This window comes from Gopherus flavomarginatus, chromosome 5 (assembly GCF_025201925.1).
Source record: "Gopherus flavomarginatus isolate rGopFla2 chromosome 5, rGopFla2.mat.asm, whole genome shotgun sequence".
Classification (NCBI taxonomy): domain Eukaryota; kingdom Metazoa; phylum Chordata; order Testudines; family Testudinidae; genus Gopherus; species Gopherus flavomarginatus.
In genome coordinates this window covers 155,604,337-155,747,731 of record NC_066621.1, presented here as the reverse complement: position 1 = coordinate 155,747,731, position 143,395 = coordinate 155,604,337, and the positions used below count along the sequence as shown (strand labels likewise).

The 143,395-nt window shown below is 44.5% G+C and overlaps 5 protein-coding genes and 1 long non-coding RNA gene across 8 annotated transcripts; 3 read left to right on the top strand and 3 right to left on the bottom strand.

Moving 5' to 3' along the window:
* Positions 1-40,655: 40,655 nt before the first annotated feature.
* RPS29 (ribosomal protein S29) lies at positions 40,656-41,977 on the bottom strand. The gene is made up of 3 exons (XM_050954756.1): positions 41,860-41,977; positions 41,411-41,510; positions 40,656-40,803 (listed from the first exon to the last, which is right to left on the bottom strand). Exons 1-3 carry the CDS (start codon positions 41,919-41,921, stop codon positions 40,795-40,797), a joined length of 171 nt encoding a protein of 56 aa, XP_050810713.1. The 5' UTR covers positions 41,922-41,977; the 3' UTR covers positions 40,656-40,794.
* Positions 41,978-42,701: 724 nt separating this feature from the next.
* Positions 42,702-44,035, top strand: LOC127051849 (uncharacterized). The gene is made up of 2 exons (XR_007774621.1): positions 42,702-43,234; positions 43,685-44,035. It is a non-coding gene; the product is annotated as an uncharacterized LOC127051849 (long non-coding RNA).
* An 11,219-nt stretch (positions 44,036-55,254) lies between these two features.
* LRR1 (leucine rich repeat protein 1) lies at positions 55,255-71,470 on the top strand. 3 transcript variants are annotated; one of them, XM_050954713.1, is made up of 5 exons: positions 55,255-55,460; positions 57,317-57,415; positions 64,758-65,485; positions 68,597-68,763; positions 70,944-71,470. In XM_050954713.1, exons 1-5 carry the CDS (start codon positions 55,281-55,283, stop codon positions 71,066-71,068), a joined length of 1,299 nt encoding a protein of 432 aa, XP_050810670.1. In that variant the 5' UTR covers positions 55,255-55,280; the 3' UTR covers positions 71,069-71,470. The 3 variants fall into 3 exon arrangements, with proteins under 3 accessions (XP_050810670.1, XP_050810672.1, XP_050810671.1); XM_050954715.1 differs by lacking the exon at positions 70,944-71,470 and adding an exon at positions 69,193-69,679 and having other exon boundaries at positions 55,259-55,460; XM_050954714.1 differs by lacking the exon at positions 70,944-71,470 and having other exon boundaries at positions 55,261-55,460; positions 68,597-69,679.
* Positions 71,471-82,801: 11,331 nt separating this feature from the next.
* On the top strand, positions 82,802-84,886 carry MGAT2 (alpha-1,6-mannosyl-glycoprotein 2-beta-N-acetylglucosaminyltransferase). The gene has a single exon (XM_050954712.1). The coding sequence runs from the start codon at positions 83,068-83,070 to the stop codon at positions 84,394-84,396; it is 1,329 nt and encodes a 442-aa protein (XP_050810669.1). The 5' UTR covers positions 82,802-83,067; the 3' UTR covers positions 84,397-84,886.
* A 1,707-nt stretch (positions 84,887-86,593) lies between these two features.
* On the bottom strand, positions 86,594-103,125 carry DNAAF2 (dynein axonemal assembly factor 2). Its single transcript, XM_050954655.1, has 3 exons — positions 101,244-103,125; positions 92,772-92,918; positions 86,594-87,846 (listed from the first exon to the last, which is right to left on the bottom strand). The coding sequence occupies exons 1-3, from the start codon at positions 102,987-102,989 to the stop codon at positions 87,280-87,282; spliced, it is 2,460 nt and encodes an 819-aa protein (XP_050810612.1). The 5' UTR covers positions 102,990-103,125; the 3' UTR covers positions 86,594-87,279.
* Positions 103,126-110,105: 6,980 nt separating this feature from the next.
* Positions 110,106-142,758, bottom strand: POLE2 (DNA polymerase epsilon 2, accessory subunit). The gene is made up of 19 exons (XM_050954700.1): positions 142,682-142,758; positions 139,926-140,026; positions 138,975-139,050; positions 137,370-137,447; positions 136,097-136,190; positions 133,279-133,353; positions 131,795-131,878; positions 130,207-130,255; positions 129,714-129,770; positions 128,788-128,860; positions 127,345-127,517; positions 125,204-125,293; positions 124,928-124,982; positions 123,078-123,137; positions 122,901-122,978; positions 122,251-122,359; positions 119,719-119,895; positions 119,413-119,480; positions 110,106-111,028 (listed from the first exon to the last, which is right to left on the bottom strand). Exons 1-19 carry the CDS (start codon positions 142,747-142,749, stop codon positions 111,010-111,012), a joined length of 1,584 nt encoding a protein of 527 aa, XP_050810657.1. The 5' UTR covers positions 142,750-142,758; the 3' UTR covers positions 110,106-111,009.
* Between the last annotated feature and the right edge of the window lie 637 nt (positions 142,759-143,395).

The following is a 143,395-nucleotide window of genomic DNA, read 5'->3' as shown; positions in this document are numbered from 1 at the left end:
AAAATAAGGATTGGGCCAGATTTTCCAGAGGACTCAGCACCCAGCAGGTCCAGCTAAGAACAACCGCAGATGCAGGGTACTGAGCACTTTGGAAAATCTGACCAGCATAAAGGTAGGTCCAGTGCTAATTGATACAGAGCAGCCTCCAGCAAACTACTTCTCTGTAATGGTCAAGAAAGTCAATATTTTTTTGGTTCAAAAGTTGGGGCCCCAGTTTATTGAAGTTGTGGTGCTGGGTTGGGGCCAAATTTGGGTGTGCTCAGTCCCGACGCCTCTCACTCAGATTTAGCCTGGCCACCCTTCTGCCATGATAAAGGGCCAGCCGGGCCAAACCGGAGCGAGTGGCAGTGCGACCTGGCGCCCGGCGTTGCATAGCCACTCAAATTTGTGGCAACTTGTAATAACCTTAGTCCCAGATTTGGACCTTAGCGTCCAAAATATGGGGGTTAGCATGAAAACCTCCAAGCTTAGTTACCTGCTTGGACCTGGTACCTGCTGCCACCACCCAAAAAATTAGAGTGTTTTGGGGCACTCTGGTCCCTCTGAAAAACCTTCCCTGGGGACCCCAAGACCCAAATCCCTTGAGTCTTACAACAAAGGGAAATAATCCTTTTTCCCTTCCCCCCTCCAGGTGCTCCTGGAGAGATACACAGACACAAGCTCTGTGAATCCAAACAGAGTGAATCTCCCTCTCTGTTCCCAATCCTGGAAACAAAAAGTACTTTCCTCTTCACCCAGAGGGAATGCAAAATCAGGCTAGCCACTTCAACACACACAGATCTCCCCTGATTTCTTCCTCCCACCAATTCCCTGGTGAGTACAGACTCAATTTCCCTGCAGTAAAGAAAAACTCCAACAGGTCTTAAAAGAAAGCTTTATATAAAAAGAAAGAAAAATAAGTACAAATGTTCTCTCTGTATTTAGATGATACAACACAGGGTCAATTGCTTAAAAGAATATTGAATAAACAGCCTTATTCAAAAAGAATACAAATCAAAGCACTCCAGCACTTATATTCATGCAAATACCAAAGAAAAGAAAACCATAGAACTTACTATCTGATCTCTTTGTCCTTACACTTAGAAACAGAAGACTAGAAAGTAGAGCTACTTCTCCAAAGCTCAGAGAAGGCAGGCAGACGGAAAACAAAGACAAAGACACTCAATTCCCTCCACCCAAAGTTGAAAAAATCCGGTTTCCTGATTGGTCCTCTGGTCAGGTGCTTCAGGTGAAAGAGACATTAACCCTTAGCTATCTGTTTATGACACGCCCCCCAAATTGCAGACAGTGGGGAAGCTCACTGGCGGCGATTTCCTTCTAGAACTTGAAAATAATCAGATTAATACAACACATACACCTTTACATATACTCCTAAGTATATAACTAACAGACTTTTACATTTTAAGAACACTTTTTAACTACTGAATTTTGGGAAACTCTCACGGGAGAGTGCATCAGCTACTTTGTTAGAAGCTCCTGTGATGTGTTGAATTTTAAAATCAAAATTTTGGAGAGCTAAACTCCAACGAAGAAGTTTCTTGTTGTTCCCCTTGGCAGTATGAAGCCACTTTAGTGCAGCATGGTCAGTTTGTAGTTGGAACCGCCGTCCCCAAACATATGGGCGTAGCTTTTTCAGGGCGTACACAATGGCATAGCATTTCTTTTCACTGACTGACCAGTGACTTTACCTCTCAGACAGTTTCTTGCTGAGAAACACGACAGGATGGAAGTTGTGATCTGTTGCTTCCTGCATGAGCACTGCTCCTATACCACGCTCAGATGCATCTGTGGTTACTAGGAATGGCTTGTCAAAATCCGGGGCCCTGAGCACAGGGTCAGACATGAGCGTTGCCTTAAGTTGGGTAAAGGCCTTTTGACACTTATCAGTTCACTTAACTGCATTTGGCTGGGTTTTTTTGGTCAGGTCGGTCAGTGGGGCAGCGATTTGGCTGTAGTGTGGTACAAATCGCCTGTAGTATCCGGCCAAGCCTAAGAAGGATTGGACCTGTTTCTTTGACCTTGGGACAGGCCACTTTTGGATAGCATCCACCTTGGCCTGTAGGGGGTTTATGGTTCCTCGACCCACCTGGTGTCTTTGTCTTTGTTTTCCGTCTGCCTGCCTTCTCTGAGCTTTGGAGAAGTAGCTCTACTTTCTAGTCTTCTGTTTCTAAGTGTAAGGACAAAGAGATCAGATAGTAAGTTCTATGGTTTTCTTTTCTTTGGTATTTGCATGAATATAAGTGCTGGAGTGCTTTGATTTGTATTCTTTTTGAATAAGGCTGTTTATTCAATATTCTTTTAAGCAATTGACCCTGTGTTGTATCATCTAAATACAGAGAGAACATTTGTACTTATTTTTCTTTCTTTTTATATAAAGCTTTCTTTTAAGACCTGTTGGAGTTTTTCTTTACTGCAGGGAAATTGAGTCTGTACTCACCAGGGAATTGGTGGGAGGAAGAAATCAGGGGAGATCTGTGTGTGTTGAAGTGGCTAGCCTGATTTTGCATTCCCTCTGGGTGAAGAGGAAAGTACTTTTTGTTTCCAGGATTGGGAACAGAGAGGGAGATTCACTCTGTTTGGATTCACAGAGCTTGTGTCTGTGTATCTCTCCAGGAGCACCTGGAGGGGGGAAGGGAAAAAGGATTATTTCCCTTTGTTGTAAGACTCAAGGGATTTGGGTCTTGGGGTCCCCAGGGAAGGTTTTTCAGAGGGACCAGAGTGCCCCAAAACACTCTAATTTTTTGGGTGGTGGCAGCAGGTACCAGGTCCAAGCAGGTAACTAAGCTTGGAGGTTTTCATGCTAACCCCCATATTTTGGACGCTAAGGTCCAAATCTGGGACTAAGGTTATTACATGGTGGCAGTGGTGGGAGATAGACAGAACCCAGAAGCCAGTAGAAATATTATATTTTTCTTTTCTCTGCTAAGGGCTTTTTAGCAGAGAGAAACAGTTTGGTTTTAAAAGGGAACCAGAGAGAAATTTTTTTTTCTGCTCTCTCTGGCAGTTTGTGGCTTGCATGTTAAGCGAGAAGCCATTAAGAACCTGTTAAGGGTCTTTTGTCATGCAATAGCCCTCCCATTAGGGGGCAAGTACCAGCACTTATAGGCATGCAAATAAAGTGGTTTTTCTGGTTTCCCTTCATTGAACATTAGCTAGAGAGAGAAAAGGAAAAAAGCACTGTTGCTAGGCAGACTCCAGGAGGCAACAGAACCTGCAGTTCAGAAGATAAACACCGGAGGGCACCCCAACACAAGAAAACAGGAACCATGACTTCTAAGGCAAAAATTGACGCCGAAGAACAAATCAAAGAAGCTCAACACAGGCGACAACTGGAAATAAAACAAAAAGTACTTTCCTCTTCACCCAGAGGGAATGCAAAATCAGGCTAGCCACTTCAACACACACAGATCTCCCCTGATTTCTTCCTCCCACCAATTCCCTGGTGAGTACAGACTCAATTTCCCTGCAGTAAAGAAAAACTCCAACAGGTCTTAAAAGAAAGCTTTATATAAAAAGAAAGAAAAATAAGTACAAATGTTCTCTCTGTATTTAGATGATACAACACAGGGTCAATTGCTTAAAAGAATATTGAATAAACAGCCTTATTCAAAAAGAATACAAATCAAAGCACTCCAGCACTTATATTCATGCAAATACCAAAGAAAAGAAAACCATAGAACTTACTATCTGATCTCTTTGTCCTTACACTTAGAAACAGAAGACTAGAAAGTAGAGCTACTTCTCCAAAGCTCAGAGAAGGCAGGCAGACGGAAAACAAAGACAAAGACACTCAATTCCCTCCACCCAAAGTTGAAAAAATCCGGTTTCCTGATTGGTCCTCTGGTCAGGTGCTTCAGGTGAAAGAGACATTAACCCTTAGCTATCTGTTTATGACACAACTATAAAGTTGCCGTGAGTGTTAAAAGTTGCACTTTCCACAACAAAACTGCAGCCTGCAATTTTCTTACAGCCTTTGGAATGGTTCATTCAGCAAGGTGTTCATCCAAAACAAACAAAACAAAGAGAGAAAACAAAATTCATCCATTAGCAGAGAACAAGTTGTCAGTGAAATAGTTAAAAGGACAGCAGGAAATTAGTATTCCCTCTTCAACATCAGGTGATAAGATGCTGCCATGTCTTTTATTCTCATACCACTGCCGGATTCATTGTTCTGAACCAAAGAGAACCTGCCTGATACTGTGGAAAATCCTTAGCTAGGGAGAGAAAGCATGTCCCCATTGTAAGTGCACCTCTCTGTCTCACGGTGCTGCATGTTATGAGATGCAGGGGTTACCTCTATGCAGGGATGCTGGAACAATTTTTGTAGTGGGTTTGCTGATGATGGAAACCATGCATTAGGGCAGAGGTGGCCAACCTGGGGCTTCGGAGCCACATGCAGCTCTTCAGAAGTTAATATGTGGCTCCTTTATAGGCACCGACTCTGGGGCTGGAGCTACAGGTACCAACTTTCCAATGTGCCGGGAGGGTGCTCGCTGCTCAACCCCTGGCTCTGCCACAGGCCCTGCCCCCACTCCACCCCTTCCTGCTCTCTCCCCTGAGCCTGCCATACCCCTGCTCCTCCCCCACAGAGCCTCCTGCACTCCATGAAACAGCTGATTGGGAGGTGTGGGGAGGGAGGCTGGAGCAGATGGGGGGCTGATGACATATTGCAGTGGCTCTTTGGCAATGTACATTGGTAAATCCTGGCTCCTTCTCCAGCTCAGGTTGGCCACCCCTGCATTAGGTGGTTGTTATTACTACTTCAAGCCTGCAGCAACCCCAGCACTCCTAGTTCCAGCACCACTGCCTCTATGTCTACTACAAGCCAACCAGAAAAGGCCTTCTGTCATAGTATAATTCCCAATTCTGAACCTTAGCTTCCAAAATATGGGTACTAGCATGAATTCCCCTAAGCTTAATTACCAGCTTAGATCCTGTAGTGCTGCCACCAATCAGGACTTAGAGTAGAGTGCCTGATAAACTCTGGTCTCCCCCAAAACCTTCCCTGGGGACCCCCAAGACCCAAATTCCTTGAGTCTCACAACAAAGGGGAATAAACCATTTCCCTTCCCCCTCCTCCCCTCCAGGTGTTCCCTCCCTGGGCTCCTGGAGAGATATACAGATTCAAGCTCCGTGAATCTAAACAAAGGGATTCCCCCTTCTCCTTTCTTCCTCCCAGATCTTTCCCGCCCTGGGTACACTAGGAGATGACCGTGATTCAAACTTCTTGAATCACAACACAGAGAAATCAGGTGGGTTCCCCCCCCCTTTCCCTTCCCCTCCCTTCTCCTTCCCTGTTAAGTGCAGACTCAATTCCCTTGAACCTCAACAAGGGGAAAAATCAGACAGGTCTTAAGAGCAAAACTTTTAATAAAAGAAAAAAAGAATAAAGAAAATCACTGTAAATTCAAGATGGAATATTACAGGGTCTGTCAGCTTATAGAAACTAGAGAAAAAAGCCTCCTCCAGCAAAAATACAATTTAAAATACTTTTAGCCAAATGCACATTAGACCCTTACCAGCCAGATACACATTTGCAAATAAAGCAAAAACAATTAAAAAGACTAAACCGCCTTTCTACCTTTTGTACTTACTAAATTGGAATGGATTAGAAAGCCTGTAGGTACGTGTGGTCACTCTCAGAGCCCAGAGAGAACAAAGCCACACCCAAAAAACACAAACAAAGGCTTCCCTCCACCAAGATTTGAAAGTATCTTGTCTCCTGATTGGTCCCCTGGTCAGGTGTTTGGTTCCCTGTTTGTTAACCCTTTACAGGTGTAACCCTTCTGCCCTTCTGATTTGGCAGCAACAAGGGCCGGGTTCAGTATCCAGGGGTTCCGTTTCAGTAACACAATGCATAACCGGCTCGAGCCCCCACCCAGTGACCTGGGACACTCACATACCACACACCCCTGGGCGCCTCTAGGAGGCAATACTTCCCCTCTCGCAAGCACGGAGTCTGAGTGTAGCGAAATCTTTTTAATAAAGGAAGGAATCAATGCGGCATCCCATTGGAGAAACACCACAAACAGGGTTATAACACAGACCATAAACAAAAACCCACCTCCAAGTACGTTTGGCACTGTCCTTTTTCCCCTTAGGGTTTTAAGTCCAATCACCCCAAAGTCCAACAACCCAAAAGTCTCTGGTCAATGCCACCCCAGAGTTCGAGAGTTTATCTGTAGAGGTCCCTCCCCCCAGCCTGGGTAGAAAGGGGCACTCTGCTCCTGGAACTGAGCCCCATACAAGTAGTCTCGAAATTTCTCAGAGATGGCCCATTTCAAGGCCAAGAACTCCAGCTTGTGAGTGGGATAGCGGGTTTCACTATCAGACAGTCCTCGGCTGGCAAAGGCTACAGGTTTACGCTTGCCATCCACCTCCTGGTACAGTACTGCCCCCAGACCCTCCAAACTGGCATCAGTATGCAGGATAAATGGCTTGCTTGGGTCAGCAAATACTAGGACTGGGGCATGAGTTAGGCAAGTAATGATTTCCCGAAAAGCCCTTTCACATCTCTCATCCCACCGTGGCCCAAAGGGTTCGAAGGGGCCATAGTGTCTCTGCACGGAAGGCCCTTTTTTCTTGGTCCTAGATTTGTCCTTGCTGGACTGATATCCCCTGGTAAGATCATTGAGGGGTTTTACAATTGTAGCATAGTTTTTCACAAATCTGCGGTAATAACCACTAAACCCAAGGAAGGTCTTGAGTTCTCTGTAGTTGCTTGGATGTGGCCATGTAGTGAGTGCTTCTATTTTATCAGGATCAGTACTCACACCCTCTTGGGACACGATGTGATGAGAGATGTGAGCAGTTTGCAGAGAGAACTGGAGCAGCTCATGGAGCAGAGCAGCTGGTGGAACGGAGCAGTTTCTGAGGACGGCTGGAGGAGCAGAGTGGAGCGGCTGCTAAAGCGGAGCAGTTCGTGGAGAAGGCGGAAGCAGAACCCACGGAGAGGCAGGGCAGTTGGCCCTGGACCACGTAAGGTGCCCCTTTCTACCCAGGCTGGGGGGAGGGACCTCTACAGATAAACTCTCGAACTCTGGGGTGGCATTGACCAGAGACTTTTGGGTTGTTGGACTTTGGGGTGATTGGACTTAAAACCCTAAGGGGAAAAAGGACAGTGCCAAACGTACTTGGAGGTGGGTTTTTGTTTATGGTCTGTGTTATAACCCTGTTTGTGGTGTTTCTCCAATGGGATGCCGCATTGATTCCTTCCTTTATTAAAAAGATTTCGCTACACTCAGACTCCGTGCTTGCGAGAGGGGAAGTATTGCCTCCTAGAGGCGCCCAGGGGTGTGTGGTATGTGAGTGTCCCAGGTCACTGGGTGGGGGCTCGAGCCGGTTATGCATTGTGTTACTGAAACGGAACCCCTGGATACTGAACCCGGCCCTTGTTGCTGCCAAATCAGAGGGGCAGAAGGGTTACATTTTTGGGGGCTCATCCGGGATAGGGTAGGCGTGCCTATGCAAATACACTCTCTGAAATTCTTTCCACCAGATGTCAGGGTAGAGCTTATCCTGACTCTGCTTACACAGGTAAAAGAGATATTAACCCTTAACTATCTGTTTATGACACCTCCTCATCGTCAGTGATTGGTAATGACATCGTCCTCACAGTCTAGAAGCAAATCAGGATCTTTTTCTAGTTAGGAGTTCTAGCGGCATGCATTTGCTTAAGCCCAAAGACCAGGATGCAAGACAGTGCCTATGAGGGTGACATATTTAAATGACATTCCAGACATGTAATTCAGCAGCTACAAGGTTAATGCTCAGGGTGCCTGTAGGGGCTTGGCAGGGGCTCCCCTGCCCCAGGGCAGCTGGGAACCAGGCCACCTCACTACATAGGTCCAGTGAATCAAGGGAATTAACCTGGCTGGGCGGCAAACAGGCAGCACCTCAGGCCCTCAGGCAGGGGCGAAGCAAACAGTTCAATAACAGGCCCCGGTCCTGGCTCCAAAGGGCCGCTGAGTGGGGGAGACTGACACTCGCAGGGTGGATGGCAGGGGGGACGAACCCACTCCACTGTGTCCCAGCCCGGGCCCTAGCACAGGTAGATGTCGGTGGGGATCCTGGCCGCAACACACTGACATCGGCTCTGGGTGTGTGCAGCCAGACTAGGGTCAGCTGTGGCCGGGCGACTTCCTACCTCCCTCTCCAGAGGTCCCTGCATCTAGACAGAGTCTTCCAAGGAATCAAGAACCAGGGGTTCCTCTGGGTACCCAACAAGCGGTAGGCTTGGCAGCTCCTCTGGGTAACTTGCCAGCAGCAGGTTTACCAGATTTTCTGGGGTCTGGTCAGCATCTGGCCAGTCCTTGGGTCAGCCGCCAGCTGCAGGAGTCTCCCAACCAGGAGCTCGGCCACAGGTGTCTGGCTTCTCTGGCGGCTGGGCCTCTAGTGAGCTTTGGGGTTGGGTTTTGTACTTCCTGTCCTGCACCCTGACCTCTGAGGGGTGGGTGCAAGCTCCACTGGCTCTGCCCACTTTGGCATCCAGAGGGGTTCGTCCCCCTCTGGGGTGGCTGGGAACCAGGCCGCCTCACTACACAGCCATATCATAATCACAATTCTTTGACACACCACACATTAATCCCCAGATCTCCTTGCATCACAAACGGAGCTCCACTCACTTGTACTGCCTCCGCCATTCAATACAGCTACTATACACCTAAATCACTGGAAACAACTGCAGCGCATGCAGACAATTCCCAGCAGCTATTGCCAGGTCCAGGGGGCAGAGTTAAGGTTATGTTGATGTTTACCTTACCTCTGCATTGCCTGGTTTTCAGTAATGTGAGTTTTGCTGAACTTGACGTTCTTTAAGGAGCTAACATCAGGCAACCTTAACTCTGCATTAACAAAGGTTTTTTTGCCATTTTTATTTATGTTAGTTCTGGATATCCAGCTATTCCACCCAAAATACTGAGCCACCCCAATCGCAGCAGTATGCCAAGCATCAATAGCACCGTCAAGTGCTTTCCCTCCCCAAGTTAGCAGCTGAACCATAAAAAGGTGATCTGCCTAAAAGTAGATTTATTGGGCTAAATCCTCAGCTGGCACAAGTCAGTGTTGCTCCGCTTACACCAATGGAGTAACACCAGTTTACGCAGCTGAGGCTCCAGCCTGTGATTTCTATACTTGTCCGCCTAGAAGGCAATATACATAGCAGATGTGGATGCTTTCATCCTCAAACCAATTTCCCAGAAAGAACATAGGGTGAGATGTGTGAAACACTTTCTCTTTATTGGGACAGAGCAGGAGGGAGAAGCAAGCAATTGACTCCACCGCCAGGGTGTTTATCCAGGAGGTGGGAGAGGCAAGTTCAAGCCCCCACTCCAATGAATATTAAGTTATTTATACAAAGTGAACCAACTTCAACAGGAGATATTGACAGAGACCCAAGAGCCCAGACACTCACCTGAGCAGTGTGAGATGTAGGTTCAACTCCCTGCTCTACCTGATTCTGAAAACACCTCTCCCCCACCCCAGATGAGTGCCTCACCAATTGGGCTAGTGGGGTGGGAGCCAGCTTCTCTCTCTCAAGAAAGGGCTGACCTGACTTTGGTGCCTGACTCCAGGAAAGGGGTCGTGGCTGAGAGACCTGAGCAGAGACAGGCACTTCCTTCTGGCCTGTCAGCCTAAGGCCCAGGATCTGGGCAATTAGTGCTTAAGTACCTTTGTGGATCTGGGCCCCAAGCTCTGCTCCTTTCCTCTGCATTTCACTTCTGGCTGGCTTAGGTGGTTCCTCACTCAGTTTGCTGAGAATCTCTTTCTTAGGTACCTATCTCTCCCCCTGCAACACAGAGAGAGCCTGGGCACCTAACCCCGAACTGGAAATTCCACTGGGCAGCAGAGCACCTAGAAGTTAGCAGTACCCAAGTCCCTGCGGTGTGTGCATGCAGAACACCTAATATTTTAGCCCTCCATTCCCTGAGCCACAATAGAGGAAGTGCCCCATTTTTCACTGATCAGTCATGCCCATCCAGGTTTAGTATTACACACATTACAAAACCTCACTTCCAGCTCTCACACAGAAACGCACCAGTGACACATTCCGCTACATTTATCCCCAGTTCTGAACATGTAATTGATCACCACCCATAAACTAAAGGATAGGAATCAATATATCTAGATACCGGATCTTGACACCCAAGGCTTAAAATAAGTAACACAATGATCCTCCAGTTTTGATGGCGGCTTCAGCAAACTGTGCACTGCTCTGAGGGAATAACTTATTATTATCAATGGGAACCAAAGCTTTAGTTATGTGTTTACCCTAACTGTACATCTGGGAATCTGTAAAATGGACCAAAGCCTAAAAGGTACATGACATGTTTCTGGAGGTTTGTAATCCTAAAATACAGTCGCACTCTGCCTGCCATTATAAATAGCTATAAATACTATCAAATTTAATAACTAACTGGAATTTCTTATATTACCTTACATACAGGAAGTTTCAGTATCAATTTATGATGATCCCAGACCTTTTTTAAAAAATCATTTGAGATACATAAATATCCAGAAACCTGGCATATTCTTTTTGTGAAGTGGCCAGCTGTCCTGATTAAGTAAATACTGTGTATGACAATTTTACATTTATATAGCACTTTCCATCTGAAAGCACAAAGTTAGCAGTGCTAAATTGCATTCACCTCTGGGGTGGGGAGCAGCACCAACCCAACAGAACACAGCATGCTGCACAATGGTGAGGGGAAGGGAACTGTTGTACAATGACACCAGGAGTAAACCATACCCTTACAAACTATGTGGTGGGCCCTCTAAGAAGAACCTCAAGTTTTAAGGTTTGGTCTGGAAAAATCCAGAAAACAAACCACATGTTCATTTAAGCATCCACTTTCTTAGCCTTGCGCATGAAGGACTGAGCTAGCCCTGGCTGGATTTGAACCTACGCCTTGGAGGAGACTAAGCATGTCAAATGGGATGTTTAGGCAAGTGGGAAATCCCCCCCAGCAGAATCTAAAAGCTACTCGGTGTGGGTTTGTTTTATTTTTAAACCAGTGTCTCTCCATAAAGAAAATGCTCCTGGCAAAGATTTCATCTGCCCCAATTCCTTCCCAAGTTATATTCAGCACCACCTCCCTCAGGGCTGCTCTGACTTGTACCCACCTGCCTATAGCTCCAAAGGGCCATTCCCACAGCTGAGCATATCTGAATTAGACACTCCAGCCATGGCCCACGCCCCATTCCGTCCGGCCACATTCCCTATGCCAGGGGTACTACAGCAGTTCTGTGCCTGGATAACTCACAACTGGCCAGACCTGCTGGGGGTTAGTTCCTTTATGGCAGCAGAGTTGACAGAGCAGAACAGAGGGCTGGATCCACCATCTCTTCTCTTCCCAATACATTCCCTGGATGAATTGGGAAACCACAGGGCTCACCCTGACTCCTGCCTATGTAGGGCAGAGGGTATTAATCCAAAACGCCAATCTTGCCACAAGATGTCTCAGCCACTGGCCTCACACTATCCAGTAGGTCAACATATACCTTCTCCTCGCCTCTGACCATCAGGGTGTCCAGCTCTGAAAAGCACCTAGAGAAGTTGTTCCATTTTTACAGGATGCTTATTACCGAGGCCTCAGTTACCCCAGAGATCCCACGAGGGTAATAGATGTTCAGCTTCCACAGCACTGAGCTGGAACCCTCTGCCATCACCATTACCACCTGGATACCGCAGAGAAAGTGATAGACTGTGGCTTGGAGACCAAGCTCTTAGAAAGATTAATGCCTTCAGAAATTACTTTAGCAAGATAGAGAGAGAAATTAAAAGCAAAATAAACAGCAGTATTTCATGTGCACAGCTCTGGAAGGCCCAGCTGCCTCTCCACAAAACCCAAATAAATTATCTTCTATGCGATTAAATAAATAAATATCCCATTAGCCAAGTCAGGAGAAAATACTGGCATTTTTAATCAGCTGAGACAAGCAATGCCATCTCCATCACTCGCAAATCACCTCTTCTGTTGTTATAAGGGACTTTTTTTAAATACCTATTTTTCCCCCGCAAACCACTTTCACGCCCCCTCCTCTCTTGGCTTGTATTGAAGTATCTGATTGTGCAGTGTGCTGATATTAAAATGTACAAAAGTCTATGTCTGTCTGTCACTGATTCTAGTTGAATCATTCCTGATGGAAGGAGAAGCTTTCAGGAAAATAAGAGCAAATGTAAGTAAATAATATTACATATAAGAACATAAGAACAGCCTTACTGAGTCAGACCAAAGGTCCATCTAGCCCAGTATCCTGTCTTCTGACAGCGGCCAGTTCCAGATGCCCCAGAGAGAATGAACAGAACAGGGAATCATCAAGTGATTCATTCTCTGTCGCCCATTCCCACCTTCTGGCGAACAGAGGCTCAGGACACCATTCCTGCCCATCCTGGCTAATAACCACTGATGGGCCTATCCTCCATGAACTTATCTAGTTCTTTTTGAACCCTTTATGGTCTTGGCCTTCACAACATCCTCTGGCAAGGAGTTCCACAGGTTGACTGTGCGTTGTGTGAAGAAATGCTTCCTTTTGTTGGTTTTAAACCTGCTGCTTATTAAAATAATCACTTACCATAGGTTAGCCATAAAATCACATGGTGGGCTGAGCAGCCCCTAACCTTGGCCCCAGTTCTGCAACCCCATCATTGGGGCTCCCACAGCGTCTGCCCTTGATAAGCCAGCTGCAGGCTTGGGGCTTAAACGACCTCATGAAGCAAACACAGACCAGCAGGTGGCAGTACAGGACTGCGGGACTGTCTTACATATCACCGTCCTTTATTAAGGTTGCCAGATACATTCCCATTGTAAGATCTGTTTTCATTTGCTTACAACTTTGCCAAACTTTAACTGTTTAGGCTGAAATTTTTCATGCTGGGTGTCTGCCTCAGGCTGAATTATCCTGGAAATTTTCAGCCAAAATGGTTCTGCCATTTCCAAGAATGAGATTATCAGGGAAAATACATTGTTTTGCCCATGTTAAAAAATTCTGGCAACTGTTTCTTTGAGGAAGCTCTAGCACTCCCATGCTTTGGAGCATGGAATTGAAATTTGGCAAGCGGGGGTGGCCTTGGTGTCAGAGATGTGCCTTGTGCTTCCCCTGACAAATCCATCCAAATTCAACAAGTTATAATAAGCCTTTGAAACGTCTATGATTTCAGTTTGCCCATGCTCAGAAGAGACGTGATAGAGGGTCACAGCTAAGTTCCCCCAAAGATTCCATCCATGCGGGCCATGCACCTTCCCAAGGTTCATTGCTACTGCACACCAGAGCCAGATGCCACAAGAGAGAGCAGAGGAAACTGTATCTCCTGTGCAAACAGTGCCTCCCCATGGGCCAGGACAGCCTGGAAGAGAATACCTGATTCAAATGCAGAGGGAACAAACGCCAGACCAGGAGGCAACAGGGAGGAGGGAGGGGAAAGCGAAACTGGGACTAGGTGCTGGAGCGGGGGAGGTATCTGGTTGTCTGGCTGGGGAGACTGGGGCTGGAAGGCAGGGAGGGAAATAGAGGGGAGGAAAGGGAGAATTTGGAAGCCATTTGAGTAAGCAGAGGGTGTGAGGAGTTGGAGTGGGAAAGAGACAGGACTGAGAAAGGGACAGGTTGGAGGGGATGGAAGAAGAAGGGGTCAGGCTTGGGACGGAACAGGCAGAAGGGCTGTGCCCCCTAGAACACACTTCCCTCCAGAGCCTGGAATGGAACCAAGAGTCCTAACTCTCACCTGTCCTTTGCTGTCAGCAAAATACCTGTGAAACCTACTGGCAAACTGTCTCAGCCCCTCTACTGCTGGTCTTCATAGAGGACGACAACCTACTACGCCTATCAGTTACTCTGTTAGCGCTAGTGGCAGAGGTCTGTGCGGTAGATCTACACGTCCCAACCTTGCTGATGATCCATGTAGACCTTCTGGCATTTCCTAACTTCTACATGCTGGACTTTGCAACCTTAATAATGTTCTTTTAACATTGTTTTGGATGTGTCATATTATTTATATTACCTTGAGTGGTCTAAACTGAGATCAGGGCCCCGTAGTCCTGAACATACAAAGAGCAAGAGACAGTCCCTACCCCAGACAGTATAAATAGAAAAGACAGGACGGGAGAAAGGAAGGATTATGCTCACAGTTTTACAGGTGGGGAATTGTGGTGCAGAGACCTGTGATTCACCCCAGATCACACAGGAAGCCTGCGGCTGATGTCTTGAGGCTAAGCCCCGTGCCTTAACCCCAAAGCAACCCTCCCTCTCCCACTTGAGGAGCACACCCAGGAGGATGTATACAGTCCCTCTCAGCGCTGCCAACTCACCATTCCTTCACCAGCAATGGGCTTTGCGCCGGCGCTGGAGCCAACCTCACAACTGAGCGAGAATCTCCAGCCCTCTTGCAAATTTCAGCACTGCCTGGGGGAAGCCACCTCTGATTGGCTGCCTTCCTCACTTGCCCACCTTCTGGGCTAGAGCAGCCAATCAGGGTCACTGGAGCTCTTCCCTCCTCTCATATAAGCAATGGGGACAGCTCCTCTGCTCCCTTCCACACACACAGCACCAGCCCTGGGAAGGGGAGAAGAGACTTTTCTGCAGACTCTCCCGGCCTGGGAGAGAGGGCATGAAGAGCTGAGGCCACGGGGACAGATGTGAGGCCTGGGGGACAGGCAGGTGTGAGCACACAGTCGAGAGAAGCTGGATGCTCTGTACCATCAGCCAGCCAGTGGGACTTCTGGGACCAGGGCCCAAACTCCCCTCACTCACCAAACATGGGAGAGCTGGCAACACTAACTATTGCACACCCCAACTGGTGCGAGCAGGGGGAGTTCAAAACTCAGGAGACAGACCAACAATAAAATACAATTTTTTTAAAGAAAACCATCTTGTGCTTTTTCACTATTTGAGGCTGGCAATACTGCTGTTTGTCTAGGGCAGGGGTCCCCAACTCGGTGCCCGTGGATGCCCTGGTGCCCACGGGGGCATCTAAATGTGCCTGTGTCCTGGCCAGTGGTTGAACATCTGCCGAAATGCTGCCAAAATTCAGCAGCATTTCAGCGGCGACGCCTGTGGATGATGCCGCTTGCCACCGACAAGCAACATCATCCAGAGGCGTCGCCGCCGAAATTCGGCAGCATTTCGATGGATGCTAGACCGCCGCCCAGATGAAAAAGGTTGGGGACCACTGGTCTAGGGCAAGGCTGGGGTTGGGATGGATTATGGCCCAGTGTAGCTTCAATTCACCCAGATCCTCAGAATATTGATTAGTGGCAACACATCCAACCAAAGGAAAAAGCCAGACTCCTCACACTGAAGCAGCCTCATTGTACATTCACTCCCAAATTTTCCCTGCTTTCAGGGTCTCTTGATTAAAATGTCCCTCAGAACAACGGTATGGGTTGAGCCTGGCTGTGACACTATTTTGCTTTGGAACACAGGAACAGCCAGACCCAATGGCCATCTAGTCTAATGGCCTGTCCCTGACAGGTGCCAGAACCAGGTCAGATACACCTTCTTAGGAGCAGGATGGGATCTGGGAACAAAACCAGATTTCCTGTCTGAGGCCTCCCACCTCTGCTCCTCCATTATGGCCATATGCAATTTCCTTGGTGGGTGTGGGGACAGATGAGTGTGGCGGGGCGGTGGTGGAATAGAACAACAGTCTTCCAGGGATACTTGGCTTCAGTATAAGTGAGGGTGTACGGGGGGATTTTGGCAAACCAGTAAAGTGCCTGAAACCACTATGGTTTCTTGCCAAAAGCAGCCTAGTCAGCAATCTCAGCTTGGCCAAGGCAGGAGGGAAGGGAGGGGGTTTTGGGTGCCACAGAAAAGGCAGCTTGACCCCACCTCCTTCCTGATAAGAATTATGTTGACGTTGCTGATACATGCATTTTAGAAGAGCAGGACATGCCCCAGGAATGTCTATTGGGGCCTCAAGGCAGCAAACTCTTGAAAAACCCACACCTGGTTAATCAATAATCAGACGGAACCTCTTGCTTGACCATTAAAACTGCTTACTTAACAAGTTTTCTTTAAGGGACATGTCATTCGATTACTAATGTATAAATAAGAGGGGAAAGTTTAAGGTAGTGAGACTCTTTTGGGACTCGTTTGGACTCTCCCTCTGGATACATCATGCAGTCCCCACTGGCAGACGGAAGATTTGGCCACCAGAAGCCTGCCGCAGTGTCACTCGAGAGGTTGGGGGTGTTTTACTAATCTGTTGCAGACATGTACAAGTGCTTGAGACTAGTAAAGTGTAGCTTTAAGTGAAAGCACTTGTGTTGTCCTGTTTGTGCCAGCCATCTACTGGTCGGACAGCTGTGTCTCCCCTGATTTATTTCCGGACACCTCTTCGCACAGAGTAAAAGTTACCAAGAGCTTTGGGTTGAAAGAACCCTGGATAACAAGATATCGAAGTCAGGGTTGGGCAAACTATGGCCTGTGGGCCACTTCCAGCTGTTTTTATCCGGCCCCCGAGCTTCCACTGGGAAGCGGGGTCAGGGGGTTGCCTGGCTCTGCCTGCCCAGCGCTCCTGAGTCCCTGACTTACAGTTCCCTTGATGAGCACTATCTCACGGCATGTAGAGCCACACTGCACAGGCGCGACTTCACCACGCTGTTCCAGGATCGGAACCCGGAACCTACGAAGCAGTGCGCCCAATCACCTCCCAGTCTTCTACGGCTCCACCCTTGAGAGCCTCAAAACCGCCCAGGGGTCGCACCTGTCCCAGCTAGGGTGCCTCTGCCCATGGCAGTGCCTGGTACAGCCGCCTTGGTGTCACTGCCAGCAGGGTCCCTAGGAGTCCCCAGTACTGTCCCTGTATAGCCCTCCTCCCCCGCGCCACAACCCATGAGTCTCGCCTCCCCCCACCTCGGTAGCATCCCGTATAGAGCCCCCCCACTATACCCCATAGAGTCCTCCTCCCCCACCGGGCATTCATGGCCCGCCATACAATTTCCATACCCAGATGCAGCCCTCAGACCAAAACTTAGCCCACCTCTGATCTAAGTGGTTACAGATTGCTTCCTTACTCTTCAGCTGCCAGTGCTAAGTTACTGGTTCTTCTCCCATCTTGGGAAGTGGTTGTGGCTCCTTTTGATTAAGTTGTGTGGCTGTAAAATGGAGATGGCTTCTAACTGGAGAAGCAGCTCTGAGAACTAGAGTGCCAGCACAAACAATTAGAAGCCTGTTAGCTATCCAGCAGAGGTGCTTTAGGGAGGAGTTTACTGTGGTCCTCAGGACAGAAAATAACCAAAAAATCATTCCAGTGTAAAAATGGTGCTAGAGGTGTCTCCAGGCAAGCAGCTGAGAGACTTGGACAGCACTGAGGCTCCAAATCCAGCAAGAACATGGGTGAGAAATTCAGCAGCAACTAGCCATATTTTAACTCCCTTGGGTGCTTTTGAAAATTTTATCCCAGGAAATCCGACACCTGCTCAGAGAGGAATGTGATACTGTGAACCTTGGAGTTGGAGTTGAAACTTAAGTGACCTTGTAGTTAAGAACATAATTTTGAGAAGAAGTTTTGAAACTATGGGACACCAATCTGAGGGCCAGATCTCACTTGCCTTAAATTGTGTAGGACAGAGGCCCAGGATCAGAACTCTAAGTATAATAGAAGTTTTAACGAGAATGGACGGTGGATAAGATTTTGGATCACCCTTAGAGGTGGCTCTTTACATCGAACCACTAAGACAAAATAGTGAGGAACATGACTATGAGCTTTTCTGATCATATCAGTGCTACCAGATTATTTACATAGCACTTCTTAAGCACATGTACTATCATGCACTGTCCCAGTGTAAGACTTCGGAAGGATTCTTTGGGGGCAGCTTCTTCCTTGGCATTCTAGCTCTTCTGCTAAAGTCCTGTCATGTTCACTGTAGACCATAAAGGCAATAATCCTAGTACAACACAACTCAGAGAGGATTTACCACCTTGGCTTTAATCAGGGATACGAGGGATCTTTTCTTGAGGAATATGGTCTTGTGTACTTGGCATTACAAATGGAACAAGTGATCTGTTTAGAACATTCTATTGCTACTAAATATGACCTGCCTTTGATGGGTGTAATTCCAAACCCTTTGAAGTCAATGGGAATATTTCCATCAACTAAAATGGGCTTGGGATCAGGCTCTTGGTGAATATAGTCTTGTGTATCTGGCAAGATCCCTAGCATCCCTGATTATAGACAGGTTGGTACATCCTCTCAAGACCTGTGTTGTGGTAGCATTATTCCTTCTGTGATCTACAATGAACATGACAGGGCATTAGCAGAAGAGCTAGATGCAGACTCTTGAATCCTGGACAAAAGCCAGGGGACAATGTCATCTAGAATCCCAAGTTCTTGCTGATATGACAATGACTTACAGCATGATAATGACCTGATGGCCCAATAAAACCAAATGCATCTGCCCCTGACAAGCCAGCAAGGTCAGCTTAAGACACAGGCTTGTGAACATCATGGAACACACAAGTAGTCTCTCAGAGTCTTATTGCACATGGAGACAAAATCTTTCTGGTAGAACTCCATTGACTTCGGGGGAGTTCTACTAGGGATGAATTCATCCTGGTGGGGGTTTTCAGACTAATAAGATTCAGTCCTACTCTGCCATACAGTATAACCCCCAGTACATCAATGTCAGAGCAAACGTACCTACACCATGTCGGTAGAAAAGATTAGAACAAGGAATAGAGGGGGAGTAAAATTCTCTATTGGCAAACAGAGCAGAAATCCAAAAACACACTCTCTCTATCAAGGAAATTCCCTGTGTGTGCAGTGTCTGCTGGTAACAACAGGGCTGAGCTCAGTGATGGATGAATAAGGATTTGAATGTTACAGCCTCATCCTGCAAAGCAAATGTTTTTGGGATCTGCAGTCCCTCATGCAGGCAGACCTCTGGAAGGTTGAGCTAGCCATGCTGGGCTTCCCTCCCCAGGCTCCAGGGGCTCTCCCTGGAGGACAGATCGCTGCAGAGGTAGCCAGCTGCAAAGAGATGAAATAAAAGGCAAAGAAAAGACACCAGACAAGAGACAGTCAATGGGATAGCCCAAAAAAAACCAAATAAAAGCAGAAAGTTGGAAGGAAAGAAGGGAATAAAGAAATGGACAAAGCAAGACAAGACCCTTGGCTCTCAGGCTACTGAACCATATCTTGTTTATTCACGATTGTAGATTTCACTGTATTTCTGTGAGGAAAAGCGAAGCAGATTCACCCACAAAAGCTCATGCTCCAATACTTCTGTTAGTTTATAAGATGCCACAGAACTCTTTGTCGCTTTTTAGAAAAGAGAATGTTATTTATGCACCTGATTGGCATATACGCATTAATACAGCTTCTGGAAAGCTGATTGCAGATTTTAGTGCCACAGGACTGGAGCTCCCTGTAGTCCTGAAAGTCAAAAGCTATCAGCCCATTAACGTTATCAGCCTTTGAGTGAAGACAGGAAAGAGAGCAAGATCTAAACCACTAACCTGATAGCCAAGACCTCTGCGAGGTAAGAAGTGAGGACAGAGACAAATCTCAGAGTCAAGATTGTCAAAATGTAGGACAGCTGCCAAGTATGGAAGGCATTTCTTAAATGGCAGCTTCTTCGGGACACAGAAGGCCTGGAGTAAGATTTTCAAGCCACAGGCAGTCATCCCTCAGCCTCACAGCATAGTTATCAGGCTTAGTTTTACTTCTGCTCCCTCCATCTCACACTACTACCACTTCTTAAAGAATAATACACTGTATTTACATAGACGCATCCCACCAGATCCAAGCAAAATGCTCTACAGACTTAAAAAGCTCAGCTAAAAACTACAGCCCCGGTTCACGACTGCAATACTCCAGTTTTATGCCCGTGTAATTCCACTAAAATCTGTGAAGTTAAAACAGTGTAAAACCTGCGTAATGAACTAGTGATTAAGGTTTATAGATGGATCACTTCAGAAACCCCCAAAATGCAGCCACCTCCGGGGTGTTCTTGATCCATATTTTTTTTTAAGTAACAAAAATATATTTCCTCTAAGCAGAGCCTATTTTTGGATTCTCTGCAAAGTTTAGGACTTTTATGTCCAGTTGGCCTAACTACCCTGGAATAGCTTTCTTGACAAATTCTAAGAATTCTAAAAAACAGACTGAGAATCTTCATTGCAAAGGCTAAAGCAAACGTAGCTGTCCTGTGTTTCAAAGAAAGTGGGTATTACAGCATGTTAGCAAAGCTGGCACACCTGCCCTGCTGGTGGCTTTTATGGAAAAAATTACCAGCTTCTTTTCCAAGGACTATAAAACCAGCAGATTCACAAGCAATAAATACAAACACACAAGGGGTAGATGGTGCTCCCTGGAGACAGAAATATAGTGTCCAAACACTCGCACACTCGTGGACTTGAGGTAATTAAAAGGGACTTTCTTGGATTCCACTACTGTCAATGAAGCCGAGATTTTGAATCTACTTAGTACAATATTATTTAAGAGCTAATGCTGACTGCATGGTGCAATAAAGGGCTACTGATTAAATGCTTTGAGTCAAGTTGAGGCATCTAATAACTGCAGAAGCTGCTCTGCAAATCTATCCCAGCGCTATGAACATCAGTGCTATTATATGACATGATAAATATACAGGGGCTGTTAGATTTGAAATGAAATAATAATAAAATATTTAACTATTTCCCAGGAAGTCAAATCTAGAATAAAGTGAAACCCACTAATAGGTGAGAAATCAATTTGATTTTAAGTTGGTGTAAAGCAGATTTAACAGTCAAGAAGTAAACATTTATAAGTGAATAAATAGTTTTCAGTTCAGTCAATGAGCATTCAATAGATGTTGGCATAAATATTCAGTTATGGAAATTATTTGATTTAAATAGATTTTACAGTCCATAAATAAACATTGTTGAAGATGAATATACACTCTGAACAAGCAGCAAGACTCAAAAACCACTAATTTGGGGGAAGGGATAGCTCAGTGATTGGCCTGCTAAACCCACAGTTGTGAGTTCAAACCTTGAGGGGGCCATTTAGGGATCTGGGGCAAAAATCTGTCTGGCAATTGGTCCTGCTTTGAGCAGGGGGTTGGACTAGATACCTCCTGAGGTCCCTTCCAACCCTGATATTCTATGATTCTAATGCCTAAAGAAAACCTTGGAAAATGTTTCATTACAGAAGCATTTCTGCATACCACCCATTGAGTCAAATCCTGCCCCTCTGGAAGTTTCTAACATTCCTATCACCATGTTGTCTGGGTACCAGAAGTGCAGTGGGATTGCATAAGTGTAGCCATCAGCATAATGTGGGCCATCCTTTGCATTTCTGTTTGGGCCCAGTCCAAAATTCCTCTCCTTGGGTCCATGTCAGAGGCAGGAGAGAATCCAGGAAAACTGCTAAGGTTTAATTGGTGGAGATTCTGTCACAGGCTCCTCTCACAGGGGAGAAGCTTTAAGGCTGCAGAAGAGACCTCGAAAAGTGGGGAAACTGGGAATTCTGCTCTTGAAATTCAGATGCCACAGCCTCCAACGTCACTCTGCTGACCTCCCACGCTCTTCATGCCACTGGCTGTGTACAGGACATGGTGGGAGTAGTGGGTGGACATGAACTCCTAATTGAATACCTGGCTTTGGAAGGCAACATTCTCCCCAGCTCCACCTGCTCCCATCACTACACATAGAGTCCAGGCAGGACATTCACAGGGCTCCAGGCAAGGGGAAACACTCTGTGAAGCTGCAATTCCCGCCTCCCATAACACCAATCACAGATAAATCAGAGAAGGCTCCCCCACCTACACCAAAGCAGATGGATTGATGATCAGGCCATTGGCTGTTACTGAGATGTAACTTTCATGAGCTTAATAACTAAGGAATTCAGGATTGGACCCCTTATTAAGGTATTTGCATGTAAACAGGCTCTTTATTTTTCAGAGTTTGCTGGTTCCTGCTGCTCTTTTCTCACATGAAATGATGATTCTCTGCTGGTATCACATTTGGTGGCTGTGGAGATGATTATGATGGCTCAAAGACAGGATTATGTGATTTCAGCTGCAGAATAAACAGCAGGAGCAGGTGAAGTTTTAAGAAACAAATACCCTGTTTCCACACAAATATCTTTAGTAACACAGAATAAGGGAAGAAAATAGAACTGATTCTGCTATGCAGCGGCAGTGCTTCTATATGAGTTTTCAATGAGTTCTCTAGCAAAATAATTACATTAATTCTTAAGAAGTTAAGAGACTGATTGTGGCAGATTTTCCATTGGTGAGCAATTGGGAAACAGAGCATGGAGCCTTCCTCACGCCCCTACCTAGGGGCCAGGCACTTTCATAGGGGCTGGTCTGCTATGTGTGTTATGCAGTTTGCAGAAAGACTCTGCAAAAGGTTTCAGGTATTTCATTTTTATTTATTGTTTATATTGCAGTAGCCCTAACCAGGCTGGGGCTCCACTGAATTAGGTGCTATAGTACATAACAGACTCTGCCCCAGAGAGAGCTTGAAGAAGTCTAATAGCCCCATTCATTTGTCCTTTTCTTGGATTGTCACTGTGGTTACTTTTTTGGTGATGTTCCCAATCCGTAAAGCTTTTGACCGGATCTGAACTTCCCCAGAGTTTGGGGTTATTGGCATTTGGGGCTCCAATCCATACGTCTCAAATAGAAAGTTTGGATCTGGATTTGATCTTCACCAGCTCTTAATTGGGCAGTTTCAGCTATGAACCTCAACTTCACTGACATCTACACAGGGGCAGATCCAGGCACCAGCACGCCAAGCGCGTGCTTGGGGCGGCAAGCCACGGGGGGCGCTCTGCTGGTCGCCGCGAGGGCGGCAGGTAGGTTGCCTTCAGCAGCATGCCTGCAGAGGGTCTGCTGGTCCTGCAGCTTTGGTGGACCTCCAGCAGGTATGCCGCCGAATCCGCAGGACTGGGGACCTCCCACAGGCAAGCCACCAAAGGCAGCCTGCCTGCCGTGCTTGGAGTGGCAAAATACCTAGAGCCGCCCCTGCATCTACGTCTTTTGTGGGGAAATGAAACCACCATGACTCCTAGGATTCTGTAGAGATACTAACATTGGCCCAGGGATTTAAGTGAACTGAAGGTGGTAGGAGCTAAGGATGCTCTAGATGGTTATATGGGACCTCTCTAAGATCCACATAATTAGTGGTGGAGTGAAGTTAAATAGCAGTCTGGTGCTGGAGTTACAGTGGCTGGTGTGAGGAGGATGTCAGCAAGTATATAGTGAAAAAGGAACCAAATGTCCCAGGGGCTCCTCAATGGAGCAGAGTGACTTCCTTCCCCAGACGGCTGGTTTAGGATCAGCCCAGGTTGGTAGTGAAAGAGTCAGTGCTGCATGGTGCTGTAGTCCATGACGAGTGAGTTGGGGCTCAGCGCAGTTCCCAGTGTGGACACAAATTCACATTACTAAAAGTGTCATCCCAACCTCCTCCCAGGCTACCATGCAAGCAGAGCCTGAGAACTCAGTGGGGACAAGGGCTGAGCTAGTCCCTTATTCCAGCCACTATGGCCCTCCCCTCTATTCACGTAGCCTAGTGTGGCACCCTCTCTGCTCAGCCGGTGATTTCAGCAGCCAGTGATTGTTTGAGCATTTCTCCCACAAGAGCCTTGTGCTTTCTCCCAGGCTGCCTCTTCCTTACATGAAGGTCGCTAGGAGAGGTTACAAAGGTCAACAGCGTTGTTTATGCCCATCTTGCAATGAGGACACAACTAATCTTCATAACTGTGTGTTCCTTGAACTGCCCCTCTTATCCCCACCTCACTTCTGTTTGTGACACCCACTGGGTGAGTCTTGTGCAGCGACAACGTTAGAGCCAACACTCTGACGAAGTGGGTATTCACCCACAAAAGCTTATGCTCCAATACGTCTGTTAGTCTATAAGGAACCACAGGACTCTCTGTCGCTTTTTATAGAGCCAACACTGGGATTCTACAAAACGGGAAAGGACCAAAGGACAGCGTCACACTACGGCATGAGAACCAGGACATGAGCCTGACAACAGATAAAAGTGAAACCGCCAGTGAATCGGTCTCTTTGCCCAAGTGCAGGGAAATCCAAACTAACAGCAGCCAAAGAAGAGCAGGCCTGAATTTTAGAACTGTGTGAGTTACCCTCTTTTAAAATGGCTGCATGAGCTGGAAAATGAGCACAGTGCCCATGTTGGGAGACGTGGTCACTTGGGCACGTAAAAGGGGAGACTCAGAAAAATCCAAGGAGAGGACGGGAAACGTAGCTGTTTCTTTCTCCTCCTGTTCAACCGCATGTGTAACTGCCATTAGTGTCAAACAGGAGTTGCGCATGAATGAGGAGAGCAGAACAGACCCCATGGGGGGAGTGAATTTGTCATAGTCTAGTTCTCTAGAGCGCCTGCATTCCTAAGCAAGCCAAATGAAAAATATATTTCCTGAAACAGGCTCCTGCAATTACACAGGGGATGACTGTGACATGCATTACACGAATACTACACTGTAGTGCCTTTCAGAAAAGTACATCTTTATTATGGAAAGGGGATCATTTTTAGACATCTTTTATTTCCTGTTTACAACTAGGAAAGCAATCCATCCATGCAACCGTTACTACAGGCCATTTTAGCTTCCTGCTGCAATGGTGTGATGACTCTGCCATCTAGCTTCTAAACTCAGACATAGGAATTGATGAAACTGACTTTCAGTCATAGCTTCTTGTTGTAGGGATTTAAAATATGCCCATTATTAAATCAGTATCTTCCTACACTGGTTTCAAAACCATGTTAGGAATTTTGTTCATCTTTTTCTTCAGGAAACTGACTTTACACTGCTCTGGAAGGATGAACTGTTATATGGTCAATGCACATACGATTTACTATCTCTCAGCTGAGAGTATCACTGGTTTACAGGTAAGCTAGCTATACAGTGATATCTGAACCAGAGCACCAATGTCACTGGAACAACTCCCGATGGAGTCAGTGGGCTTTGGATCAAGCTGTAGAAGCACCTCGCGTTGGTAGTCCTCTGAAGCCACCATGTTAAAGTAACCCCAAGGTTTATGGTACAATTTTGTTTGCTCTGTAACGGTCCCATCTGTCTGAAACAAACAGTTTTCTCTGGTCCCCTTTACAATCACCAGAATGAAGCTTTTGGTAATAAAAGTAAATGTGGTTAATGCTGAATGAGAGACAAAATGGGAAATGAAACTCATCCATTTCTTTCATCCGGCCTAATGAACAGTAAATACAGCTGAAAGCAGTGGAATTTCTAATCTTCCTCCCTCATGCTTTGTCAGTTGCTCTTCTGACCAATTAGAGCAGGAGGAGGTCATCTGTAAAATAGAATTCTCAGTTGTTCACCATTAGGTCACTCAACAGATTATCACTCTGGAGTTGTATTGTGAAGTCGGGAGAGGGGATACCTGGCATTTCCTTTTTAATTCATTAACACCAACCAGTTCACAGTCGAGGAAGGACGGCAAACGGCTCTGAAGCACTTGTGAACATGGTCTGCATCCCAAACGTGGGAGTTGATCATCCATGTGGGAGGAGGCCCCTTTCACTGACATTTTAAGCTTTCAGACTTTCCCATGCCACTCTCTGGGGACTTACACATTTGGGATGGGGACATTGAACCTGAAGGAACAGTGGATTAACTCCTAATGTGCTACCACGGAGCAACATCACTGCTCTACACCCCCCATTTGGAACCAAAACCTGACATACATCACGTCGGTCCGGACCTTGCTCGGAGCAGACCTCGTGATGAAAGCAGGGACTTAAAGTAAAGGGCCCACTTCTCAGCTAACGTCTCCATTCCTCATCTGAGACAAGAGCAAGGGGGAAGAGCAGCTTTAACATATGCAGGGGTTATGAAGGACGCTGCTCAGGTCCTCAGGGCTGCTCCAGTTTACACAGTGTCCCATAGTCCCCTATAGGCTCTGGAAAGCAGAGAATAGCCATAGTGCAGCCCACATCTCCATGTTAGTGGCTGGTGCTGAACACTTACATCTGTGCACACCAGCCAGGAAGGCCGCTTGCATAAGGAGTGTTCTCCGAAGGCCCTTGCTCCACACTTCTGGGCTCCTTTGTCCTCCCAAATCTGCCTGAAAGGACCTTAGCGTACCTGGAAATCTGGCTCCAGTTCTCTAGCCTTTAACAGAGGATTATTGCTCCCAACAATGCCCATTATACTGTGGTCCTGTGTGCTCTGTGACGAGCTGGACCTGTCTTCCAGCAAGGCCCCCTGGTTTCATAGTAGGGCAAAATTCTGCAGCATAGTGAACGTTTTGCAGCAACTTCAAGTCAAACAAAAAAAAGAGGTTTTTTACTGAATTCAGCAGGAAGATGGGTGATAGTCCGTGCAGTATCTGCTGAGCTAGTTATACTGATATTAAATCCCCCAGGGTGGACATGGATGGAGGCAAATTGAAATTTTTGGGCAGGCTTACCCAACTTATTAAGTTCGGACAACAGACAGGTGCCCCACTATACTCACTCCAATATCTGCCACAATGCAATGGTCATAGAGTACCAACATTAACCAGATGTGTCTGCTAAAATGGCCAGTCAGGAAACAGTTAACGTTGACATTTTTAAAATACATCATTAGGGTTCAGAGTCAATGGCAGAGTACTATTGTTCCCGACTCTCTCATTGCCAACTTAGGCAAACAACACTGCTGCATCTGGTTCACATTCGGAAGGTTTTTTTCACAACCACTAAAGCTGGAAGTTTGTTTTTAAAGCAAGTTGAAATTCTGGAGCATAATCTTGCAGCAGGGGCTGGATTCTGCCATAAATTTAATGGTTGCAGAAAACCCAGGGGCCTGCCTAGGGCTCTACGGTCAGTTCAGTCTGCCTTGGTGTAGCTGCCAGCTCTGCAGATAAGAGTCAAACCCCTCATCCTAGTAGAAGTTCCGTCTGCTTAACTGCATGGCAAATTGTACAGACTCTGACATTTTCAGCTTGGCGCCGACAAACTGCTCATCAAGCATTAGTCCAAGTGGTCTGGTGCCAAAGCATTGTACTGCCAGGTGGGGTCTAGCTCCACAGGTATTTCCAACCCCAATCACAGGAGTATCTGAGCATCTTCCACTCATTAATGGATTTCCTCCCACCACTCCTGTAAAGCAGGGAGGCATTATCTGTAACACACAGATGGAGAACCACAGCACAGGGTAGATTAACTAACTTGTCTAAGGTCACACAGGAAATTTTCAGAAGAGTCAGGACTCGAACCCAGGTCTGTTGATGGCCAGTCCAGTACTCTATTCACTAGATCAGTGAGTCTTGACCTTTCCAGAATACTGTCCCCCTTTCAGGAGTCTGATCTGTCTTGTGTACCCCAAGTTTTACCTCACTTCAAAATTACTTGCTTACAAAATCAGATCTAAAAATACAAGAGTGTCACAGCATCATATTACTGGAAAATGGCTGACTCTCTCATATTTACCATATAACATTAATCAATTGCAATATAAATATTGTACTTACATTTCACTTCTGAGCCTTGTCTGAAGCCTGAGCCCCACCGCCCGGGCTGAAGCATATAACTTAGCTTTGCTGGGCCCGCTGTGGTGTGGGACCCGGGCAATTGCCCTGCTTGCCACCCCCAACGCCAGCCCTTCACTTGCGACCCCTCTAAACCCATGCCACAATTCCCAGGTTGAAAAACACTGATCTAGATGAGTTGAGTACCCCCAAAAGACCCTCTGTATATCCCCAGGGGTACACGTACCCCAGTTGGGAACCATTGCACTAGATCACCCTTGAGACCCCTGAGCTTAGTTCCTAAGCTCAGCTGGTTGGCAGGGACTGGAACACTGTGGCTGCAGTGAAGTTGAGGGTATACGGCAGAAGGATGCCCTAATGTCACTCACTGGAAGGTCCTTTCTGCTGACAAAAAGAGCAACCAAGACCGATTCTGGAATGAGATATTGGCAAATGGCTGCCACATGCTAAAGTGGACCAGTTAGTGGAGCCTTCTCCCCAGTGGCTGAACTTTGCGGTGTGTATCTTGCATGATATTACAGACAAAATTGGATCTCATTAATCTCGTGCTCTATAGGCAACAGTTCTAGTAGGGGAGGCTTCTGGTAGGACGCAGAATTTTGCATTCTCACAGGAATCACGCTGCAAAACCAGGCCTGCAGTAGCCATATTTTTTCATTTGAATATGTCAAACAGCTTCACTATTTAGCCTGGGGACAAGTTCAAAAGCCTGCCTTTTACCCAAAGCTTTGCAAACTCCTTCTGGAGTCTCTAACAATCAGAGATTTAATCCGGTATATAATTTGATGTGATTTCAGGGTTTTTCAAAAATTCCCAATCCCACATAAAATGTGTTTTAACAATTACTGGTTCATCTGTTTTAAACTAAAATGCATCAGTACCTTTTATTTCGCTTCAGATGTACAACTTTATTTCCCTAAAGGAAAATAGATGATTATCAGTCACTGTTTGGAATTAATGTAAAAGTCCTTGGAAAATATTCTGGTTTTACCTGTGTTTCAGGGAAAACCATGTCTCTTTAGAAATCATTTTGCTTCTAAATAAGGTGCAATGCCTCCCATCTATGCACATTAATAGTTTGTTTCCATCAGCTCTAGGAGGAAACAAAATGCAATTTGCACTATGAGCTCAGGAAATTCAAGGTTTCGGCTCCTACCATTTGTTGTATATTGGGCAATAAATACACAGTTAAGCCGGCAATAAGGGTAAAATGGAATTATAGTTTGTACTAAAGCAGTTCTCTGCTAGACTTAAAAGATGGAGTAATAGAATAGGAAAGAAGCAAGAACATTTATGGCATTTACGAAATTACACGGTGACAATTTAGGTATTTTAATGAGCACAGAGTAATTCAAAAAAACATTTGAGTCTTGTTTTCAAGTGGGAAGTTGTTTTTCAATTGGGAACCTTTGCTATTTTGTGCAAAAGACTTTATTTTTCATTCTGTAGGAAATGCAGATTATCTGATACTTAACTCCAAGGGCCAGATCCTCAGCTGCTGTAAACTGCATAGCTCACTAAACAGAGGACACAGCTCTGTGTTCATGCCAAAAGACTCAAAGATACCCTGGGTATGCAGATCTTACAATCCTGTTCTCATATCCGTGAACGAAGCATCCATTGCAATGGCCGATGATTCTTAATTCAGCATCATACAGGCTGTTTAACTCAACTTCCTTTGATGGCATAGTCAGCCCCTTAAAGGCAGTAGCACCTAGTGGTCAGCCCACCCTGCCATTTAACACGGCCCTTTAAGGGTTTGAAAGGTCCAGCACAAGGATCTAAGTGGGTTATGGATAAAGGAGCAGTAGTCCCAGGAATGAGTGGTGCATGGGAGGAAATCCTGTCACTGCATGATGCATCTGTAAGGGCTCCAGGTCAAGAATGCTGCAGAGAGGGCGTGGCAAGGCTTCCCTCTCACCCAGCCAGTCGGGATTCAGGCAGGAGATGGGGATAAGCGTATAGGCTCCCTGCTCCCTCATAACAGGACAGAACTAGGAGAAGAAGGCTGCCAACCCTGCTGAGTTTCAGGACTAAGTGGGGCCAGCTGAGGGAGAAGCTGGCTAAAGCTCCACAGTAAGCTAAAAGACACTGTGCCCCAGGAGAAGAACTAGAGGCTCCCAGCTTAGGGAGAAAAGCAATTTACTGCCTGAGGATATGTCTACACTGCAGCAGCCCAGATAGGGTGGTGCAGCTGGAGGATAGACTCTTCCAATCACGATGGAAGGGGGTTTCCGTTGATGTAGTTAAGCCACCTCTCCAGAAGGCAGTTGCTAGGTTGACAAAATTCTTCTGTTGACCTAGCTGCATCTACACTGGGGGCAAGGCTGACCTAACAGCAGCACTTGGGTTATGAACATTTTCCACAGCCCAGAGTGCCATAGTGGGGTTGATCTAACTTTTAATGCAGACCAAGCCTGAGTTCCCCAGGCTACAGGGAAGCCATCCTGGGGGTCCCCCCAGGAAAAAGGGGTAAAGAGTGAAGTGGTAAAATTTGCAGATGATACAAAACTACTCAAGATAGCTAAGTCCCAGGCAGACTGCAAAGAGCTACAAAAGGATCTCAAACTGGGTGATTGGGAAACAAAATGGTAGATGAAATTCAATGTTGATAAATGCAAAGTAATGCACATTGGAAGACATAATCCCAACTATATATATAAAATGATGGGGTCAAAATTAGCTGTTGCCACTCAAGAAAGAGAAGTTGGAGTCTCTCAAAACATCCACTCAATATGCAGCGGCAGTCAAAAAAACGAACAGAATGTTGGGAATCATTAAGAAAGGGATAGATAATACGACAGAAAATATCATATTGCCACTATGTAAATCCATGGTACATCCATATCTTGAATACTGCATCCAGTTGTGGTCACCTCATCTCAAAAAAGATATACTGGAATAGAAAAAAGTTCAGAAAAGGGCAACAAAAATGATTAAGGGAATGGAATATCTTCCATATGAGGCGAGATTAATAAAACTAGGAGTTTTCAGCTTGGAAAAGAGACTACTAAGGGGGGATATGACAGAGGTCTATAAAATCATGACTGGTGTGGAGAAAATAAATAAGGAAGTGTTAATGTTTAAAATCAAATTTACACAAGTTAAGTTACACAAGTACTGTACATCTGGGGTCGGGCTTGGATTATAGGGGATTGCAAGTATCGATTACAAGGTTCACGAAGTACATACATATCACATAACCAGATCCAGACTGGGAGGTGGGAGTTTTTAAAGCTTCAGTGGATAAATGGGCTCAGGTATACCACCCATGGAATGTATTAAGAGTCCAAGTCAGTACTGGTGTAGAGAACAAGTACATGGGTGGGGTGCGTCCCTCGGTTCGTCAGGGAAGGAAGTAGGTTATTTCCCTGGTCAGCGGTCTCGATTACTCAACCTGGTACTGGCGGTGTCCTGTGATGTGTTCCATGCAGATGTCTCTGGACCACCTGATGGTGTCGGACACTATGAGCTGTTTCATGAGCCAGGCTTCACCCAAGTATCCTGAAGGAACTGAAATATGAAATTGCAGAACTACTAACCATGATATGTAACCTAACATTTAAATCAGCCTCTGCACCAGATGAGTGGCAGATAGCCAACGAAACACCAAACTTTAAAAAAAAAGCAAAAAGGCTCCAGAGGCAATCCTGGCAAATACAGGTCAATAAGCTTAACTTTAGCACCAAGCAAATATGTTGAAATGATAGTAAAGAACAGAATAATCAGACACAGAGATGAACACGATTGTTAGAGAAGATGGGTTTTGTAAAGGGAAATCATGCCTCACCAATTCATTAGAACTCTTTGAGGAAGTCAAACAACATGTAGGAAAGGGTGATCCAGTGAATATAGTGTACTTGGACTTTCAGAAAGCCTTTGACAAGGTCCCTCACCAAAGGATCTTGGCAAGGAAAGCCGTCATGGGATGAGAGGAAAGATCCTCTCATGGACCAGTAACTGGGTAAAAGATAGAAAACAAAAATGTAGGAATAAATGGCCAGTTTACACAGTGGAGAATGGTAAACAGCTGGGTCCTCCAGGTATCTGTACTGGGACCAGTGCTGTTCAACACATTCATAAAATATCTGGAAAAAGGAGTAAACAATGAGTGGCAAAGTTTGTAGACGATACAAAATTACTCAAGATAGTTAAGTCCAAAGCTGACTGTGAAGAATTACAAACGGATCTCACTAAGCTGGGTGACAAAATGGCAGATGAAATTCAATGCAGGTTGCAGTGTCCTTGCCCTCTTCCGACCAGCGGGGGGTGAAATTGAAATGTGGCTTACGCCCCTCTTGCAGCAGGAGCAGTTGGTTGTGGAGCCCCGGTCTTCCCACTCCACTGGGCTCTGACTCAGGGGCATCTGAGTGTCAATAGTGTCAGTCTCTTTGAGTTATCCTGCCTGGGTCACTTCCTACCATCTTCCTCTCCCCACAGTTCCAGGTCAAAAGAAAAGTAACAAACAAAAGAGAGAGAGAACTAAACCTTCAGCCCCAGCCCGGCTCCATGTGCAGCCTGAGCCCTCAGAGTAAGTCTGTCCTCCCCACCAGCCTCTCATTCTGCGCTGGGTTACGCATGGTCTGCAGGTCTGGAGGGTTGGGGCTATCTGGGTTACCTCTTCAGGCCCAGTGCAGGGTTTGTGTACACATCACATGGAGTTGTCGTGGATAGTTCTCTGCAAACATCTGCTCCATGCACTGCGGCAGTCAAAAAAGCGAACAGTGTTAGGAACCATTAGGAAAGGGATAGATAAGAAGACAGAAAATATCATAATGCCACTATATAAATCCATGGTACACCCCCACCCTGAATACTGTGTGCAGTTCTGGTCATCCCATCTCAAAAAAAGAGATACTAGAGTTGGAAAAAGTATAGAGAAAGGCAAGAAAAATGAGTAGCGGTATGGAACAGCTTCCATACCAGGAGAGATTAAAAAGACTGGGCCTGTTCAGCTTAGAAAAGAGACAACTAAAGGGGAACATGATAGAGGTCTATAAAATTACAATGGTGTGGAGAAAGTGAACAAGGATGTGTTATTTACCCCTTCACGTAACACAAGAACCATGGGTCAGCCAATGAAATTAGTAGGCATCAGGAACAAACAAAAGGAAGTATTTCTTCACACAACACACGGTCAACCTGTGGAATTCATTGCCACGAGATGTTATGAAGGTCAAAAGTATAACTGGGTTCAAAAAAAGAATTAGATAAGTTCATGGAAGATAGGTCCATCAATGGCTATTAGCCAAGGTGGGCAGGGACACTACTCTGTGCTCTGGATGTCCCTAAATCTCTGACAGAAGTTGGGACAGGCCGACAGAATCTGGATCAGTCAATGAATTGCCCTGTTCTGTCCATTCCGTCTGAAGCATCTGGCAGCGGCCACTGGCAGAAGACAGGACACTGAGCTAGATGGACCATTGGCCTGACACAGCATGGCCGTTAGTATGTTCGTATACTATTTAGTGCCCCCTTTCTGTATGACATTTTGCATAAACACAGATCCGATGATAGTAATCTGAGTTAAACACATCAAGGGGAGGGCAGGATTGTTTTGCTACAACATGGGAGATTAGGCATAAACAAATGCTAAATGCATTAACAATTGTGCAGTGCTCAGGTCCTATGGTACTGGGGCCTGTATAAATACTAATTACAGTTACACAGGCAGTGCTCCAGTAGACAGGACAGGGGAGTGAGATCTATTCTGCCACTAATTCATTGTTTAACCTCTCTGCACATAAGTTTCTCACCTCTACTTAGGCATTTACATGATCCTCATCACCACAGTATCTGAACACCTCACAATCTTCCATGTGTTTCTTCCCCCAACACACCTGTGAGATGGGGAAGTACTACTATCCCATTTATAAATAGGGATCTGAGGCCCAGGTCTTCACAGGTATCGGAAGTCAATAGGAGTTAGGCACCTAAATATCTTTGAGAATCTGTCCTGAAGCATCTTGCTCAGTCACCCAAGAAGCCTGTAGCAGAGAAGGGAATTGAACTCTGGTTCCCAGGCACTAGGCCAATGCCCTAACTACTGGGCCATCCTTCCTCTCTGTATTGGAGATGATGATTCACATCCAAGTCAGAGCAATAATACTTAACGACCTTTGCAAAGCTGTCTAGGCTTTTATACCACACTTTTCAACACAGTTTCTGGAGGATATTAACCTCCAGACTTTGAGATTTATGGACAGATAATGTCACCAGTATTAAGTTTTATTTATATCTACATGAAATGGTAACTGAAGGTAAAACAAATGCAGTAGTTTATGGATTCCAATAATAAAATTCCCATTTTTTCCTCGCTTTGCTTCCTTTTCTTGTCTCACTGACTGTTTAGAGCTGTCAGTCCTCTAGTAGGCAGAAAGTGGGTAATAGCTATTATAGGACAACTTCTACAGGTGTGAGAGACAAGCTTTTGAGCTTACACCAAACCAAGCTCTTCTTCAGGACCTGAAGCTTGAAACCTTTTTTTCTCTCAGCTATAAAGGTTGGTTCAATAGAAGATATTACCTCACCCATCTCATCTCATTACGGTTACAATGCTGCGTACAGTATAATCCTTTAATATGCATTTTTTCTTTTTGTGAAATAAAAATGAAAAGCATCTCTAAGCTTACTACCATGTTATCTATTCTGATGCAGTATCTGTTGGTGACTTTAGTGGCTTTAGCACTTAGTTCAAGGATATTGATTTTTCTCTCTGCTGTAAAGGTCTCACACTGTGCAGCAGTGATGCAGAGAATCTGCACTGGAGACTTGTTTACCCTCTAAGGCTGTGTTGATGCAAGTAGGTTGTTAGAATTTACATAAGTGTTTTCTTATGTTTGGTAGAACTGCTGTGCAAATCTCATGTTTGAAATATACAAAAATTCCATTTCTAGACTGAGACTCTACAGCCAATGGAAACCTGCTCTGTCTGGTACACTGCCCAGAAACAGTGTACCCCTGGACAAAGAAGGTGCATGATGATTCAGAAATCATATTCATTACTGGGTGAGAGTAAGCTACACAGTTTGGGGAGGATTCCATTCCTCTTCCTCCCCCACTGCTACTTCACTACCTGGTTGGGCTCATCACTGGCCCAATGCAATCCCATCCCCTAGCCCACATTTCTGCAAATATCTCTCATAAATGCCTGCATGCTTCAGTGAATCACTCTATGGGGAAATTGACCCTAATACCTCAATTAACAGCAGCTCCTTTTGACAAATTACACGGGCAAATAATAAATTAATTGGCTTTCCCCTGTTCATTAAAAAAAGTAAATTACTAGTCAAACACAGAACAAGTTAAAAATACTGAAAAATCAAAAAGTGTCCACTGAACACCAGACAGATTTAACAGAATTAAATACTTGGTATGAAAATTAAGCCAGTGAATTTCTGATTTTTAAGGCAGCATTCAAGCGAAACACAAGTTGTCTGACAACCTCTAACTGGATGTTCCCATACTTGTATTAATTGGTAGAGGCTGCTGAGCTGGTTAGCTTCACGGGGCAATTAATCTTTTGTTTCTACAGTTTGAATGTAGAAACTGACCTTTATGTTGAATGGTCATCTAAAAAGAATCAAGATAAGGAATAATTCAGTTCAGTAATAATTTCTCTGATTTCCAGGATCAAAGAACAGCCGTACACTCCAGCTGCTTTGCATGGCTCCAGTGATGCAGACACCTAGATGAAACAACTATAAACCTGGATTATTGCCTGAGAGTTCCGGAGAATCTAGCCCAGGATCTTCACAGCAGCAAAGAGAAACAGCATCACCAGCTGGAGTTGCCCTTTGGTTGTAGGAAGAGAAAAATGAAAAATTACTTACTTACAGTTCTACTTAATTGGAGATTCCACACATCACCACTTACTTGGGTGCCCTGATCTTGCACTTATACATGTTCTTAACGTTACTACAGTAGGTAATCCCAGTGAGTGCACAAATCTCTGCAGTCTCAGGGCCTGAGCTTCCTGAGGTGAGCTAGACTGGAATCCCCTAAACTTAGGCCTGGTCTACACTACGCCTTTAAACCGATTTTAGCAGCGTTAAACCAATTTAACGCTGCACCCATCCACACGAGGCCCTTTATATCGATATAAAGGGCTCTTTATATCGGTTTCTGTACTCCTCCCCGACGAGAGGAGTAGCACTGAAATCAGTATTACCATATCGAATTAGGGTTAGCGCGGCCGCAAATCGACGGTATTGGCCTCCGGGCGGTATCCCACAGTGCACCATTGTGACCACTCTGGACAGCAATCTGAACTCAGATGCACTGGCCAGGTAGACAGGAAAAGCCTCGCAAACTTTTGAATTTCATTTCCGGTTAGCCCAGCATGGAGCTCTGATCAGCATGGGTGGCGATGCAGTCCCAAATCCAAAAAGAGCTCCAGCATGGACCATATGGGAGATACTGGATCTGATCGCTTTATGGGGAGGCAAATCTGTTCTATCAGAGCTCTGTTACAGAAGACGAAATGCCAAAGCATTTGAAAAAATCTCCAGAGGCCACAGCAGGGACTCAGCACAGTGCTGCATGACAAGCGTGACGGAAAGCCAAAGAATCAAATGGACGCTCATGGAGGGAGGGAGGGGGTACTGAGGACTCCAGCTATCCCACAGTCCACAGCAGTCTCCGAAAAGCATTTGCATTCTTGGCTGAGCTCCCTATGGCTGTAGGGTCAAACACATTGTCCGGGGTGGTTCAGGGTATAGCTCGTCAATTTACCCTCCCCCCCATGAAAGAAAAGGAAAACAAATCATTTCTGGACTTTTTTCAATATCACCCTATGTCTACTGAATGCTGCTGGTAGACGCGATGCTGTGGCAGTGAACAGCAGCATCCTCTCCTCTCCCCTCCCCTCCCCGGTGGCAGATGGTACAATATGACTGCTATCCATCATCATCATCAGCCCATGAATGCTCCTGGCTCGCCTCAGGTGAGGTCAGCCGGGGGCGCCTGGATAAAAATAGGAATGACTCCCGGTCATTCACAGTAGATGGTACAGAATGGCTGGTAACTGTCATCATCATAGCAACTGGGGGCTGAGCTCCATCAGCTGCCCCCCCTTCATGTCTAAAGAAAAGATTCTGTACTGCCAGGACTATCATAGCAACAGGATGCTGGGCTCCTCTCCCCCCACCATTTAATGTCCTGCCTGGACTATCATAGCAGCTGGAGGCTGCCTCCCCCTCATTTTATCTCACTAACAAGTCAGTGTTTCTTATTCTGCATTCTTTATTACTTCATCACACAAATGGGGGGACACTGCCATGGTAGCCCGAGAGGATTGGGGGAGGAGGGAAGCAACGGGTGGGGTTGTTGCAGGGGCACCTCCCGTGAATGGCATGTAGCTCATCATTTCTGCGGGACCTGACATGGAGCAGCTGTGCTCTCTGGTACACTGGTTCTCTAGCACATTTGCCCCATATTCTAGGCAGGACTACTTTTAGATACAACATAAAGGAGGGAATGATCCGGGGAGTCATTCCCATCTTTGTCTTTGCACCCCCGGCTGACCTCAGCCAGGAGCACCCATGACAGCAGCAGACGGTACAGAACGACTGATAACCGTCATCTCATCGCCAATTTACAATGGCATGGCAGACGGTACAGAACTGATAACCATCTCTGCTATCTTGCAAAGCCAAATGAATGCTGCTCTGTAGCACTGTAGTACCGCCTCTGTCAGGAGCATCCAGTACACATACAGTAATAAAAGGCAAAACAGGCTCCATGGTTGCCATGCTATGGCGTCTGCTAGGGCAATCCAGGGAAAAGGGCGCGAAATGATTGTCTGCCATTGCTTTCACGGAGGAAGGAATGAGTGACGACGTTTACCCAGAATCACCCGCGACACTGTTTTTGCACCATCATGCATTGGGGTCTCAACCCAGAATTCCAATGGGTGGGGGAGACTCGGGAACTATAGGATAGCTACGGGATAGCTACCCACAGTGTAATGCTCCAGAAATCGACGCTAGCCTCGGACGATGGACGCACACCACCGAATTAATATGCTTAGTGTGGCCGCATACAATCGACTTTATACAATCTGTTTTACAAAACCAGTTTATGTAAAATCGGAATAATCCCATAGTGTAGACATACCCTTAGTTTTATGGCTCTTCTTAGTAATAAAAAAAAAAACTGAGTTAAGGTTTTTTTTTCCTCACAACAGAGATGAGAGCAGAACAACTTTCCATGAGGTACTGAAACTGAGGCAATAGTAAAAGTGCAGGACTGTGTTCTAGTAATAAAAGGAATAAGATTAAGTTAACTGGATGAGGGATTTGGGAACAGCAGGTAAAAATGCTATGGGTTACTGCTTCTAGTGCTAAACCACTTTGGATTTGCTGTTTCATGCTGATCAATCCAGGTTCAGTTCCCAAAGGTTGGAGCCTACTTGGAAACTAATAGAGAAGACTCAGTATATGAGTACAGAATTTAACACAAGGCTAGAGTTTAAACTTTTAAAACCATTCAAGTAGAAATTTGGTCCTTGACTAACTTAAAAAAATTGAAGTGACAGCCTTCAAAGAGTCTCATTTAGTGCTAATTTCCAAACCAACAATCAACTAATTAACTTTAATGTTATGAACAAAGGACCCTACCTGGCCATCATAGAACATAGTTTTCCTACTTTTTTTTTTCCTGTTTTTTTTAAATATAAAGTCTGTTCTGGTTAAGATCATCCTAGTTCAAGAAGGAAGCACAGACAAAGCTTTGCTAAAGCTGAATAGAATTTCTCCCAAACAAGGCTTGACGTTTGTTTCAATGAGAAAAAACAAGCAGACTTGAAGAAAACTGTTAGTGGTTTGTCAATTTCTATCAGCCCTGTGCATCTGGACATATGCCCCTTTAAGGTGGGCCCAGGAGGAACAGAAAAGTAAATTACAAAATCCAAGAATTTCCCGATCTCTCTGCTCTCAAATGAATCCCTTCAGGTCATCATGCATCAGCAAACATCAACACCCATCTAGCGAAGTTTTTAAAACCCATACTTGAAATAGTCTTTCCAGACAGAAAAGTACTCCTTATAACACACAAGTGGTTAAGTATGATGCATTGCATCTTCAAATGCCAGAAGGGATCCTAGTTTGATTTCTTGCACAATGCAACCCTATAGAATTTCACCCAGTAATTCCTGCATTAAGCCTATATAAACTTCTGGGTGATCTATTTCTTCTTTAAATTAACAAAATTACGCATTCTTCAAATAAACGTCTCTCTCTACGATGCCAGCAGCTCATTCCCATTTCTAACTAGAACACTATTGGTAGTTCCAGTGGGAGTTGGTGGCATATACTGTAGTGAATCAACAGGAACTGTCACTCTAATCAGCATGGCATTTTCCTCCCAAAGGTCAGAGTATTAACCCTCATAAATTTGAGGGTTTGTGACCTAAACGTTCTTCTTTACAAAACACAGATTCCAAGACCCAGCAGGACTCCTGTGATTATCTAATCTTACCTGCTGTATAACACAGGCCATAGAACCTCCCCAGAATAACTCCTAGAGCAATGTTTTAGAAAAGTATCCAATCTTGATTTAAAAGCTATCAGTGACAAAGAATCCACCACAACCCATGGCAAACTGTTCCTATGGTTAAATTACTCATTATTTCCCAATCTGAAGTCTAGTTTCAACTTCTACTCAGTGGATTGTTATACCTGCTGTCTGCTACACTGAAAAGCCCATCATCAAATGTTCCCCGTGTAGATAGTTATAGATTGTAGTCACCCCTTAACCTTTTATTTAACTAAATAGATTGAGTTCAACTCACTATGAAGGTTGAATTTCCAATCCTTTAATCATTCTTATGGTTCTTATCTGAATCCTGTACAATCTGTCATCTCCCTTGACTTGTGGATACCAGCACTGGACACATCCCAGCAGCAGCTGCACCAGTGCCAAAAACACCTGGGAAAAGTCTTCGAGCACATAAGGGAGGCAGAACTAACTGTTAAGGCTAAAAAGTGACAAGATGTCCCCCCTACTCTGAACTTTAGGGTACAGATGTGGGGACCTGCATAAATAAGCTTATTTTTACCAGGTTAGGCAAAACAGTTGCTGCCACCACCAAATGTTTCATTAAAATATTTAAAAGCCATTTGGGAACTTTGCCTTCCCCCAATTTTCCCCTGTCCTTCTGGTCAGGTATCAACTAGGTTATGTGAGCTTCTAACTGTTTACAGGTAAAAAGAGAAATTAACCCCTAACTGTATGTTTATGACAGCATCCAAGGAGTATTAGCCCCTTGGCAACAGCATTGCACTGGGAGCTCATTCAGTTGATTATCCATCACAACCTGTAAATCTTTTCAGAATTACACCTTCCCAGGATAAGAGTCCTCCATAGTGTATGGCCTGCATTCTCTCTTCTGAAATGTATACATTTATCCATATTGACACAAACTGTATGCTTCCATAGAGATTAAACTATCCCGATCACTCTGTATCCATGACCTATCCTCTAAACTGTAGAAGACACTCAATGTTAGACAGTTTCCCCTTCAGTCCAGCAAAACAATGCCTATCTGCATACTGCCTCTCACTCCTTACGCTTGTGGGAAGCTACTAATGGTAGGGTTGCTACTGCATTTATAACTAGTTAAACATTCTTGTCCTGCCTTGCCAGGAAGGGACCTGCATTTCACCCTACAGGGCTACATTGCAATTAAACACCTGCAGCTGGCCCATGCCATCTTACTCAAGCTAAACTGACATTTGGGTTCAAGCTGGAGCCCAAGCTCTGGGACCCTGCAATACAGAGGGAGAGTTCCAGAGTTCAGGCTCCAATCCAAGCCTGAACATCTACAGCTAGCACAGGTCAGCCACAGGTGTTTAACTACAGTGTTGACACCCACTTCCTAGGGTATACTGAGGCAAATATACCCTATTCACTTATTTAGAAGTTATCAAAAAAAAACCCAAAGCTCTTACATTGTGTTAAGAGTTTAATCCTTTTTTCCGAGAGAATAAGTCTAGTACTTTGAGTGTACTAAGCTGTGTTTCATACAACATTGGCCGTGAAGATGGAGGATTTCTTTGCACAACACTCCCATTAAGAAATCTATATTCCAACAACAGTATAACAAAGGAGCATAGTACACAAAATCATTTCACTTTGGCTACAGTGAAGCAAATTTAACTCCTTACAATGGAAGTTGACATTTCAAGTATCCACAAATTAAACAAAGCAGAATTGACTGTTAAGCCATTTTATTTTATACACAAAATAGCATGGCAAAGACTTTGTAAATTTAGTATGCCCAGTTATCCAAATTAGGCAGAGAATTATGTCCAGAAGTCTCCTTGTGACATCTCATCTTCTTGAGAAGTGTTTAGTCCAACTGAAATAAGGAAAAGAGTTGTGAAGTGTGAAGTTAATATCTAGACAAATTAGCAGTTTCCAAATCATGCACTTTCTCTGGTTATTACATAGACATTTAAACATCAGGATTCAGTCTTGCAGCAGAAGGCTTATACTAGTGCCATCTGAAATAACTATTTGCTCATAAGGAACAGATTACCAGGATCAGAACCAAATCACATAGTGATTTCAAAGTCACAACCATTACGCTTCCAAGTACCCCCAATTTCATGAAGCACAGTACAATCAACTACAACTAGTTTGTCTGGACCATACAAAGACTGGTATTGCCTCTCAATAAATATGGAGATTTCCTTTGAGCACACGTATTTCGGAAAAAGGTCAGTTTCTTAGAGCACAGGGTAACAATACTGACAATGATCTAAGGGACTGCACAAATCCCACTGCACTGATGACCTCTCCGTTAAAACCAACTACACAAATTACAGGCCCTGGCCTGACATCTTGTCTTTAAACCCCACTCCCACAAGGGTTAGCTGCGGAGTGCGCCGTCCCTGCTAGCCGAGCCCGGAGACCTGCTGCGGGGCTGGGGCGCAGCAGGACGGGGTGCCCCCCCGGCCCCTCACCTTGATGAAGCCGATGTCCTTGGCGTACTGGCGGAAGCACTGCCGGCACATGTTCAGCCCGTACTTGCGGATCAGGCCGTGGCGATTCGAGCACACGCGGCTGCGGGGCGAGAGCAGGAAAAGCTGATCAGCGTCGGGGTCTCTCGGTAAAGAGCACCTGCCCCGCCGCGCCCGCCCCCCGCCTCCATACCTCCGGCAGCCACGCCGGGGCAGAGGCCGGACGCGCCCCCACATACCTCAGCCCCCCCAGCGGAACCCCTCCAGGCTCCCAGCCCCCCCCCTCCAGGCTCCCAGCCCCCCCCACCTCAGCCCGTTCCCGCAAGCTCCCAGCCCCCCCCCCCCCGTCCCGTCCCGGCCAGGCCGCGAGCGCCGCCGCCCCGCGTGGGGCCCATCATGGCGGCCCGGGGCTGTGGCGGGCGGGCTCCCCGGCCCCAGCCGGCGGCACCCACCACGAGCGGGAGCCCTGGCCGAACTTCCTGGGGTGGCTCCAGTAGAGCTGCTGGTGACCCATCCTGCCTGCTGCTCGCACCGCACCGAAAGAGAGTCAGCGTGCCCGCGCATGCGCTAATCTACCCTGCCCGGCCGGAACATCCCGGCATGCACAGCGAAATACCCCGGCTGTCTGCAGACTGCGCAGGCGCAGCTGAAATCGGAGCGCGTGTCTCTCGGCGTGCGCAGGCGCGAGTGGAACAAGTTCAGCTAGGTATCAATCCTACGCAGGCGCAGAAAGACTTTGCTCCCCCGCCCTCTCGTGACGTCATCCTAGCAGCAGCCTCTAGTATCAGGCTGGGAAACAACACTATCGCCGGGCGCGGTGGCGCACGCCTGTAATCCTAGCTACTTGGGAGGCTGAGACCGGCGGATCGCTTGAGCTCAGGAGTTCTGGGCTGCAGTGGGCTATGCCGATCGGGTGTCCGCACTAAGTTCGGCATCAATATGGTGATCCCTGGGAAGCTTCGGGTCACCAGGTTGCCTAAGGAGGGGTGAACCGGCCCAGGTCGGAAACGGAGCAGGTCAAAACTCCCGTGCCGATCAGTAGTGGGATCGCGCCTGTGAATAGCCCCTGCAGCGTAGCCTGGGTAAGACAGTGAGACACGGTCTCTTTTTATGCACACCCCGCGCAGAGCTTCAATATGGGGAGACCGGAGAACACCCCCCGCCCCCCACACAGACACACACCCCGAGGAGTTTTAATTAGGCGATGGGGCACCTACGAACCAGGGATACTGAGGGGGGTGTAGTGACGCCTACACCCCCACGATACTCACTGGTGGGCACCCACGCACTGGAATCCAGAACTGCGTGGGGGTCAGGGGCACCGAGGATGGTCACTGGGGGAGACGGGACTCAGCGACTCCAGGGGTGCCGTGGCCCTTTGCACTGGTGGGGAAGGTCTGCGGATGCTGGGGGGCTGGAGAGATCGGGACCGTGTCACACCAACCCCCCTCTCCCCCACTGCAGAGCTCCAGCGGCTGTTCCCACGGAGCTCCAGCGGCTGTTCCCACGCTCCACCCCACTATTCACGGCGACCTGGCGAGACACCGGCACCCTCCGCTCTGCGCGTCTCGCTCAGCTTCTCCTGCCTCCCACTGGCCCCAGGCTGGAAATGCAGCTCGGAGCCGTTGCGATCGCCCCAGCAGCCGGCAGGGGTCAGTCCCGTGCCTGAAGCGTCTCTGCGCTGCGCGAGAAGCGGAGAAGTGCACTAGCCCGACTCCCAGCTTAGTTAATGTCACTGGCTTGACAGCGACTGTGGTGCAGCCTGGGCAAGACGGCGAGAGATTTCCCTAGCAGGAGGGAAGGAGTGAGAAGCTGTGGTGAGATACGGTAAATAAAATATGCCCCGGGGAGATGATGAGGCACGGACTTTTAATAATGTGGGGGAAGATATAAACAGGGCTGTATCATTTTCCCTGCACAGTTACGACACAGCGATCCTAATTGCCCCCTCACTTACTGCTGTGTAAACTAGCCATAACGCCACTGAGGTTAAAGTGACTGGTGTAACAGCCATGTGACTGAGAGGAAAAAATCAGGCCGGAGAAGTTCCATCTGTCCCAATGGTCAGATCATAGAACTAGGGAAATAGATCTATGCTCAAAACAAAAAGAATAACAATGGTTTAAGATGTATCTTACATATGTATTATGGGAAGCCTGGGTTTGAAAGAAGGGAGAAAATGATCAATAGGAATATTCCTATCCACTGATATGTAAGGAACATGAGAATATTAAAGGGTCTCCACCTTAACATACATCTGAATTCTGTTTTCACCAGCAGTTCATGTCTTGCAGCTACAAGAGCTGGATGTTGCTGCTGTTGTCTCAACTCCTGATATTAAGTTTGATGTCATCACAGTGCCAGGTTCCTCTCTCCTGACCGAGCTATAGGCCACATCTTTTCTCTGGGTAGTTCCCAAGATAGTCCAAATACAGAAGCAGCAAGTCACAGCCCTTCAGTCTCCCCCGCATAAAAATGGTTCTCAGCCTTAGATAATACTTAGCCATGAGAGATGGTGACTATCCAATCACTTTTTGTCTGCTGCAGAAACGATTGTTGAGGAGGTCAACTTCTTTGACTCAGTGAATAAAATAAGATTTAACAACTAATAAAATAAATGCTTAACTATCCACAAAGGTTTTGTTTTCCTTCTGACTCCAGAGCTCTGTTTAGTTCCCCTTGAATCTTTCTTCCGTTTTAAATTCCCTTTCCTTTTCAGCTCAGCTACCTTCAAGCATCCCTCACCATCTTCCTTGCCACCCCACTCAGCCCAAGATTCCAAGCACTGACAGTTGGGGCCAAATTCTGCTTTCAGTGTAAATCCAGAGTTAGTCCTTCTAGATATAATCTAAGGATACTGAGATCAGACTCTGATTCTTGGATTCTTTATGCCACAGAACCTTTTGATTCCCCAAATTCCATCAACTCCTATTTTAACTTTTTTCTTTTTATATTTACAAGACTACATAGGACCTGAGACTGCAGGAACCAGAATCATTGCTTCTAATCTAAAACACTGAAGTCTTTGGGAGCCTTTTCACGGAGATCAGGCTCTAAATGAACAGTGTGTCTAAGTACACATAAACTCCTTTACATGATTACATTAAAAATGTTTAGTTTAAAAACAAGGTTTGATTACATAGCAACTTTGAAGCAGAAATTATTCCTTGGGGAAAAAAATCAAGATGGATGAAAAGTAGAAAGGGTCTGCACCAATCTGGATTTTACTCCGTGAATAGACTCCCACTGACTTCAGTGGGCATTGGCTCAGACCAGTAATACTAATGAAGGGATAGATGTTCAAGACATTGTTGTGTCATTAGAATCAGTAACAAGTTGGTGTTGATTAAATCATCAGGCTAGTCTGTGTAACCTCCCAAATGCAAAGACCATGAGGCTGATCTGGTTTACACCTCAACTGATTCCAATGGAATTACTCCAGACTCCCAATGTACACGAGCATGGGATCGATCTTCCCAGGACATTGCAATCCAAAATGAGTGCTTTCAGCACAAGGCACAGATAGTTTACTAGCTTCTCCCCTCTGACACCCCCTTTTCACCTGAAGCTTTGTTGCTATCATTAGTCACAATTCTGTGGCATTTCTTCTTATTACCCCGGTACTGGACATTTTATTATAGGCCTCAAATTCTCATGTCGTTTTAAAAGTTTAGGACACCGTACAGTGCATGCACATTTAAATGCAATGCAAGTCCAGATGTTGACACTAGATGGAGTGTGTTTTCAACTCATAGACATTAGGACTCATTCACTAATGGGGCAAAGTGTGAGGAAATAAACACAAGCTTTCAAATTAAAGGCAACAATCATTTACATAGGCAGGAAAACTTATGTAAATAAACACAGAGCCATAAAATCAAATCAAGGTAAAATATAGGTATCATTTGTAGATGTCTTCACACCCTTTTTTTGGTGGATGGAAAAACACTGAGGGAGCACTGGCTCACATGGTTTGATCTGTAAAGCGCAATCTGACAACTATGTGGGTAAGAGAATCCAACAGATTGAAGGAAAAAGGCAGAGAGGCAGACCCAAGAAGAAGTGGTGGGAGTTCATAAACAAAGACATGTTAGCATGTGTTATGATAGAGGATACAACACTGATCAAAAATCACACAGAGGACCCATTTGATGAGATTAATGAAAGGAAGAAGATTTTTTGGTGGAGAGAATACATAATAAAGAAAATATTTTCTATTCAGTGCCTTTTCGTTATTAATGATGACCACAGCTGTGAAAAGGCCCTGTCTACATTAGAAAAAATATGCATCTTTTCAGCTTCACAGATTCCAAGGCCAGAATGGACCATTAGATCATCTATTTTGACCTCCTGTATAACACAGGCTAGAGAACTACTCAGTTAACCCTATACTGAGCCCAATCATTTGTATTTCATTAAAGCATATCTTCCAGAAAGACATCCCATGTTGAGCCTAACACATCAGGGGACGAAGAATCTACTCCTATTCTTGGTTCCCATTGTAGATGCAAGTCCTGATGTACAGCAAGGGTCATGGGTGTAGCTTGATCTGGTAAGCTGTTGTGCTAGGTGGATACTGCCCAAGGCAAGTATTATTGTTACCAGTAGTTAAGTGGTGACAGTGTGCACAGCGCTGTACAATCCACACACTAGACAGTCCCTAATCCAAGGGACTTGCAGTCTAGGTAAATTAGTGACCCCATCATGCTGAGAGGGGGTGCTCTGTGGAAAGGAGCTGGCCAAAGCAGATGCATGGAGGCACAGGCAACCATGTGCCCTGACCCGCTTCTCAGTAATTCTCTTCACAAGGCCCAGTGCCCAGTGTTTGTAGCTTTCAGCCAGGGCACCCAGTTAGCCAGTGAGCTGCCTGGGGCAGTGGGCCAGTATAGAGGAGTGTGCGGAAGGGGCTGATGCTGCACCCTCTGCCAGTTCACACCCTGGTGGTGAGTGTGAGCAGAGGGGAGCCTCTTTTTGGTGAGGTTGAAGGTCCACCCACCCTTGTAACACTGAAGAACAGGTCCGGCCCTACCCGCCCCGGATCCCGGCTGGCACTGGCCTCCACGCTGCTGGGCAGGGCCGGCTGTAGCCATTTCAGCACCCCAAGCACCGGAGGTCCACCGGAGCCGCCTGCCGCCCTCCCGGCAACCGGCAGAGCGCCCGGCGCGGCGTGCCGCCCCAAGCATGTGCTTCACGTGCTGGGGCCTGGAACCAGCCCTGGTCTCTGTTCCACTTTTCAAGATCCGTGTTGCTTGGGTGCGTCCCTCCCGAAGTCAGAATCCCCACAGTGTGGGTGCTCCCATCCCCCTCCAGGCTCTGCTGGGGGGGAGTGTATAAAAAGAGACCGTGTCTCACTGTCTTGCCCAGGCTACGCTGCAGAGGCTATTCACAGGCGCGATCCCACTATTGATCGGCACGGGAGTTTTGACCTGCTCCGTTTCCGACCTGGGCCGGTTCACCCTTCCTTAGGCAACCTGGGGACCCCAAGCTCCCCCGGGAATCACCATATTGGTGCCGAACTTAGTGCGGACACCCGATCGGCACAGCCCGCTGCAGCCCAGAACTCCCGAGCTCAAGCGATCCGCCGGCCTCAGCCTCCCCGGGAGCTGGGATCACAGGCACCAGCCACGGGGCCCGGCTGGTTACAGCGTCTCCAGCTTCCAATTTCAGGCTCAGCCTGGGAGCTCTGCGCTCTGAGCCGGTGGAAGTGGAGCCTGGAACTGAGCAGATGCGCTGAGAGTTATTTGCAGCGCGCGCTTCACGCCGAGGTGAAAACACGGGGCACGGATCTTTGAGCACAACCCGCGTCCTGAGGAACGGGGGTGCGGGGGCTGCATAAAGAGAGACCAGATCTCCCCGGCGGGGTCACACCGGCTCTCCGCAGGGCAGTCCCACTGTCAGTTAGTACCAGAGTTTTCACAGCTTCCCTGCCTGGCTCCCTAGGGAACCTGGCGACCCCAAACTTAAGGGAAACCACCATTGCGAGGCCAACCTGAGCACAGACACCTGCTCAGCACCCCGGGGTGCAGCCCTGAACGCCGGCATCAGGTACACTCAGTCTCCTGCTGCACAGCCAGGATTACACGCAAGAGCCTCCAGGCCAGTCCCAGCGCCGGCTCTAAACTCCGCTGCTCTGTTCTAAGCGTTGGCCACACGGGGGCAGCCCGGAGCTCAGCCAACGCCTCCCGCTGCTGGTTGCATTTCCCACTCCTCGTGGCAGGTTAACACCCCGCAGGCAGATCTCTGAATAGAACCGAACAGTTCCCCAAATCCAGCGCTTTAGCAGCAGCTTTGCAAGAAAAGCGCTGACGTCCCCAAGTAAAGTAAGAGCCAGAGCGCTGTGTCCAGGATCTTCTATAGGGCCCCTCACCGTGGTGTCTGACAGGCGAAAGGAGAAACCAGGGAAATGTTTTCATGGAGTTTAAGGGCAGAAGGGGCCATTAGCTCAGCTAGTCTGACCCCCGTATAACACAGGACAATGAATTACACCAAGGCACATATTGATCTCAAAGACCTTAGATAGATCAAAGCGTTTCAGCCCTCAGGAAGGAGGCTAAACTGGGTACCAGAGCCAGCGAACAAGGGCCCCCCAAAGCAATGGCAGGGAACTCATTAGGTGAAATATGCCCAGATGATCCCAGCAGGCGACCCACTCCCATGCTACAGAGGTGGGAGTCCCTGTTCCTCCTGCCCTTAAGAATCTCTCGTGGTAAGTGGGTAGCCTCAGTTCCCCAGATAGGAATCCTCCATGTGGTTTCCCTCCCTTCACCTCCAAATAAGAACAGTGTGTGGAGAGGGTGGGAGGGAGGTTGTTTGGCAGATATGTAAAGGGGGGACTGTGTCTCCCTGTCCGGCCCAGGCTCCAGGGAGGAAATGATCTCAGTGTGTCTGGCTGTCTCCATTCCTCACCCATAAGAATCCCTGGTGTGTGGGTGCACCCTAGACCATTAAGGATCCCTGGTGGGTGGGTGTCTCTCTCCCCCTAGTCAGGATCTCTTGTGCGTGGCTATATAAAAAGAGACTTTGACTCACCCAGGCTGGGCTGCCATCATGGAATAGCCTAGGTCCTTCTGTGGAGGGTTTGCGTTCCTTGAAGGACGTGATCTCAGTGTGTGTGGTTGTCCCTGTCTCTTCAACCCTTAACTATCCTTGGTGCGTGGGTGCGCTGGGCCCCATTACAATCCCCGGTGTTTGGGTGCCTCTGCCTTACCCATAGGGGGTCCCGTGGATGTGGGTGTTCTCCACGCTACTGGGGGTGTCTGGTGCCCCTGTCCCTCCTGGTTCATAGTGGAGTGTGTGGGAGTCCCCCAGCCCGTTAAGGATCCGTGTCGTGTGGAAGCCCCAGTTCTTCTCATTAAGAATGGTGCAATGGAGCATATGGGTGTGTCCCCCACCCCATGAACTAGCTCCCATGTGGGGTTCCCCTGCCCCCATCCAGGCTCTGTGGGTGTCGCTGTTCCTCTTTTCAACATCCGTGTGGCAGGGGGGCATCCCTCCCCCCAAGTCAGGATCCCCAGCGCGTGGGTGCTCGCATTCCCCTCTCCAGGGGGTGTCTGTACAAAAAGAGACCGTGTCTCACTGTCTTGCCCAGGCTACGCTGCAGGGGCTGTTCACAGGCGCGATCCCACTACTGATCGGCACGGGAGTTTTGACCTGCTCCGTTTCCGACCTGGGCCGGTTCACCCCTCCTTAGGCAACCTAGGGACCCCAAGCTCCCGCGGGATCACCATATTGATGCCGAACTTAGTGCGGACACCCGATCGGCACAGCCCGCTGCAGCCCAGAACTCCCGAGCTCAAGCGATCCGCCGGCCTCAGCCTCCCCGGGAGCTGGGATCACAGGCACCAGCCACGGCGCCCGGCTGGTTTTGCTGCTTGGCAGCTCGAGCTTTAAACTCTGCTTGTCAGTTCTAAGCTCTGGCCAGACGGGGGCAGCACTAACGGTCCCATCTAAACGCTGTTTGCATTGGAGCCTTCAGATCGCAGACTATAACCCAGGGGCAGATCTCTGAGTGCAGCCAAATCCTCCCTCAAACTAAACATTTAAGCAGCAGCTCCCCTTGGAAAGACCAGGATTTTTGCCATTAAAACCGAGGGAAATGTGCATTGTTCTGTTCTGTCTACAGTGAGAGACTGAAGAAGCTCAATTGATTTCATTGACTGGAGGTTAAGAGGCGATTTAATCACTGTTTTAAATACGTTTTACAAATTTCCAGAGGGGGGAATATGTGATTTTAAAGGGTTCTTTAATTCCCCACCGTGTGGGTGCTCCCATCCCCCCTCCAGGCTCTGCGGGGCGGGTGTATAAAAAGAGACCGGGTCTCACTGTCTTGCCCAGGCTACGCTGCAGGGGCTGTTCACAGGCGCGATCCCACTACTGATCGGCACGGGAGTTTTGACCTGCTCCGTTTCCGACCTGGGCCGGTTCACCCCTCCTTAGGCAACCTGGGGACCCCAAGCTCCCCCGGGATCACCATATTGATGCCGAACTTAATGCGGACACCCGATCGACACAGCCCTCTGCAGCCCAGAACTCCCGAGCTCAAGTGATCCGCCGGCCTCAGCGTCCCCGGGAGCTGGGATCACAGGCACCAGCCACGGGGCCCAGCTGATTCCACACGCTCCCACTTCCAACTTTAGCCTTCAGAACAGGATCCCAGCTATGCGGGTGTCTGTGTTTCCCCTTTTCAAGATCCCTGTTGCATGGGTGCATCCCTCCCCCACAATTCAGGATCCCCATCGAGCGAGCGAGGCTGGGGATGGGGCTGGGACAGGAGTGGGGCAAGGGTGTTTGGTTTGTGTGTTTACTGTTATTTCTACATTGTCTTTCAGGTAGATCCTGGATTGCGCTTAAACTGGAAAAGTGATCTTAAAAACGTTGCAGACCACTGATGTAGCTATTACTGTTCTCCAGAGTGTAGGGAGCTTGGCGTTTAGCCATGAAAGCAACAGAGTAGTTTGCCCATTAGGTCTCTGATGTCTTCTCTGCTCTGCAGTGTTTTAAGACTGGTTACAAGCACTAGCTGTGAAACATCAGTCTCACAAGGTCTTTTAACATAAAGTGTGTTGTCAGGTAATGACACAGCATAACCATAAAGGTTTCTAGCACACAGTGAGTTCCCAACATGTTTAAGGGTTTCCCAAAAGCTCATGCACATTGTACATTTTTATAGTTTTTGGTATCAGAAACAAAAGTCACAAAAGTTAACAGCAATAATATTATTATCAAATCTATCACGTGTATATCGACAAGTATTTTTGTTATGTCACATCTTTAGCTCAGAGTCATTGACGTTTTGGCATTTAAGGGTTAACCTGTGGCTTCCATTATCAGGATAAAGTTTTTCCCTTCCTCCCTGTCCTGGAGGGTCAAAATCTGAGCTCTTTTGTGTAACAGAATCCATTGGCTGGTTAGGTGCTTTACACACAGAAACTTCTCAGTGTAGACAAGGCCCTAGTTAGAACCTTCACATGAAAGTCTATCAGGCGTGGATAGTTATCTTCCACGGTCCATTGTGAGTTAAGTATTCCTAAATGGGCCATTTAACTTCAAAGGTCCCTTCAAGATGTGCAGGCTAAATACCTTCTGGGTGTTACCACAGGAGCAAACATTTGAAATACAGGTACAGAGTTAATATTCATAACTTCAGATACAAACGTGATAGATGCCTGTAAGTAGCATAATCATATTCTGCACATCATTAAATTTGTGGTGATCGGGGGAGATCCTGGACTATTGGAAAAAGGCAAATATAGTGGCCATATTTAAAAATGGGAAGAAAGACAATCCAGGGAACTACAGACCAGTTAGCCTCACTTCAGTCCCTGGCAAAATCATGGAGCAGGTCCTCAAGCAATCCATTTAGAAGCACTTGGAGGTGAGGAAGATGATCAGGAACAGTCAACATGGATTCACCAAGGACAAGTCATGCCTGACCAACCCGACTGCCTTCTGTGATGAGATAACTGGATCTGTGGCTATGAGGAAAGCAGTGGATGTGATATATCTTGACTTTAGCAAAGCTCTTGATATGGTCTCCCACAGTATTCTTCCCAGCAAGTTTTTAAAAGTATGGATTGGATGAATGGACTATAAGGTGGATAGAAAGCTGGCTAGATTGTCAGACTCAATGGGTAGTGATCAATGGCTTGATGTCCAGTTGGCAGCTGGTAGCAAGCAGAGTGCCCCAGCAGTCTATCCTGGGGCGGGTTTTGTTCAACATCTCTATCAGTGATCTGGATGATGGGATTAATTGCACCCTCAGCAAGTTCGCAGATGACACTGATGTGGTAGATATGCTGGAGGGTAGGGATAGAGTCCAGAGTGACCTAGACAGATTGGAGGATTGGGCCAAAAGAAATCTGATGAGGTTCAACAAGGACAAGTGCAGACTCCTGCACTTAGGACGGAAGAATCCCATGCACTGCTATAGGCTACAGACCTACTGGCTAAGCAGCAGTTGTGGAAAAAAGGACCTGGGGGATTACAGTGGATGAGAAGCTGGATATGAATCAGCAGTGTGCCCTTGTTGCCAAGAAGGTCAACGGCATATTGGGCTGTATTAGTAGGAGCATCGCCAACAGATTGAGAGAAGTGATGATTCCCCTCTATTCGGCACTGGTGAGGCCACATCTGGAGTATTGCATCCAGTTTTGGTCCCTCGGCTACAGAAGGGATGTGGACAAATTGGAGAGTCCAGCAGAGGGCAACAAAAATTCTCAGGGGGCTGGGGCAAATGACTTATGAGAGGAGGCTGAGGGAACTGGTCTTATTTAATCTGCATAAAAGAAGAGTGAGGGGGGATTTGATAGCAGCCTTCAACTACCTGAAGGGGGTTCCAAAGAGCATGTAGCTCGGCTGTTCTCAATGGTGGCAGATGACAGAACAAGGAGTAATGGTCTCAAGTTGCAGTGGGGGAGGTCTAGGTTGGATAATAGGAAATACTATTTCACTAGGAGAGTGGTGAAGCACTGGAATGGGTTACCTAGGGAGGTGGTGGAATCTCCATCCTTAAGAGATTTTTAAGACCCAGCTTGACAAAGCCCTGGCTGGGATGATTTAGTTGTTATTGGTCCTGCTTTGAGTAGGGGGTTGGACTAGATGACCTCCTGAGGTCCCTTCCAACCCTGATATTCTACGATTCTATGATAACCTTTCCATAGACATCTTACATGCCACACTTCAGACAATATTTGTTGTGAATATATAACAGTGGTAGCAACAATGATCTACATACGCATATTTTATCAGATAATATTACAGGCACCCGCACAGCCAGGATCCTGTATGGGGGGGATAGAGGCACCCGCACACCCAGGGTGCTCTACAGAGGCACAGGCAATAAGGACTCTGTACGGACGGATATGGACACCCACACACCTGAGCTCCTGAACAGGGGGAAGGGGGCACCGAAACATCCAGGATCTTATCTGGGAGGATAGCAAAGCCCACACATCTGAGATCCTCTATGGGGGCAGGAATATTAGCCAAGTTCCAGGCTGCCCTCGTCTGGACACATTATTCACAAGCAGAGGTTAAAAGTGGAGCTGGTAGTAGGTAAAGTCAGCCAGGCCCTGTGGCTGGTGCCTGTGATCCCAGCTCCTGGGGAGACTGAAGCCGGCAGATTGCTTGAGCTCAGGAGTTCTGGGCTGTAAGGGGCTATGCTGATCGGGTGCCCGCACTAAATTCAGCATCAATATGGTGATCCCTGGGAAGCTTGGGGTCCCCAGGTTGCCTAAGAAGGGATGAACTGGCCCAGGTTGGGAACAGAGCAAGTCAAAGCCCCTGTGCCGATCAGTAGTGGGATCGCGCCTGTGAATAGCCCCTGCAGCGTAGCCTGGGTAAGACAGTGAGACACAGTCTCTTTTTATACACTCCCCTCCCCCACACAGACTGTATGGGGGGTTGGGAGCACCCATTACGGGGATCCTGAACTGGTGGGAGGGAGGCACCATGTACCAAGGAACACGGAACAGGGACACCCACACACCAGGTATCTTGCAGCAAGAGCTGCAGTCTTGATTTACAAACTGCAAGTGATGGGGAATTTACCACCTCCCTTGCGGAGCTTGTTCCACAAGATAATTAGCCTCACGGTTAAAAAATGGTCATTTCCAGTTGGGATTTTGTGACATCGACTGCAAGCCAATGGGGTCTTCCTCAACCTTTGTCTGATGAACTAAAGATCCCTTTAAAATCACATATTCTCCCCTCTGGAAATTTGTAAAACGTATTTAAAACAGTGATTAAATCGCCTCTTAACCTCCAGTCAATGAAATCACTGGAGCTTCTTCAGTCTCTCGCTGAAGACAGAACAGAACAAAGCACATTTTCCTTGTTTTTAAAGGAAAAAATCCTGATCTTTCCAAGGGAGCTTCTGCTTAAATGTTTAGTTTGGGGGAGGATTTGGCTGCACTCAGAGAACTGTCCACTGGGTTATAATCTGCAATCTGAAGGGGCGACTGCAAACAGCGTTTAGATTACAGACTCTTAGTGCTGCCCCCGTCTGGCCGGAGAGGGGAGTTCACAAGCAGAGTTGAAAGCTGGAGCTGGGGCGGACCTGGCTGGACACGCGGGGCACAAAGGCTCTCGCGTGTAATCTTTGCTGTGCAGTCGGAGGCTGAGGCGATCTGACGGAATTCAGGGCTGCACCCTGCCATGCTGAGCAGTGTCTGTGCTAAGGTTGGAGCCAATACGATGATTCTGGGAAGTTCGGGGTCCCCAGGTTCCCAAAGGAGGGGTGAAGTAGGTCACCCCTGGAGCAGGTTAAAGCTGCAGGTTGACAGTGGAATCGCTGCCCCTGTGAACAGCTGCTGTAGCACCGCCTGGGCAGGACAGTGAGAGCCAGTTATCCCGCCCCTGCCTGTATCAGGGGATGGGAGCACTCACACCCTGGGGACCCTGAGTTGGGGTGGAGGGAGGCCCCCGTGCACCAGGGATGCTGTAAGGGCGAACAGGGGCACCCACCCACCCACCAGAGATCTTCTATGGGGGGAGAATGGCACCCACACACCCAGGATCTTGTAGGGGGGGACAGGGGCATTCACACTCCGGGATCCTCTGCAGAGGGACAGACACCCACAGATCCAGGATTCTGTATGGGGAGCAGAGGCATCTGGACACCTGGGTTCCTGGACGGGGGTGGGGGCACCGAAACATCCGAGATCTTATCTGGGAAGACCAGGGTCGGCTCCAGGCCCCAGCGCGCCAAGCGCGTGCTTGGGGCGGCATGCCCCGGGGGGCGCTCTGTCGGTTGCCCGGAGGGCGGCAGGCGGCTCCGGTGGACCTCCCGCAGGCGTCCCTGCGGAGGGTCCGCTGGTCCCATGGCTCCGGTGGAGCATCCGCAGGTACGCCTGCGGGAGGTCCACCGGAGCCGCCTGTCGCCCTCCCGGCAAGCGGCAGAGCGCCCCCCGCGGCGTCCCGCCCCAAGCACACGCTTGGCGCGCTGGGGCCAGGAGCCGGCCCTGCTGCTGGGACACAGGGCACGGGGGAGTCAGGCCAAGAAACCGGGGCTTGATAGCCCGTGGGCTATGCCGGCCTCCACCGCAAGGCGGCGCAAGAACACCCACGAGGAGGCGGGGCCAATGGACTCCGCGCACTCCTGCGAGGGGTCCTCACACGGCCGGGGTGACCTCACACCTGCCTGTCAAACTCCCACGGCCGGGGCGGCCCCCGCTCTCGCTCAGGGGGTCCGGTGCCGGGGAGGAGACCGAGGCTCGGGCGCCGTTGCGGCCAACGCGCCGCACAGACAAAGCCCCGGCGGAGGGAGGGCCCAGAGGAGTCAGGCAGCGCGCGGGCACCTGAACCAGGCTGCGCGGGAAGGGCGAGCGGCAGCAGGACCCCCGGGCGGGCGCGCGGGCTGCCTGAGCGGGCCGGCATGAGGCTGCAGTGCGAGGTGGAGGTGCGGAGCCGCCTGCTGCCCACCTGCGGCCTGCGGGGCCGGGCCAAGGGCGCCCGCGCGCTGCTCTCCCTGGGCCGGCAGCCCGACAGGCCGCCCGGCCACAGCGTCTACCTGATGGTCTGCACCGCGCGGGACCGGGCCGGGGCCAGGTACAAGGTGAGCCCCCGCCCCAGGCCGGGCCCGAGGGGAGACCCCGCCCCCCCCAGCGGGCCGGGCTCAAGGGGAGACCCCGCCTCTGCTTCCCCCCCCCGGGCCCGAGGGGAGACCCCGCCCCCCCCCTCACCGGGCCGGGCCCGACGGGAGACCTCGCCTCTGCTTCCCCCCCCCCCGGGCCCGACGGGAGACCCCGCCCCCCCCACCGGGCCGAGCCCGACGGGAGACCCCGCCTCCGCCCCCTCACCGGGCCGGGCCCGACGGGAGACCCCGCCCCCCCCTCACCGGGCCGGGCCCGACGGGAGACCTCGCCTCTGCTTCCCCCCCCCGGGCCCGAGGGGAGACCCCGCCCCCCCCTCACCGGGCCGGGCCTGAGGTGAGACCCCGCCCCCCCCACCGGGCCGGGCCCGAGGGGAGACCTCGCCTCTGCTCCCCCCCCGCGGGCCCGAGGGGAGACCTCGCCTCTGCTCCCCCCCCCGGGCTCGAGGGGAGACCGCGCCTCTGCTCCCCCCCGACTGGGCCGGGCCCGAGGGGAGACACTTCACATTCTTGTTCTTCGGGGCGGGCTAGGTACAAGGGGAGACCTGCCCACGCTGCACCCAGTGTGACTTCACCGAGCCAGGTAGGGGGTAAGATTTCCTGCACCCACGGCACCCGGGCTACCCAAGGGGAGACACCCCCGTCTCCCTGCAGGTAAGACCCCTTCAAGCGCTGTGAGCCACGGGTCCATTTCGAGGAATGAGTGGAGAGTGGATCCTGAGTACACCAGCGCCTTAGCTCTCGGGTGCGGGGGCTTCTCCATCCCCTTTTCCTGTCTTTTGAAAGTGGCTCTTCTGAAGCCATGAGAACAAGCCGAGCAAGCAGGGAAAACTGCCTGTCTGCAAAATAAACAGAGACTAACCACTCCATACCATTAGCCTTTGGGATCTTGGCAATTCTTGGTGTTCATAACAATAGCATGTAAACATTTCAGGCGAAAGTACAACTTGAGTTAATGTCCTCTCTATTGTGTGATTCTGCTGCCTAACCACATGACTATTCAGTAGACAAGTGTCGGAGGGGTGGCCCTGTTAGTCAGTATCCACAAAAACCACGACTCATTGTTTATGTTCAGTAGACAGAGTACCCTGGAGAAGCTAAACTTAAATCAGACAGGGTCTAAAATCAGATGGGCCTGTATGTATTCAACTTTTTGTTAGTCCAGATATGGTGCAAATTTTCAGTAGAGGTTACAGACCAGCACAACATCAGGTATCTGTCTAGTTGTGCTTTTCACTTAGGCACTAGCAAAGCTTAAGTGTGTTCTCCATCGCTGCAAGATGCCTATGTCTCTGCATTAGAAAAGTTGTTTTTTAATATTGACATTTGATAGATATGCCTGGGTTGTAAAATATATGTAATCAAAGTATTCACTCAAGTTAATAGAATGACTAGAAATGACATGTCATGGGATGTGTAAATATGCTCATTCTGTAATATGGTAATACCTTCTTAAATAGGGAGATGTGATTATTGTTACTGTATAATGTTTCTCTAAATGAAAGGTCACTGTTGTAGTGATTGTTCTATCTCAGTTATTTACATGGTAAGGATTTGTAAACTTGTTACAACTTACTGGATAAAGAAACAATTAAAAAAAAAGAAATTGTGTACTTAACTCTATTCTTGGTATAGTACTATTAAGCCTAATTTATAGTTTTAAACCATATCTTGAAAAGTGCTTTTACAAAATATATGAAAGGCATGATTTAACAGTAAGACTGTTACTGTTGTTTAACCAAAATTAAAAAATACCCCCTGATTTCTTGGGAAGACTTTACACTCAAGCTCTCCACTTTTTCCCCCTTTCTTTCAAACAGTTAAAGGAGAACATTGAGCAGTTCTTCACCAAATTTGTGGAGGAGGGGAAAGCTACTGTTCGTCTGAAAGAACCTGCAGTGGATGTCTGTCTCAGCAAGGTAGAGAACTGATAGTTTACTAGCTTTCTGCCCGGCTTTCTTTATTTTATGTGGGTGGTTCACTGGGAGCCCCTGCCCGTTTTTCTGTGGTGTTGAATGTTGCTCTTTCTGTAGCTAGTAAACACGTCAAGCCTCAGAAGAGTTGGCATATAAAACCTCCTTGAGGTGTTTTCTTACCCGACATGCATTCTGACTCTGCAGCATTCCCAGCACCTACTGGTGCATATAGTGTGAGGTCTCAATCTGGTGTTAGAACTGGATCCCCTGTGTAGGAGTTCATGACACTGGCACTACACCAGCCTTAGCTAGGTTTCCACAGTTAAGTGCTCCATAACCTATGTGCCTGTGCATATTTGGGTGCATGACTTTAATTGTTTGTTGTCCAAAGCAAATATCTGGACTAGAAAGTATTCTGGGGTGATCTGTATGAAGTCTGCTGTGTAGAAATAAAAGTGTACTGTAATGATGTCATATAGAGTATAAATGCTCAAGCCAGGAAGTTTGACAGGACATCATCTGCTTCTCTGTCTGCCTTTATATAAGGCATCTCTCTATTCAGAGTGAATGAGAAGTCACAATGCAAATACCTGAGCAATTTTCCCTAATATTTTTAAAGGAAAAGTTAGGCTATACTCAGTGTTAGTCTTAGCAGTTTGGGCCTGCCAGACAATTATTTTGGGGGCCCACAAATTTAACTAGCCACGAAGGAATAGCCTTTGGATGTGTGGCCTGTGAGGATTCGAAAATATAATTGACTTGTTATATATATTTTTAAATGGGGAGGGATCTTTGGGTTGTCCCCTCATTTTGCAGACAAAGCTGATCCCTGCTGCTTTTGCTTTGATATGTTAACTTTCTTTCCTTTGTTTTTGCATATCCCCGCTGTTCTATCTCTGCCACTCAGTTTCCTCATTTGTCTAGTGTTTTTTCTCTCCTATTACCTTTTAAAAAGCAGCATCCTTATCTTTTTCATCTAGCCAGTCCTCTGTTACTCCTCCCACGTTATGTTGTCTCTTTTCCAAAACAAAATTACTACATGGATTTTCCTTACAATTGTTTCAGTGCTTGTATTCATGTACCAATAATGCACTGTTAAAATGATTATTCAGCTTGTGCTGCAAAATTAGAGGCCTCTGTTAATGTACCAGCAATACACTTGGTCTTTTATTGTTCAGTTAATGCCAGTCCTTGGCAGAACTGCCTGTCTAGAACTGATGCAGAATTTAGGAAAACCTCTAACCTTTCTAGGATTATTTTTCTAAAATCTCAAAATTGACTTGTGTGGCTAAAGGAAAAGTAGATTGTTCACCGTTTGTTTAGGAAGCTGCACTATTTCCTTGTGCCCTTTCGCTTTTGTGTTGTGTTCCAGAGTCTCTGATCTAAATGAAGTCAATTTTGGGATTTATGCTAAGAAGGAAATGTAGGTACTATGAGGAAAATATATTCTTCCTTTTGAATACAGCTTATGGTCCTTGTGAACAGAAAAATAACTTCAGTAGACTTATAGAAAAGATGAAACCTTAGAAGCAATACTGGCAACACTTGATAAAATGTTTATTGCAAGGATGTTATCTGTTTAATGGATTCCGGCAGTAAGCTCCTGAGAACTGGAGGTTCTGGGAAGAACCCGTTGAATCAGCACATCCAGCCTCTGAAAATGGTTTTCCTTATGGGGGCAGGGAGTTTCTCACCTACCAGTTCTACCCCCCCCAACCTCCTTGCCTGCCTGTCCATTTATACAGCGCTCATCACCTTGGTATCTGAGGACTTTGTGCCTCCACTTTCTTCCGAAGCCATTCAAAATCTTAGCACTTCAGTTTGGTGGATATATAATTTTTCAAAAAAATATTGTGCTTTAAATTTAATTAAAATGATGCTTTAATTTAAAACTATGTAATTCTGTTCATTTTAGGGCAGACTCTGTCCTGTCTCACCTTCCTCCTTTATAAGACCAACAGTTACTTATGTTAGGGTTGAATTCTGTTTCTGAAATTGGTAGAGCATGTAGCGCCTTTCCAGTTGTCTGTAGGATAAGGATGTTTCTCTAAAAGTGGTTGTTTTGGCAATCTTGCATGTGGCTGTGCTGTTTGACTGGTTGGTAGGAATTCATGATTTCCCTGTCAGGATGACTGAGTAATCTGATGTAACTTCACAAGCCATTGGATGGCACCTGCCTGTCCTGCCATCTGAAAAAGTGAGGTTTTTTTACCGACGAAAGTTTATGCCCAAATAAATCTTAGTCTTCAAGGTGCCACCGGACTCCTTGTTGTTTTTGTGGATACAGACTAACGCGGCTACACCCTGATACTTGTCCTACCACTGTCGTACTGGAGTTAGAGTTCAGATTAAACTATTCAGTCTTAGATTGTTTCACAAGGATAACCAGAGTCCATAGGAGCCCTGCTAGATATAAATAGTTACAAGAATTTCTTTACCAAGAGGGGATCCACAATACATGGATGTAGCAGAGAGGATTGATCTGAGCCCACACTTTTCCGGAAGGTTGATGCTGAGAGTATTTGGCCTGATGATTAAGCTATGTTTGTGTAACTGATGGAATGTGTTGGATGCGGTGGTGATAAAACACATGCTTGCTCTGCATTCTGATAACGGACCCCTCAGATGCACAGTTTGTGTGTTGATCTAGGGAAAATCTGCAGTAGAGGAAGGACTTGCAAACTCTTCTAATTCAAAACTGCAATAATGATGGCTGCATCCTGTGTCGGAGGAAAGCCCACACACAGTGGCTACCCATTTAAGGGACTTAAGGTCTCTGAATAATCACTTCGCTTAAATATTTTGGAGATTAGGGTGGTCCTGTATACCATAAGAGCTTTCAGTGACCTGGTATTGCCAATAGGTGGCCCTGATTCACACAGTCAGTTAGTAATACCTGATTCAATTGCAATTAACGTTTTGTCACATAAGATCATTTAGAACCAGTGTGCTGCTTTTACTTCTGGGGGAGTTCTGCACCACTGCGCAATGCAGAATTTTGCAGAAATTAACATGCATGCAGAATTTCCTTTCTCCCACAGAAATGGGCTGCAGTGCAGCTAGCTGCCACTAGGGGCCATTGGACTCCGCAGAGCCCAGATTGCAGATAGAAGACACTGCTGGGAGGAGGGAGAGGGAGCTAGAGCAGGGGTTCTCAAACTTCATTGCACTGCGACCCCCTTCTGACAACAAAAATTATTACAGGATCCCAGGAGGGGGGACCAAAACCTGAGCCTGGCAGGGGCAAAGCCAAAGCCCTAGCCCTAGGACCCTGGGCCTAGGAGCCAGAGCCAAAGCCGAAGCCCAAGGGCTACAGCCCTAGGCAGGTGGCCTGTAACCTTAGCCCTGCCACCCAGGGCTGAAGCCCTCGGGCTTAGACTTTGACCCTGGGCCCCAGCAAGTCCAAGCCAGCCTTGGCGACCCCATTAAAATGGGGTCTCGACCCATAGTTTGAGAACCACAGAGCTAGAGGGTTCCTGGCAGCTGCTGTTCCCAGCATGCTCTGAGGGAAGGAGAAGGCAGCATGCAAGAAGCTGTGCAAGCCTGGGGCCAAGCATCGGGCTGTTTCTCCCTCTGGATTCCTAGGCTCTGAGGGGGGAGAGGCGGGACAGGGATGGTTGTCTGGGCAAGGCGGGGCCCTGCAGCTGGGCTCTGTGAGGGAGGGGTTGCAGGTGTTTGGGCTAGGGGAGCCCCACGGTTGGACTCTGGAGAGGAGGTGGTTCGGGTCTATTGCCTGGAGGGGCCCTGCAGGTGAGCTTGGGAGGGAGTAAAGAAACACGAACTGGGTTGTCATAGGGGTTTCTTTAAAGCTTTACTCCCTGGGGAATTTTTGTGTATCTGTATTGTTGCAGACATACTTGCTGACAGGTATGTTGAAATAAATTACCAGAATAATTGAAACTGGCATGATTATGTAGTGTTATTTCGACAAATAAAATGTGAAGAATTTTTAATTTTTTGGCACAGAATGCCCCCAGGAGTATTCTTTGCATCCTGATTGAAGATCCTTCTCTCTTGGTATTGATTCTGAAATGGTACAAATCCAAAGGTTTGTTTCTGAGCAAAAGGCTGAAGGCCTGCTAGCAGCTCAGGGGTTTACAAGAGGTATACATATTGAAGCGGAAAATGTATGCAACTTAAAGACCCATTTGGATTGCATTACATGTCTACAAGAAAACTGCTCGACTGACTTCATCTGTCAGTCTAGGTTACATTATCCACGTAGTGTTTATTTAGTTGCTAACTTCAGCATTCCATGAAGCAGCTGAAGGTAAATCACGAGCTGCTTATTACATTTAAAACCTCTTTTTAAAAAGCTCGATGTTTCATTGGATATGAATGTGGCCATTTCACAGAACTGATGCAACCTCCTTCTGAGCCACTGTAATCTTGAGTTCAGATTTCCTGATGACCATGACTTCAGGTTCCAGAATGAGCTTCAGGATCTAGGAATACATCCACTCTAAATTCTTTAAGAATTAGTGGTGCTCTGGCTTTGCATTTTCCTTTGTCAGCTACGTCCCAGACGACAGCCGTCATGCCATATCATCATTGGTTTCATAGTTCCAGTGGATGCTGGTAACTTGGATCTCCTGAGTAGGAATATATTCCTCAACAAAGTTCTTCCCCTGGCATCAGTGCCAGAGTATGATTTCCCCGTCCCCTCAGTTAACAATTTTCATACTATGCTGAACCCCTTGGCAAACCTGCTCTGCATCCCTGGTTCATGGACTGCAGTCCTACAGGGATGTTCTTGTCTCTGACTGGAGCCTGATCCAAGCCCACCAGCTTCTTTAGGGCTGGGAACATCTGCCATGTCCCCCACCTTCCTGGAGGAGACAAACCTCTGTATGGTGTGTAGAAAAAGACCTGACAGAGACTCAGCAGCAGCCTTGTCCAGGAGTGCTCCTGGAGGTGAGGAGACAGGTTACTGATGGAGCTGGCACATTTTTATTTGTTATGGCAACGGAGTGGGGAGTGATTGTTGAATGTCCCAAGCAAAACACAGTCCTGTGCCCACAGAGGGAGGAATCTGCCCAAACCCAGCACCCTTGGGCTGGGCTCCCAGAACTTGCCTCCCTGCTCTGTGCTGCTAAGCAGGATGTGAGACTGCAGTGCAAGGCCTTGCCCCTAATAGCCTGAAGGGGGCAGAGGGCACTGTCTTCCCTGAGGGGATTCATCCTATTCTCTTCCCAAAAGTGAGAATTTCAGCTTAATTAGTCAATCTCCCTGCCAATCATTTTTTCATATCCTTTCTGGTAATGTTCTCTTTCATAACCTTGTTGTAGAGAGGTTCCTAGTTTCTCTGGAGTAGACTAAAGATGTTTAGAACATCCATCCAGTGCTTTATTTTATAACCCTGGAGCAAAAGATCATGCTACAATCAACTGTCTTATTTTCCTTTAGCAGGCCTGCACCAGCAATATCACATTAAGATCCATAAGGTCCAAGAAATGTCTACTTACATAGCCAGCTTCAGATCAGTTCCGGTCCGGGAGATTTGTAGGGCAGCAACACAGACTGCTTACTGTGCTTCTACAATATCCTTTTTTATTGCTGGGGCTCTGATATTTTGATTCCAGTTTTACTTATTACTATCACAGGGTCATTTCCTAAGTGCTTCTGAGAGTAACCATTTACCTGTTTTATTTGCATGGGCACGTCTTTGTGGGTTTTCTCCTCAACTTGTTCTTGTTAGAGGTATAATACTAACTTTGCTTAGATAATGTGGAGGGATTTTCTTTTTGAGATACCAAAAGACAAGGTATTGTCATCTTGAAGTTGCAGAACGTTTTAATATCAGCCTCTGAAATCCAAGAGCTTCTTAGTTTCCAAGAGTTGGGATCTGCTGTGATATCCACTTACCTGTAACTTTTGTTCTCTGGTGTATAGTCACAACAAATCTACCCACTTCCCCAAAGATCGGGAGGGTATTTTTTTAAGGTTCAGATTTGATTTGCCACCTTTGACATTGAATGGGGAGTTAATTGACGTTAGATATTTGTTACCTTAGTAAGAAAACCAGTCGTATTGTTAGCAGTGCAATCCTGTTGATTTGACCCTTACTGCTATCGTAATAAAATACGGCTTATCTGTATGACAATAGCACCTAGAGGCCCCCAGGATTATGGCCTCATTGTGCTGGGCTCTTCAGACACATCATAAGAGACAGTCCCCTCCCCTATAGAATTTACAATCTAAACAGACATTTGGGTGGAAGAAAGGAATTACTATCCTCCATTTTACAGATGGAGAACTGAAGCGTATAGACTTAGTGACTTGCCCAAGCTCACAAACTGTCAGAGCTGGGAATAGAGTACAGATCTCCCAAGTCTCCACACAGTCCTGAAGCACAGGACAGAGAGAAGTGCGTGTTGTCTGTGGGAACACCTCATCATCTGCTTCTTTTTGTTTGTTTTTTGAGGTGCATAATAGCTTAATCTGTCTGTTTACTGCATGCCAGTTACTTTTCTATGAGAGGTGGTTTGGATTAGATCTGTACTGGGAAGCTTTCAAAAGAGCTGAGGCATTTGAAAGTGATGCCATATTATTTAACCTCAGCCGTACCAATACAGCCCTCCTTTAAATCTATTAAAGTTGTGCTAGATCTTTACTCAACATGCAAGTCATCTGGTATTTCTCAAACCTATTCATGTGATATGTCGGGGTGCTGTCATAATTCTGGGCCCAACCTAAAGCAAGGATGGTTATTTCCTCAGAAAAGTAGGGCGGCTTCCTGGCTCTACCAGAAGCTTCCTGTGTGACTATGGGCAACCAGTTAGCCTCTCTGTCTCAGAACATCTGAATTTGCTCTACTGATGTTAAACCAGTTAGTCCAGAGTTTCCACTGTGCCTCACACTCAGAATGCCTTTGTTGTTTTTTTCCTCTGCCTAGGGGATGTCAGAAACACTGTTTATAGCCTTAAAGCTTTGCCTCCTCCTCCACCCCATGTGTGTAGTCTGTAGAAATGGGCATGTTAACCTGTTCCAGCTGTGACTTGCTGCCCTCCTTTTCCAACCCTTATTCTGTGCTAGCTTCTCAGCTTCAGACTCTTGCGCTCTGTTCTTTTTTTGAGCTATGTAGTGCATTTTGTTTGCTCTGATTGATTAGAAGAGGTTGTAACTTCTCTAACTGAATTTTGTATCATTGGTACTTAAATACAATTACTAGAGAGTTCAAAACAAGCCTGAATTAGGTCTCTTTTTCCCCGCAGCCATTTTCATTACCCTGCTGACTCAGTGTCATTTGTCACACTCTCCTGTACAAAAGAGTTCAGAAAGTGCTAGCACAAGTACAGGAGGTTTAAAAGTGAAATGTTTAGTTATTCTGTTTTTGCTTTTGTAGGCAAATGCCAGCAATTTAAAGAGCTTCCTTGCAGCAGTGAGGCTGGCTCACCGAGGCACCGATGTTGAAGCACTGCCACTCTCAGTCTTGGTACCAGCAAAGACTTCAGAAGTTGAAAAACCTAAAACGAAGATGATCATTACGTCGAGAAGAGACTATCCGCTAACTAAAAATTTCCCTTACTCCCTCGAACATCTGCAGGCCTCGTACTGCAAACTCGCCCGAGTCGACATGCGAATGCTTTGTCTGAAAAAACTCCGAACACTAGATTTAAGCCACAATCATATAAAAAAGCTGCCAGAAACGATTGGTGACCTTGTCAGCCTTCAGGAGCTTAATCTGCACAACAATCACTTGGAGTCCTTCTGTGTAGCTCTATGCAACTCCACGCTTCAGAAGTCTCTCCAGTTTTTGGACCTCAGCCAAAATAAAATCAAAGCACTTCCAGTTCAGTTTTGTCAGCTGCAAGAACTCATTCACTTAAAGCTTGATGATAATGAGTTGATTAGGTTGCCATTCAAGATGGGCCAGCTAAGTCAACTACGCTTCCTGTCAGCAGCCCGTAATAAGCTTCCTTTTTTGCCCAGTGACTTCAGAAATCTCTCACTTGAGAAGTTAGATCTCTTTGGAAACCCTTTTGAACAGCCTAATCCTCTTGTTCCCAGCATACAGCTAAAAATACCATTAACTTTATTAGAATCTGCTGCAAGAGCAACAGTAAATTACAGGTAAGAATAGAATGATTGGCCTGTAGCTTTGAAAAAATGATAAACAACCTGGCAAGTGTTTAATTTTGACTTCTAATATGTGCAGTTACAGTAAATTACAGGGTAGCAGAAAAGTTCCTTTAAACTCAATGTAAGTTCATCTCTCAAGGCTCAGAGGAATAATGGTGAAAATCTGAGATTTTTAACTGTAACTTGAAGCTTTTGAAAGTGGGGTCAGAGTGAAACCTGTAGACTGAAATCCTCTATCCACAGAACAGGTATAATTTCAGTAACGAACATCTGCTCTCTCAAGTTATGAGAATACACCAGATTCCATGAACATTGGTCTCTTCTGAAACTACCAGTGCAGGGTTTCTGTTGTGGTGGGGTTTTGTCACGTGGGTATATCGCTGGTGAGTCTTGCCCACATGCTCAGGATTTAGCTGATCGCCATATTTGGGGTCGGGAAGGAATTTTCCTCCAGGGCAGATTGGCAGAAGCCCTGGGGGGGTTTCGCCTTCCTCTGCAGCATGAGGCACAGGTCACTTGCTGGAAGGTTCTCTGCACCTTGAGGTCTTTAAACCATGATTTGAGGACTTCAGTGGCTCAGACACAGGTTTGATACAGGTTTGGGTGGGTGAGATTCTGTGGCCTGCATTGTGCAGGAGGTCAGACTAGAGGATCATAATGATCCCTTCTGACCTTGGAGTCTGATTCTGTATTGGGTCCTATCCACTATGGCTTGAGGCTGCTTTCAGCTTGTATTCATGCACCAATATTACAAACCATGCTAAATATTTGCTAATGGGTAGCCGTTTTCTGCTAGTATGCTGGTTTTTGAAAAGGAAAAGAAACCTCTCCACACTGAAACTGCCAGCTGCAAATATATTTGTACATTGTTCTTCTCTTGGTGTGGACAGGGCTTTAGAGAAGATCTGAGCAGTGCTGGAAAGAGTTTGGGTAAATGTGAGGTGACTGCTTGGAGGGTAAATGTCTAGCTGTAGCTACATCATTCCAATTGAAGTCTCAATCTACTTTACCACTGGCTTTCTTGAACCACTGCAGCATCAGGATTGCTAACTGGCATTAGGGATTAGGATGTGGAGCTTTTCACTTCTAACTTGAAAAGACCCAGTTCTGAGTAACTAGAAGTAATTACCATCTTATACTTGCAGGAAATAAGCAGCTTCCCTGCAAGGCCAGTATCTGTCATCTGCACCTCCCTGGGGCTACTACAATGCAACTCCTAAATGTTACTGCCTGTTGGTTTGTATAGAAACCAGCAGCTGGGTTAGGAGTGGAGCTGCCATGCCCAGTAACAGCCACTAGGGGAGACAGGCAGAGGAAAAATGCACAAGTCCCAGGCTGCAAGACATAAGAGTCTGCTGCTTCTGGACTACACAAGAAAATGGGGCTAGGATTAGGAGAGGTGTGAGGAAGGTGTAATATAGGATCCTGAGACAGAAGAAAAGGGAACTGAAGTGTAGATTATCAAAATTCTGTAATGTTTCTCCAGTCCTCTCTCTAAAATATAAGCTGTAAAGTCCTGTCCACTTGTAACCTGTACTTCCAGACAAATACCTACAGGTATTTGGGGCACTCTCATAATGTGAATTTACTGGCTAGCTCATATCTAGTTTATATTCTCACTGCCACTGACCTCCCCTTCGCAGGTGAGTTGCTCAATACAGTCCTGATGAAGCTTTGTGAATACTTTTTTTCCCCCACTTCCAAATACAAAGTACACTTGTGACAAGCTAAAAGTGCTCTCAAAAAAGTGCTAAGCAACCTAAATACAGGGGTTGCTACCAGCTCTCTTTTTAGTAGCGTTATCTCTAGAGAATTTAATGCCAGTACACTAGCCAGTTAGATTTCAGGAAGGTTTATTTTAGTTAATACGCCAAGCATAATCATTTTAATGCATTGCTGCTAATTGACTCCAAGGGTGAGGGGAGATTGAGGGTTTGTCTACAGTTACCAGGGGATCTATGCAATGGCGGTCGATTTAGTGGGTCTAGTGAAGACCTGCTAAATCAGCCGCAGATTGCTCTCCCGTGGACTCCTGCACTGCACCTGAACGAGAAGGACAAGAGGAGTCGGCAGGAGAGCGTCTCCCATTGACATAGATCTACTTACCACAGGTTCCACACTATGCTAAGTACATCAACTTCAGCTACATTATTCACGTAGCTGAAGTTGCGTAACTTAGATTGATCTTCCCCAGTAGTGTAGACCAGGCCTCAGAAGGAACCCTTCCCAGAAATCCCTAAACTATATTTGGGATATGTTTTTATACTTTGTAGCATTATAGTTTTCCATATGCAAAGTAGGAATTTGGATTGTCTGTGGTTTCACTCCTCAAATTAGAGGGAACTGGGAACAGATCAAAGGCAGCAAACTAATTTGGGGGGCAGAGTCTCTTATGGTCATTTAGAACAATAACTGCATGAGGGAGAATTCTTGGTTCTAGTTCTTGATCTGAAGTGATTCTTGAGTGTCATGACAGAGAAGGTAAGTAAGTCAGCAAGAAGCTGAGTTAAGATGTCTAGGACATACTACTATTTTGTTTATTTCAAAGCAGTTTTTATAAATATCTAATTTATACTATTTCCTGCTTACTCTTATCAGCATAAGTAAGACATCTGACATCACTGTCTCTTCTATGTCACAGGCTTTGAGATATTTTATGTATTATGAATGGATTGGAGGGAGGGATCATACAGAGATCTTGCTCACCAGTGTTGGGTGGGGGAAAGGCAAATGTATAGTGTGGTGGCTAAATTCTTGTTGCCCCTCTTTTTTTTTTTATCCTTGCATCTGTCCTAGCACTGTAATGCTTTTTTTATAACCAGCATGGCCCTGTCTCTTTTTCACTGTGTCTGTCTTGATCCAGGTTCCTGATCCTTAACAAAGCAACCAGGAACATGGCTGCACTTTGTTTACTTCCATCTTGGCTGGAACGCTAGTCTGGCATTGTAGATGATGAACAGACTCTTTCAGACTTATGTTTATTTCCTCTTACAAAGGGATATCTCGTAGCACAATTGCTAGCAATGCATGTGTCAATCACTAAATTTGACTGGTATTGGTTACTGTTGCGGTATGTTCTCACACACTCATATTTTTCAACAGGATCCCTTATGGTTGTCATCTCCTTCCTTCTCACCTCTGGGAAGATCTGGAACTAGCTAAAACTTGTCAATGTGGAAGTGCCTGTCTAAGCTGCTTCATTCAGACAACAGTGACCATGAATCTCCACCATGTAGCTCATACTGTGGTCCTTGTAGATAACATGGGAGGTACAGAGGCACCCATTGTCTGTTACTTTTGCTCTCTAACTTGTTATTCCCAGTTTCTAGATAGATATCTGCAAAGTAATAGGTGATCGTAAGGGACAGCAAAGGCACTGTTGTGAGAAGTTTCATCCAGTGATGGAGGACTCCTAAATCAAATGTTGCTTGGCTGTCCTTGTCTGCTGTTATGAAATGGAGACAAACCATTGAATGTGCACTACAAATAGTTAATAATGTCAAACTTGCTAAGCCTGATGTGGTGTGTCAGTGCTTTAAAGTTTCACTAATCTTAGGTAGCTATCACTTCAATGCAGAAAGAGAGATCGCTCCCAGCTTGAATCTTCTTAGTAAGAATGTATTTTAGCTTGCTTATATTGCTGTAACTTTCTCCAAAGCTTCATTATTTTTTCTCTTTATGCTCTTTTTATGGAATAGATGACCTCTTCTTGCCAGAAGGAGGGAGTTGAGTGAATTTCTGCTTGTCTTGTACACCGTCCCTTGCTTGATGCTCTGAATTCTATCAGCTAGAGAGTACTAGACTGTTTTCCTAGTCCAGAATCTACTGTTCTTCTTCAGTAAGAGCACAGTGTGGTGCCTTTCCTGCTAGAGAGCAGGAGTCCTATGTCTATTCACTCGCTTGTTTATTGCAGAGCAGCAAAGTGGTCTGCTGCCAAAGAGTATGACTAGTTCTAAAACACCCTTCAGGTATTTTTGGTTCCTAAACAATTCCATTTGTAGGGTGCTCACCTCAAACAGGAAACAGTATTATGATTGTTTTATCAGAACTTTGTCATGTGAGAAAGAAATGATAGCTTCACATTCACAACCTAAATTGTTTACTATTTCTAAGCATCATGTAAATTTTTAAGGTACTTGAGATGTTCATTATATGATTACTTCAATTATTAAATGGTGAAATTCTTTTTCTTGCACGTGTGAATTTATACAAATCTTGCTTTGGGTTCCAATTGCACTTGTCCATTATGATCATCTAATGCTTTCCCAATCTCTTAGCTTGACCAAGATTCTGAAATGTTTGGAGAGCCTTCGCACTCCTAATTCATGTCTTGTCTGTGGCTTGATTATTCAGTAAAGAGCTTCTGAGCTATCTTTAGACTGCCTGTGCCGAAGAACATGTTAAGGCTTTGGAGAAGACATGTAACATTAACATCCCTTTTGTCTGATTTTCTGGAGCTGCATTACTAATTACCGTAGCATGGGCTGTACATTTCCCACCTTTCCATGTTTCTGAGGCCAGGTCTACATTACAGACCTATATCAATATAACTATGCACTCTAGGGAAAAATACTTTTCTTTAGGGAAAGGAACCTCCCAAAGCTAGTGAAAACAGTTTAGAAATGTTTAGTTACATGTTCACTAATACATTCTCTAACACTGATAGCAAATGTCATGTGAGTTTATATACTGTGTTTTCATCATTATATAATGTTTGTGAAGCACTATATTAGTAAAGGGAACAATTGATTTTATTATTCTTTATTTATATAGCTGTTTAATTACTGAAATAATTCAAACCAGGAAGTTATATACACCTGTTTATTTAAAACTGATCTCAAGAAACCAAACAAATGAAATGTAAAACAAGTTCCACAGAAAGTCTGCTGTAAGGTGAATGAAACAGTGACCTAGCTGACTGAGGCAATCTTAATAGCTAAGGTATTGGTCACTAATTTACAAATGGAATTTTTATATGCACTGCATCATCTGTTTTCAAGACCGGGATGGAACGGAGAGACAAAGGTATAGACTTTAAATATAGCAATAACAGTTGAGCAAGTCACTTCATGGGGAGTTAATGGCCAATATATAGGGAGGAAAGTTGGTGTCTTGAACAAAAGTTGGGCAGCTGACTCAGGGAGGGATTATTTTAATCTTGTTTTATATGGGGGACTCCTCCAGGATTCTTCAGTTGCCTGTCCTCAGATGTGCTTGTTTTTTTCGCATCCATCATATCTGCCCTTCCTGATGGGGAGGTTTGGATACAATTAATCAAATTGTCACAGAATTAACTTGGAAGGGATAGGAGTGAGGTAGTGGGTGCCACAGATCCTCTGGAGTTGTGTGTAAGTTTTTGTACCAAGCTCATGACCATAGTATCTGAGGATCTTCCACTATTACATTAAGCATCATACTAACATCTGTCATGTTCTCACTCTCTCCCCAGGTGAACTGTGTACAGTGGAGTGTTTTTCAATTTGTATTAGAGAAGGTGAAGGAAAAATGTGTGCCATGCACTTGGAGTGTAAGGTGGGGAAGTTTGTGATGGTCTTGAATTCCTGCGGGCATTGATTCCGTAGGTTTGGGTGGGCCTCAAGGTTCTGTCTCCTATACAGGTGAGCTTTACCCTTATTGTGGAAAGTTCCATTGGGCTCAGAGGATCAAAGCTATCAACCACATCTTCATCCTGGAACTGTAGCTGATCTTTTACATACCCTGGTCCTAGGCCATTGAACACCTTAAAGATAAGGACCAAGACTTTGAACTTGGTTCAGTATTCTATGGGAAGCCTGCATAATGAGAGGGAAACAGGTCTGACATGTTCAGTCACCAGTGGTGCTGAGGAGATGTGCTGTAGCATTCCATGCTAGATGAAGTTTCCTAAGCACCGAGGGCTTCATGCCCGGATATACTACATTGCTGCAGTCCAGTCAAGAGGTAATGAAGGCATGAATAACAGAGGCCATGTCATTGTTCACCAGGATGGGAGAGCCTCCCCTAGCCAATCAGAGATGATAGCAACATCTGTGAGTAACGCTTTCCTTGTGAGAGCTTAGTGTGAGAAACCAAGAGTCTCCTAAGCTACTTATTGAACTGACAAATTATGGGTGTGACCCTTCAACCGAAGGAGACTGCAGCTCCAAAGTCCATTCCTATTGCCACCAGCGTTACCTCTGCCTTGCTTGAGTTTAGCTTCAGCCAGCTGTTCTTTATCCATTAACTGATCTCATCCAAGCACTGGGCTATGTTGGTGGTAGTGATATGGTTGTATAGGGAAGACTAGGTAGAGCTGTGTGTCAGCCACACATTGCTGGCACTCGAGTCCATGTCATTTGACCAGTTCATGTAGTGACCATGAAACACATGGGCTTTCCAAAGGGAAGACATGAATTGGTGAAAAACTGATGTGTTCTCATAGAAGTCACTTGCATTTTTGTTTAATGTGATTCTGGGAGAACTTCCTATGAACACTTATGTAATCAAAGGGAACATACAAATTAAAGTATTGGAATATTCCATGAAATACTTGATCCAACCTGAACAGAATGGATGAGTTGACTTATTTTGGTATGTTATGCAGAGACCAACTTCTCTCTTAGAATTATGTAACGCCAATACTTTTAGCCCCAGTCCTTTAACTTTTGATTTGCAAATTTCTAGATGTATGTTTAAAGCTAAAGAAAACTTTTTAATACTATGAAGAAAATTGGTCAAGCTTGTTTTGGAGTTACAAATATTAAAATTTATCCTGAACATGGAAACACTCTGCATCAGCTCCTTAGTTAATGTTGTGACCAGAATTCCATTATAAATTCCTATAATTTTGTACAGGGAAAGTATGTTGGGATTTACTCTGAATAGACTAGAATCTCTTTTGCAGATGTGAAGGCAATTGCTCAAATCATTTTAAAGTTAAGGATACTTTAACACAGGGATAGGCAACCTATGGCACATGTGCCGAAGATGGCACGCGAGCTGATTTTCAGTGGCTGGGTACTGGCCACCAGTCTGGGGGGCTCTGCATTTTAATATAATTTTAAATGAAGCTTCTTAAACATTTTAAAAGCCTTATTTACTTTACATACAACAACAGTTTAGATATATATTATAGACTTATAGAAGGAGACCTTCTGAAAACATTAAAATGTATGACTGGCACGCGAAACCTTAAATTAGAGTGAATAAATGAAGACTCGGCACAGCTCTTCTGAAAAGTTGCCAACCCCTGCTCTAACATGAGACTTCTTTGAAATGTAATTAGTACCCATCATTTAGCTTTCCACCTTAAAAAATAAACAAACTTGACTAGCACTGCAATTTTACATAGTTAAGTGCCATTGAAAACTAGGCTATGGGCTACCTTTTAAGTGGATTTACTTCATAAAATTAGCTTAGCGCTATCATACTCATGGTATCCATTATTGTAATATCCAAGTGCCTCACAATCTGTAATGTGTTTATCGTCCCTGCACCCCATAAAAATTCCCAGAAATAGTCTCCAATTTGAATTTAAGATCACTAATATATAGCCTGATGAATGGTTTGTCTTTATTTAGCCACTAAATATGTACAAATATGGATATAAACAATGTTGTTCAAGTACCCTCTGATACAATAACTACAAACAACTGTACCTGTACAACTGTAAATACCACATTGCACAGAAGCTGTGACTAGGCAGCAGTAATCTGCCACAGAATTGATGAGGGCCATGTATGTTTGCTCTAAATGGCAAGGATAGAGATTCACTTCAGGACCAGAGAAATATGAAGAAAACCAGGGAAACTGTTCATCTAAGGGAGAGACATGATGAAATGCAGCACTTCCAGCATGGAAAGATGGAGACTTACAGTAAAAACCTTCCTCCAACTTCCAGAAACGTGAGAGCAGTGGTTTTGTTCAACAGTAGCAATGATAGATAATGCTAGTAAAGATGGTAAAATAAAACCCTGACAAACATCTGGATTAGGTTTGTCTGCAGCTAAAGTCTTCAACCTGAGTTTAACACACAGCTATTAGGTTTATAAACCTCTGTGAAGCATAGCTTGCACTAAAACAAAAATTTCCTTCTGTAACCACAATGTGGTGCTAGAATGCTCCAGCATCGTGTGATCCGATTTTCCTACTAATTTATTTGAATTTATTCCCTATTGTTTAATTTCTAACGTATTACCAGTAAAGTGAGCAATCCAAAGTCAATGGCTTTGTTCTGTCCGCATGCAGACAGTATGGGTGTCAGTTGTAAGTGGGGAAAATTGTTAACAGAGGAAGGGTGGTGAAGTTTTGGGCAACCAAAAACCAAAAGTAAAAAAATGCATGAAAGCATGCACATGCTTGCCTGAGTTCCCTTTCCCTTCACTAGGGGTATCATCTGTGCTCAGCTGGTGGGACTGGCATGACTTGACAGAGTTTCAAGTATCTGGCTCGTGGCATGATTTGAGTTCTCTGGTGCTGCTTCCCTTTCTTCCTTACTATTCACAGCAGGGGACTCTGCATCCAGCTCCTGTGAAGTGTTCACCGTCCTCTGCGGGCTCCTGGTGGGGTCACTGCCGAGTATGGCATGCAGTTTGTTGTAAAAATGGCAGGTTTGCAGAGCAGCACCAGATTTCTTGCTGCCCTCCCTTACCTGGTATCCCTGGCAAAGTTCCTTGGCTTGCATATGGCACTGCTGCTCCTCTGTGTTGTACTCCCATTTCAGCATCCTCTGTGCAATCTCTACATAGATGTCTGTGTTTCTATGGCTGTTCTGTAGCTGGGCTTGTACAGCCTTTTGGATCCTCTTGGGCTGGGAGGAGAAGACATCTTGCCCGCTCCCAGCAGGAGCGTGTCTTGTAGCTGTGTGGGTGGGGGAGGCAGTATGGTCAGATGCATGCAACAAAGGTGAGCTGGTAGGTGTGCTGGCCAAGGTGGGCATTCAGGAAAAGGCATTGATAAAATGTGATTTTTCAAAAGGTAAGGAGGCATGAGGGTTTCTAGTGTCTGTGACCCAGTGAAATTCAAGGCTGTGACTGAAGCAGCCACTGTTGTGGAGACTGGCGTTGTGGGACAGCTGCTGAAGGACTGTTAGGGTTGACTCAGTAATGCAGTGTCTGTGCTCTCGCTGCATTGACCTGAGTAGATCAACGATGGCTCTGAGTCGCTGTAATAAGGTACTTGCGTCAGCAGGAGACAAACTTTGGTGTAGAGATGTGCACAACTAGGTCAACTCAAGTCAACTTGTGTAGACTAGGCCTGAGAAATATTTCAGGCCCATCCTTGTAAATTCCTTCTCGGATTTTCTGTCACCCTTGCTTTCAGTCAGAGTGCCTTTTACCATTTTGATGATTGCAGATAAATTTAACAGTGTGATTTCCAAGTGTAGTACTCGGCTGTACGCTGTCCCAGAGCATGTACATCTCGCTAGCTGAGGAGCTCTCAGGTAGCTGCTATGTTTATTTATGGCTAATAAGGACATATTACAAATTACAATATTGTGTTATATGTAAGGCCCTATCAAATTCATGGCCATGAAAAACATGTCATGGACTGTGAAATCTGGTCTTTGTTGTGCTTTTATCCTATACTTCACAGATTTCGCAGGGGAGACCAACATTTCTCAAATTGGGGGTCCTGACCCAAAAGTAAGTTGCAGAGGGGTCACAAAGTTATTTTAGAGGGGTCGCAGTATTGCCACCCTTGCTTCTGCACTGTCTTCAGAGCTGGGCAGCTGGAGAGCGGCGGATGTTGGCCGGGCGCCCAGCAGTGAAGGCAGCACGCTGCCAGCAGCAGCACAGAAGTAAGGGTGGCAGTACCACACCATGCCACTCTTACTCTTGCACTGCTGCCTTCAGAGCTGGGTGGCTGGAGAGTGGTGGCTACTTACGGAGGGCCCGGCTCTGCAGGCAGTAGTGCAGAATTAAGGGTGGCCATACCATACCCCATACCATCCTTACTTCTGCACTGGTGCTGGTGATGGCTCTGCCTTCAGAGCTGGACTCCCAGCCAGTAGCCGCCGCTCTCTAGCTACCCAGCTCTGAAGGCAGCGCTGCCGCCAGCAGCAGTGCAGGAATAAAGGTAGCAGTACCACAACCTCCCCTATAATAACCTTGTGACCTCCCCCCCCCCCACAACTCCTTTTGGGGTCAGGACCCCTACAATTACAATATTGTGAAATTTAAGATTTAAATATCTGAAATCATGAAATTTATGGGTTTTTTTTTAATTCCTATGACCATGACATTGCCCAAAATGGCCCGTGAATTTGGTAGGGGCTTAGTTATATGGCTTATGTAACAGAACACGTGGGTGCTGTGATTTGTCCTCTCCACTGCTATTGAAAGAGCAGTGAGATCACTTGATGATTACCTGTTTTGTTCATTCCTCCTGAAGCACCTGGCATCAGCCACTGTTTGAAGACAGGATACTGGGCAAGATGGACCTTTGGTCTGACCCAGTCCGTCCGTTCTTAGGAGAATGCTTGAGGTGATCTCCTACGAGGCAAGGAAGGTTAGAATCAGAAGATTCAGTGACGATTGGAATGGAGGGAGTGTGGGAAACCTCAGGAAAGTGTGGTGGGAGGAGCCTCTTGGGGGAGAGGAGGAGGACCGGAGTGGGCAAGGGGATTACTAAAAGCTGGATATTGTGTTAGGAGAAGGGTGAGGGGAATGAAGGTGAGTTGAAGAGGGAATGGGCATCACAAACAAAACCAAGAGCAGCAGAGAGAAAAACAGTGAGGAATGTACCTATGTAGGTTCAGCTCTCAGCAGGGAGGGTTTGAATTGCTGCCTTGCCCTGCCCTTTGTTTAAAAAAGAAGTAAAATATCTCTCCTTTGAATAAACTCTCCTCTACCACAGCAGTGCAAGCTGGTGACGGGCAGACAGGGGTGTTCAGTACTGCTCACTGGTACTGAGCTCCGCATATATTTGCTAACAAAAACACTGTTAATGCAGAATTGGGGTGACCTTGTGGTGTCTCATCCTTCCAGAATGTCAGGCTCTGCTGAACTCAAACCTCTGAAAACCAGGAAATACAGAGCTAGCGTACACACCACCTCTGCAACGCAACCTTAACTCTGTGTCTCTGGAGCCCTCAGAGCTGGCAATAGCCACTGGGAATGGTTCAGCAAGTAGCAGTGCCACAGTAAGTAGACATGAAGGACTGTGAGGTGTCATTGTGCTGTTTTCCAGATTTGAATGCCACCTTTACCTACATGCACTCCAGGTGTACTCACTATTGGGGTGATATATTGAATGGTGGAGGGATTAGTTGAAACAGGTTGGAAGAGTTGTCACTGATATATTAGGAGAGGTGCACTTTTACCTGGAGGGATGAAGTATGCCTCATTTCAGTCCTGAGTTCTGTAGAGTGCACCCATGCTGGTGTGCAGAGATCATGGGGATTGTCTATATGCTAGAGGCAGATATGACTGATCTCCAGGTCTCAGGAGGGGTAAGTGGAAATTTAATGTCTTAGAAGGAACCATAGGGGTGAGGGTGGAAGGGTGATAACATTTAGCAAGTGTAGCTCCTGATTGCTATCTGACCCATATACCCAAGTTTTAATTTAGCAAAGAAGTGTTCGATTGCGTCATACAGTGTTTGTGTGCTCTATTTCCAGAGTGTTCTGTGGCATCTGTGGGTACATCTTCACTGTTTGTACAGGGTCTTACCTGGATGTTGCCCCTAAACCCCTTCCCATCCACCTACAGAAACCTCTCCTCCAGGTTAAGTGATGCTTTCAACTGGGGCTAGTTGGCCCGGTTCTGCTTTCACTTGGGCAAGTAACCCCTACGCTTTGCAGTGACGATGCAGGTTAAACTACGTAGGTGCCAGTAGTCCTCCAGTGCCTTCCCACAATCCCCCATGTGCAGAAGGACATTCAGGTTCTCCCATAATTCAGCAGGAAAGAATCAGTGTCTCCTCATACTGCAGTACAAAAGAACCAGAGGATACGCCTTGAAGATGGGGGAAGTTCTGCAGCAGAGAGAATGTGGTGATTAGCTGCAGCAAAGAGCTATCTGCAGGGGTAGAGTAGTAGTGTGTGTGTTAGGGGCATGATGGGGCACCACTCAACGAGGGCAGAATTGTGGCTGTGTTGGGGGTGAGGATGGTATATACCTTAACTGTATTCCCTGATTCTCAGAGATCTGAATGCAGCTGAATTTGCTGTTCTGGAAGGGCATGAGACACCACCAGGCAAGCTTAACTCTGCATTAGGTATGGGTTGTTTTTTGTTGTTTTTGTTAAATAGCTTTTCTGTTTAAAACACTAGGCAATTATTAGTAGAGAGAGTTTTTAGTTAGGGAGGTAGGTTGTCACAGGGGTTGGCAGCTGAACTGATGCTACATGGTTCCTAAGTGGCTCTTCTCCTTCCTGTGAACTTTGTTTATAGTCAAATGATGCTGTGGAATTTTTTGGGTGTGAACAGGGTAGGGAGGGAAAACACAGACATGGTTATTTCATAGTATTTTGAAAGCTTTATTCCATGTAGGTTACAGTAGCTCAGTGGTTTCCAAACTTGAACAACCTGTGAACCCCTTTCACTAAACTGTCAAGTCTCACGAACCCCCTCCTAAAAATGAATATTGGCAGGGATTTTCTTCTTTACCTGAGTATAAATTATAAAAACAGTGATCTCGGAAATATAAAATTTGTTTGACATGCTTATTACATGCTATTTATTATTATTATTTATCATTACAGTATTTTTATTACATTATGAAAACGGCAACACTCTTCCAAGATCTCATTTTCATAGCTTGTATCACTTTAATTAAGCCTGTTATAAGACAAGGCTCCTATGTTTCATCAAGGAGTATCATGTAAAACCAGCATGAAAGTATTTAAGAAACCAGCTCAGAGTTCCTCCTACACAAGCATTCAGGTCTTGAGCAGTCCAGGCAAACAACGCACATTACAACAAAGCTTAAACTTGTTCTTCATAATCATTTTAAAAACAATACTAGCTGCCTATATAATTTTAAAAACAGCAAAAAATATCCCCCTCCCTTTCCATTTCTTATAAGGAGTCTTGAAGTTTAAATCTTCTCAGTAGGGTGACCAGACAGCAAGTATAAAAAATCAGGACAGAGGGCGGAGGGGTAATAGGTGCCTATGTAAGAAAAAGCCTCCAAAATCAACACTGTCCCTATAAAATCGGGACATCTGGTCACCCTACTCCTCAGTGTTGTGCTTGCTTTGATCTGCTTAGCTCTTGGAAGTCCAGGGGCCCCGGGCTGCTGGCCCCAGGGTGCCCGGAGTTCCTAGGAACAGCTCTGTCCACCATTAGGGAACTTTTTCCCTGAGAACCCTCTGTAACATTTCACGAACCCCAGTTTGGGAACCACTGCAGTAGCTGTAAACACCTAGAGAACCACTTTTCTCCTTTCTCACCTCCTCTCATCACGCCACTATCCCCTGCAGGATATAGAGCCCTCCAGCAACACTTCCAAAATCCCGCCCCCACCCCCTTTTCTTTCCCCATCTTCAGCTGACTCTTAGCAGTATAAGAGCCTCAGAGAGGTGTGAAGTGGTCCATTCATCTCAGTGTGCTCTTCTGAGCTGGAGAGGCCCCATGGAAATGAATGCAGCCTGAAACAATAGGTCTGAGCAGCATTCAGCTCCAGCTGAACTGTTCCAACCATCTCACTGGGTGTTCTCGTTCCCCCCTGCCCGAGCTCCTGCATTTACAGCAATTGTGGGCCTATTATGTGCATGGAGGATGCCTGTTCTCAGCTCCTCACCCTGCTCTCAACACTGGCTATGTCTACACTATAGCAGCACAATTGCAGCTACACTACTGTAGCATAGACACTTGGTACTGTGCTCGAAAAGATTTAAATCCACACCCTCAAGAGGCAGTAGCTAGGTTGATGGAAGAATTCTTACATCACCTTAGTGGTATCTATACTGAGACCTAGGTCAGCTTTACTATGGCCTGACCTACCTTTAATAACTAGACTGACCTAGCTATGTCATTCAGGGCTGTGAAAAATGTCACTCCCTAAGTGCCAGCGTAAGTCAACCTATCTCCTCACTGTAGATGTAGCTAGGTTGATAGAATTCTCCTCTTAACCTAACCACTGCCTGCCAGAGAGGTGGATTAACTGCAGCAATAAAAGCCCCCTCCATTGATGTAGGAAAGAGCATCGACAGTAGAGAAGCACAGCTGCAGTGCCTTAGTGGTGCTGCAGTTCCACAGACACACACTACCTCTTTCAGGGCTGTGCATTGTAGCTAGCCTTGCCTAAGTTTTAGGTGTAGACCAGGCCTGTGTGTATTGCACAGGCCAGCTCACAGCTCCCAACCACACTCTCCGGGCCATATGTCAAACATCCCGATTTCACTGCTCACTTGGGTCTCTGCCTGGACCCTGCAACAGGCATGTCTGTTCTTAGCTCCTCTCCCTGCCTCTGCCGTTAATTCCCACCTCTCCATCCAGCTCTCAGCACTGTGGGGACAGATTTGAACAGAAAGGGACAGGTTTGAGGAAGCAGAGCTGACTCCCCCTCCCTTGCTGCACAGCTCTGATCCACTTCTTTTCTTTTCTCTCCTATTCTGACCTCCCCTTTCCCCCAGAAACAGTGGTAGAGGGGAAATACTGATGTTCCTTCCCCTCTGCTGGAGGCAGCATAAAGGAGGGGAATAACGGAAGGAAGGGGAGCTCCTGAGCCTTCCTCTTGGCCTAGTAGAGCCCAATGAAAGAAATGTGGGGATTATTTGCAGGGAAGGGCACAGATGGCTCTACTTTCCTCTGCCCCAAAATATGTCACTGGAAGACATGCTCAGTTCCCACTTCCTCATGTTTCTGCACTGTCAGTGCTTCTGAGCTCCCAATGAACAAAGATCCCTCTGAGGACGATCCCTTATGTAGTGAGAGACCACAGAGAAACTACTTTGTGGAAACCCTGATCTTTGTCAAAGCACTAGTTATCAAACTGGGTTTTCAAATGTAGTGTTTGGATGATCCCTTACCCTAATAAGGGTTAACGTCCAGGGTTGTGCTGGCCCCTCACTAGCTGTGCCAGAGAACACCCATAAGGGGTGAAGGTTGACAAAGCGCCTACCCTGCACTGCTCCAACCCTCCCTCCCTGCTCCGATCCACCCCCCCCCTTTTCTCTAGCTCTGCACCAAACAATTATAATAATCTGAAAATCTTGTGAGCATCTTATGTTGGGGGGGCTGCCTGTCTCCTTCTTTCCTTAGATCAGGCTCAGTTCTGTTGTTCAGGAAAAGGTGAACCCTAGGAGTAGTCATTACATTACCCTAGCTGCTTAATAATCTTTCCTTTGTTTAGTGTTAGTTTCCTTGGCACTACTTGTATATTAAAAATCAGAGTTTGTAGGTGGATTTTAGAGCACTTTAAAAAGTACTGCTGTTAAACCAGAAATTTTGGTTTTGAGGCAAGACTTCCACAAGGAGCCCCTGCTGTCAGCAGGCAGAGAACAAGGAACACGCATAACACATTTTCTGAAAACTACAGAGAGTATGCCTTAAACAGTGCATGGATGTCACTCAAGTTCAGTTACTACAGTATGTCACCTAGAGCCACCTAGTTATTGTGACAACAGCCTGTCTGGAACCCTCTGGTTTCAGCAGAGCCCTTGTTTTGCTGCACACATGTACTTCACCCTTTCAGGCAGGTGTATCCGTTTAGCTTATGTTGACCCAGACTAAGAATATTTACTCAATACATTTTCCTATACTGGTTCTCCAAAGGGCACTGGAGGCTGTGTGCTAACACAGCCAAATGCTGAGTGACCAGTCAGTTTGGGAAGGGTACACCTATTCTGAGCCCTAAGCATGTGAATTTTTTTTTTTTTAAGGAAGGCTATGCCTTGGGAATCCCTTGCTCAGATTACCCCAACTTTGGACCACTAACCCTATTCCACCTTCACGAGGCACAGCAGTGTTCAAGGCAAGCCAACTCAGGATGTAGATTTTAAAACTTAAAACTTTTCCATTTACATAGGAAGCAACTCAACCTTAACTATACCAGAGCTACTGCTGTGCTATAATCTATATATGCAGTGGGGGTGTGGCAGTGCTGGTCCCAGGATTGTGGGGAGAGGTGGGTGAGGTAATATTGGTTATTGGACCAAGTTCTGTGGGTGAGAGAGAAAAGCTTTGGAACTTACACTGAGCTCTTCTTCAGGTCAGAGCTGGAGAACCTGAAGATGAGCTTTTTGTAAGCTCTTAAGTTTTTTCTCACCACTAGAAGTTGGTCCATTCTGGCTGCACTTTTCCCCACACCTGTTCCTTTTTGCACACTCCATCCGTGGCTTCATGAAGTTGTGAGACCTCCTTGACAACCTTCTCCTGACCTTGCCAAACACTCCATCTACACTACCAGGAGGATGCAGGGCAAGCGGGTGCTCTGTGACTGTGGGGCCTATTTCCATTCCTCCCTAGTTTCACGCAGCTGGGCAGAATCCACTGGCTCCCTCGACACCTTTGAGGAGCAGTGGGTGCTATCTGGGGTACTCTGCTTGGTGTCCCCATCCGGTACCCTTGCTTTGAACCTATGACCTTTACCTCAGTCCCTGTTTTTCTCCTTTGTTGTCCCCTGTATTCATTTGGACACTGGGTCCAGGGGTTCCTCCTGCTATGCTGGGGGAGGGGCCTTTAGAAGTGGATGGGCTTGGGCTTGGGCCTGCCCCCCTCCCGCGTTTTCCAATGAGACTAGAAGTTGGTGCAATTTCTCCTTGTCTCTGATACTCTATCTGCTCCCCCAGTAAAGGGAATGCCTAGAGCCTGGCCCTAGCCTGCAGCTGACGCCCATGGCAAATGGCCATAATTTGAATGCAGCTAGAGGGCTGTGCGAAGCCCTTCGGGGGCAGGTGTAGCAGAGGGGGCAGGCTCGGGTAACGCCCCCCCAGGCTAGTCTGTGCAGGTGTTTTGTCGGGTGTGGGTGTCTGCGGTAACAGCCGCCTCGGGCTGCCGGCCCTGCGGGCTCTCGGAGTAGCAGACGCCGGGTCGGTCACCCCGGGTACAAACGTGGAGAAGCCGCCACTGGCTCCGCTCTGGCCAGCGCTGTCCGTGGAACAGCGTCTCGGCCCCAGTCCCAGCGCACGAGGCGGCGGCCCGGCCCCGCTGGGCACCGACCCCATCCGCCCGCCGGCCCCACGCGGGGCTCCACGGGCCCGGCCCGGCCCGGCGCTGGGCGTGCGCAGCCGAGCCGCTCCCAACACGCCCGCCCCCGGGAGGAAGGGGCGGGGCAGAAGGGGTGAGTGACAGCGAGTTTGACCAATGGGCCGGTCCCGCGTGCGGCGCGTGTCCTACGGCGTCCGGGGACGTGTCCCGTGTTGCGGCGTCGCGCGCGCCGCCGCCGTGACAGTTGGTGTCAGCCTCCCTCAGCGCCGGGCCGCGAGGAGCCGCCGGGGCCATGCGCGCGCCGCGGGCTGGGCGCCCCCGCGCTCCGCGGCGCTGATGCCGGAGGGGCGGCCCCGGCCGGGCGTCTCCTCCCCCTTCCGGGCTCGCTGCGGCCGCCGCCCGGGGCCAGCGGGGAGCGCGATGAGCTAGGGGCGGGCCCCGCCGAGCCGAGCCGAGCGAGCCCCGCGCCAGGCCCCGCTTCCGCCCGCGCCCCGGGACCATGCGGCTCCGCATCTACAAGCGCAAGGTGCTGCTGCTGGCGCTGCTGGTGGCCGCCTGCGGCCTGGCGCTCTGGGGCAGCCACGGCCGCCAGCGCAAGCCCGAGCCCGCGCGGGACCCCGGCGAGCCGCCCGCGCCCCGCGCCGCCAGCCGGGCGGCCGAGCTCGCCGCCTCCGCCGCCAGCCGCCGGGCCGCCAACGCCTCGGCGCCGCCGCCCGGGCCCGGGCCCGGGCCGGCCAACCGCACGCTGGGCTACCGCGCGCTCGTCTACCAGCTGAACTTCGACCAGCCCGTGCGCAACCTGGCGCGCTTCCCGCGCCGCCCGCCCGCCGAGCTGGTGCTGGTGGTGCAGGTGCACGAGCGGGCCGAGCACCTGCGGCTGCTGCTGGACTCGCTGCGCCGGGCCCCGGGCGTGGAGAACGCGCTGCTGGTGCTGAGCCACGACCTGTGGTCGGAGGAGCTGAACCGGCTGGCGGCGCAGGTGGAGTTCTGCCAGGTGCTGCAGATCTTCTTCCCCTTCAGCACCCAGCTCTACCCCCGCGAGTTCCCCGGCCACGACCCCCGTGACTGCCCGCGCGACATCGACAAGGCGGCGGCGCTGCGCCTGGGCTGCATCAACGCCGAGTACCCGGACTCCTTCGGCCACTACCGCGAGGCCAAGTTCTCCCAGACCAAGCACCACTGGTGGTGGAAGCTGCACTTCGTGTGGGAGCGGCTGCGGGCGCTGCGGGAGCACACGGGGCTGGTGCTCTTCCTGGAGGAGGATCACTACCTGGCCCCCGACTTCTACCACGTCCTCAAGCAGCTTTGGGCGCTGAAGCAGCAGGAGTGCCCCGAGTGCCAGGTCCTCTCCCTTGGCAGCTACAACGTGGTGCGGGGGGGCTTCTCCGGCAAAGCCGACAAGGTGGAGATGAAGACGTGGAAGTCCACCGAGCACAATATGGGCATGGCCTTCAGCAGAGACACGTACCAGCAACTGATCGAGTGCACAGATGCCTTCTGCACATACGACGACTACAACTGGGACTGGACGCTGCAGCATTTGACTATCTCTTGTCTTCCCAAATTCTGGAAAGTGCTAGTACCCGAAATCCCCAGGGTTTTTCATACAGGGGACTGTGGCATGCACCACAAGAAATCCTGCAGACCATCCACCCAGAGTGCCAAAATTGACTCACTCTTAAGCAGCAACCAACAGTACCTGTTTCCTGAAACAATGAGTGTCAGTAAAAGGTACTCCATGGCACCTCTCTCTCCTCACGTGAAAAACGGAGGGTGGGGAGATATTAGAGACCATGAACTCTGTAAAAGTTATCGCAGACTGCAGTGAAAATCAAACTCTCAAATAGCCTCTCTTTTGAATTATTCCATACTGTCTTATGGACAAAAGTGAATAAAAGAGTTTCTGCTTTAAGATGAATAAACATTCTTGTAAAAGTTGTCCAAAACTAATAATCTTTCATGTTTCCTTGTTAATTTTTTTAAATGGGACAGGCTTTGTGGCTGAGATCAGATGGAAAACAAAATTTAAGCCCAGAGACAGAAAGTGGCCATTATGTTGTGCTTACTGACATGGCTAAACATTAAAATGCATCTCTTATCTATTACTTTAGAGGGCTTTTCACTTTCAGAATCTCAAACTCCATGTAAAATACATTTTGAAATGAGCAAATCCATGATATTCAAAGTACTGAGAAGAGTAAGGTGGAATGGAATAAGCTTGACTGAACTCCAGTCAGCTCAGTCCAGCAGCCCTGTACTGTTTTAAATAATCTTCTTCTTGTTTACATTCAGTGACATTAAAGTAAAATCATTCAGCATTTCACAAGCTTGTACTATTTTATTAGGCTTGCTTGAGATTTGGTGCATATCTCCAAGGGCGTTTTCTTATTTGCTATGTATTTGATTATATGAAAAGGGACAAATCATTGCTCAGTTTAATGTAGAAATATACTTTTTTAGTTCTGCCAAAATAAAATTCAAATTTGTAATACCATGAAAGTCCTTGATTCTGAAAAAAAACATTAGTTTAGTTTAAATCTTTCTTGCTATGGCAAAATTCATTTTTTTCCTAATGCAAAGAGGGTTTAAAAACACACCAAATGTCATTACCTATTCAATGTCGTTTAAAAAAAAAATCAGTAATGGAGTTAAAATAAAGAAACACTATTACCTCATTTGAAAGAAAGTAATCACAACACTTAGCCTTCAAATTAGTCAGCCATATAAAAAGAACAAACATACTGTTTAATGAAAACATATGTTGAACTGGAACTGAAAGCCAGAAACAATACAGAACAACGCCATTTGTTAAAGTGAAATATGTCTCTTCTTACTGTAGTGATGCATTTTTTAAATGTCACTTACCATTGAAGTATTACAAATTTATCAATACTAGTTAAAGTAGTTTTGTGGAATAGCCTTAAAACAGATTTCACTGAACGACCTAGACAAAGTACAGAGGGGGAATGTACGTGACAGCTGGAATGCAGTCATTCTCTAAACATCAGCTAGTCCCCATAAACCATAGCAAATACATACCAAGCTTGAAAAAAATTGGGTGACAGGAATTCTAAAAGTACTTCCATGTAGCTAGATTACTTACAGACATTAATAAAAAAAGTGATTGGATAAATTTGTTACATTAAGGCTGAAGAAAACTCTACTGCACTTGTATTAAGATAATAGAGGGTCAGTGGCCTTTTGTTCCTGTCTAAAAATAATTATTGCTCAATGAAACTGCTTGTGTGCTGACAGATAAGACAACTTTCAACATAACTCTGTTAATTTTCTTTCCTTTATGGGATGTGAATAAATTGCTTAAATGTATTCACCGGAGAGGAAACAACTGTTATGAAGCCATCTCAATATGTGGATGTTTATTACTTTTTAAAAAAACAATGTGTGCCAAAACAAATTCTTCTCCTGGGTAATTTAATTGTCAAATTTTAGAGTTAGACAAGATGGGTGAGGTGGTTTCTTTTACTGAATCAACTTCCTGTTGGAGAGAGAGAGACACTTTCCTGCTTATGCAGAGCTCTTCGTCAGATTTGACTTGAAGAAAAGCCCCACGTAAGTCTCTCCCCCCAACAGGAAGTTGGTCCAATAAAGGTTACTACCTTATCCACCTTGTCTCTCTAATATCCTGGAACCAACACAGTACGGTATATACATTTTAGAGTTGTCACAAGCAATAAAATTCAGTACTTGTGGTTGGCACAGCTATGTAAGCAACCTAATTTTATGGGAGATTTGAACTGTAAATCAAATTTAACCTAAGTTTGTTCAGAAGTACATTTTCTTCAGCATGTACAACAGTTTGTAAAGGAACTGGGTTTTGTTGTTTTTTGGAAAGTGACAGAAAAGGGATCTGAAAGTTTAATATCAAAGCTTAGAAGTCTGCTTGCTTATTGTTGCTCTTCCACTGCCATGCAATCCCAACAGGCAGCATATTTAAACCCCAGAAATTTATTTTGAGTGGTAGGAATAATTGACTCCATGCTAGAAGACATGAATAAATGCAGAGATGTTGGAAAATGCAGGTTTTAATACACTGGATAACAAAAAAACAAAATTAGTTAAACATGGTTGCATTGGTGTATTTGGATACTGTATATCTGAAGGAAAGTAGGAGGATAAGATAGCAGTATAAACATTTATTTTAAGGAGACTAATTAAAAAGTGGGCTTGTCCCTGGAATGAAAAATTCTATTTGCCAAAAATCACTAGCAGTCTAACCTTACAATCCACAGAATGAGTACTGGCAAATATTTACTTCAAATGATGGATATTGCTTGTCATTAGATTGAACAAAGATACCAGATCTGGAGAGAAGCGTTACAAAAACACAGTACATACACAAACATATAAAAAAACTTCAATACATTAGAGATTACCCAACTAATCAAGATCCGAGTCCAGGTTCTTGAAGGGAAAGTAATCCACTGGTGCTGTTTATAGGTTTTAATTTCTACTCAATTTAACATTTCTTTTGAAAATACTTTTATTTTAAAGAAAGTTTAAAACTTGTAAAAAATCAAAATCAACAAAAGTTGACTTGTAAACAAAACAAAACAAATCGGTTCCTCTTACAGAAGCTGTCAGACTCAGGTTCAGATTTCTGGTTTCTATGCAATGATTTAAATGCCAAAAAAACCAGAAGCCTGAACTACAGATGATAAACTGACCATTATAATTAAAATCCTGACATAACTTAATCCAACTCATACAACAAAGAATTTTGAAAAATTAATGCACAGTGCGTTGTGTGATCTCTAACAATTTGCACACTTCCATCTTGCGTATTAATTTCCTTTACAATTGGAGAAACTGGTCTACAGTTCAAAGGATGTTTGTTCTCTTCTGCTGGCTCTGAAGACATGACCTCTTCATCCTTTCTTATTTTTGCCTGCTCTTCCAAATGAAGTAATTCTTGCTTTTCACAGTCTGAGGACGTGGCACTTTCGCCTGTTGTGAAAGCGAATTCTAACTGTGGTTCATTTATCTGAGATTTCCCAGAAATTGCTAAACTAGTGTCAATAGGTTCAAGCTGCAAATAATGGCCTGAACTACAATCTACTACTCCTATTGTTTTATCAGTTGTAAAAGATCCAGAAGTCATGTCAGCTGGAGAACATGGTATGGAAACTATGTCAGCTGCAATATGGTTGGCTTCTATATTTGTTTTGGAGCCGTTTCTATTCTCTTTTTCAACTTGATCTCTTCCTGAATTAACTGTTTGTTCTTTTTCACCAAGTTCACACTGTTTAACCTCCTGTGACTGTTGAGAAAAAAAAACACAGGTACTTAATTGTACTTTGATACCTTAACACTTAATGTAGACTGAGCATTTGTGTGTGTTATCAAGGGGAGGCCTGGATACTGAATAACTCAGAATGCGTTTATTTCTATGAGATCTACAATCTGTGTTAGTCTGTGCTTTCAGAAAGCTAAATCAGACCTGTGCTGAGGGTTTCCCAATATTGTAATCAAAATGCACGTGGGAGTGTATTACAGATTGTTTCTCACCATAAGGTTTTACTCTGCTGTGGAAAGAGTTGCTGGACAGCTGCCAGTTGGTAATGATATACAACAGTTAATAGTGGAAGAGCGAGCAAATGATCACAGTTGAGTTATGCGCACAGCCTTGCATTTTCCACAAATTCACGGCTGCAAAATTGGCCCCAGAATATAAACTTTCGTTGGAGGAAATGCTCCTAGCCTGTAGAGTTGTGAAAACTATGTCCCTGTCACATGTGGAAAGTTTAACTAATGCAGTGTTGTCTTGTGTGCGCATAAAACAATGTCAGAGAACTGTTCTTATTCATCTCACTAAGGTGAGCACTCTGAAACCAGATGACTGAATATGATAGATCAACATTCACTTTTTTGCTGTTGGTTATTTCAGCAGAAGCTTTTACATAATGTGTATCAATTGTTAGTAAATAGTGTGTGTCTGGCTGCGGTGGAGTGGCTCCATGTTGTCAAAGGCAGTTGCCTAGTTCCGGGAACTAGCAATTTCAAGATTCGTTACCCTTCCAAACCTCTTCTAGTCAACTCCCCACACCCCAAATGAGTTACTGTCACCCTGTCAACAAGAAAGTAAGAGAAGATTCATTCCCTTACCAGTGACAAAAGTGTCACCCACCTCTTGGGTATCAACACCCCAGGCTGCCTTCCCTCTCTCCTTCACCTTCTCGGTGCCAAAAGCCAAATCTGTTTATCCCAGTGGTTCTCAAACAGGGTCAGGACCACATTTTAATGGGGTCGCCAGGGCTAGCGTTAGATTTGCTGGGGCCCAGAGCTGGAGCTGAAGCCTGGCCCGAGGGCTTCAGCCCTGGGTGGTGGGGCTCAGATTACAGGCCCCTCACATGGGGCTGTAGCCCTTGGGCTTTGGCCCCCCTGCCTGGTGTGGTGGTGCTCACTCAGGCTTTGCACTCCACCCCCACCTCCCACAATGGCAGGGCTCGGGCTTGGGCTTTGGCCCCCCTGCCTGCCGCAGTGGGGCCTGGCAAGCTCAGGCTTTGCTCCCCCATCCTGGGGCCATGTAGTCATTTTTCTTGTCAGAAGGGGGTCACAGTGCAGTTTGAGAACCCCTGGTTTATTCAGTGTCCAAAATCCCCAGCTTTCCTCCAAAGACTTCTACAATGCACTCAGACTAGAAATGCAGTGATATATTAGAACTTCACAACTCTGCAGCTCGCTGAAAACTAAAGATGGAGTAAAATTGAAAAAATATAAAACCAAATTGTTGTAATTAATAGCAGGTTAAGGGATTACTGCAGTGATTATTTATTTAACTAAAACCTTATTGACATTACTTGAAGCTGCCACAAATGCCAAGGCAACACATAATTCAGTGTCATTAATCAGGGACCCTTGCCACATAATTTAGGCCCACTGCACCGCTGTGGAGCATCTCCATTGTTAAGTACAAACAAAACTAAATATGCAAAAGGCTGTATCTTATTTTGAGATCTGCACAAAACATGCATCTTAAAACTAGGGCTAAATATTGAATAAATTACAAAAGTGAGGGACAAAACATTTAACAGCTAATCTGGAATGATGCAAAAATATGTAAATGCATATGAGGTAACACCACAGTGTGATGCAAAGTGAAACTTGGAAAAATTCTCAGTCTAATGGATAGTTTAACCATAGTCAATTGACAGAAGAGTTCATTGAAATAACAGTGGAGCAACTAGCCCTGAAGTAAGTTCTTTACTCAGCTCCGTTAGTATCAAAGTCCAAATTCCACTTCTGAACTTTGGTTTCTGGATTAGCATTTAAGTGTTGGCTAGAGCTGCAGCAAACAGTTGTAGATGGAACTTAAATTTCAAGTCAACAGAGTCTGTTTAATGTGTTTAAAAAGGAGTTAAGTTTCAGGTGCTACGCCTGCCCAAATCCCCATCAGCTTTGGTAGTTTTACCATCACATTTTCCTATCTTAAAAATGTTGTGCTCTCTATTACTCTGAGAATTTCATACAAACGAGAGGAAATGGTCACTAGAGATAGGAACCAGTGAAAGTTACTATGGACAAAGTTAAACTGAAAAAGCAGGGAAAGCTTTTTCCAAACTTGTTCAGTTATTGTAAAGGGTTAAGATATAATTTTTTTTTTGTTTATAAGTGTGGCTGTATCTCTGTGTATTCAGACAATGAAGGGGGCAGAAAGGATAGATTTCTGGTTAAGGCAGGAGACTAGGAGCAAGAAGAGTTGCCTGACACTGCCATGTATTTTTTATAAGACTTCTGGCAAGTTACTTATCCTATGTGCCTCAGTTTTGTGTTTGATAAAATGGAGATAATGCTTAAGCTTACTATACCCCTCAGCGGTAAGCTGCATTATATGTCCTTTGAACTAATGGGAAAACGGAGGGAGGAGAGTCGGTTAGTTGACACCACATGAATGGCAGTGGTGAGATTAGAATTCATAAAATCCTGCCTCCTAGCCCCATATTAATCCTCTAGTCTCATTGCTCTTGCGTAGAAGAGAACCCTGGACTCACACAAGAATGCCCTAATTCACAGGGAAAATTCACAAGATTCAAAGATTTAGCTCAGGTCAAATAAATAGAAAAAGTTGGGATTGTTATCCAGACAAACTTTCCAAGGTACCCTCTATCTTCCTGACAGTCCCATGCTCCTCTTTACTGTGACCTCTCCCTGCCCATCTCAGCATAGTCTGTCCTCATTACAATCCCCAAAACAAGAAGTTTTCTGTCCTCTCCCTAAGCCTCCCGTCTGTGACCTCCACATTCCAAGGTACAAATTTTGGGCCTTGTGGGCTTCTGTCTTGAGCTGCATCCATCAGCATGAAAGATTTTAAATTCAGAGGTACCCAAACCAGTGTAGTATGCCAGTGGCTCTCAACCTTTCCAGACTACTCTACACTTTCCAGGAGTCTCATTTATCTTGAGTACCCCGAAGTTTCATCTCACTTAAAAACTACATGCTTACAAAATCAGACATAAAAATACAAAAAAGTGTCCCAGCACACTAGTACTGAACAATTGCTTACTTTCTCATTTTTGCCATATAACTATAAAATAAATAAATTGGAATACAAATATTGTACTTACATTTCAGTGTATAGTATATAGAAAAGTATAAACAAGTCGTACGAAATTTTAGTTTGTACTGACTTCATTAGCGCTTTTTATGTAGACTGTTGTAAAACTAGACAAACATCTAGATGAGTTGATGTACCCTGGAAAACCTTTGTGTACCCCCAGGCCAAGGGGTACATCAACTCATCTAGCTATTGGCTGAGAACCAGTGGAGTACTGTACACTACATCCACAGGGCTCCAAAACTTTATTCAAAATTGTGTATATGGAGGGAAATGACTCTTCACTTATTCATATTGAGCACATCCTTAAAGAAGAGTTGGAGAGTCAGGCCTTGTCTACACTGCAGAGTTTTGTCAACAGAAATTATGCCATTTGAATTAAAGCACTTTAATTAACCACTGTTGCACTATGCTCCTTGTGTTGGAAGAACCCATCCACACTAGCAGCTCTTGCATCAACAAAGAGCAGTGCACTGTGGGTAGCTATCCCACCGTGCAACTGGTCACATGGTGCTTTGGGAGGGGTTTTCAATGCCTCATGGGGTAAGTACAGTGTCACATGATGCAGGTTTCTCAATCCCATTGTTGTGGGCATCCTAGTAGATTGAAGCGTATGTGGGGACAAGGTAGCAGAGTAATGTGTGTTTGTTGTGGGGGTGGGGGACACAGTGTGTGGGGGAAGTGTGTGACAGCAGCCTGAGCAACCAATCCACAGCAGTTTCTCTCGCTCCCCCACAGCAGCAGCCTACTCCGCCTGCCTGCAGTTTTGCAATTCCCTTGAGTTCTTCCACAGCCTCCTCAGCTACTGGAAGCGGCATCCTCAGCAGCTGGGTGATCTCTCCAGGATGAGGAAATGTCAAAGCTCCTGGAGTTTTGAAAGGGGAGGGGTGCATGCCTGCAGGGCAGCCAAGTTCAAAACAGTGAGCTGAGCGGTCACAGCAGGCTTTGTGTGATACTGGGGGAGGCCAGTTACGTCAACATAATGAATGGCAGCATCTACACTGGCACTTTGTTGACAAAACTTTTGTGCAAAAAGCCTTTATGTCTCTCATTGAGGTGGTTTTATTTTGTCACCAAAAAATGGAAAAGTTTTGTCACCAAAAGTGCACTGTTGTGTGTACGCTTTTGCTGTTTTGCCACCAGAACTCTGCAGTGTAGACAAGCCTCAGACCGGTTCTGTTCCAATGAAGTCCCTACCCCTGGTTTGTCTGGAGAGTGCAGACTCCAGCACAGCTAAGTGGCTGTGAACTGGAAGCGCTTTCTGGATCTGTATCCCCTGAATACTACGGAGATATAAATTGGTGACTATTTTGTTTTAATATGAAGGAGGGATTTATTATATAGGTATTTATACATGAGACAACACAATGTATCACTGTCATCCCAATAAAACTTGTTGCTAAGCCAGAACTGTAGGTAGTTCCACTTCACCATTCAATTTAAATTAAATGGAGTTTAAAGTAAATTGGCCTTTCCAAAAACAGATGTTTACACTTGCAAACATCACTTCCTATACATGATTTTCAACAGTACCCAAACAAAGCAGGAATGACTCCATTTGAGGGAGGTTTCACACTCTATTCTTGTTAAAGTATAGAAGTGCCACGTACCATTGCTAAGCAGATCCTTACCTTTAATCTGATTTGACTTCTGACCTCAGTAACATCAAGTACTTCAATTAATGGTTGGCTTTCCAGTGTTGTCTGTTTGAGGAATGAAGGGCACAAAACATTGCCCAGAAATTCATCAACATTTTCTTCAGTGACAAACAACCTTTCCTAAAGGCAAAAAAAAAAAAAAAAAAAAAAAAAAATGAAGTTACATGTTTACATGTTATTTTCAGATTATGTGTCAGTGTTTTGTACCCAGCAACCCACTAAATATATAGATACATATAAAATTCTGATTCTGAATATGCAGCTGGGACACCCACGCTACTTGTGAAAACAATATCTGTTTAAATCTCTGGATAAATAAATTCTCAATAAGACATTCAGAAGAAGTGAGATGAACATGAAGAAAATGGTTTAAATGATTTCTGTACAAAATATGGGTCTGCCTCACACAAAAGGCAATGGTTTAAAGGGAGGCATATTTTCTACATATAATGTGTTTGTTTTAAGTTTCCATTTGAGGAACAATTACAGTGAAAAAATTATTTCAATCGCCCTCCCTTCTCTTTTGATATTTGATTTTAAAAAGTTCTGGATCTGTGGGTTTGCTTAATTACCATCCAACGAAGTGGGGTTTAGCCCACAAAAGCTTATGCCCAAATAAATTTGTTAGTCTCTAAGGTGCCACAAGTACTACTCGTTCTTTAAACATCTAATTAGTTCGTAAGTACAGCTCATTTTAGTCATCAGATTTCAAGATTAGGCCTTCTAGAGTGGCAAAGAATCCTGTGGCACCTTATAGACAAACAGACGTTTTGGAGCATGAGCTTACGTGGGTGAATACCCACTTCGTCGGATGCGTCATGCATCCGACGAAGTGGGTATTCACCCACAAAAGCTCATGCTCCAAAACGTCTGTTTGTCTATAAGGTGCCACAGGATTCTTTGCTGCTTTTACAGATCCAGACTAACACCACTACCCCTCTGATACTTGATGCCTTCTAGAGTGGAGAGTATGAAATACACATATGACAGTATCTATTTCAGATCTGTGTAACAAACTTGTCTTTTTAGATCTTCATTCAGGTATGAATAAATACACGTGGATTGGAATGAAATGCAGTTTACAGTTAAATAAGATACTCTAGGGTATATTTTTAGGGCTATTCATATGTGATTCAGGTGCACTGTGAAACATGTTGCTACTCATCTTATGACTCAAACCTGCTGTGGATATTAATGGTCCAAAAATACAGCCAGGAATATCTTGTTGTTTAATAAAGACAATAATACTGTATAGATTTGTTCATCTGTTTTTCTATTTAACAATAAATCCGTCCATTATGTAAAATACACCTCTACCTCGAAATACTGTCCTTAGGAGCCAAAAAATCTTACCGCATTATAGGTGAAACCGTGTTATATTGAACTTACTTTGATCTGCCAGAATGCACATCCCCCCCCCCCCCCCCGGGGGTGCTGCTTTACCGCGTTATATCCAAATTCATGTTATATCGGGTGGTGTTATATCGAGGTAGCAGTGTAGTTGGAAAAAGATTAAACCCCTTTTTCCAAGATTCTCAATTACTTGAATTGGTTTCATATACACACTTAAATCCCTCATTCTTTTTTTACTCCCTCATTTCATCAACCTAATAAGAGCTAGAATACCAGAAAAGTCCAGCCACCAAGGAAGTCCTGTTGATCTTAGATGCAATGAGGCAATTTTGAATATTTTCAGCTCTCACATCCAACTGTGTCTGGGCTCTCAAAGATATAATTTTGATTGTTAAAAGAAGCTATAATTGGGAGCATGAAACAGTTCCATAGTCATACAACATTAAATAGAACTTTGGAGACCATGTATATATACTGCCAATTTACAAAGTATTGAATTAAACTCATTTTCTGCCCAAAGAGTTTACAATCCAAGAAATGTACACAGACAGCAGGATAGATAGGGAGGGTGGAGAGAGGTTATTCATGAAGAGAATACAGTAGGGGCTTTGTTTACACTAGCAGCATCCACCACCAATGGTAGTAATGGTGATTATGTTTTGTAGAAAGGGCTTAGCCATTGATATACCTGTCATACTCCTGTACCAGATATGGACTAACTTCCCAGCTTGCTTCTCAGCGAGCCAAACACATCTAGTGTGTATCATAAGATCCTTTAATGCTTTGTCTGCGATGACTGACGTTAGCGTAAAGATGGTATTTCACACAGTGCCACCTAGTGGCAGAACAATATAATAAACTTTAGCATTCTGTTACATCTCCCCCTTTTAAGTTCTACATTCCTACCATTTACAGTATTTATGCTATTACGCTGTCTTTGTCTGTTAAGTGTCTCTGAATGGTACTGGTTTTCCAATTACATGACCTGGCTGCATAACAACTTTGTCATTTGGTTGGCCATTAGTTACAATGACTGGCTGTCTGGAATCCTTGAGCCGGTCATCTTGTACTGCATCTGCCATCCGTAGAGTTTGCTCTGTTGATTGTTCTTGCTGAGGAACAAACTGTAGACATCTATGGTTTCTGTTGAAGTCTCCTCTTGATCACATACAATAGGAGCACTCAATTGATTGGCCTCTTACAGTTGGTATGGCTACTCCCACCTTTTCATGTTCTCTCTATGTATAAATATATTGTGTGTTCCATTCTATGCAGCCGATGAAGTGGGTTTTAGCCCACGAAAGCTTATGCTCAAATAAATTTGTTAGTCTCTAAGATGCCACAAGTACTCCTGTTCTTTTTAATATGAGCACTGAATCACAGGACTGGAAGGGACCTCGAGAGGTCATCTAGTCCAGTCCCATAATGCACCTAACAATTAATGGTTATTCAGTTTGCTTTATAGGAGATGGAAACCTATTATTATTTGTAATGTAGTTTAGGGAAGAGATTACTTCAAAACCAAGCAATGAAGTTCTCTTTTTTTCCCTTTAGTGACCTGCCAAAAATTTTGCTAAGTGTCTCGAAATCTTCAGTACAGAATTAATTGACCCCAAAATAAAACATTCACAGGAGTAATCTTGAAAGTTAGTTTCTAGCATCCTCTTGTAATAAGTAATATACTGTGATTAGGACTAGGTTAACTCTTTTTTTAGACAGGAAAGTGAGGGCTTGGCTACACTGGAGAGTTGCAGCGCTGGTGAGGGGGTTACAGCGCTGCAACTCAGGATGTGGCCACACTTGCAAAGCACAGCCAGCGCTGCAACTCCCTCCACCTCCACGAGAGACATACAGCTCTTACCACTGTTCTTTTTGCGCTGCTATGAAAACATAGGCGTGCATGTGCTGGGCGTGCCCAGGCACACCCCAATGCAGGGATGGGAAAATGGCCCCACTCTCCTGGTGTGGCAAGCCATGGGGTCTGCACTCCCAGGCCAGAGTGCCCAGACGAGCGCAGCAAGCCTCCGGCCCCTCCCCCACCTCCCCCCTTCCCCAGGAGCCATGCTGCCGCGTGCACAGCACTCTGGGTGCCGGGGCTGCACGTTCTCGTGGGGCAGTGTTTGGCTCCGCGGGGAGGCAGACACGCTCCCCGCGCATCTGGAGCCATGCCACCGGGTGCACCGCATTCTGGGAGGTGGGGCTGCCCACTCCTATGGGACAGTGTGTCTGGCTCTGCGCCAAGCAGAAGATGCTGCTAGAAGCCTCATAGTAAGGGGGTTGGGGGGGGGTTAGATAAGGGGTGGGGGCAGTCAGGGGACAGGGAGCAGGGTGGGTTGGATAGGGGGTGGGATCCCAGGGGGGTGGTTAGGCGTGGGGGGTCTCTGGAGGGGGGTTGGATGGGGCATAGGAGTCTCAGGGTCTGTCGGGGGCGGATAGGGGTCAGGGCAGTCAGGGGACAAGGAGCTGGGGTGGGGGGTTGGATGAGTCAGGAGTTCGGGGGGGGCTATCAGGAGGCAGGGGTGTGGAGAGGGGTTGGGGCAGGCAGGGAACAGGGGGGAGTTGGATGGATCGGGAGTTCTGGGGGTCATGTCAGAGGGTGGGGAGTGGTTGGATAGGCATGGGAGTCCCGGGGGTCTGGCTGGGGACAGGTATGTGGATAAAAGTCAGGGGACAGGTACGGGCTAGAGTCCCAGGGAGGCAGTCAGGGGACTAGAAGCCGGGAGGCTTAGATAGGGGGTAGGGTCCTGGGGGGCAGTTAAGGGCAGGGTTTCCAGGAGGGGGTAGTCAGGGGACAAGGAGCGAGGGGGTTGGGTGTTATGAGGGGGGCAGTCAGGGATCAGGAAGTAGGAGGGATTGGATGGGGGCAGGGCAGGGCTCCCTGGGTGCACACCCTAATGAAATGTGCTGCGCACGCCTATGTGTGAAAGTGAAGACTCGTTCTAGCAGTGTAAACACCTTTAAGCCTCCGGAGGATATCCCACAGTTCCAAAAGCGACCACTCTGGCCAGCATCTCCACTGCTCTGACACATGAGTGTCCGGATGTCTGTAAGCCATGGGAAATCTGAAGCTCTCTTTCCCTTTGTTTGTAGATGTGGTGGAGAAAGCAGCCCGAGAGCAGGTTAAAAAAAAAAATGCCATAGAAGAAACAAGAAAGTAGTGGGGCTCCTGAGACATGAAGCAGGGCAGCATAGGACACTGAGAAGGGACTCAGAACGCCTTCCCCTCAACCCCCTCTTCCTACAAGACCTACTGAGAGAGCTGCACTGTGCGATAGCTGCCCTACAGCGCTGCTCTCATCTGCGATGGAAGTGCTGGTAGTGTAAACGCTCTCCGATGCCTGAGGAATTGGATGAGTACACAAACCGATGTTTTATTTTCACTGGTTCTCTATCACCGGTGAAACTTACAGCACAAAAACTCTAAGTGTAGACATACCCTTAAACTGTCAATTCATGAGGAGGTCCAGCTGTGTAGGATAACAGTCAATCCACAATCCTTCTGGTATACTTGGCTGCACACAGAGGTAAAATGTACTCCACAGGCATGTCATTGTTGATACAAAGATCTAAGAGAGCTCTCCTATCCCTGCACAATGTTCTTTCAGCCATATGCCTTAAGTAACTTCTCACAAACAATAAAACTTGTCATTATCTACTATAAGATCTAACCATGAACTAACACAGCATGTCTAATATTACTGAGAAAATAGGGTATGTATCTCTGTAACTAGTCCACAGGCCCAAGTTTAAGTCACTTCCCAGTATGGTAAATTATAATCTTAAATAAAAACAGTCATAAAGTGGACATTCTTGTGACCACAGCTCATGAGTTAAAGTCCCAACACACATCATAATCAAGTTTGTTTGACCTTGAGTTTTTGGTACAGAGGATTGTGTCCTTCAGTGATGAAAAAGTACCAGATACTTTTTTCATTACTACACTCTCTTTGGAAAAAGTTAAATATTTTTTTCCAGCACCATCACATCCCTTAAACATTGGGCCCAATCAAAGATTTAAGAGTAAGGGGATTATTGCATTTACAGGTGATACTATATATAGACCACAAAAGAGAGAGCGAGCACAATTCCCTGTGTAATCTTATTCCTAGCATGTTATGGAATAAACCTAAAGCCAATGTCTAAAGGGAGGTCAGGCTTTAGGATTTTAAGTATTCAGTAACTTTTCCCCCCCAAAGATGATGATTTTAGAGCACAACCGCCAATGATAAAAGTATATACCTCTATGAGCATAGCCTCCCCAGCACTCTGAAGAATACCTGATGTTTCTTACTCTTAAACTGGAGGAAGTTAAATACATTTCAGTTAGTACGTTAACCAATATTTCTCTAATTAAACGAAATAAGGCACTTTTGCCCCAAAAGCTGCAGGTGGCTGATCTGCCTAAATTAACTGCCTCTCTGAATCTGCTTCCGATTTCTGAATATAGTTTAAACATTATTGAAGGCAGAATATATTCTTGATTCACCCAACAAGATCAAACCTGATTTCTAGTTCTGTTAAGAATTAAGTATTTCATTCTATAGGCTAATGCCAAGAGGCAAGCTACCCCTTTAAGAGGGGAGTCAGGATTTACCTATAGCCCTGTTCCTGGTTCAGCCTAGGACCACAACATTCTGGAGAACATAATCCATCCAGTGTGAACACAGGAGATGTAGACTGGAATATAAGTAACAGTGGGAGAGATCTGGATCTGCTGTTAGGTAAATCTAGGCAAACAGCCTGAGAGGGGATTTTGGAGAGGCCTTGAGGGTCAGGTCAGGACCTTAAATCAGAGCCCTGTGGGGGAATATTTTTTTAATCCCACTCCCGTCCCACAATACTCTCTCTCACCCACTCCTTTCACCAGCAACTTCTCCCACAGTGATATAAGGTGGCTTTCATGTAGACATGCAAAATTAGAAGTCAAAATTCAAAACCTTGTCTCTACCTACTGAGTAAAAAAAAAAAAATTAAGAAGTCCCAGAATTCCTGAAAGGGTCATACAATATTTTGCAATCTTCAGATTTTGGCAAGAAATTTTCCATACTCCAGGCCCTCAGCCCAGCGAATATACTGAAGATACCAGTCAGCTTTAAAAATGGGGATCTCACATTGTGAGTTCCAAGTTGTAAAGGATTTCATGGTTCTAGAACACAGCGAAGTTGAACCCAAAATTCCAGACTTGAATAATTAGTCCAGGATTCCATTTTCTTGGGTCCTTATACATGGAAAGTTTGTTTTAAGTGCTCCATGTGCAGGGAAGTCAGTTCTTTATCACGGAAATCCCTGTGAATGCTCTTCACTATTGAAGAAAAACAGTTTTGAGTATTTCCATATGTTGGAGACAGACATTTCCAGATGACTACTGAGAAAAAGTCATGTGGAATGTCCATGGCCCAGGGAATAAGGAAAAAATTAAGTGAGCAATCACATCTAGATAGCTCACAGGACATTACAGGAACTCTAATTCAAGATGGCAATCAATGACTTTTTAAAATTTAAAGCTGCTTTTTATGTTAATATGCTTGTTTTAGCAGTCTTCTTTCAGTAGTTATAGCGGTATATAGCTATCTTGAACTCGGATGTGTATACCAGTGACTCTCTACCTTTCCAGACTGCTGTATCCCTTTGAGGAGTCTGATTTGTCTTGAGTACCCCCCGCCCCCCATTTCACCTCACTTAAAAACTACTTGCTTACAAAATCAGACAAAAATAGAAAAGTGTCACAGTACCCTATTACTGAAAAACTGCTTTCTTATTCTTACTATACAATTATAAAATAAAATCAATTGGAATATAAATATTGTACTTACATTTCAGTGTATAGTATATAGGATAGTATAAACTAGTTATTGCCTGTATGAAATTTTAGTTTGTACTGACTTCACCAGGGCTTTTTATGTAGCCTGTTGTAAAATGAAGCAAATATCTACGTGAATTGATGTACCCCCTGAAGACCTCGCAGTACCACTGGTGTATACTGTATTCACACACTTTCATTTCAAAATAATTGTATGTGCGTGCACATACATATGCTACTTTTCATGTGAATTTAGTGCTTGTGGAATATGATAGCTTTACAGCCCTAGAAATTAGAGACAATTATTTAACCACAAAACAGGTACGTTAGACCAAGCTTCCCTCACACAGTTCTGCCTACCCAGCTTCACTTTACTCAGCACTAGGGATATGCAGGGCTGTTGAAATATCATAAATGTGTAGGCAGTTCTCTCCGTCAGAGTCCACCTCACTTTTGAGCATTCCTTGGATTTTGGTCAGTGCCTTCAGGGATCCCGGGTTACCTTTCCCGGATCTCGCTCCTCTAGCTCAGTTTTCCGTTCCTGGTTGTGAAGTCTCTGCTGCAAACTTCTCTTTGCTTTTTCAGGTCCATTGATATAAAGATTCATCCTTAGAGCACATCTACACTTACCTCCAGAGCCATCAATCCATCAGGGGTTGATTTATCGCATCTAAAGATGGGGGTTGATTTATCGCAACAAGTGCTCTCCAGTTGACTCCAGTACTTCACCAGAACGAGAGGCATAGATAGGCAGAGTCGACAGGGAAGTGCCAGCGGTTGACTTACCACAGTGAAGACACCATAGTAAGTAGATCTAAGTACATCGACTTCAGCTATGTTATTCACGTAGCTGAAGTCACGTAACTTAGATCAAACCCACCCCCCCCCGGGGTAGACAAGGTCTTAGTTAGTTAGTGGGACCACCTCTGAGAGCAAGAGAAGTTTTCACTCCGCCCCATTCAATGCTGGGCCTTGCTGAGCTTCTTAAGCAATGTGGACAGCTGCCCACCAAGAATCATAATAGGGCCATCAAATGTAGTGGTTCAATTTACATAGTCCACTGAACAATGTCAGATGGTCATGGACTTGGAGGCACTACCCACCTGGTTTAAACCTGAACTAGTGGCCTAGAAGTGAAAATCTTTATATTCCATTAACTATTCCCTGAGCCAATCTTTAAAATAAATAAACAAACAAACAGATTAAGTTATGACCTTCCACAAAGCATATCTAAATTTAAGATTATTTCAGGAGCATTATATATTGGATATGTCATTTTAAAGGTAATTTACCTGCAGAGTGTTGCTGTTCACACCAAAGTACATCTTCCTCCAAAGTCCAGCACTCTCAGGAGATTTGGCTAGTCCTATTACAGCGTTGTTGGGGGAGACATTAATACCAGTTTCTGGGGGAGTCAGCTTGTTTTCAAGAGGAAACTGTAAGAGGAAGGAGTAGGAAGCAGCGTCCTTGGAACAGAAACCGACTCTATAGTGATTTGTGCCGACTTCCCCCTTCAAACTGTCTGGCTGGATGTTTGGCACCTGCAAGAGCAGGGTCAGAGAGTCTTCGTCTTGGGTGCACTGGAAGCGGGGACAAACCGGAGCGACCAAGATGCTGGGGGCCGCAGGAAGGTCTGGGAAGCCGCTGCGGCTAAGGCCCTCGGTGGGCACGGCAGGGCACAGGCTGGTGCTGGGACAGGTGGGAAGATCTGTGCCGTTATTGGGTGCCAGGGGAGGATCCGCCTCGCTGCTGGTGGCGGTGCACGAGGTAAGATCCATGCTGCCGGGGCACACCGGCCTCCCGGGAGGAGTCAGGCTGCCGGGGGCCCGGCCGCTGCCGCCTGGCGCACACGCTTGCTCAGTTGGAGGCAGCTCGATCTCCTCCTCCCCGGCTGCCGGGCCTGCCTCTTCCCGCTGCTCCTGGCCCGTAGCAAGGCCGGCCTCGGGCTCCTCCGGGCTCGTTCCGCTGGGCTCTGCAGGGGCCGGGGGCAGGACGGGCAGCGTGACCAGCAGCTGCCGCTTGGCCTTGTTGAAGGCGGCCTGGCCGCGGTTCTCGTCCACCGCGTAGGGCAGGCGGAGGCGGAGGCGGTAGGCGGGCCGCTGCGAGTCCAGCCGCAGCTCCCGCCCCCGGATCTCCAAGGCGGCCTGGCCGGCGGAGCTCAGCAGCGGCAGCTCGATGGTCACCACCAGCTCCCGGGGCACCGGGCTGGGCGCCGAGTCCCGGCAGCAGCGATAGTCCTGCAGGTCCACGTAGGAGCGGTGCCGCAGGCTCCAGCGGGGCGTGGTGGGGGACGGCGGCCGAGCCCCCCCACCCCCCTGGGGGCCGGGCGGCGCGGCGGGGGCCGGCGGCGGCTGCTGGGCGCTGCTGGCGGGGTAGGAGTAGGGGGAAGGGAAGGCGGGCAGCGGGGAGTCGGGCTCCTCGGCCCGCGGCGGGGCGCCCCCTGGCAGCGGAGTGCGGATGACGGAGGCCTGCGGGACCCCCTTGTAGGCGGTGCCCCGCAGCGGGGCGGCGTTGGCCCGGTCCAGCTGCACCCCGAAGCGGCTCTGCACCGCCTCCAGCGCCGTGTCGCTCACCATGCGCCTGAAGCGGGCGCTGCGGGCGGCCAGGCGCAGCGTCTCCGGGTGGAAGACCACGTCGTAGACCAGGCGCCGGCGGCCGGCGCGGCCCAGCTCCTCGCGGCCGGGGGCCAGGCTGTAGGGCAGGGCCCAGCGGTGGCCGCGGGGCTCGGCGCGGGCCTGGGGCCGGCCCAGCAGCGGGCTGCTGCAGACGTTGAGGTAGCAGCGCTGGGCGCCCCCCTGGCTGGTCCGCAGCACGTAGCCCGGCGCCGGGTGCACGAAGCGCACCTCCACCCCGCGCTCCCGCTCCAGCGCCGTCACCTCCTCCTCGTACCGCCGCCGCTGCTCCGGGTCGGCCAGCTCCGCCGCGTACTCCGCCAGCAGCGCCCGGAACCGCTCGTCGCGGAAGGCGCCCTTCAGCCGCTCCACCTCCTCGGCCGTGAGCTGCAGCTCCTCCAGGCCGGAGCGCCCCGCGGCCGCCATCGCCGCTGCGGCCCGCTCGCCCGGCCGGACCCTCGCTGGTCTCCCTGGAAACAGCGCCAAACAAAATGGCGGCCCCGCGGCTCTGCCTGCTCCCGCCTCTAGGGGGCGCCCTGCCGCCAGGAGGGTGCCTGGGTTCTATTCCCCGAGAGCGTGGGGCGCCCTTAGTTCCCTCTCCCCCCTCAGCAGGCCCACGGCTGCCTGGCACAGGCCAGCTTCCCCCAGCCAGGCAGAGGTGCAGCCAGGGCACTGATTAGGGGGAGATGCTGCCTAATTTTTACTCACTGCTTCGATCCCCCCTCAGTGCAGTGGCAGGACTCAGTCATTGGCTGCCCACTGTGGCTCTCACCTTCCTAGCTAAAGCTGGGGCCCTGCTTGTAGCAGTTAAAGACCTGAATGATTTCATAGAATCAGAGACTATCAGGGGTGGAAGGGGCCTTGGGAGGTTATCTAGTCCAACCCCCTGCTCAAAGCAGGACCAACACCAACTAAATCATCCCAGCCAGGGCTTTGTCAAGCAGGGCCTTAAAAACATCTAAGGATGGTGCCATGATATAAATCCCCCACTCTGAACCTTAGTATCCAAAAGATGGGGTACCAGCATGAATCCCCCTAAGCTTAATTACCAGCTTAGATCCTGTAGTGCTGCCACCAACCAGGACTTGCAGTGCTTGGTACACTCTGGTCCCCCCCCAAAACCTTCCCAGAGGACCCCCCAGAATCTTACACAAGGAAAATAAACCCTTTCCCCCACGGTTGCCTCTCCCAGGCTTTCCCTCCCTGAGTTATCCTGGAAGATCACTGTGATTCAACTCCTTGAATCTAAAAACAGAGGAGTGCACCTTGCCCCCTCCCCAGAAGATAATACAGATTCAGGCTCCATGAATCTAAAACAAAGGGATTCCACCTTCCCCCCCCCCCCCTTCTCTCTCCCACCAATTCCCTGGTGAGTACAGACTCAATTCCCTTGAGCCTCAACAAGGGAAAAAAAAAAATCAATCAAGTCTTAAAAATAAAAACTTTTAATAAAAAGAAAGGGAAAAAAAGTAAAAAGTTGTGTCTGTAATTTAGATGGTAAATTTTACAGGGTTTTTCAGCTTATAGACACTAGAGAGAAGCCTCTCCCTAGCAAAATACAATTTAAAATACTTCCAGCAAAATACACATTTACAAATACAGAAAACAATCAAAAGACTAAACTCGCCTTTTTCCTGGTACTTACTAAAATTAGAACAGAAGAGATTTTTTCAGAAAGATTGGAGGAATCAGCTTACATGTCTGGTCCCTCTCAGAACCCAGAGAGGATACGGACAAAGAAAGAACACACAAAGACTTCCCTCCACCGAGATTTTAAAGTATCTTGTCTCCTGATTGGTCCTCTGGTCAGGTGTTCCAGGTTCACTGTTTTTAACTCTTTACAGGTGAAAGAGACATTAACCCTTAACTATCTGTTTATGACAGATGGAGATTCCACCACCTCCCTAGGTAACCCATTCCAGTGCTTCACCACCCTCTTTATGAAATAGTGTTTCCTAATATCCAACCCAGACCTCCCGCACTGCAACTTGAGACCATTGCTGCTTGTTCTGTCATCTGCCACCACTGAGAACAGCTAAGCTCCATCGTCTACCCTTCAGGTAGTTGAAGGCTGCTATCAAATCCCACCTCACTTTTCTCTTCTGCAGACTAAACAAGCCCAGTTCCCTCAGCCTCTCCTCATAAATCATGTGCCCCAGCCCCCTAATCATTTTCATTGCCCTCCGCTGGACTCACTCCAATTTGGCCACATCCTTTCTGTAGTGAGGGCCCCAAAACACGATGCAATACTCACCATGCCAAATAGAGGGGAATAATCACTTCCCTCGATCTGCTGGCAATGCTCCTACTAATGCAGCCCAATATGCTGTTAGCCTTCCTGGCAACAAGGGCACACTGCTGACTCATGTCCAGCTTCTTACCCACTGTAATCCCCTGGTTCTTTTCTGCAGAACTGCTGTGTAGCCAGTCGGTTCCCAGGCTGTAGCAATCATCTTACCACTAGTTGGAAATCTCTCCAGGATAGCAAAGAATTTCTGAAGGTAGCAATACATTCTCCCCCAGCTCCTGCAGAGGCATCTAGCTTAAAGCCCCAGTGTCATGTTAACCTTCAGAGTCTCTTTAAACTTTTATTTTCTTTTTTTAAAAAGGTCAAAGCTTTCAGTTAAGGTGTGAAGTCTCCCACTGAGGCTCTTTAATATGGTTAAATAAGTAACAAGGTTAAAGGCCACTGTGGGTAAGAGCTATTCAGGTTTACACAAAGAGGAGGAGAAAAGTCTAGCCTTTTTTAAGAAACATTTCTTCAAATGATTTTTTAAAAAGTTGTTTCCCATTGGAAGGGCTTTGTTAATTTTGAGTGAAAATAGCTTGTTAAAGTGACTGAGACTTAGAAAGAAGCACCACTCAGACATGGAAGGTTTTTCTCATGATGCATAAACCTCAAGTATCCACAGCACATTAAGCATATTGATTACTGCCCAGCTTTCTACTGGAAACAACTTTGTTACTTCATTTAAGTTATTTATAACTTTTTTATTTTTAGCCTCCAACTTTAAATGTGGGTCTAGCTTTAATAATTATAGGGTTAATTTCTTTTTTTATATGTTGAGCAACATAAGGGCTATACTGGGCCAGATCAATGATCCATCTAACCTAGTATCCTGTCTTTGCTAGTGGCCAGTGCCAAATGATTCAGAGGGAAGGAACAGAATAGGTCAATTTATCAAGTGATCAACCCCCTGTTGTCCAGTCCTAGTGTACAGCTGTCACAAATTTAGGGACACCCAGAGTATAGGATTGCTACTTCTCACCATCTTGGCTAATAGTCATTGATGGACCTATCCTTAATCCAAGTTTTTTTTAAACCCAGTTATACTTCTGGCTTTCACAACATTCCATGGAAACAAGTTCCACAGGTTGATTATGCATTGCATGTATTCCTTATGTTTGTTTTAAACTTGCAGCCTAATTTCATTGGACCCTGTTTCTAGTGTTCTGTAAAGAGGTATATAATACTTCCCTATTTACTTTCTCAACATCATTCATCATTTTATAGACTTCTGTTATATTCCTCTTATCTTTTCTCAACTGAACAGTCCCATGCTTTTTAATCTCTTCTCCTGTGGAAGCTGTTCCATACCCCTAAATCACCTTTGTTGCCTTTCTCTGTATCTTTTCCAATTCTGATATATCTTTTTGGGAGAGGTAGACCAGAACTGCATGTAGTATTCAAGATGTCAGTGTATCTTGGATTTATATAGTGCAATTATGATATCTGCTATCTATCCCTTTCCTAATGGTTCATAACATTGTGCTAGCTTTTTTGACTGCTCCTGCACATTGAGTGGATGTTTTCAGAGAACTAGCCACAATGACTCCAAGATCCCTTCCTTGGGTGGTAACAGCTAATTTAGAATCTATCATTTAGTATGTATAGTTACAATGTTTTTCAATGTATCAACATTGAATTTCATGTCTTTTTGCTGCCCAGCCATCCAGTTGTATGAGATCCCTTTGTAACTCTTTAGTTAGCTTCGGACTTGAGTATCTTAAGTAATTATTTTATCTACTGCAGACTTGCCACCTTACTGTTTACCTCTCTGTCCAGATAATTTATGAATATGTTTAAAGGCACAGGTCCCCATACAGATTTGAGGGATCCCATTGTTTACCACATTCCATTATGAAAACTGACTATTCCTATCCTTCACTTCCTATCTTTCAGGCAGTTATTGATCCAAGAGAGAATCTTCCCTCTTATCCCATGACTGCTTACTTTGCTTAAGAGCCTTTGGTGTGGAACTTTGTCAAAGGCTTTCTGAAGGTCCAAACACCCTATATCAACTGTTTCACTCTTGTCTACGTGATTGTTGACACCCTCAAAGAATTCTAATAGATTGGTGAGGCATGAGCTCCCTTTACAAAAGTCATGTTGATCCTCCCCCAACATATCGTATCCATCTTTGGGTCTGATACTTCTGTTTTTTACTATTGTGTGAACCACTTTGCCTGGCACAGCAGTTAGGTTTACCAGTCTGTAATTGCCAAGATCACCTCTGGAGCTTTTTCTTAAAAATGGTGTCACGTGACATTCACTATCCTCCAGTCATCTGGTACTGAGGCTGATTTAAATAAACAGTTACATACCGTTAGTAGTTCTGCAGTTTCATATTTGAGTTCCTTCAGAACTCAGGTGAATACCATCTGGTCCTGGTTACTTATTACTGTTTAAAATATCCATTTGTTCCAAAATCTTCTCTACAGCCATCTCAATCTGGGACAGGTCCTCAGATTTGTAACCTAAAAAAAAATGGTTTATGTGTGGGAATCTCCTTCACATCCTCTGCAGTGAAGACCAGTGCAAATAATTAATTTAGCTTTTTGGCAACAGCCTTGTCTTGGTTGAGTGCTTTTTTGGCACCTTGATCATCCAAGTGCCCCACTGATTGGCAGGCTTTCTTCTTCTCATATACTTAAATTTTTTTTGCTCGCTTCAAATTCTTTTTTGGCCTCCATCATTATACCTTTACACTTAACTTGCTAGAGTTTGGGCTCCTTTCTGTTCTCCTCAGTAGGATTTGACTTCCAATTTTTAAAGGATGCGTTTTTGTCTCTGTCTGCCTCTTTATGCAGTCTAGCCATGGAGGCATTTTTTTGACCCTTACTGATGTTTGGTTTTTTTGAGGTATACATTCAGTCCAAGGGCAAGTCTACACTAGAAACAATACATTGGCGCAGCTGCACTGGGTCTGGTGAAGATGGTCTATGCCAACAGGAGAGCACTCTCCCATCAGCATAATTACTTCACCTTGGTGAGAGGCAGAAGCTGTGTCGGTGGGATAGTGTCTTCCACCGACATCGCACCAGTGTGGACAGCACTTGGGTTGCTGTAGCTTGCGTTGCTCAGGAGGGTGTGTCTTTTTCACACTCTAGGGCCACGTCCACACTACAGAGTAAAATCGAAATTAATAAAATCGATTTTATAAAACAGGTTTTATAAAATCGATTTTATGCATCCACACTAGGGCACATTACTTCGGGGGTGTGCGTCCATGGTCCCAGGCTACCATCGATTTCCGGAGCGGTGCACTCTGGGTATCTCAGTAAAAGAATGGGACCAATAACTTTGATTTCCGTCCACACTAACTCTAAATCGATATAGTAATATCGATTTTATGGTTACTCCTCTCCTTGAGCAGGAGTACAGAAATTGATTTTAAGTCCCCTTAAAATCGATTTTAAGTGCCTTGTAGTGTGGATGGGTACAGCGTTAAATCGATTTAACGCTGTTTAAATCGATTTAACGCTGTAGTGTGGACCAGGCCTAGGCTAGGTTAGTTAGATCAACTTAAACAGTAGTGTAGTCCTGCCCCAAGCCTCTGTTTTGATGTTGCCTGCAAGTTTCATGGAAACTATTTAACATGTCACTCTTGTGCTTATTCCTTTTAATTTCCATTTAACTAGTTCTCATTTTTTGGTAATTCCCCTTTTTGAAGCTAAATGCTACTCTGGTGGGTTTCTTTGGTATTTCCCCCCCTACAATGATGTTAAATTTAATGACATTATAGTTGCTGTTACTGAGTGATTCAGCTATATTCTCCTCTTGGGCCAGATCCTGTACTCCACTTAGGACTAAATCAAGAATTGCCTCTCCTCTTGTGGGTTCCAGGATTAGCTGCTCCAAGCAGCAGTCCTTAGTGGTGTCCAGACATTTTATCTCTGCATCCCATCCTGAGGTACGTTTTTGTAGCCTCTCTACTCTCCCTGACCATTTCACAGTCACTGTCACAATCCTGGTCATGTGGTCTGTAATATATTCCTACTGCTATACTCTTATTATTCAAGCAGGGAACGTCTGTCCATAGAGATTCTATGGTACTGTTTGATTCATCTAAGATTTTTACTATATGACTGCCTTCTTTCACATACAGTGCAACTTACCTACCAACGCAACCTACTCTGTCATTCCTTTGTATTTTGTACCCTGTATAAGCGTGTTCCACTGAGTTTCTGTGATGCCTGTTGTATGAATATCCTCCTTTAATACTAGACACTTAGGTTCACCCATCTCAGCATTTAGACTTCTAGCATTTGTATACCAGCACAAAATGTGTCAGTATTTAGTTGTCTGCATTCATGTGATGTAATTGAATGGGACTCTTTCATTTGACTGTTTCTGCCTCTCCTCTTTACTGGAATATAGGGAGGATTTATTAAAGGGGATACTCTAAGGCAGTGGTTGTCAACCAGGCATGTGTGTACCTCTGGAGGTACTCAACTCATCCAGATCAGTGTTTCTTAACATGGGGGTTGCCGCCCCCAGGGGGTCACAGGATGGGTGTGGGGGAGTTGCAACGCTGGCATTAGGGGGATGGCAAGCAGGGCAGTTGCCTGCCACACCACAGGGGGCGCCACAAAGCTAAGTTACATGGTTCAGCCCCCGGCAGTGGGGCTTTGGCTTCTGCCAAGAGCATAAGGGAAAAACAGGCTCAAGTATCACACTGAAATGTAAGTACAATATTTATATTCCAATCGATTTATAATTATATGGAATTAAATGAAAGTCAGCTATTTTTCAGTAATGCTGTGACACTTGTATTCTTATGTCTGATAGTTTAAGTGAGGTGAAACTTGAGGTACACAGACAAATCACACTCTTGAAAGGGGTATGGTAGTCTAGAAAGGTTGAGAACCACTGCTCTAAGGGATGTCTCTGTCCAAACTCTGTGCTCTTCCACAATTGTTGGCTTTCCCGTAGTTCTTAGTTTAAAAAGTCCTCTATGACCTTTTTAATTCTGCATTCCAGCAATCTGGTTCTGCTTTGGTTTAGGTCCTTCCTGTACAGGCTCCTTTCCCAAAAGGTTCCTCAGTTTCTAATAAACCAAAATCCCTCTTCCCAACACTGTTGTCTCATCCATGCATTGAGCCTCTGCTGTTCTGCCTAACTGGCCCTGCGTGTGGGACTGGAAGCATTTCAGAGCATGCTACTAAATTTGGTCTCCAGAACCTGTCTCCTACCTTTCCCTATGTTCTTGATATCTACCAAAACAAGGTCAAGCAGTTAGATACTTTAATGTTCCTGGCTTGTTTCCAAGGTGTCTTTATTGGATCAGGTGCAAGAATGGTGTTAGTGCAGAACTGTCAAAATTACTATAGTTTAAAATATTTTTGCAGTTGCTCTTCAAAGAAGATTCTGCCTCTCACAAATAATTTTGTCTATCATGTGATTCAGTGTCTGTCCAAATGCCTCTAACATTTACATTTCAAAGATATTTCTAATTCTGTACAGACACTACGGCATAAAATACTTCACTGTGGAAATGTTTTATGTCACACTCTTTAGCAGCCAAGCTCAAATCTTTCTGTGTATGCCAAAGGAAGCCTTTGATTGCCAGTGCTTTTTTCTCCTCACTGATATTTCACTGGATTTCATCAAACACGGCAATATAGCCAAGATCAGGTGCAGGCTACTCTATGCTGGTTCCAAAGGGGACTTGGCAAATATTTAAGGCACATACTTATTTTTAAACTGTCAAATCAAGTGTAGAATAAATCATACAAAACTGTTCAAGAAAGAAATCTATATATGTGTGTCAGAAGTAGATCCTGACTTAAAAAAGACTAGCACAAGGTTAAAAAACAAAATTCTCAGAAGAGGCACACAATTTTGAATATGTACTTAATGTTTAAATATAAAATATATCCAGTCTGAGTATCTCTTTTAATTGCATCTCCACTTCTAGTTTTCGATCTTGCAAGTTAATTCAAACACACAGTATATTATGAATCCTTCATTCTTCTAAGAAACTAACAGTGACATTTTTTTCCTGTAAAATTTATTTACAAAATTTAAGTCTTTTGCATTGACATTTAAATATGAATAATCTCACACACAATAAAATAAATCCATAACCATATGAAACAATCTAAAATTAGTTCTTCAGTGTGTTGGAACAGAATGTTTGACTTCATGCAGTCTTTCAGAAATTCAGAGATCTTGAAGTTTGCTGAAAATATTAAAAACAGTATTTAATTTTTAAAACATGCATCATTTCTTGAAACCAATTCACTTACTACCATTATGCTCTTCCATACCTGAAAAGTTTAATAAAGTCTTAAATATTTGAACAGATTTACTGCCTTTTTGTGGGGTATTTTCTATCTTCCGGTTTATTTTTATGGGTTTATACCAGCCATTAAAAAACAAACAAACCAACCAACCAACCATCTAGACAGACTTATTAACTGAATCACAAAGCTCTATTTAAACACAAGAAATATTTTTCAAAAGCTTCTATTGTAATTGATTCAAAATGAAGCCGATCTCATCACAACAGTAAACCTACTATACAAAGCTTTCTGTTTCCAATAGATTTTGACTGGCCTTTTTTTCCAATCACTGTCCAGACCAGATGAAGTTTACAGGTGTAAAATACTGGAAATCTAAAACTAACCAACACTTGTTGACTAGACCTAGGCACAATACAGCACCACCTCCACTGAGGCTGCCAGATGTCCAGTTTTTTACCAGAAAACCCAGTCAAAAAGGGATGTGTAGTGTCTTGATTGGACACCAAAAGTTCAGTTACGAGGAAGGGGGGATGGGGTGGGAGGAGCACCAGGTCATCAACCTGCACCAGGCCCCTACTCAACCAGGGCTGACTCCTACCTGCATCTTGTGGGCAGGCAGGCTCCCCGTCAAGGGCTGCAGTTCTCTGGCAGTGCAAAAGCAGAGGGAGCCCAGCTGGGCGGTGGTAGGGGTGGGGACAGAGGATTGAGGTATGATGAAGGAGGAGAGCAAGGCGTTGGGCATGGGGGAAGAGGCAGGACAGGGGGAGGTTCTGGCACTCCTGCAGTAGTGTCTGGTTTTCAGAAATTAGAAAGTTGGCAACCCTAACCTCTTTAATTTAATTACTTACTTTCATCATTGCCATTGAGCTTGAGGTACTGAAAAGCATAAGGTACTTTTTTTTATTTGTTAAACTTACTGATTTTATTATTTTATCACCTAAATTTTTACTATAATTTGTAAATTTATGGTTTGTATTGTAGGGATTCAGGACCCTGAATACACATATATTTATGTATAAAGTATGTCAAAAATTGTGTTAGTTATTGGAACATTTGCATCCAGATACTGTTAAGATATTGTTGCATTTAATAAATAAATAAGCAAATACAAATTCATGTTAGTGGAAAATGACCAGTTCCTGCCCTGAGGTTTGTGTACTTCACTCCATTAGCTTCAATGGGACCTGCATGTTTGTTTCTGAAGGCAAAATCTGACCTTCACTTCACTGTCCCCAAGTACGCTATGTATGGGTACAAGTAGACCCCTGGGGGGTAACGAGAGAAGATGTTCTTTTGTCTATATCATTAGAACATAAGAACAGCTGTACTGGGTCAAACCAAAGGTCCAGTTAGCCCAGTATCCTGTCTACTGACAGTGGCCAATGCCAGGTGCCCCAGAGGGAGTTAACCTAACAGATAATGATCAAGTGATCTCTCTCCTGCCATCCCTCTCACCCTCTTACAAACAGAGTCTAGGGACACCATTCCTTACCCCATCCTGGCTAATAGCCATAATGGACTTAACTGGATAAATTCATGGAGGTTCTCTTTTAAACTCTGTTATAGTCCCAGCCTTCACAACCTCCTCAAGTAAGAAGTTCCACAAGTTGACTGTGCGCTGTGTGAAGAACTTCCTTTTATTTGTTTTAAACCTGCTGCCTATTAATTTCATTTGGTGACCCCTAGTTCTTATATTATGGGAACAAGTAAATAACTTTTCCTTATCCACTTTCTCCACATCACTCATGATTTTATATACCTCTATCATATCCCCCCTTCGTCTCCTCTTTTCCAAGCTGAAGAGGCCTAGCCTCTTTAATCTCTCCTCATATGGGACTCATTCCAAACCCCTAATCATTTTAGTTGCCCTTCTCGGAACCTTTTCTAGTGCCAGTATATCTTTTCTGATATGAGACCATATCTGTATGCAGTATTCAAGATGTGGGCATACCATGGATTTATATAAGGGCAATAATATATTCTCAGTCTTATTCTCTATCCCCTTTTTAATGATTCCTAACATCCTGTTTGCTTTTTTGACAGCCTCTGCACACTGCGTGAACATCTTCAGAGAATTATCCACGATGACTCCAAGATCTTTTTCCTGATTTGTTGTAGCTAAATTAGCCCCCATCATATTGTATGAAAAGTTGGGGTTATTTTTTCCAGTGTGCATTACTTTACATTTATCCACATTAAATTTCATTTGCCATTTTGTTGCCCAATCACTTAGTTTTGTGAGATCTTTTTGAAGTTCTTCACAATCTGCTTTGGTCTTAACTACCTTGAGTAGTTTAGCATAATCTTCAAACTTTGCCACCTCACTGTTTACCCCTTTCTCCAGATCATTTATGAATAAGTTGAATAGGTTTGCTCCTAGGACTGACCCTTGGGGAACACCACTAGTTACCCTTCTCCATTCTGAGAATTTACCATTAATTCCTACCCTTTGTTCCCTGTCTTTTAACCAGTCCTCAATCCATGAAAGGACCTTCCCTTTTATCCCATTCCAGCTTAATTTACGTAAGAGTCTTTGGTGAGGGACCTTGTCAAAGGCTTTCTGGAAATTTAAGTACACTAGGTGCACCGGATCCCCCTTGTCCACATGTTTGTTGACCCCGTTAAAGAACTCTAATAAATTAGTAAGACACAATTTCCCTTTAAAGAAACCATGTTGACTTTGCCCAACAATTTATGTTCTTCTATGTGACTGACAATTTTATTCTTTACTATTGTTTCGACTAATTTGCCCGGTAAGGGGGCAGGGATAGCTCAGTGGTTTGAGCATTGGTTGTGAGCTCAATCCTTGAGGGGGCCACTTAGGGACAAAATCAGTTCTTGGTCCTGCTAATGAAAGCAGGGCACTGGACTCAATGACTTTTCAGGGTCCCTTCCAGCTCTATGAGATAGGTATAGCTCCATATATTTCGCTTTGCGAACAGGGGCTGCTAACAGGGAGTTTCGCAAGGGAGTTCTCCAGGTGAAGGAGGTACAAATACAGCAACTGTGGGGTAAGTGACTGTCTATAGTGTGTTTGTGGGTTACTTGCTGTGTGCTGAGCTTGTGTTTGGTTGGTTGTTTGAAGGACCGGGTGCTGTGGCTGGCAGTTGGAGGCTGTGAGCTTCAAAGGAAGGTTTGAAAGCTAGAAGCCTCTGGTAATCGGCTGAGCCTTAATCAGTGGGTGGGGCATTCACTCAGGCCAGGGCTTTATAAAGCCACGCACAAGCGACCAGGGAGCTTTGTGAACAGGGGCTGCTAAACAGGAAGTTTCGGAAGGGAGCAGGGGTCCCTTGTCAGTTCTATCTGTGCCCCTTTAGTCCCCTTAAAAACCTATAAACCAAACTACATTTAAAACCTCCTTCTTTAAACCACCCTTTCATTAACTAGGAGACAATGCAGGCAGAGGCCCAGCAGGAGAGTGGGGGCTATCCAGTTTATTGCGTTGAGTGTAGCATGTATGATTACCTGCCCTGTGGGCGGGTGGCGTATGTGTGCAGTCAGTGCAAGGAACTCCTGGCCCTCAGAGACCACGTATGGACGTTGGAGGCTAGGGTGGGGAACTAGAGGAGCTAAGAGAGGTATGGTGATGAGGCTTTCCGAGGTACTGTAGAATTGTCCCACCTCTGGTCAGACAGCCTCTGCGCTGTTGAGGAGGAAGAAAGGCCCAGGGAAGCAGAGCAGTCAATGGGAGCAGAGGGAAACCTTCCCATAGTTGGGACCCTCCTTCCAGATGGTGCTGGGGTTTTCTCTCGCACTGAGGTTACCTCCCTGGGGGAGGGAACTCCAGTTTCTAGGAAAAGGCAAGTGTTAGTAATGGGAGATTCGATCATTAGAAACGTAGATAGCTGGGTTTATGATGACTGGGGGAATCGTATGGTGACTTGCCTGCCTGGTGCGAAGGTTGGGGATCTCTCGAGGCATCTAGACAGACTTACGTGTAGTGCTGGGGAGGAGTCAGTGGTCGTGGTACATGTAGGTACCAATGACATAGGGAAGGGTAGGAGAGATGTCCTGGAAGCCAAATTTAGGCTGCCAGGGAAGAGACTGAAATCTAGGACCTCCATGGTGGCATTCTCAGAAACGCTCCCAGTTCCACGCACAGGGCCAGGTAGGCAGGTAGAGCTTCAGAGTCTCAATGCGAGGATGAGACGATGGTATAGAGAGGAGGGGTTTACATTCATTAGGAACTAAGGAAACTTTTGGGATGGGGGGAGCCTATACAGGAGCGATGGGCTCCACCTAAACCAAAGTGGAACCAGACTGCTGGCACTAAACATTAAAGAGGTTGTAGAGCAGTTTTTAAACTAGGAGATGGGGGAAAGCCGACTGCTGCAGAGGAGCACGTGGATCGGACACAGACTTCTCTTAGGGGAGAGTCTGATGACAGAGAATCTCCAGGTTATAGTCAGGAGCAGAGGATGGAAGAGGATAATGTAAGGGCCAGATTAGATGATAAACAGTCACATAAAAAAGAATCTGGCACATCAGAAAAGGGCAAACAGGGACAAGTTTTTAAAGTGCTTGTACACAAATCGTAGAAGTCTAAATAATAAGATGGGTGAACTAGAGTGCCTTGTGTTAAAGGAGGATATTGATATAATAGGCATCACAGAAACCTGGTGGACTGAGAGCAATCAATGGGACACAATCATTCTGGGGTACAAAATATATCGGAAAGACAGAACAGGTTGTGTAGGGGGAGGAGTGGCACTATATGTGAAAGAAAATGTAGATTCAAATGAAGTAAAAATCTGAGGCGAATCCACATGTTCCATAGAATCTCTATGGATAGAAATGTCATGCTCTAATAAAAATATAACATTAGGGATCTATTATCGACCACCTGACTAGGACAGTAATAGTGATGATGAAATGCTAAGAGAAATTAGAGAGGCTATCAAAATTAAGAACCCAATAATAGTGGGGGATTTCAATTATCCCCATATTGACTGGGAACATTTCACTTCAGGACGAAATGCAGAGATAAAATTTCTCGATACTTTAAATGACTGCTTCATGGAGCAGCTGGTACGGGAACCCACAAGGGAAGAGGCAACTCTAGATTTAATCCTGAGTGGAGCGCAGGAGCTGGTCCAAGAGGTAACTATAGCAGGACCACTTGCAAATAGTGACCATAATATAATAACATTTAACATCCCTGTGGTGGGAAGAACATCTCAACAGCCCAACACTGTGGCATTTAATTTCAAAAGGGGGAACTATACAAAAATGAGGGGATTAGTTAAACAAAAGTTAAAAGGTAATAACAAAATGTTTTTTAAGTACATCAGAAGCAGGAAGGCTGCTAAACAACCAGTGGGGCCCCTATATGATCGAGATACAAAAGGAGCCCTTAAAGACGATAAAGCCATTGCAGAGAAACTAAATGGATTCTTTGCTTCAGTTTTCATGGCTGCGGATGTTAGGAGATTCCCAAACCTGAGCCGGCTTTTGTAGGTGACAGATCTGAGGAACTGTCACAGACTGAAGTGTCATTAGAGGAGGTTTTGGAATTGATAAACTCAACATTAACAAGTCACCGGGACCCGATAGCACTGACCCAAGAGTTCTGAAAGAACTCATATGTGAAGTTGTGGAACTATTAACTAAGGTTTGTAACCTGTCCTTTAAATCAGCTTCGGTACCCAATGACTGGAAGTTAGCTAATGTAACGCCAATATTTAAAAAGGGCTCTAGAGGTTACCCCAGCAATTACAGACTGGTAAGTCTAACGTCGGTACCGGGCAAATTAGTCGAAACAATAGTTAAGAATAAAATTGTCAGACACATAGGGCTAGTCTACACTAGGGGGGGAAATCGATCTAAGATACGCAACTTCAGCTACATGAACAGCATAGCTGAAATCGAAGTATCTTAGATCGACTTACCTACCGTCCTCACAGTGCAGGATCGACGTCTGTGGCTCCCCGTCGACTCCGCTACCGCCGTTCACGTTGGTGGAGTCCAGAGTCGACAGGAGCTCGTTCGGGGATCAATATATCACGTCTAGATGAGACACAATATATCGATCCCTGAGAAATCAATTGCTACCCGTCGGCGGGTAGTGAAGACGAAGTCATAGAAAAACAAACTGTTGAGCAATAGTCAACATGGTTTCTGTAAAGGGAAATCTGTCTTACTAATCTGTTAAGAGTTCTTTGAAGGGGTCAAACAAACATGTGGACAAAGGGGATCCAGTGGACATAGTGTACTTAGATTTCCAGAAAGCCTTTGACAAGGTCCCTCACCAAAGACTCTTACGTAAATTAAGCTGGAATGGGATAAAAGGGAAGGTCCTTTCACGGATTGAGAACTGGTTAAAAGACAGGGAACAAAGGGTAGGAATTAATGGTAAATTCTCAGAACGGAGAGGGGTAACTGGTGGTGTTCCCCAAAGGTCAGTCCTAGGACCAATCCTATTCAATTTATTCATAAATGATCTGGAGAAAGGGGTAAACAGTGAGGTGGCAAAGTTTGCAGATGATACTAAACTACTCAAGATAAGACCAAAGCAGATTGTGAAGAACTTCAAAAAGATCTCACAAAACTAAGTGATTGGGCAACAAAATGGCAAATGAAATTTAATGTGGATAAATGTAAAGTAATGCACACTGGAAAAAATAATCCCAACTATACATACAATATGATGGGGGCTAATTTAGCTACAACAAATCAGGAAAAAGATCTTGGAGTCATCGTGGATAGTTCTCTGAAGATGTTCACGCAGTGTCCAGAGGCGGTCAAAAAAGCAAACAGGATGTTAGGAATCATTAAAAAGGGGATAGAGAATAAGACTGAGAATATATTATTGCCCTTGTATAAATCCATGGTATGCCCACATCTTGAATACTGCATACAGATATGGTCTCATATCAGAAAAGATATACTGGCACTAGAAAAGGTTCCGAGAAGGGCAACTAAAATGATTAGGTTTTGGAATGAGTCCCATATGAGGAGAGATTAAAGAGGCTAGGCCTCTTCAGCTTGGAAAAGAGGAGACGAAGGGGGGATATGATAGAGGTATATAAAATCATGAGTGATGTGGAGAAAGTAGATAAGGAAAAGTTATTTACTTATTCCCATAATACAAGAACTAGGGGTCACCAAATGAAATTAATAGGCAGCAGGTTTAAAACAAATAAAAGGAAGTTCACACAGCGCACAGTCAACTTGTGGAACTCCTTACCTGAGGAGGTTGTGAAGGATAGGAATAAATTCATGGTGGTTAAGTCCATAAATGACTATTAGCCAGGATGGAGTAAGGAATGGTGTCCCTAGCCTCTGTTTGTCAGAAGATGGAGATGGATGGCAGGAGAGTGATCACTTGATCATTACCTGTTAGGTTCACTCCCTCTAGGGCACCTGGCATTGGCCACTGTCGGTAGACAGACACTGGGCTAGATTGGCCTTTGGTCTGACCCGGTACAGCCGTTCTTATGTACCGACATTAGACTTACCGGTCTGTGATTGCCGGGATCACCTCTGGAGCCCTTTTTAAATATTGGCATTACATTAGCTATCTTCCAGTTGCTGGGTACAGAAACCGATTTAAAGGACAGGTTACAAACCCTAGTAATAGTTCTGCAACTTCACATTTGAGTTCTTTCAGAACTCTTGGGTCAATGCCATCTGGTCCCGGTGACTTGTTAATGTTAAGTTTTATCAATTCCAAAACCTCCTCTAATGACACTTCAATCGGTGACAGTTCCTCAGATCTGTCACCTACAAACCCAGCTCAGGTTTGGGAATCTCCTAACATCCGCAGCCATGAAAACTGAAGCAAAGAATCCATTTAGTTTCTCTGCAATGGCTTTATCGTCTTTAAATGCTCCTTTTGTATCTCGATCATCTAGGGGCACCACTGGTTGTTTAGCAGCCTTCCTGCTTCTGATGTACTTAAAAAACATTTTGTTATTACCTTTTGAGTTTTTGGCTAGCCGTTCTTCAAACTCCTCTTTGGCTTTTCTTATTACATTTTTACACTTAATTTGGCAGTGTTTATGCTCCTTTCTATTTACCTCACTAGGATTTGACTTTATACCTTTTAAAAGATGCCTTTTTATCTCTCACTGCTTCTTTTACATGCTTGTTAAGCCACAGTGGCTCTTTTTTAGTTTTTACTGTTTTTACACTTAATTTGGGGTATGTATTGAAGTTGGGCCTCTATTATGGTGTCTTTAAGAAGTGCCCATGCAGCTTGCAGGGATTTCACTTTAGTCACTGTACCTTTTAAATATTCTTGTTCATTCTGAGAAGAAAGCAAGCAGAAAGTGGTTACGTTCATCATATGTTAATAACATCAGGTCCTAAAGCTATTTACCTGTCTTCTACTGTTTTGTTGGAGGGATAGAACACCTTGAATGAAAATCCACTTCTTGGAAAAGAACCCTATAATGAAAAATACACCAAACTTGTGTCAGCATTTTGGAGTGTTATTGTGCAAAGAACAAAGTGTAACTCCTCTCTTTTTGTCTGTTAACCATACAATAGTTTCCCTGCTATATTTGGCCTACTAAGAATACTTAAAATAAATTTCATTGATTAAATTCAGTTTTAAAGATATACAGTTCTCTGCTTATTGGAGATGTAGCATCCTTATTTTGGTAAAGCATAAAGAAAATCTTACAGGATTTATGCAAAGGCAGTCAGTATTAGTAACGGTGAAAGGATCATATTTATCTGCAGTGACGATCAGATCTGGCACAGGGTACACTCTCAAGGTGTAATCATATGCCCAAAATACAGGGCTGACATAAAGTGGAAGTGGAGTCAGATGTCCTTGTGATAATATAGTCTTTACAAACTGCAAGACAAAAAGAAAAGAAAATAATGAAAATGAAATATTCAACCAACCAAAATTCACATTTGCCATATCAGAATTATTCCATGGATCATACTGTGTTTGAAGAACCACCAGCCACTGTTAATGGATGCATTAGATACATGTGACTCTATGGTTCCACTGATATTAATGAAGACCTGAATATGCCATAAAGTCAATATTATGGCAAGGTTTTCCCCTCCCATTAAATTGCCTTAATGATGCAGACTGAAAAGGAAGAGGGCACTATGGGTACAACACAATGCAGCTGTCAGAGGGAAAATGCTTGGGGTCATGCAGAAAGCATCCTTGCTGACACACACAATAGAAGGGAGAAAGGTGTTTTTGTCATAAAGATTTGTGGCATGCGTGCACACACAAAATGAAGATTTGTAAATTTTGTTTTTGACTGGGTTGCTCTTGACACAAAAAGGCTCCACTGTTGTGTGACGCAGTAAGCGGGGAGGGATAGCTCAGTGGTTTGAGCATTGGCCTGCTAAACCCCGAGTTGAGAGTTTACTCCTTGAGGGGGCCACTTAGGGATCTGGGGCAAAATCAGTATTTGGTCCTGCTAGTGAAGGCAGGGGGCTGGATTTGATGACCTTTCAGGGTCCCTTCCAGCTTTATGAGATAGGTATATATCCATATGTTATAAGGAAGCCTCAGAGACAAATAGGTGCCAAGTTGTGCAAGCCCTGGGTACCCACAAACAAAACTATATAAACTCAGCCACCATTCTGACCCCTGGAATATCAAGGCACAACAGGATATATTGTGCTAAACCTTTCATTAAGAAGTCAGAATTTCTTGGCACAATAGCTATTACTGGCAACACACACACTCAGAACACTAGTTGCTAGAAAGTTCCAAACTTGTGCACATAGGTGCCTGGACCCCAGCAATGGGATCCAGAGAGACAAGGACTCAGAGAACTCTGAATGCTGCCAGTTTTGTTAGATCTTCAGTTATTTTACTATAGAACTTGCTTCTGAAGTAGTAACATATGCACTGAACTCTTTTTACAATACTGTCCTGTCATCAAACATTCTGACTATTATGAGGTTTTGTTATATTGAGGTAAGTGATACGGAACTAAAAGGTACATAAATCTTGTGTAAAACACTGTAAATCAAGGAGATCTTAACAAGAAATATTGGGCTTTGTAGCCAATGATTATTTTTAGTATTCATATATCATGTGATGTGATAATCAGTATGTTATATGACATATATTCATTGTATGTTAATTAGAGTTGATTTGTAGGATGATAAAAGTATAAGATTAATCAGTATTTAAAGGAACCAAGAATTAGATATGAGTAAGACAAGCTGCAATGCAAGACCTGTAGGCCAAAGCCTGCAAGACTTTAGCTTAGCTATTTTAGGGTTTGGAGACAAGAAATTATTGCACAAGACAATGACAGAGAAACAACCCAAGAGATGACAGGAAAGAGGTATTAATCGGTAACATTGCAAAAGTACAGCCTGGAAGATTAAAATTAAATCATAAAATGCTGAAACAACAAATATTGCCTCTTAACACGTGCCCTAACTGCAGACAAAGGTGGTCCATCAATGTTGACAAGAACCTACCCAGCCTATAGAATTTGGGGTCCCTTGTGTCTCCAGGGGACATAAACCAATAAGAAAGAGAGGGTTGACACTTTTAGGGACATACACAGAATGTGAGTATAGATCAGTGGTTCTCAAACTTTTGTACTGGTGACCCCTTTCACATATCAAGCCTCTAAGTGCAACCCCCCTTATAAATTAAAAACAAACACTTTTTTATGTATTTAACACCATTGTAAATGCTGAATGCAAAGCAGGGTTTGGGGTGCAGGCTGACAGCTTGCAACCCCCCATATAATAACCTCACAACTCCCTGAGGGATCCCGATCCCCAGTTTGAGAACCCCGGTATAGACAGACTCACAGTATAAAAGGGGTGCCCAGAGCAGGGAAATTGGGCTTCCTATGGGAAACTCCAGCAGGAACCACTCTCGTAGTGCTAGTCCAATCCATGAGAGGGCCATCAGACTCTAATACCATCCAGGAGAGTGTGAGTAGGTCTGTAGGTATAACTAGTTCAGTTCCTATGGACACATATAATGTATATGTTGTGACATTTACAGTTTTGTTGGTAACTTTAATAAAACTCCTAGAAGATAGATGCGCTTGTTGTTATTTGCCTATGGTTTTATGTGTTCCTATGAACTCTAATTCTAGAACTAACAGAGGTGACTCTGGAGAACTTGAGCCTGAGCTGCAGAGCTGAACCCACTGAGGGATAATTACCATTAAATAGAATAAAAGGCTACAGCATACTCTTAACTTACATGGTTAGGAATATCCAAGTTGGTGCTAGGAAAGCGGACGCAATTTCTGCACATTTTATTTACTAAATCTTCACGAAAGATGATGATTTCTTGTGTGCAGTATTGAACCCTGAATAGAAAATACTGAATGAAATTTTAATTTTCCTGGCATTGGAATGAAGTAATAAACGTTAAGAAAGCCTGGAAAAATATTTCAATGTCAATCTCTTCCCTACTGTTTATACCTACAAAAATTAAAGATAAATTGCAGTTAAAACCACTGTCTCCAAATCCTGACAGCACACTTCCCTTCCTTTCAAATATAGAAGGTAAACACATTGGATCTGAGCTGTCTTTGTTTATATTTCTGCTACTGAACTTTTAGATGAGGGAAGAATATAAGATAATTGCACAATATGTACAGATACTAATTTTAAGGGATACATAAACTTCTTTATTCCTCAATGAATACAAGTAGAAAAGGTTTCAAAGTAAAATGTACCTTTTACTGCTAATGTTTAAAAGCAATTTACCTCTAATATATTTATTGTAGCTATCACACATTTTAAGAATGTTACTTCTACACACAAACTGGTCACTCACTAAAACAATATGAAAAATAGCAATAGGTGTTTGGCATTCTCTGGTTATTATAAAAGTCACACATTTACCTGCAAGGATTTGTAGTGAAAACTGAAAATGGCACCTGCTGTCTGAATTCACTAGTGATGTTTTCAGCCAGTGGTGGCCTACAACAAAAAGAGTAACATTGCAGAAGATTTGTATGCTCTTTAGCAATATTGTACTAGAAAGTTCTTAAAATTAGAAAAACCATGTAGCAAACTTGCCTTGGCAAAATTGAACCAGGACCAGGATCTTCAGGACCAGGAACAAACACAAATCGACTGCTATAAATAATTTAATGCATAACTTATGTTTAATATAGTCAAAATTGCAATTATCTAAATTTAAGTTACATATTATCAATGGATATAAACTGGACACTAGGAAATTTAGACTTGAAATTAGACCAAGGTTTCTAACCATTAGAGGAGTGAAGTTCTGGAACAGCCTTCCAAGGGGAGTAGTGGGGGCAAAAGACATCTGGCTTCAAGACTAAGCTTGATAAGTTTATGGGGGGGATGGTATGATGGGATAGCCTAATTTCAGCAATTAATTCATCTTTGATTATTAGCAGGTAAATATGCCCAATGGTCTGTAATGGGATGTTAGATGGGGTGGGAACTGAGTTACTACAGAGAATTCTTTCCTGGGTGCTGGCTGGTGAGTCTTGCCCACATGCTCAGGGTTTAACTGATTGCCATATTTGGGGTCAGGGCAGATTGGCAGAGGCCCTGGAGGTTTTTCGCGTTCCTCTGCAGCATGAGGCACAGGTCACTTGCTGGAGGATTTTCTGCACCTTGAGGTCTTTAAACTATGATTTGAGGACTTCAATAACTCAGACATAGGTTAGGGGTTTGTTACAGGAGTGAGTGGGTGGGTGAGATTCTGTGGCCTGCGTTGTGCAGGAGGTCAGACTAGATGATCATAATGGTCCCTTCTGACCTTAAACTCTATGAGTATCAAATTATACAGATGCTTAAGTAATGTTACTCTATGGGTACCCACTTTGGTGACCAGCTCCAGTAAATTGAGTGCTGTTATTACAAATTCAGAGCATCAGAAGATGGAGAGGATGAGCCTGGCTATCCCTGCCTTTCCCTCCGTACCCTCAAATCCATGTAGTAGTAGTAGTATTTATTTGTATGACTACAGAAGCCTTAGTCACAGACCAGGGCCCCATTGTGCTAGGTGCTGTACAAACACAAAACAAAACGAATCTGTGCTCAAAGAGCTTACATCAAAATATAAGACGAGATGACAGATGAACAAACAGACAAGTGAACACAAGGAAACAATGAGAATATGGGTTGGCATTATTGGCAATGGTGTCAGCAAAGCAGTGGCCTAACCACTGTCAAGTTTTTTGTAGGCATCACAGCAAAAGTGAGTTTTGAAGAGGGTTTTGTGGGAAGGGTCAGCCCCACAGCCATGGAAGGAGGCTTTGAAAGATCAGAGAAACAGGAACAATAAAGTGTAGGGAGATTGTTTACAGGTGCTCCCTTTCTACTACTTTGGTCCTAAAATAATGGCTGTGGAAAGCTGTTGGGGGAGAGGTGGAAAAGAAATGGGTCTTTATCAAGCCAATATTTCTGATAAAGCTTTCTGGGGCTTGCACAGCTTGAAGGTCTGCAGCTGCTTCTAGCAGTGTAAGAACTTACATTTGAATTTATAAAATCCAGCTTAGGCCCTGGTCTTGCAGCAAGCTTGGCATGGGTAAGCCCCCCCACTGGGCACCAGGCAGGCACAGAAGTTCACCTGAATAGCATTCTGGCAAGATCAGGGGCTATAAATAATGTACATGAAAACAGTTCCAGAGCTGGAGAATTGGTCTAACTTTTGTTCAACAAACTAGCTCACATTACACAGCTATCACAGGCTGGATCCAAACCTTATACACCGCCCAAAATAATATGACCTTGTTTCAACACTGTGGCATGGTACTGTGAACAGCTACACAATCATAGCTGACCCATAGTAATTAATGAAGTATTTAAAAGTCATTAGCACACCTATGCTGTTAACTTTTTCACATAATAAACATAACTTTACCATTATGAAGCATTTTGATACATACCTTTTATGAATGCTGGGGTATTCACATATTATGTCAGCAAGAGCCTTGAGGGAATCTGAAGTCAGAAAAAAATGCATTTAAAGATTTCTTATGACACTATGTGTCTGGACACTAAAATTATGTACTTCATGAACTGTTCATACTTTTTAATATGTCTAAAATACTGTCTCTCCTAAAACATTCAAAATGTAATACAAGTTAAAAAGTATATATTTTAATCAATATTTGTTGCCCATTTAATGTACAATAAATATCTGACTACAAAGACTGTCATACCTTTTAGGGACTGAATTTGATTTTTTCCATATGGTGCAGATGAAAAATTTCCACAAAAGAAAAAACAAGTTGGAGGCACAGAGGAGTAACCTGGGAAAGATACATGAACATTACACTCAGTATTACTTTGTACTTTAGCATTCTTCACTGATGAACAGTTCACCCTCCAGTCTGTTTCATTAGGATCAGAAGCTGGGGCAGTGCTTCCAGCTTTATCACTGTTAATGTGGCCAAGCAATTATTTTAAAGCAGGAATTTAGGAGACAGCTTGCATATTTATTTATAACTATTTAGAGGGGAACAGGATTGAGATGCACCATCTCATTTACAGGGAATCCTCCGTTATCTGCAGCAACAACAACACAGGGTCTGCTCCAGCTCCAGACTTCAGTAGGAGCAGATTAGGCCAATAGTTAGTATTTCCACACAAAAGCAATCAAATCACACCAGATTTATTCAAAATAAATACACTAATTTTAAAAATACCTACTTTCCCTTTCGAATAGTAAAAAAGGACAGATACCCTTACAGTATCTGTAAGATGTGTGATATATGTTCCAAAGTCTGAGTGCGTGAACACACGCCTCTCTCTCCACTAAAAAGTAATTCCAGCACACTGCAGTGTACTTACTTATTCTCTCTTTAGATTGTTAATTAGAGGTACCTCTCTAAACAGTCTAAGTCTCTCTGACAAATATTTTAAATTCAACAAATCACAAAAAGAAACAGCAACCCAATAACACAAAATACTACTAAGTAATCCAACAAATTAAAATAACCAAAATAAACCAAATTCCCAATAAAAATTAACAAGAACGAGTACTGAGGCTCTCTTATATGTCTCAGATTTACATCCCCATTTTTTAAATTACTCTATTCCAGGCTCAAGTTTTGTTCCACTGGCTTAAAATTCAATTGATAAATGAAGCATCTAACAAAAGGTTTTATGTCAGGAAAAATTAAACTCCTAACCAATGTCTCTAATCTGATATTTCTCCCAAATATTACTGTATGTTTTTAAAAAGCATGCCATATTTATTTATCTATATTATAAATAAAACTCTTATTTGACCTAATTTTTGATATAGTAAATCTATTACATGCATCCTAAAAAGTAGGCTACTTAACTGATCAAGATCCCTTTATTACTTTATCATATGCAATCTTACACTAGTTTAATTATTTTGACAAATGTTGACAAGAAGTGACTTAACTGGTTTCCATAATGTCTGATACTAGGATAGAGTTTGATAATTTGTCTCCAATTTTCAATAAATTGAAAGTAATTTCCCACGTATGATTTTATTTTTTCCACCTCCAAACATTTGCATTCTATCCAAGGCAGAGAATACATTTTGTTCCAAACGTATGTTGGAACACCAAGAAGCAACTCGTGGATCACAGAGACATTTGCTGTACAAGACCTGTCAACTCTACTAATGTAATGATGGGGGAGAAACAGTGCATATTTTAAGAATAATCATAGCATGTTCTTACTACTAAAACCAGCAAGGGCACAAGAGGCAGTATTAGAGTCCATAATGGAAAAGGTTTCTTTAAAAAAAAAAAAAAAAAAAAAAGGGCCAAGGAAGAAACAAGGCAAACATTCTTGTCACATCACATAACATGGCTACAACTCAAAACAATATTTTTACTAAAGGAAACATAGAGAACTATCTGAGCTCACAACTTTTTACAAAAAACACAATGCAGATCAATTAAAAAAACTGTTAGAGAGGGGTCCAAATAAGAAAAATAATACAAGCCATGAATCAGAGCTGCAACCACTTAAAGAAAGATTGACTTTTCATCAGAACCGGGTATAGATTTGGCAGGGTTCTACACTCCATAAGATGTGCTCCATGTAACTCTCTCTCTCTAATTGTAAGGTTATCCAGTCATGCGTTTACACTGACAGTGGCATGTGGCTAGTGACTATTACGCTGCTGCCCTAGCTTTTCTCGGCATCTGCTTAATAGTGACAGATTAGTTGTGGTGTTTTTTTTGTCAAGTTGTGATATGACAACTCCTGTTTTGGCAAAAGAATTTATTAAAAGTCAGAAAGCATAAAGCCAAACCAAACTGCTGAAACATTCTTCAACATAAGGATCAGTTAAAAAAGCAAACAACGCTGCACCTACCTGAAAACATAGTGTGAAGCTTTTCTAACACTTCTACCTGGTCCAGCCAAACATCAGAAACAAAAACAAACATGGCATCTTCATTTTCATCCTCCAGTTGTTTCAGTTTTGCAGAAGCTTTTACTGAAGTTGAAGAAGGCCCTCCAAAAAAGTTTATGTTTCCATAATATGCCCTACATAATTAAAAACAATATTTTGTCATTCTTCAGGTTTTTATTTATTTTAACATGTTTACTGCTGTCGTAATTAAGGGCCACTCAAGAGTGGGACCCCTCTGTGCTAGGTACAAACAGAGTAGTAGATGATCCCTGCCCTTAAGAGCTTACAATCTAAATATACCAGGCAGACACAGGATGGGAAAGGGGTAGAACATACAAGCAGAGTGAACAATGTGGTAGCAGCAAAGCGCATCTTGGTTCCACAACTTAATTAAATTAACTTATTTATTTTGGGTGAGTTTACCTTAGGAGGGGATCAGCTAAATAGAAAGAAATGGGAAGGGGAGAAGAGGATAACGGGCAGGTGTGGAGTGAAGGTGAGGTGAAGAGACTTTGAAGGAGGAGTCGGGGATCAGCACAGGGCAGAGAAAGTACCATCAAACTGTAGAAAGTTCTTTGAATGTCCAGAGATCTAAAAGGTCCTTTCTTTGGCTTCTTCCACCATCCTGGGACCTAATGCCCACCAGAGTAGGGGGCTCTCCCCTGCACAGTTCTGAACTCAGAAGGCTGCTGGAGGAAAGGGTGGCCCCGGTTAATTGCCATTTTACCCCTTACTTCCCTCTCCACTCCCTCCTACTGTGCAGCAGTCCCTGGTTTGGCTGCTTCTGCCTCTACTTGCTGGAATTTCTGCTTGAAGTCTCTGTTAACCTCTTTTTCTTCCCAAATCATGTCTGGCTATGACCCATTTTCCCGATTAATTTAAATTTTTATTATGAAAAATCTTTGCTAATTGAAAATTAGACAAGATGACATTCAGTATCCATATGGGGGGGGGGGGGAAATCGAAGAGAGGTGAAGACAGAAAAGGGAGTCATCCAGACATTAAGCATGGGCTTTGACTTGCTAAACTTGAACACGTTCTCACTGGTATTTTGGTCCTGGGTTCTCTTTCACATTTATCCTCAGAACAATCCTTGCATCCCATTGCTTCATTTCTATGCAGTAGTTTCCCAATCTCTATCTGACAAGGGGTTATATCATTATCAATATTAATGTACAAAAGGCCTAATCTAAAGCCCGTTAACCACTGGGACTCTTTCCACTGACACAATGGGATTTGGATCAGGCTCAAATGGACCAGCAAGATATAAAAGTCAATGCAACATTTTTAAGAAAGAAAGGAAAGCACACCACTGATATTCTACAAATAACAAATAGTAGTACTTTGAAAGATATAACAAAATATGAGAAGTCAGAATGAAGTAATTAAAAGTTGTTCTTATACCTAGTGGTAGCAGAAGGCTCAGTGGGTGGAAATCCAAAAGCATTCACGTGGAATATTTGATCTTCATACCAGCCTACGAAGTTTAATCCCCACCCCACAGAAATGCATTTTAGTGAATTGAACATATCTTTAACACTGTATTTTATACTAACATTGCTTCAATTTAACAAACAGTAAAAGCTCAAAAATATGAAAATGACACTACTTCCACCCTTTCTTATTTATTTTCCATTTAGTTAATTATGAAATTTTTAAAACATTATGTATTATCATAAAATAAGAAATTGTTGATATTATGTAGATATTGTATTATGCATGTTGAAATTATTTATATTTTATAAAGTAAAGTGCTACCAATAAGAAAAATTGTCCACCTGAATTTATGCCAAGATAGACACCAAAAGCCCCAATTCTGCACTTAGACACATGTGCTCAAATTTACTACTGTGTGTAGTCCCATCACAGTGTTTGCAGGATTAGGGCCTTACTAACAAGATAAAGCATTTTGCAATCTGAAAATATTGTATTTTCCTCATTAAATTATTTTCTAGTCCCACACAGACATTGTCACTATTTCCTTTCCCCAGTTTAGTTAATTTTTTCTTCATGCACATCCTCTCCACACAAACTGAACACCCAGTCTTGAGAAGTGCTAAGCACTGTTGGGTCCCACTGATTTCACTGGAAAAAGAGCACTCAGAACCTCTCAAGGTTGAACCCTGTAAGACAGCGATTGGCTGTGAAAGATCCAAGCTCAGGGGCAAGAGTTTCAATCACCCACTCAGTTCACAGACAAACCCCATTAACATAAATACTGACTTAAATCATGTGCTTTTTTATCCACCTCAAGAGGGTATATTGTTACAATAATGGTCCGAAGAGAAAGGATAACATTTTTAAACAGTTAGCAAAAAAATGTTTTTTACCTTCTGCCAAAACAAAGCATGACTCAGTATATAAGCCACTGTGGAACTGGTGCAAAGCTGTTAAGTACAATGTTCTTGTTAGATGGGGATACTGAAAGAAATTCTATTAAAATCTATTTTACAGGTGGTGTAGAAAATAAGACTGGTTGGGGGCAGTGTAAATGCATTACATGCTGAGTGAGAGTAGGGTGATCAACCTGGTAGTTGGCTGCATGGATAGCATATGAACAGGAACATCCCCCAACTCCAGACAGGTTTCCAAGGGGCAGAATACAAACCCCACTGCAACAAACCTAACCCTATTACAACAAGCCCTTTGTGTGTCTTCAAACTCAGTTATAAGCATGGAAAAAAGTGGAGGACTGCAGTTGTGTATGTGTACTTTTAAAATGTAATCGTTCTCCTTTTTAAAGTGTGAAATGATACAGTTCTACAGTAATTTTTCTGAAAACATCTTAAATCCTTAAGTTGTATAGAAAGGATATTGCTTTACTAAGGTCTAGCTGAACAATTCCTGTAGGATCTTCCAAGAAAAATTTTCCCTAAAAAGTAAAATAAAAAAAAAAATCAAAAGCATATCAAAATAATGTATACCTCTAGATCAGGGGTAGGCAACCTAAGGCACGAGCGGATTTCCAGTGGCACTCACACTGCTTGGGTTCTGGCTGGGGGGTGGGGTGTTTCATTTTAATTTAATTTTAAATGAAGCTTCTTAAACATTTTAAAAACCTTATTTACTTTATATACAACAACAGTTTAGTTATATATTATAGACTTATAGAAAGAGACCTTCTGAAAACATTAAAATGTATTACTGGCACGCGAAACCTTAAATTAGAGTGAATAAATGAAGACTCGGCACAGCACTGCTGAAAGGTTGCTGACCCCTGCCCTAGATCAATGGAGATTGTGCTATTACACTCCAGAGAGAACCAATATAGAGTTCATATTATTGTCAGGGACCCTGTTGACCCCTAAATCAGAGCTGACAACAGGGAAAAAAGCACTCATTTCCCCATCTCCAGCAAGTGCTGCATGGGGCTGCATACTGGGGAAGACATTATGGGAAAATAGGTTAACCCTTTTTCCTATATTTGTTCGGTACCTACTTATCCTTAGACACTGGTTCAGAGAATTCATGACTCCAATGGCAATTACCCTTTGCTAGAATGTTGGCCAAAGTAGATCTCACACAAACTCCCAAACCATTCTCACAGAACTGATTACTCAGACACCAACAGGATCTACTGCTGGTTTCTTCATAACAAAAACAAAGATTTTCATTGTGCTAGTCCATGCCAAACAAACCAATTTCCAAAACCAACCCTCAACCTAATCACCTCTGATTTTAGCCAACAACTTACATCAGTGATAGAACCAGATTATCATTAGGCACACAGCATATTTTTGGCTTCAATTTGATTTTTAACAAGTTTCAAGACATATAAAGTGAAAGCATTTGATACACTTATTCAAGAAAAATCATGTCAGATGTTTAAATTTAGAGACTATATCGTTTTACCTTTCCTAGAGACTCGAAACATACCATATTGCAAAAAATGCTTCTAGTTTATGAATCTAGCAATGACTTAAGTGAATGTTTTTATTTCAAACATTGCAACCTTAGAGAATTAAAAACAATCATCTGATGTAAAATATTTTACAATTTCATCCTTTAACTGCAGAAATTGTTTCGATTTTTATATCCTCCTTCATTATTGCAAGAGGTATAAAAAAAATGAACTGGCAAGTTCAGACATAACATTTCAGGATTTCAGTGGTTGAAGTTGGAACTCTCTAGAAACTGTCTAACAGTTCAGATTTACAGGAAGTTGAAGTGCTACAAAATTCTATCCTTTGAAGAGAAAAATGCAGTTATCCTTATGTTATTGACTGTTCCTAAGAAAGTGTTTCATATAAAAGACTTTTCCTGCATCATTTAAGTCAAGAGGGTTTTGCCATTGACTTAAATAGAAGCAGGATCAGGCCATAATTGAGATATTTAAGCCATATAATTTTTAAAAATATTGTATTGCTGAAAGCATAACAACTAAAAGACCCCATAATAAAATGTATCCTACCTCTTTTAGTTGTGTTATCATCCCAAGAACAATCACTTCCCCAACTTTAGCTGTATTGCCCAACAGAGTTTCTATTGTTTTAAGCTGGAATCAAAGAGTGAAGTAGGTGAGATTTTAATTACACCTTCTATAAGTCTGTTCTTAAGTAAGCAAGTTAGGTACTGCACAGTACATGCTATAGTTTATACACATAAATTAATTATAATATGATTCCGTTTTACTGGTAACTTGAGGATACATTTGTGTGTCATGCACACCAGCGTTTAGGGAAAAAAAGTTGTTAATAATGGCTACTATGTTAAAATTGTTCAGTGGGTGAAAGAAAAATGGTAAAAATATGAGTAGTTTAATTTACAAATGGATTAAAATTAAACATACGGGCCAAATTTCTGCCCTGGAATAAATTTTGTCAATGGTAGCAACACACAGTTATGAGCAGAACAGAATTTGAACCACAGAGCTAGCCCACAAGTCATTTGGTAACACCAGTCGCTTTTAGTTAAGAGTTATGGTTAGAAGGACTCATGACAATACATAATTCTCCAGACTTCTGGAAATGTGACACAGCTGATAAAAGTCCTGTGCAAGGAAGGTGCAGTCTGCATCACTACCAAGAAACCGTATTGTTGGGTCAGACTGGCATTATACTCTAATCAGAAGAAGCAACCTTCTTAGCATCAACATATCACGGCAATGATAGCTCAGTGGTTTGAGCATTGGCCTGCTAAACCCAGGGTTGAGAGTTCAATCCTTGAGGAGGCCACTTGGGAATTTGGGGCAAAAAATCAGTACTTGGTCCTGCTAGGGAAGGCAGGAGGCTGGACTTGATGACCTTTTGAGGTCCCTTCCAGTTCTAGGAGATAGGTATATCTCCTATTATTTATTATATATTATTATGTTCCTGGTGACAGGGGGGAGACGTAGCAGTCAAGAAAGTAATACACTAGTATAGAATTAAGGGGGATTTATCCCAACTGAATTTAGATCTATTTATTTTGCTCTTTCAAAGCCTTTGCAGTGCTTTCAATATGGAGAAAAAGGAAGAGTCAGGACAGTGGATAACTGAAAGGCTACAATTTGGTACAAATAGGGATACAGAACAAGAGAAAGAGCTTATTGGCAGTAGGATGATGACTTTATTAGCTCTAAATTTGTGAATTTAGTGCTTATGAAAGTGAGGGATGGGGAAAATATCTCAAGCTTAATGGAAGCAGTGTGGGAAGGTTCTCTGTCTATGCACCTCAGCCAGACCTCTTCTCTTCCAGTTAAAAAGTTGTTTTTGAGCAACCTGCTAGTCATGCTGAATTGAGCCAGATACAAGGATTTTGTAATGCAGAAAGAGATTAAGACAATAGCAAATATTTCATGTTCAATGGTTACAAAAGTCAGGATTAACACTTGGGTATCACATGGGGAAATATTAATGAATTAAACCACACTGAACATAGACTTCTCCCCCTCCAAGAAAATACTAATATTTTTACCTGGAATTTACTCCTGCTGTCATCAGGATGAGCACCAATCGCTGAAGGAGTAAACAACTCATGTCTATGAGTCCTCTAGAAAAACCAAGATTAATGTGATCTGGTTAAAAATGATCACCACCACCACAACAAAAAAGTCGACTCACTACATGCAGACTATATGAAATGCTATTTTCAAATTCTCTTATTCAGTTTCAGCCAATATCTTTTGATTTGGAAACCACAATATTTTTTAACAAGAATTTACTTCCAAATAATAAACCATAAATAATACCTGCAATAAAACAGAAGTTTGAGAGGTAACTTTTTAAAGCCATGCAAGATGTCCTGTTATATATTATTTATAACAACATTAGCACCTTGGCAGGGAAGAGGTCCCAGTGATGGACCCATTGTATGAAGTGCTTTATACAAACATATAGTAAAGAGGCAGTCCCTGCCCTAAAAAGCTTACAATCTAAAAAGTTAAGCTCCTGCATTAATCTTTGACGCTGGGGCCTACATTTATCAGGCAATGCTTTAAAAGTGAATAGCAAAGAGAATGAAGAAAAGTTTTCAGCTTTACAATGGTATTTGTTTCTTTTAATGGCTTTTATGTACCCACTAACATGGCACTTGAACACCTGACCCAAAAATAAATACAACAACAAATAAAACTGAATTCCAATCGGCAACTCAAACTGCTCTAACGCCATACCATCCCAGCATAGTGCAAGCAATAACCCAACAAGGTCCACAGGCTAATAAATTCCTGACCAAAACAAAATGAGATTGGCACCTCTATTTGAAGATTAAAAAATCCCAGCCTTCTGGAGAACCAAAAAGAGTGAGTTACATAACCAAAGCCCTCTCTACTGAAAATGCCCTGCCTCCAGCAATCAGGAATGCACATCTAAAGCTCTCAGAGAAGTGCCTCAGTTTATCACAGATACCATGATTATTTTTCACAGATTATTATTATTAGGGTTGGAAGGGACCTCAGGAGTTCATCTAGTCCAACATCCTGCTCAAAGCAGGACCAATCCCCACTTCCCTAAATAGTCCCCTCAAGGATTGAACTCACAGCCCTGGGTTTAGCAGGCCAATGCTCAAACCACTGAGCTATCCCTCCCCCCAAAAGAGGGGGCATCTATGGTAGTTAGATTCCACATGAGCTGGAACTTCACAGATCAGAACCAACACCTTGAATTGCACCTAGTACACTTCGTGGAACCCAGGGATCATGTGCTCAGACCAACAAATTCTACTAATCAGATAGACGGCTGCATCTGCACCAAATAAAGCTTCCAAGTCGTATTCTAGGGTATCTCCCAATAGAGCGCATAGCACAAATCTAACCAGGCTATGACAAAAGTATGGATGGCTGTGAGGAGATTCTCCATTCAAAGGAAGAAAGCCAGAGTCTGGAATAGTACATTTTGTAAATTAAAAGATGACTAAATAAAATCTCTTAGCAAACAAGAATGCCTCAAATATTAAAGGAAGTATGGGCTTTTTGGTCTTTCAACTTGTCGGAGTCCCAGCCCACACTATACTAATGACATTACACTCAGTGAAACATGGAGACAGCCTACGTGAGAATTAAAGAGTCACACTCATTCCTCCCTCACGAAAATACATTTCAATTTTTAATGGTTTCTATTAAAAAAAGTCAGAGAAAAATTTGGTGCATGCTACTAGTTTGCAAAGTTTTTATTGTACCCATAAGGTATGTAGTAAGACTATTAATAGAAAAGCCTTTCCAAACCTGTGCAATATAAATTTATTAAGGAATAAATTCCATCTCCACCTCCTACCCTAACCTCTCCCCACTGCCATCTCCAAACTCTAGCAGTTTCTATTATGCATGTGATGTTGCCAGTGCCACACTGCCTGCAGCATCACTTTGTTGGTGTCACTAGGCATAAATCTAGGTAGCTCGGGAGGGTGGACGATCACAAGTGCCAATGAAGCCCTCCTGCTCAGGCCTCAATGAACCATTGTTCCTCCATGTTAAACACTTTGTGTAACCTAGTGTAACCTAATGTACTAATAGCTGCAAAAATGTAGTGTTAGCAGTTAGTTTTTGGTTGTAACAGCCAGTTTTCTGCTGTAACACGCTGAAGCGAGCTCAAGGTCGTTTTTAAATACTGTATACATGTCTCAGCAGCAGAGAGGGGGGAGGAAGGGGGAAGACAAAAGACCGAATGAGAAAAGATACTGCAGCTGGATGGGAAAGGAGGGGGGAGTGAGAGATCAGCTAGTCAGCAAGAATAAGTTCTCAGAAAGCAACTGGAATATAAAAGGAGGAAACTGCTTGTGTTAGGTGTGCATGATTTGAGGCGTTCGTCTCCTTGCACCGCTTTGAGATCTCAAATAAACTTTGTTTGCTTCTCCACCCTGGTGTGTTTATTGGCGCGGCACACTGGGCGACGGACCCCCCCCCGCCCCCGCCCCATTGCTTGGCCTTGGGCACTTTGTGCCGGCAACAACTTGAAGCAGTAGCTTGTCCACCGTTTCAGTGGACCTTAAATTTTAAGGCTAAGATAGAATCTGCTTGGTGCATTCAGGATATAGTTCAAAAGTTGGTATGTGATTCGTAATGTTATTCACAGATCACCTTTCAAACATGGTAACAGATACCGAAACACATCAGAATTCATAATGCCATATAATTTCAAAGGATACTCAATTCAACCTGTAACATATCCTGATTTTATAAGTTTACAACTGTGGCTCACACTAGCTGCTCAACTATAAATGCCTTACTATACAAATATGTCTCTCTCATAACAAGAGATGATAGCATTAAACAAATCAAAATCTTTCTTTCGCTCACCTGCTGCAAGATGGTGTAGCGTTCACGAAACAACTCCGCTTTATCCCTGGCAGTTCCAAATAAATTTGGTGCAGGATGGTTGGTCATTGATAGACTGGAAGAAAGTTAGTCATGATTTATTTATTTATTTTTTAAAAACAAAGACCCAATGATATTTTAATCTAAATCTCTATATAAGTAGGAAGCTACAAAGTCTTCAATGCTATTGCATATTTTATTTGGTTAGTGAGGGAGTTTTCTGCTAGGAATGCCATGTCTCTATATATACCCTGAAGATTGCACTCATTTTCTCCCCTTTAACACCAACACCTCTGTCACATCTTTCCAGCTGAGCAGCACTGGACACAACTCTGTTTCTTAAATAAATGAAGATATTATCCTTGTTCTGGCTTAGCAGCACATCTTCACAAAACTCCCAGCTCCTGCCAACTGTGGAAGCTACAGAGTGGAATTCAGAATTAAAAATCTACAGCAACCATGCAGGATGCTTTTGATAGGCCAGCAGAATCATGAACAAAAGTTAAGAAAGAATTCTACTCTAAAGGAAAATAGATGTAAATTCCTTCACACATCAGTTAGCTATGAATAGATTTCTGTGTGCTTAAACATAAGCAACTTGTCTATAGAGTTTACTACAAAATTAGACAAATAGAAAAAAAAAACACACATTTTGTGAGGCATGAAAGCCACTTCATCAAAAGGGATGGATTAAGTGCTATATGGACTTCTTCTGCCCCTCATCAAATACCATATAACAAAATGTTCAAACCAAAAACCTGACAGACAAATACATACAACTTAGGGCCAATACCATCACCAGCAGAACTGCATGTATTGTACCAATCATCACAGAACAAAGATTACCTATTTTGATTCCATGCTACTGAAAGAGACAGACTTGACTCATGGCCCAGTTGTAAATATATTTACCTGCCATTATTTACCATGACCTTTAAAACAGAGTAACCTAATGAGTTCAATTAATTTTGCATAGAAGTTGTAAACCCTATTTAACAAACAAAAAACTCACTCACTCTCTCTCTCTCAAGAAGAGTTTGTTATAATCAGTTTCCTAAAGGCAGTGTGTCCACAACATATTCACTCTTGAATCACATATCATCCATCTTGAATCTACATATCATCCAGCACACAAACCAAGAGTGAAAGTTTGTAGATGGCAATTTTAACTATACAATAATAAAGGCTTTGATACGTGGACAATTAGTAATGTCAGAAAAATAGCAGCTGAGACTTAAGAAATGGAAAGACTTACGGTAGAAACTTCTTCCTTTCTGAATTATAAACATAACGTGGAACATCAAAGGCCCCGATAATATTGAAAATGTGTTCTCTGAAACCACAATACATTTAAAGCTTTATTTGAGAAAAGAACTATTGCAAGGAAACAGCTAACATCAGTGCTCCACAGAAACCTTGTTTTGAGTAAAAGAATGTTAACACACCCCTTTTGTTAACTCTTTCATTCCTTTTCCCTTCCAGTCTCCTCCTCCGACCACTGACCGTTGTATCTGCATTTTATTTACAGAAAATATTGTTTTTAAATTCTGAATGGAAATTAAAGAGACAATAAATTGTGTGCTTTTCTTTCTTTCTTTTTCTTTAACAAAAATTGCCAAATTTTTCAAACAGAATTTTTCAAGATTATTTATTAATATGCACTGGTACCTAGTTGAAATAAAATAGTTTTGGTACGGTCAAGATAATTTTTATAAAGTGGCTACTACATATGCATGCTACTTTTCATACCATTTCATGGAAGGGTTGTATGCCACTGAATTTATTTTGATTCCCTTCCAACAATTAATCTAAGTTTTTAATCCTCTTATAATTGTATCAGCTTCAGAGTTGATAAAAATTACAGAATTGACTTGTAATGTCAGGATGTATTGAATCTTACAGGCAGAAAACATCCATCGTTGCCTAAGGGAGAAAATGCCTTTGTTATGGAACAACATGTCTCTCTGATGGATGCTTTGTCTTTGAGTTTATCACAACAGAATTCAGGAGATACAGGAAGAGAGACTCTTTGGTCCACAGAGCTCTATTGACTTCAGAGGTACTTTGCACCAGGATCTACCCACACAGATTTCTCTTCAGGATTGAGACCCAAATATGTGAGAGCAAGTATGTGAAACAAACTATTTATGTTGTTACAGTTCTAACAAACAGGCAAAAGAGAACGTATTCCAAGTCAAATGGGGATATGCCCTCATATCTAGGAACTATGGGGTTGTACCACCTTACTGACTTAATTATTTATCAGCTTTAGTCAGTCTGTATTACAATACCAATAAACACAATTTTAAATAAATCCTTTCATATTATCTATGTGTGTGTATCACACAAACACACATAATACTCTCAACAGCCCCAATAATAGGTCACAGTTTTCAAAATTCAATAAAAGTCTAGTAAAAGCAAAACTGAATAGAAAAGAGCATCATTAAATGTTTCAAGAACAAAAGATATCTTAAGAAATGCAGAAAAATAATAATTTTGATGAGTAATAAGGAAAAGAGAAAGTTCAACTGAAAATGCACAAAAATAAAGTTGATTCTCAAAAATGTTTATTTCTATTTTTGTTGGTGGATATTCAATATATACTATGTACAGCATTTTAATTTCAGAATGTTAGAACCATATCACAATCCCTACAGATCTATACTTGGGAAGAAAATTTCCTAAGAAAGAACATTACTCAGTTTTAAATTAAATATCAGAAGACAAAAAACACAGACCAATTATTGTGTTATTAGCATTGCAGAAAACATCTCACATTTATTCCCTAAGAAGAAATCAGTGAATGCACACTATATAGCCATAAATTTCAAATAAAAATAAATTTGTATCACCGTACATAGTTTCATCTAATGACTGGCTACATTCCTGGACTGCGGCTTCCACTGTGGCCCGTTCAATCATATTAGATGACACTGAAAAGAACATTTCATAAGATTAAAACTACAGCCTATGGAAAATGACGAGTATCAAATTAAATATGTTTCAAAAATTTTACAAAAATGGTTCAATATCCTCCTTCATAGTGTGTCTTAAATATTCTTTACAAATCATTATATTTTCAGTAAGTTACATACGGTACCCTAAATTTTCTATGGCAAATTTCTAAAGGCAGTTCATTAAATATATTTGGCAGAAAGTTATATCTCTACACAAATCTTCATACTGTATCTGTAGTTAATTCACTCAGAATTCAGAACAAGATCATTATAGTTAGTCCCCGTAAGCCTGCCAGAATAGCCTACAGAAGAAGCTTCATATACTGCAGGTTCATTGTTTCAGAAGCTTTTTACACAGGTTCATGTAATTATTTAAATGGGTTAACACAATCCGAGCATTCAACAAACTGTAGTCTTCTTGTGTCCAGCTGAGATATTTTTATATTTTTGAAGTTAAATTCTATCACTAATGATAGTGCTGTCACTTTAAGAGTGGCACCTCCTTGTGGGGAAAAGTGCATAGTTTTGCTGAGTCCCAAAGAAAGCACAAAATTCCTAAAGATGGAAGCCATGACCTGGAATTAAATCATTTCACCGCTAGTGGGACAGTCAGGAGAAGCAGGGCTGCCAGACTTCTGAAGTGGCAAAATTACATTGGTTTTTGATGAAGTGATAAACCTTAATATTTAGCAAAACAAGAAGTCAATAGTAAATATATGTAACATGCATCTATGTTCAAACAGCTTGACTAGAACAAACACCTTAGTGAGCTGTCAGTTGGTTTTTCTTTTTACAGATAACATAAAGGCAGGATTGGTTTACAAAAAAAAAAAAAAAAGGCTGTTACTTACAAGGCTGTTTTTCAACAGCATCAATGATGTTTTCTATTACATCTTCAAGCTCTAATTCATTGACAGACTGAAGAGCTTCAGTAAGATATTTATTAGCTTCACTAATTGGAATGAAAAAATAAGTTAGCCAAGATAAGAAATTAATATTCAATAAATAAAATATATGCTTTATAGTCACTATTATAATATTGGCACGTGCACACACAACTGCTATAAGGCTTGTGGTTATTAGCAAGAAAGAGCATAGAAATAATTATCCTGATCCCATCTAAATCAAAGATGCTCTGAAACTGAAAAAGATCCAAGAATAGAAAAATTAAGTATAAAGCAGCAGGCCTTGGTTATCTCAATAGATCCTAAAGGCTGGATACTCACTGAACAATCCAATGTCCTACCCTACTATGTAGGCTTTTAAGGAGAAGGCAACACAAAGCCTGATCTATCCTAGAGACATCATCATCTTTGGGAAGACTTATTATCTTGACACAGTGGAAGCATGATGCTCTGAATACTATCCGTGGAAACGTTAAAAAGAAAAGGAAGAGAAGACAGACATATAAAAGGAAAGGGAACGAAGGAAGAAAGGAGAGAAAACACAAGGAAAAGTATTCCTTCCACTTGGACCAGAAACTCAAATTATTATATTCAAAATACCACCGACTCGCTCCCATAGTTCTTGAGTTCCCACTCATCTGAAGGAAGTATTGAAAAGGAAGGATAGAAGCTCTCTTCTTACAAAAAAAATTGACAATCAGAGTAGTTCTAAGATGTGTATCTATAGACAGGGCTGTCAGATGCCTCACACTGCCAGTATAACTATTATTTTGCAATAGAGGGAGGGAAGATCAATATAAGAGATATTTTAAAAAGCTATATATAATTCCATTTAAAATAAGATTTTTTTCATCTGCAGTCCTTCCCTAAAACTCATACTAAAGGTCAGTATTTAACTAAAAGCAATTCTGTGATTAATGTCATCTAACTGCTGATCAAAAATTACATTTTTGTCAACAGTATGAACTTCAAAATATTTCACAACGTTTAACCCCTGGGTCCCAGGAGCTCTGAACTTAGAATCCTCATAAATCTCAGTAATGAAATAACTGTAGGACATTGTCCAAAATAATTGTTTTTAAAAATTTATTAAAAAAAAAAAAAAGAAAAATGTAATGCCCTGCAAAACTGAATCCCCTGTTCAAGCCAAAAGGAAAAGAGAATCACTATTGTAATAAGATCTCTAGACAAAAAAATATGAGCAACAGAACCACATTATCGTAAATAATTGAGCACTGAAATGAGGATATTAGTGGTTGGGGGTAAGTCTCCTGTTAGGTTTTGTCTACAGTGGAACCTGAATGACAACTTTTGTTGTTCAGGGTGTTTTTTTTCACACCCCTAAACAACAAAAGTTTTGCAGACAAAAAGCGCCGGTGTGAATAGTGCTTTGTCAGCGGGAGAGCTCTCCTGCAGACAACGCTACCGCTGCTCATTAGGAGTGGAAGTTTTTTGACGGTGGGAGAGCTCTCTCCTGCCGACAAACAGCGGCTACACTGCGTGCCTTTTAGCGGCACGGCTGTAGTGACACAGCTGAGTTGCTAAAAGGTACATAGTGTAGACGTAGCCTTAGATTCTTTCTAGACTAACTCTAGGCCTGCCATCAGATCAACCTACCAATGGTGCTGAGATGCACAGAATGCTCTACACAGCCATGTTAATTTCCATGAGGAACCTACTTGAAAATGAACTCATTTCCTTTGCAACCATAGGTCCCAATCCTGACAAAATTTAGGTACATGATTGACTTTATCCACTGTGAACCCCATGAGACTACTCATAGTGTGGAAACTAAGCATGTGCCTAAGTCTTTGTAGGGCCTAATTATTTGAGATTTAAACCATAGTTGATACATTTTATGCTCATGTAAAGGGAGATCATAGGTCATAAATCTCGCACCCAAAAGATGAACACTAATCTGTAGCATGAACCTACTCCTATTCTCAATGCTTTTATTTAGTAAGCCACAAGTGAGTACTCTATTATTTCTGTTCACAATACTTATAAGTGCAAGAGAAATAAAAGCCTGACAGCTGGGTTGCAGGAACAGAAGTGACACCAGATAGTATAAAGCTTATACACCTCAAGCGTGTCTGGGGAGTGATAGCAGGACTAGTGGTTCCATACTGAGGACTGTATTTAAAATGACAAAGGATTCCTTCAACCACTAGCAGGAAGAGTTTTACTTCTGTTCCAGTATAACACCAACATTAAGGCCCAGATCCTCACAGGTACTTAGGCTCCACTGATTTCAATACCTGTGCAGCTCTAGCCCTAAGCCCATAAGATCTGTACCAAGCATTCTCATTATTGTGCAGAAGAGACACTACACCTTAAAGCGCCTGACTGTTACTGTCTCTAGCCTGGAGGGAAGGATTTTCCACCTCCCCAGATCCTTATATGGCCCATTACGTGGACTGGGAACACCACTGAGGAATATGGTTTTGAGTGTCGGTGTCTCCCACCGGTGGGTCACTCGCGGGCGGGCCAGGCTCTCCCCACTTGGGGCTACCAGGGTCGGGAGGAGGAATAGGGTGGCCTTGGGACGGGTCGGAGTCGCTGTTGTCAGCCGCTCCCCGCCCCCTGGGCACGGGAAGGGAGCGCGGCATGTCCCCGCCTCTCCCCCTCCGGGGGCTGCCGGGGTTTGTGTGACTCGGCCACTCTTCCCGCTCGCTCTGTGCCGCCGCGGGCCGGCTACTCACGCGCGGAGCAGCAAACCGTGCATCCTGAAGGCAGAGCCCACTTTGCTCCTCAGCTTCTCCGCAGCCATCTTGAACAGTTGGCGCCACACGGCGAAGGTCCCGCCTCTAGGGGCCGGGCCGCGCCTGGGCCCTGCCAATGGGGCGGGGCGGGGGACGCAACGGCTGGAGCTTTGCTCTCGTTCCCCTAAGCTGGGCAGGCGCCGGGCACTGGGTAGCTCGGATGGGCAGGGCAAGGCAGAGCGGGGCTTGTAGGGAGGGTAACGCTGGAGACCTGTATCCCCTGCCATCAGCATCTTTATTACAATCGCCTCCATTCCCAGTAGCAGCAGACTCAGGCCTTGGTTCTGTTCTGGGCGAGGGGGATCCTACACATCATCTCTGATATTGAGCCACCGGGGGGGGGGGGGGAACCATTTTTGTTTCTCCAGAAAACTCAAAAAAGCAGAATCAATGTATTGAATTAATTGCAGTTTTAAGGCACATAATATTTATTAGAGCCAGTACACGTCTGAGAGGTTTTTACACTCCCCTGTAGGTTCTACACTATCTTTTGGTCATATAGTGAAACATTTCAGCAGGTCTTTTCGCAATGATGATCTCAGAGTTGGAATTAAACTTTTTTCTTTTTCTGGAGTTCATGGAGGGTAGGGTCCAAAAGTTATTCTGGCCTTCTAAATGTGACCGTCTGGAAATTGCAGGGGTGCCAAAAGAATC

Excerpts from the sequence above, each read along its gene's own strand:
- LRR1 (XM_050954713.1), top strand. The coding sequence starts at position 55,281 with ATGAGGCTGCAGTGCGAGGTGGAGGTGCGGAGCCGCCTGCTGCCCACC. Across the intron at positions 57,416-64,757 it reads TGGATGTCTGTCTCAGCAAG|GCAAATGCCAGCAATTTAAA; the intron begins GTAGAGAACTGA and ends TTGCTTTTGTAG. Across the intron at positions 68,764-70,943 it reads CCTTGTAGATAACATGGGAG|GTGAACTGTGTACAGTGGAG; the intron begins GTACAGAGGCAC and ends CTCTCTCCCCAG.
- DNAAF2 (XM_050954655.1), bottom strand. The coding sequence starts at position 102,989 with ATGGCGGCCGCGGGGCGCTCCGGCCTGGAGGAGCTGCAGCTCACGGCC. Across the intron at positions 92,919-101,243 it reads TGAACAGCAACACTCTGCAG|GAAAGGTTGTTTGTCACTGA; the intron begins GTAAATTACCTT and ends TTTTGCCTTTAG. Across the intron at positions 87,847-92,771 it reads GAAGTCAAATCAGATTAAAG|TCACAGGAGGTTAAACAGTG; the intron begins GTAAGGATCTGC and ends TTTTCTCAACAG.
- POLE2 (XM_050954700.1), bottom strand. The coding sequence starts at position 142,749 with ATGGCTGCGGAGAAGCTGAGGAGCAAAGTGGGCTCTGCCTTCAGGATG. Across the intron at positions 140,027-142,681 it reads CACGGTTTGCTGCTCCGCGC|TGAAGCTAATAAATATCTTA; the intron begins GTGAGTAGCCGG and ends CATTCCAATTAG. Across the intron at positions 122,360-122,900 it reads TTCACTACAAATCCTTGCAG|GGTTCAATACTGCACACAAG; the intron begins GTAAATGTGTGA and ends TTTTCTATTCAG.
- MGAT2 (XM_050954712.1), top strand. The coding sequence starts at position 83,068 with ATGCGGCTCCGCATCTACAAGCGCAAGGTGCTGCTGCTGGCGCTGCTG.
- RPS29 (XM_050954756.1), bottom strand. The coding sequence starts at position 41,921 with ATGGGTCACCAGCAGCTCTACTGGAGCCACCCCAGGAAGTTCGGCCAG. Across the intron at positions 41,511-41,859 it reads GGCCAGGGCTCCCGCTCGTG|CCGCGTGTGCTCGAATCGCC; the intron begins GTGGGTGCCGCC and ends CTCGCCCCGCAG.